Consider the following 130,535-nt stretch of genomic DNA (forward strand, 5'->3'; position numbering starts at 1 on the left):
GAACCTACGACCCAACGTTTAAACAAAGAATTTTCAAGAAACAAACGCGCTTACCAACTGAGCCGCCGCACTTTCTGTGCGTAAAGTAATATGATGCTTGTTTTGTTTTCGATCCGATGAGATCAGTAGCTTTTCGTTGCTATGCGACAACGACAAATAGCGAACGTTACATTTTTGTTTTTGGTAAAAAACAACCCTTAACGCGCTCTCTCAGTGAGCGCATATTTTGTGTGTTGAATCCACACACGCACACGCACTAATATAAAGAGCTATAAATAGACCATTGGAAAACATGTGACATCCAAGAATGCAATATGGATAAGTTTTACAGTACAATCCGCTTATTTGAAAGTGGCCGAATGCAGTGACTTTGTTTCAATTATCCGTGCGTTTCAATAATGGCAAGTCCGAATAATTGATATATGTTTCATTTAACCGAAGTACAATAATTTTGGTGATAAAATGCCAGCAATAAATCGAATTTTTATTTTTTATACCCTTCACCACACTGTGGTACAGGGTATTATGTCTTTGTGCATATGTTTGTAACAGGCAAAAGCAAACGAGATAGACACATGGTTCCTTTTGAGAATATGCATAGAATCACTTTCTAAGTCGATTTATGCATGTCCGTCCGTCCGTCTGTCTGTCCATGTTAAATTGTAAACAAAGTACAGGTCGCATTTATGATCCGAATTGGATGAAATTTGGCACAGCTAGCCTATTTGGCCCAAGGACGAACCCTATTGAAATTGGGAAAAATCGATTCAGATTTAGATATAGCTCCCATATATATTTTCGTCCGATTTCACGTAAATCGTGTACCAAAGTCCCTATATATCTTCCGATTTGCACGAAATTTGGCATAGCGTACTGAATTAGTTCATCCAATTTCATATTAATGGCCCTTCTGTTAGGATGCATCTTTTTAATACACCCATAGTGGTGAAGGGTATCACTTTACTACTTTCCTTACTGGTTTAAATTTCATTTCATTACATTGTCCACAAAAAGAAGGAATTTTCTTCCCAATAGCTTAAAACTTTCAGAATTTCAGATTAGTCACCACTTAAAAACCCAACGCATTTCAGTTGCTTTAATTTTGGCCACCAGTGCATGCCCATAACAATTTAGCGTTCTGAAACGGTTTTTGAATATAACTGGTATATGGCCTTAAAGTACTCCTGCAGACCTTTCATTTAAGCCCAGTTTCATCCGCCCATCCTTGATAATTTTCGCACAGTGGTCTTTACAGGATAATAGGCGTTTTTAACAAAGTCGTCCAATTTAGCTTTCTGAAACGGTTTTGGAATATAACTGGTATATTAGATGGTTTAGGAAGGTACTTATGGAAATAATGTGTGCTAAATGGAAATTTTTAAAATTTGGATTTGGGTGAACCTTTAGATATATACATGTAAATTTATAAAATTGCTTAAATAACTGCTTTAAAAAAATAAATGTTTGTAAATTATTATTCTGGTTCTAAGAACCAAAAATGAAGAGAAGCTTTTTCACTACGTGGAATAAATGATAATTAAGAGACATAAAGTTTACTCTCAAGGAAAGAAGTTTTAGGGCGGAACCTACTCAAACCTTGTATTCCTTATGCAATGCTATTGTGTAGTACACTTCATAAGCTTTCCATAGATACCAATATTGACCCGGCAGAATTGTCCTGGAAATCATATTCTCCGCTGGAAATATCCTTTTCAAAGGATTTTTTCAGAAATTGCCAAATACGGCGGAATCGGCCCGAACTTGGTATCCTTTTTGCGATGCTAATGTGTAGTACACTTCATAAGCTTTCCATAGATACCAATATTGACCCGGCAGAATTGTCCTGGAAATCATATTCTCCACTGGAAATATCCTTTTCAAAGGATTTTTTCAGAAATTGCCAAATACGGCGGAATCGGCCCGAACTTGGTATCCTTTTTGCAATGCTAATGTGTAGTACACTTCATAAGCTTTCCATAGATACCAATATTGACCCGGCAGAATTGTCCTGGAAAACATATTCTCCACTGGAAATATCCTTTTCAAAGGATTTTTTTCAGAAATTGTCAAATACGGCGGAATCGGCCCGAACTTGGTATCCTTTTTGCAATGCCAATGAGTAGTACACTTCATAAGCTTTCCATAGATACCAATATTGACCCGGCAGAATTGTCCTGGAAATCATATTCTCCACTGGAAATATCCTTTTCAAAGGATTTTTTCAGAAATTGCCAAATACGGCGGAATCGGCCCGAACTTGGTATCCTTTTTGCAATGCTAATGTGTAGTACACTTCATAAGCTTTCCATAGATACCAATATTGACCCGGCAGAATTGTCCTGGAAATCATATTCTCCACTGGAAATATCCTTTTTAAAGGATTTTTTCAGAAATTGCCAAATACGGCGGAATCGGCCCGAACTTGGTATCCTTTTTGCAATGCTAATGTGTAGTACACTTCATAAGCTTTCCATAGATACCAATATTGACCCGGCAGAATTATCCCGGGAGACTTAATGGACATTGGACTTGTTCATCCAGTTGCGTTATTGGCACTAATTATTTTTCGCCAAAACTACCTTATAATATTTTTGAAACTTTAATAGATGAAATTATCCATCATAATATCTTTATTTAGTTTAATTAATATATGAAATTAATAATTTCATGAACAAATCATTATTTTTTAGTAATTTTAACGATAACAGAGGTCTGTTAACGACACTGTTAACCCTATGTTAACACTATGTTAAAATATCGGTTCGCGTCTTTGCTAATTAAATTCGAATTTATCTAAATGGACCTACTACAGAAGATCATCATCATAACGGGCGTAGTTGATCATGAAATGGTTGCAGTTTAGTGGGATAACACAGTACGGTTGTTGGCGCACTACTTTAGTTCCGCTCTACCTACGGCGAATGCTAACGGACTCGTCCACTGGTTGCGGATGGTGGGAAGCGGGCCCTGGACGAGTATCGGAGGAAAAGACCGAGTGCCTATAATCCCAGGACTGACGAGGCGAGAATGTTGCCTTCAAATATCCAATTCCAAGGTATTAGGTCACTACCTTTCCATGTGACCTCCCTAACGCTGCCTCGTGCCCATTAGTGCTCATGGTTTACATTTAAGGTCCCCACTGTATTAGAACGGACCCCTATTAACACCTGTGCGCCTCAACAAAATTTTTCCAGCTTAGTTGCCGAGTCCTTACCATGGTAAGGTGCTATGCCAAGGCCGACCTCAAATCCTCACAAAATCTTTCTTCTATGGAATCGAATTTTAATACCCTTACCCCCTTCTTCTAAAAATATTAATAACAATATATGCGATTTTTCGGCTGATGCTAGTGTGGCTGCATTGGTCAGAATTCAATCAACCCCCACAAAGGTTGACGACCTACGCTATTTCACTGGACTATTCTTTTGTCTCAATCCTCGTTACTCACGACGACGTAAAAAAAAGCCTGGAGAGGCAGATGGACCTTTTCATCAACCATAGTCATGAGAGCATCCCTTTCAAATTTGAGACAACTCACACTTGACAGACGAGGAAGACGTCATGGATATACTGTGATTAGCATTACAGCAATAGCCATCCTGGTGACTCCTCCAAATCTAGGCGAGTCCTCTCCGATGACGAGTAGGGACGTAAACCTTGGCAAGGAAGAGAATCCTATATTAGTTCTAAATAAGGCAGTATGGATTGAACAATTGGAAGCGGTTGGAACCCTGATTATAAATATGTAATTACAGTATCGAAGAAGTCCACACCTCCTGTGATGGGAAGATTTGTGGTTAAGCCAATGGACCTTCTTTTAAATATAATAGTTTTATAACTTTATAAGGGCAAAGGATTTAGTGGAGCAATTGGGGTTTAGGGACTCATATCCGATTTTTCCACCAGATGGCCTCCCTGATAAAAATATATAACTTTCATGGGGGTAGTCCATACATCCCGAGATTTGGACCTCTGAAGTTCCGAAATTCAATACTTTACGATTTTTCCGAAACAAATTAAAAAAATACAAAAACGTATTTTTGAAAACAGGGATAAGCTGTTCTAATGCACTATCCCGAAAGCTGTTATTTGGTGGCTGTGTAGAAGAAATTAATCCATGCATTGACACCCTGTAACGAACGGTTGTTTTCGTGTGTCTCTTTTTGGAATATGGTTGCTTAAGACAACAACAAATACAACAGATAACACGGCGCATTTTATTTAAAGGTAACAAAAACAACCACTGACTGGAACGTTTAATATGCGTTCATGTAACATCATGCTACTGCTGCTGTTGTTGTTGTCGTTACTTCTAATGATCATAACACTACAAAAACAACAAGAACACAAGCAATGTTTCGTCAAAACATAACAGGACAGATCGACCGACCGATTGCAAGATATTGCTGGTTGTGTGTGTCCAGGCCATGCCAGCCAAACTGAACACACAACTGTATCAATAGGAGGAGAAAAACAACAAAAATTATGAAATAACCCAGCCGGCAAACACGCATTTTATCCGAAATAAACGATAGGATATTCCATAAGTTTTTCCATATTTGTTTATAACTCAATATTTTTTTACCTTTGTACTGGTCGATGTATTTTCCGGCTTTGTTGTCAATATATTAATTTTATCCAACAGCTTTTCACCATCGATTAGTATCGTCGATTTCTTGGGTGTTTTATAATCATTGGGATGATGATTATTGTGTGAAATATTCTCAATATCATCCTTGTCCAATACCGAATCTGAATAATTTTCTAATTTACTTTCGAATTTTTCCAGTCCCATAACATGGGATTCAATCTCCTCCATTTTTCTTTACGAATCACAGGGCGCGCACTTTGTGATTGCTTTTTTGTGTAGCGCCACAAAACGGTGTTGTTTGAAACTCTGGTTGATTTTTTTGTACTTATTTTTCAACAACAATTACCACAAATAAGAATCCATTACATTTGTAGTTTATAATAATAAAAATAACAAAATATATATTTTTGTTTCACAATAGCCGCTATAATCGCAAACACACACACAGAGACGGAATATAATAAATAGCTATGTCCTTTACAAACTATAGAAATGTTACTACCAAAAATAAATGGAAAATGCGATAGACGTTGGAAAATTGAATGTTGAAGAAAAACAACAACACAACACCCAGTGTTGCATTGATAATTGTAGAATTCAACACACGGCAGTGTTGCATTGAGAGCCTGTTGTGGTGTGTATGAGTTAATAAGTAATAATGGAATTAGTCGACAACGTAACGTAAGAAGAATACGTATTCTGATAAAAATTATAGAATTTTAATGATATAAAGACCCCATGTTTCTTTGGACCAAATTAGTTTCACACAATTTAGAGCCGATTTACAAATGTCCGTCTGTCTGTCTGACCGTCTGTTGCGCACTATAACACTCGAAGGGATTAACCACTTTCATCGAAATTTTGCACATTGTAATATTCCTTCCAGAATTAGTTCAAGTTCGAAGACGGAGAATATCGGTCCACTCCGCTTGGTTCCACCCCCCACAAAATGATCAAAATTTTGCTAAACATTAATTCTATAATATCATGCAAACGAGCTCTCCGATTTGAACCAAACCAAAACCTATTATCTTTACCGATGATGGGACCAATTGGTTCACTCGTTCTGGATCAGGATTCCATAAAGGATCAAAATCCAATATTAGGCGAATGGAAAGGGCAATTTTATATAAACTCGTAATATTTCAAACTCAATTCAAGTTCGAAGATGTGAAAATTGCTCCTTCCGGTACCTCCCCCACAATATGATCAAAATTATGCTGAAACTGCATTTTCGAACAGAGCAACCAAACATTGCACAAGCATATATTTTACATATACCAATACTTCTAATCGCTCTGTTCGAAAATGCAGAGGTTCAACATTTTGTAAATCTTAAATGAAACGAACGGCAGGTGAGATTTATCGGTCCACTCCTGCTAGTATTTTCACCACAAAGGGTCAACATTTTGAAAACTTGTAAAACGGCAAGGAATTACTTTGGCTATGCCATATTGACTTCAATGCATCACTAAAAACACTTTATAGGAAGCCGAATTTTAATAACCCCCACCACCGCTTCTTAAAACAAAATCAATATGGTATGCGATTTTTGGACTGGTGCGGCTACCTTGGCACCTTCAGTCTCGAACTCTACAAGATCAGACTTCAATGAACACCTACAAATGTTGACAACCCAAGCCTCTCTTTTGCCTCAAATCCTGTTAATCTCGATGACGTGAACGAAAGCCTGGAGAGGCAGACGGATCTTCTTCTCAACTTACTAGAGGAAACCGGCTCCTTCCGCCATAATCAGGAGACCATCCCGAATCAAATCTGGGATGACTCACCCTGGTCAGACGAGGAAGACATCATGGAAACTACTGTGATTAACACTGAAGCTACCCTGGTGTCTCCTCCGAAGCAAAGTGAGTACTCCCAGATGATGAGTAGGGGTGTAAACCCTGACGAGGTTGAGGATCCGAACTCCATCTCCATGGCCCGTAGTGACGTCGCGAGACTTCTCAAGTTGGCTGTCGAAGCGGAGACTGGTACTTATAAGACTCCCGTCGTTAAGATGAATGAATCATCAGTACCAGTACCAGATGTACCGGAGAGCGGTTAACTACTGTCACCGATTCATCGGACAGGATAGCGACTCCATCACGGATAAAGATTTCCTTTTGATCAAGAGGAACCTCAAATCCATCCGTAATTTCTCCAGGAACTATCTGTATGATATTGCGAGGGACTTCTTTATTGGAAGGATTCCTAGACCTTGTTCGAAGACCACCACGGTAGTCCCTTCAAAGAAGGAGAAAACTGTCGGAGCTCCTAGTACACCTAGGAAGCTGGTGTCTGAGACGTCTAAGCCCTCAGTACCCCCCAAGGGTAAACATATTACATATACTGAAACGTCTCAGACACCAGTATCCAAGAAGACGGAGGGTAAGGGACTGTCGAAGTCAGCCCGACGGAAACCCCGTCGGCACATATAACGAAGTCTTAAGGTGGTTTAAAGAAGCCTGCATCACTGTATGATTGCAATCTCTCTACTACGAAAACGGACATATCTTTGATCCAGATGCCATATATATTTAAGAACATGGTAACTGAATTTTTGCTGAGGGGCACATTTTGGAAGTTTTTTCTCACAGTTTATGTTTATGGCCCAGATAACAACTACGTTAATTATTTTGGGGCGCTTCCGGGACGTTTATGTGTGGAATATGCCAAAACATGGACTAATATCAGTTGCTTCCTGCAGAGATATTTCTCCTCTTCAAGAACTCGGAATGCATATTTAACTTATTGCAGCTTAAATATTGGAAATACCAAAAATAATACAGGACTGTTATATGGGGCATATTAAAAACATGGACCCAAAACTAAAATTGTCTGCAAGAAGCTTATCACTATCCTTAAACCCGACATGCCAAATTACAGGTAAAATCTTTAATCCCTTCGATGGGATATTGGGTACACTGAAAACATGGACTTACATCTAAAATTGTCCTATAGTTGGAAATATCTTAAAAAAACCAAGAAAATGGGAGAGATCGATTATGTATATATTTTTCAATACCAAACATGCTTGGAATAATATTGCAGTGATTTCAACAGACAAGGAGGGGAACATGGCTAAAACGACGTCCAATTGTATTCTGTCTTTATTGTGTCTCAGGTGACGTGTTGCAAACGGAGTAACAAATTGAATAAATAGTTCAACTCTTAGTAAAGGGTATACAAATTGCAGACGGTACAAAGTGAATGCGACATTTTTTTTCTCTGAGAATCCATCAATTAAAATATTTTGATTTCGAATATAGGGCGGATTGTCAAATTATTCTCAATAAACAACACAATTTACTTTCGTAAAAATCACTTTATTTAAAAATGTTTGCATTTCATATTTTTGTTGTTGTATTTTATAAATTGATTATTATTTCAATATAATAATAAAAATAATATATAGTTGCTTTATTTTGTTTTTTTTTCATATATGTATTATGTTAGCAAATTAAAATCGTGTGGTTTTTTGTTAATGATATTGTGTTGCAAATGACAAAATCTTTTAAAGAGACATTTGTTTGTTATGTAAAATAATAAAATATTAATAATTTGATATGGAATATAGGGGGAGTGGAGTGGTCTAGAGTCACAAAATTATATAAAATAAAAAATGGGGTCTTAATAAAGAAGAGATATATATCTATATAAACATTTGTATTAAGGATATATTTTTGTTTGTGTTTAAGACTAAGATCGAATTAAGGTATAAACATAAAATTTGTATTCTTTTTGTTTTAACATGGATTAAATTTAAATTTAGGTATGAGTAATGTATGCACATAAAGTTGTAATGAAAGATAATTTGAAAAGATAATAACAAAGATTTGAAATTAAAAATTTATACAATTTTTATTTTTAATTTTTCAAATTATTAATTTGAAATCTTTAGTTTTTTTTGTAATGTAACATATAAAAAACTAGTTGATTTTGTTAAACCCTTTATAAGCATGAAATCAAAATAGAAAACATTTGATTTAGTTATGGACATAATGTTCAATTGTTCCAAATAAAAGACTAGGTCCAACAAAAAGAAACAGTTTTCTTTAGTAAAAGAAAAAAACAGTTAATTATTTTGTTAATGTCTGATTAGGTTTTTTAATTAAATTTCTTTCCAAACTCAATAAGAAAATTAAAACCCATTTTACATTTTAATTTTTGAAATACAGTGACGCAAAAAATCCACAAAGTACATTTTTCATTAATGTACTAAGAATTTTTTTAACGACAATTTTGAAAATGTTGCTTTATGGCACATACATACAAATACAATATTAAAAAAAGGTGGGACATTTTATAATTTTTAAATGGCGGGGGGCTGCTGTTGGGGTAATGAATTACTTATAACTAAAACACCTAAACATAAAACTAAACTAAATTTACATTTTACATAACAATACATCTCTTATTTTTAGCCACATTATCGGTAACTGTGATTTTAATGTCTCCTTCGGTATCTTCGGCGGATATTTTCTGGGGCAATTCCTTGGTGCCATTATCGCCAATTTCCAATTCACCTTCTGTGTGGGCGGCAGTGGTCTTATCATCAACATCGCCGTCCGCAATTGCTTCAACGCCCAGGGTTGTGTCGGCAGCTGAGGTTTCCTTTACTTCTTCGGTTTGTTTTTCTTCGATATCTTCATGTACCGATACACCAGAAACATTTTGCACCTCTACATCGTCTTCATTTTCCTCCAATTTCTGTTGCAATTTGACGGGTGTGCTGCTTTGCAGGGTTGCCTTTGAGAAACGGTTACGCAGCAAAGATAGGGGCGATGAAACAACGCTGAAGAAATCAAGTCGGGCCCGTTTTGGCGGTGATATTTCCATATCGGTTGGTAATTCTCCAATGGCCGACTGTGAGTGGTGATGGGGAGGAGTGCGTTCACGTTTACGACCACGTCCGCCAAAGAATGAAAACGAGGAGTTATTGGGAATTTCCGAACCCACGGTGACATTCAAACTGGTATTGGTGGCATCCAATTCGGTGTTGATGCGCCTGTATGATTCACGGAATTGTGGATTGCTCTGAAACTTGGATGGTGTATATTCGGTAATGGGGCGTATAGCACGTCTACCGGAGATCTGTGAAAAAGCGCGGGGGCGTTCGGGTGAAGACGATGGCTGCATGGCCAGTTGGACATCGCTCTTGGCAACGGCTGAGCGTTTTGGCAAAACAATTTTGCCCGGGGTTGAGGTGGCCGATGGAGCCAAGCCTTCGTTGGTGGCCTGCGGTTTTATGGGCGAATGATCTACAGCCAATGGCTCCATGTCAACATCATCAATGGCCGTGGTAACCTCACGTATTGTGGGTGTAGTTTTAATGGGTGTTTTCTCATTGGCCGCCTTTTTCGGAGTACTCTCCACCGAGGAAGATGTTTTTGTTGGGGTCTTTTCCAAGCTTTTATTTGGTGTTCTATTCGGTGTGTTGGATGCTTTTGCAGTTTCTTTTACAGATTTTGGGGTGGGTGGTGCCGACATTTGAGAATCTTCTTTTGATTGTTGTGCCTCCACCTCCTCTTCTTCAGCCACATCCATACGTTCAACAACCTCTTCCTTATTTTTATCTTGATTTGTGTTGTCTTCAACATTGTTGCTATTTTGTTTGCCGGTTGCAACAATTTCCTCTTTCTTTTCCTCATTTTCTTCTTGCTTAGCCACGTTGTCCTGCTCCTTAACATCTTCCTTGGGTTGTTTAGACGTCTGTTCTTCTTTTTCGGATTTATCTACTACCACTGGAGTAGTTTGCTCTTTTTCAATTTTCTCTTGTACCTCATTCTTTTTATCCGTTTGAGCTGCAGCTGCCTTATTATCCTTAGCTTGTTGTTGGGTTGTTGTCGCCGTCTTATTATCCTTGGATTGTTGTTGATTGTTAGTTTTGTTGTTATTACCATTGCTGTTATTTGTGGTAGCAACACCATTTTGTTGTTGCTTTTCCGTGGATTTTTTATTGTCCGCAGCATTTTGTTGCTGCTGTTTCTGATTTTTGTTATCGGAATTTTGACTTGTATGTGGTTTGGGAATTTTCGATTCATTTTGTGGCTTATTGTGGCCACCACCTTTTCCTGGATTCTCAGACTGTTGTTGTTTTTGGTGATTATTCTGTTGTTGTTGTTGTTCAGTCTTATGGTGTTGATTTCTATTGTCTTGTTTATTATTGTTGGTATGACCATTGGCCGAATTATTGCCGCCACCTCTATTATTGTTGCTATTTGGGCCTTTGTTCATACCGCCAGTTAAGGATAGTGGAGTACGGCGACCAGGTTGATTGGAAGCTTTGGTTGACATTTTAAAAATAAATGATAATGTCACTTAGATGAGAGATTAATCTGGAAAAAATGAAAAAAAAAAAATACAGAATTATTTAACTGTTCCAATGAGAATTAGAAAACCTCAAAAGGAAGTAAGAAAGCCACTGTGGAGTTATAAAAAATATGGTTTTTAAATATGTTCCTCTTTCACTTCAAAATTTCCAAATTAATATTATCTTACCGATGGGTTTTTACTAATAAATCGTGCCACTGTTTAACAGTAATATTTTTTGCACAATATATCGATTTTTAATCGTTTTTGTGTTTAGAACACTTTTAGTGATTTTCCGTAGAGTTTAACTCTAATGTTTATCGTTGTGTAAACAAACAGTTACTGTTTGATGATCCTCTAAAACTCGAGGTTTAAATAGTAACAAATCCTAATGCAGGTAAAAAAGTAGGGACATTTCCAATGCGACATTAGTTGTTCGGGGATCATAAAGGGATTAATGGAAATTTGCATACCTGTAACTCTAAGTGGAAATTTAAGAATTTTGTTCTGCGAATTATAAAATCGTAAAAATGCTAATATCCTTTAGTTAATTTATGTTTTAAATGCTGATAATTCCTCTTTCCATTCCAGGAAAGTCAATACAAACTTTTCGTTAGTTATGGACATTTGAATTCCCGGGATATGTCTTATTATATATCATGTACTATTTTTGGCAGGGATTTCTACACAGAGAATTAAAAAAAAACAAGTAAAAAGTCGTTAATTAAACGATATGTCAAATTATACCCACACTCCCATGAGAAAATTCCGTTTAAAATGTATTAATACCAAAAAAAAAAGTGGAACTTTTATGTGTGGAATTAGAGCGAATTCGGTTGATCAACATTCTTCCCAAGTCTACACAGAAACTTGGACCAATATTGATCATTTTTGGTAGAGAGGTTTCCTACTCAATGAAAATAAAATATATATAAAAAATTATAGGTGAAAGTTCTTTCCTGAAAATATTGATAGGAAATTGTACAAGGACTTGTAGGCTTTGCTGGCAGGCAGGACGGACACTTGTTTAGGGTTGAGAACATTGCTGTATTCGGACCCTAGTTGTGCCAGAATCGAACGGGTTTGCGTAGGAAAGTCTCTCACTCTCCGAAATTGCAGGAGAATGTTGGAGTAGGACTTCATTGTATCTGTAGCCAGTCATTAGGCTTCGGAGACCGCAAGTTGATGCAAGGATTTCTTTGCGTTCGCTATCGACAATCTATGGACGTCCGATGGAATGTCGTCTTAGATGTCATCACAATAGCGGCCAAAGCCAAAGCTTTCATAACTTTATTCTTAGCTTTCAGCTTCTGATTGGCGTAGTTAGAATGCGAGGAGATATTAAGGATGTTATCGAAGACCACCCTGAGGATTTTCGGATTACGGACGATGGGGATGCGTCTAGCTCCAATGGAAATGTAAAGTTCTAAATTTGCTTTTCGCGTCCAGGAAGTGGAAAGTGACACAGTAGACCTTGCAGTGTATGATTTTATGTAAATTGAGCACCAAAAAGTCAAATTTGAGGCCTATTGGCACACAGTTTTGCAAAGCGTACTGAATTAGGTCCAAATTTGTGTATGCAAAGTTTTGTTGGAATCGGTTCAGATTTATATATAGCTCCCATATAAAGTTTCCACCGATTTTAAGTAAATGATGCACCATACTGTTAATGTTTTCTGATTAAGATAGTTACTACAGGTTGACATCCGTTTGTTGAAAAAGGTTCAGATTTAGATATAACTCCCATATATAGTTTCGTCCGATTTTATGTAAATGGCGCACAGTATTTGATTGAAAACGTTTCAGGTTTAGATATAGCTTCCATATATATTTTCATTAGATTTCATCAAAATGATGTACCAAATTTGTACGCTTCGAACGAATTTGTGCACAACGTACCAAATTGAACCAAAAATAAAGTGTATGGATTTTGTGTTGGGATAAATTTTGGAAGCGCACTGTGTTGCAGCATACCAAATTGTGGATGTCGCGGTTGTTCAAATACGCCCATTTACATAGATCTTGTACATATTTTGCTCGATGATTGACATTAAATTTTTCATAAATTGCAAATTGGTATGTGTATGGGCTGTTTTAACTCAGTTCAAATATCTATTAACTTTACGCAGTTAATTTCGTCCGATTACATTTCAATGGTACTCCAAAGATGCTATGTCTATCCTATCTAAAGATATTGTACATATAAGCATCTCTTTTATGTACCCAAAGTGGTGAAGGCTATCAAATAGTGAGCCCCGTCCGACTTTTGAACTTTCCTTACTGATTTTTATTACGGAACTAAAAAAAAAAATAAAGTCAATTTGGTTGAAAAGATGTTTAAAATACCGAAAATGGGGGGTACCTTTATATGTGGCTACCCAGAAACTTGAGTTGGTTATACAATGAGAACCCAAAATACAAAATTACAGCCATTTCGGCTGAAAAACGTGTCCAAAATACTGAATATTGGAGGGTATATTATATGGGGTCTACACCAACCAAAACGTCGATCGATGCCATTTGCAATACCATGAGAACTAGCAATTTCTGTGGAAAAATACAAAGCTCTATCTTAAATATTGCGACCTCTATCGTGTAGGTTGTACAAATTTAACTATTCGACATGGACGTTTTTTATTCTGTAAAAATTGGAGAAGCTAAATTGCAGCTAAAATTGTTTTTAAAAAGTGGCTAAAATTTTCAAAATGTAAAAACTATTATTCGAAGGAAATCGAAACAAAACAGCAATTGACCGAGTGGTTCCTTTGAATACGAGCTATATTCATGAAAACTTGTTTGTGGAAGCAGCACGTAATGAAGGAAAATAATTAAAAAATACCATAAAACAATTGTCTATGATACATTTTGAATTTTTTTACTATATTAATCTGTACAGCATATTGCAAATGTTTGAAATTGAAACATTATTTATAGGGAATTATGTGGCAATAATTGCATTGGACGAGAAATAATGCATATTTAAAAAAAGTGTTATATTTTTAGAAATGAGCTATTTAATTATACTTTTCCAAGAACTTTGATCCTTTTTCACACAGGTAAGAATATTATTTTAATAATTTGCTTTGACCAGAATCAGGTAAATCGAAAAAATGTTTACTTACAGTATTTAATAGCAATGACTTTTAACATCACACATATCATTCTTACCGATACCACGGAAGAAAAAGGACACACAAAAGTGTTTCCATTTCCTTATAACATTGTTGTAAGTATAATTAATTGAGATACAATTTTAAATTCGTTTTTCTTACAGACAATTAATTCAAATACGAAGCAAGAAGAAAACACCGGCATAGATATGCGACGCTCAACAATACGTTTTTTTGCGACCTTAATAGACATTTTAATGTCCAATTAACAATCAAGAGAAGAAAAAAATTGATGCCCTACACAAATGGATCAGAAGCCTAAATGTGTCAACAAACTAGAATTTTAATTGATTAACAAAAACATGTTTTTTATTCGTTGTTTTGTTTTGATTTCTATTTTTGTAAATTTATCGGAAAGTTCAAATCCTATACACATTTAAAATTTAGCACAGCTATTGAAATGCGGTTGCACCAACAGCAGTACGACATCTAACAATGCTTCTGTGTTGTTTGGGTCGGTGGTCTTGCCAGTCAATGTTAGCTATGATTTTATTCTAGGTCTGTGTTTCTATTTATGTAGCTATGCTACAGCATAGAAATCATTATCATCAGTTTGGTCATTACAACAATATTTGCAAATGTATTATTGGAATTAAAATAAATAAATAAAATATTTGTAGCCTGCTATATAATTATATATAATTTCGATTTCGTATTTTAAAACATACTATCAAGTTTTTATTTTAATGAATTTTCAATCAACTTGGAACTATACTATAATGTAATGAAAGCCGGTATCAAAAATCCGGGCTTTTGCAATTCATTATTGACCAGAAATACTAGATTCCCTCTCTTTTAAAAAAAATAAAATAAAAAAATCTCAAAATAAAAAGATTTAGACGACAGTAATCCTCTCCGCTGGAGTCCCATTTCGAAGTGAGAGATCTAATCCTGCAGTGACCTGTTATGATCCCCACAATGATTTAGAACTCTCTCTTATTATGTGCCAACAGCGAAGAAGTTCTTCGGCGAGGGAATTCAGGCCAGATAGCTGTTACCGACTACCTCACCGTAGAACAAGCGGATTTTCAATGAAATAGCCAATCGGTGGTTGCACAGATCTCACAATCGGAAGATTTACGGATGTGAGCCCTGTCAAGCAAGTTCATCGGCTATATCGTACTCTTCAATGTCACTATGTCCTGGAACCCTAAGCTAACTATCTGTCGTATATCAGTCAGAGACTTGCAATCAAGAACTTATTTTGAGTTTATAGTACACGACTTCAAAGCCTTGAGGGCCGCCAGACTATCGACCTATAAAGTCACCGGTCCTGTATTATCGGCAGAGTAAGTGTTTCGACTATCTCGGCCGCTTTCGTGATTTCAAGGATTTCTACTTGAAAAACGCTACAAAGATTGTTAAGTTTATATGAGTTGTATATTTCTAATTCCCTACAGTAAACGCCTGCACCAGTACCTTCCTCCATCTTTGAAACGTCTGTGAAAAACGACAGACCTGGCAGAGGTAAGGAGCCACTAGTCCAGGATTCCCTACTAGGAAACTCTACTTTGATGTCATTAAAGTCTCTTTGAGAGGGAACATAGTCACTAATATGACCATTTCCCCTCAAGAGGTCACAACCTGGCGTTATGTTGAGGATACTAGTGTGACCATAGTTCAGTGACTCTATCACGGAAAAGTAGTTCCTTTTGATCAAGAAGAACCTCAAATGCATTCGAAAGTTCTCCAGGAATTCTATCCGAATGACATTGGTAGGGTCTTCTTGATTGAAAGGATTTCTAAACCTGATGCGAAGACCACCACGGTAGTCCCTTCAAAGAAGGAGAAAACTGTGGAGAAGGATATAAAAACGCCGTTATAAAACAGTACTGACCAACATTCAGTATTTTGTTTATATAGTCCATAGTCCACTTTATGAAGGTGTATAAAGTTCGACCCGGCCGAACTTTTTTATGTGTTAGACACATTTGTTGCATAAATATTTGCAATTTGTGTTTCCTTAACAAAACAAGTCATCATATTTATCCACGTCTTTACCCTGTAACAGAGTTTACCCATTAAGTAAAACTTGTTTATATAAATATGAACGACTCTCATCGTTTTGCCATGATTTTTATTGCTGTGCAACAAATGTTTGCACCCGGACAAAAGCTTTCTCCAAACATCTATGGCAACATTTTCCAAATGCTGAAGACACTTTCTCTAAAGATAACTTTGAAAACGCTAACAACATGAAAGGCATTTTGTTTACAATGTAATGCAGTTGCAAGCATATGGAGGAAGAGGAAGAAAAAAACAATACAAAAATTACCAATAGTGACAAAAACAAGCAACAAAATAAAAAACGGAAACATTAAAATAGTAGCAGAACCGAACCATGCATTGAAAAAACAAATGGGAAAACAACATTTGGGGGGAACCAATGAAGCATAACGACAAATTATAACACTAATATTGGTGCAGTATTACATGTTTTCGAATACATATATTTCAAACCTATTGCATTTCCCATGTAAATTAAAAAAAAAAAATATTCTAGCATCCCTCACCAATTTTTGTTTGTTTAATTTATTTAATGCTTTGTATACAATCTTTAATTGTTAATGAATGATACAAATCTAAAAATGTCCACTATTAATAAAAGTCAGCATGGATGGAATTCCTTTGTTTATTTTAATTCAACTTCTCCCCCTCATACACACACACTCTCCCAATCATCATCAATGTAGCATAAACTGAATATTCGTTGCTTGCCGGTTCAATTGTGTAAACGTTCAAGTTTGTCGTTTTGTTTCATGCTCAATGCAGTTAAAAAATGAAAAGCAAAATAAAATAAGCCAAACCCTTTATGCAATTAAGTAAATTTTTTTTATTTTTCTTGTCTTGAGTTCATGTGTGTGTATTTCTTCTTATTCTTCGTTAAGAAGCTAATAGTGAATACACACAATGTCGCAAACAAAATCGCAAATACAGCAAAAAAGTAAAAATAAATATAAGATCCAACAGTGACTGGCGAAAATATTAGGTATGATAGCAAAATCCTCTGTAAACAAATCCGCCATATCAGAGTTCCTCATATCCAAATTTGAACCGATATTTACGAAACTTAACACACATCATTCTAAACGTAATTCAGTTCGTTATGCCAGATTTCGAGCAGATCGAACGATATATAGGGACTTGGGTACACATTAACATTAAATCGGACTTTGTATCAGTGTGGTGAAGGGTATAGAAAAGTAGCTAACAGTGTCATCAATTGTTAAATCGTCACCTACTCCATTTCCTTTAATGTCACTATGACCTGGAACCGTATAAAGTCTAACAAAATGTCGCTTATCCCGCAGAGCTCATGAACCACCCTCGAATTTACAGTTCACTACCTGATTGACTTAAGTGCCGTTGGAGTATTGCACCAGTGCCATCTTCCATTTTTGAACCATTTGTATATATTGACAGACCACCAAGAAATCTCTCCCGCTCAGAACTCTCTGATTGGTAGTTTTATTTTCAATTTCTCCAAATTAAGGTATGGGGAAATTTGGTTAGGAGCAACATTTGGCGACTGTAACGAATAAGGTCAAATCTCCCTCAATGCCTATGGCAAGTAACGAAGGGACAGCAACAAGCTGTGAACAATTCTTGTTAAATACAGCTCAGCTATCGGTCGTGAAGGACAATGAAGTAGACGAAAGCCGGACGACAATTAGGCAGATCGTACCTGAGTCATCATTGACGATCAGTCTTGTGAATAATGACTACTCTCATGTTATCTTCATATGGGTTATTGGCACAAGTTGAATACCTCCTTGAAGAACAGTGAAGTGGTCGTCAAATACATATGTCACGGATATAGTATGAGAGAAATGCAACTTGGTCTGAAGATAGTGAAAACGAGTGAAAAAGTGTTAAGTTTGGCCGGGCCGAACTTGTGATATAGGAAAATACCAAAAAGTCGACCTATACCAACATTTCTACAAACCCATATGTAAAGCATAATGAGGGTGCTAATGAGGGTGTATATACTTGAAATTTTTAATGGATAATTATACCCTCAGCCTTATGGCTAATGAGGTTGTATATACTTGCTTATAGACCGCATGTTCCTTTGGACCAAATCCGTTTCAGAAAAATTTGATTTCATCCAAACTTTGCTTATGTTATTATTTCTTTCAAACTTAGTTAGTAGGAGAAAAAACCCCAAAATACTGGAAATTAGGAGAAAAAAATTACAAGAAAAAGTGGACCTATATTTATAATTTTTTGTGGAGACATTTTAATTGGGGGTACCGTTATATGGGAGCTATGCCTAAACGTGGACCGATATATCCCGTCTTCGAACTTGACCTGCCTGCAGACAAAAGACAAACCTATGCAAAATTTCAGCACCCTATCTCAATTCCTTCAGAAGATAGCGTGATTACAGCAGACGGACGTACGGACATGGCTAGATCGTCTTAGAATTTTACCCTGATCAAGAATATATATACGTTATAAGGTCGGAAATGACTATTTCGATAAGTTACAAACGGAATGACAAAATTAATATATCCTCCATACTATGGTGGAGGGTATAATAAACCTGCATCATTGTATAGCAGCAGCTGCTGTGCTACTCCCCGTCCACTCCACTATTTAGCTAAATAATCAGACATATGTTTAATATTCAACCCTTTTTCTATCCATTGTTATCATAGAACACTATTTGAAATAATTCCCTCTACACTTACTTTTCAGGTACCCATGAAAAACACAATTCTTGTCTTCAGAACTTTTTTTTAGATTGCCTATATTAATGTTTAGCCCGGCTATTACCTCACTATACTTGGCTTAAACTTATAAACAAGGACTCATGTCGTTTAAATTGATCTATAAAACAGACATACTCAAATTCAATTCATCATCTACACAAAGTCTCCCTCCCTCAGTTCATTTCAAAACAAAATTTTCACGTCTTTAAAAAACGGATATGAAAATAATTCAAAATACCTCAAAATTCGATATGAATATTTATCTAACCCGACATGAATTTGTCGCCTATGTATTTCAAAAAGATCCTATTCAAACATCTTCATTTGTTTATGTTTTAAATGTAAATAAAAATCCTAAATCCACACACACACACAAAATATTTAGAAAAAATTTCATTATCACCTCAAGTGATGCATTTATTTGGATATTACATTTGTGTTTTCCTTGTGTACACATGTTCTAATGTCAAATGACCTACCCCAAGCGGAAAAACTATTCGAAAGAAACTGAATGCTACAATGTTGAAATATTTTTGTGATAACAAAATAGTGAAAGACCAACTGAGATTTTATCGGCTACGTTTGGGGTTGAAAATTTCAAAAATCAAAATGGGTTAACAAAATTTTGGATACGAGTAGTTTGGAATTTAAAATCATAACAAAAAAACAACAGACTGTACTTTTTACATTGGAATAAGAAATGTTTTACATTTTGTAAAAAATTTAAAAAACTATGATCTCTCTTTTTAAGAACTTGCTTTGAATATTAGAATGTTGGAGTAATGCTAACTGTACCCCACTGTAAAAATTCAAAAAGGGTTCTGTATTGGTTGTACTATGGTGCGTGTATTTATGTAAACAATGATCTAGAAGAAGTTTGAAAATACAAGATTCAAATGAATATAATTTGCTATTGGTTGGCTTAGATCAAGAACCCGAACCCAAAAAGTTGTAAAATTTTTCAAAATTAAAAGGGTAAAATCGAAAACAATTTCAATTGATTGAAACAATATTGAAATGACATTGGTTCTTGGGTATTATTTACTAAAATAAATCCGCTGTATAAAAATATTCAAATTCCCTTATGTAAATAAAAATATTAAAAATATTATATTATTATTATTTGCAAATTATATTAAAAACAATATAAAAGAATAACCCTATTCCCTAGATAATTTCCTGCTGTTATAATTCCTCAAGCCACCACTGTACGAACTAGAAATTAAAAAAAAAGCAAGGAATGGTTTTGCATTGTACGTGTGTGTATGAAGTCCCCCTGTATAAAACGAACAACATGTATGTTTAGATGTGTGTGCATTGCCTTTTTTAAAAAATGGCGGTCGTTGGCTCTTTTTCGTTTCATATGTATGGGTAAAGATAAACAGCTTCTATAAAAAAACGAATTTATGCTTTTTTCAACATATTTTCCTTCACAACAAATTAAAAAAACAATTAAATTAAAAACTTCACCTCAACAAAAATTATCTACAACACAAAAAATTTCAACGCATTGCAAAATACAAAAGACGCCAAACGAAATAACGCCGCCAACACCAACAAACATAAAACGAAGATACATAATTTTCAATTTTGCGCGATGCTGTAGATATCTTTCTTTTCCTTCCATTTATTTCGATTGCATTTTAAATAGTTTGATAGTAATAGAACACAAACCTTTTTCTTTTTTTCAAAATTATATTCACTTAATTATTTTGTTTATTTTAATTTGTCGATAAATTAAATACAACGGACAAAAACAATTTCAATTTATTACTTTTAATTTAATTTGTGAGAGAGAATGCACACAACACAACACCGACAAACAGAGCAAGCACAACAAATAAAAAAACACAAGTATGTTATGTTATTCACCAGAGAATTGATAACATTTCATGTGAAGCCGAAAATGACATGGGCGTTTTTACATTATATACATGGTTGTAATTGGGGAGGTGATGAACGTGCCAGTCCTTTTCAAACTGTGTAATAATAAATCATGGAATTTATTTTTTAAGTTAATTAAATAAAGCTTAAATATGAATTGTAAACTATCAATATTTGTTGTTTTTTTAGTAATGGAGACAAATTACCGATATTTACTTGCTGGTCACTGACGATTTTGTTATGGTTGTAAGAAATATTCGTCATTAGTTGAGAGATATCCGTCATGACTTAAGGTCTTTTAGATTTACGAAATCCACTCGTTCTCAAATGTCAATTCCATTGCTTATGGTGTTTTTACAGATATGTATTTTACATATGTGCTGTCACTTATTTCATCCATATGTAATTCCTTATGTTGTCAAAATTAGCAGTCTGCACAAAACTTTTATTTGTTGTGTTGAAATCGGCATATGTATTTTACATATGACATAACCTATAAACAAAAAAACACTTTTATTTTTTCTTAGATTAACATAATTTTTTTTATTAAACACCTACAAAAGAAATAATAATTTGTAATTGTTGACTTTTCATCCTTTTCTGATGATTTCCTTGTGTTTTACATACGAAAATAGAGCGCGTCCTATTCGGAAAAAATACATATGTAATTGCATATTGTTTTGACACATTGAAATTTCCGTATGTTTCACATGACGAGTTCTATTTCCATATGTAAATAAAGTGACAGCACATATGTAAAATACATATCGTGTAAAAGCACCATTATACCGTGGTACAATTATTAAAAGGTAGGGCACAGCTACCGACTGATTACATTTTTTTCTCAAGGTGTCTTGTTCAATCAAATCAAAATACATATTTTGTGTATGTGTGTGTATTGTTTTGAATACAATGTCAAATAAATTGAAAAAAAAAATAAATTTAATTATATACAAGTTTAATTGAAATGAAAATAAAGTTTTTAACACGTTCGTCTGGAAATAATTACTTTGTTATGTATGAAACAAACATTGTATGGTATTCCCTACTGGATTTTGGGAAGAAATAACCTTTCATTCATTTTTCGCATTTTTTAGTTATGTGTGAAAAAATGTCAAATAAACACAACCACTTATTGCGTATATTTATTTTTATATTTGGCAGAAGGAGCCACACGTGCATAATTGCTTTTTTGTTATTATCCCCAAGCTGCCCTACTTTGTATTATTGTACCATGCATTATACGTTAAACAGAATTAACGTGACGTATACGCAATGGAATTGACTTTTGAGATCGAGTGGATTTAGTAGTCTAAACGGAGTCTTATACATCAAAGTCCTATGATAAATCGAGATAATTTCAAATACAGTCCTGCTTTTGCACCATAAAAATAATCCCTTTTCCTAAAGGAATGTTTAAAAATTTATAAAAATGTTGCGGAACAAAAATATGACCGTTGCTGTAAAATTGATTTTTATACCTTTCACCACACTGTGGTACAGGGTATTATGTCTTTGTGCATATGTTTAGCTCCCATATATAATTGGTCTGATTCAATAGTTTTTTAATAGTAAAGCTTGTAAAAAGGAAACATTTTGAAATCGCTCTCAGATTACAAAATAATTTAAAAGTTCGGGAACGCAAATCTAGTAAATGTGTCAAAATTAGATGGCAATACTTCAAAATCAACAAAACAGCCAATCAGAAGTTGACATTCCTGTTTACCATTTTTACTCGACCAAATTTCTCGAGTAAAAAGTTTACAAAAGAGAACTCCGTTTTGTTTTATGTTCTCTTGGTCCAATGTTTTACCAGTTTTGTGGGTTCAACGGCGGTTTTCGAGTAAAAAGTTGCAAAATTTGTGAAATTTTTTAGGTTCTGGGACGTTTCTAATATTTTGTTATTATATAACTCACGATGCAACAATAAGGTGATGCATCAAAACGAAAACCTTTGTTTTTGTCTCGACCATCTGTCAAAATTTTCCTTATAATATTTCACATTGTTGGCAACATTGCACATCGAATTGAAGTTGAAATTACGCACTTTGACAGTTAATCAAGACATCAGCTGCTCAAAATGGACCACCTATTCATTGTGCCATGATATATATCTTTGCTCGTCTATAGTTAGCTTAAAATATTTGGTATATGTGCAAAAACTGTACATTAGAACCCTATGCTTGCCATCGACTTAAACATCCCTACTTCTCATCACTGACACACACCATAGCACAGAGGAGGGGATTATAAAGAAATTATATTTTTTCTGTGAAATATATTTTTTTGATTTTTTCCAAAAGAATATTTCGATACCAAGGTAATATTTGTGAAATCCATGCAATTTAAAAGTGTAGTTCCATATTAAAACACAAATTTTCTTATTTTTCATTTTATTTTGGCTAATTTCGAACAAAAACATTGGCACCTGGCTTTTGCAAAAAACCTCACCTATGATACACCACGATACAAAAACAACGTTGTTGGCTGACGAATCTATTTTAACAACAACAACATCAATGTTGACGACACCAACAACAATAATAATATGCATGTAAATGTTATTTACCGGGTCTGTTGGTTGGTTGGCTGGCTCACTGGTTGGTCTTTACATCCATCCACCTCCTATATGGTGTTGCTGCTGCTGCGCTGCCCTGTTTACGATTATTGGTGTTTTTTTTGGATTGGTGGTGTGTGTTCATTAATAAAAAACCGGGTTACTTTAATAACAACTGACTCCACTGTCATCATCATCGTCATTATTGTTGCTCCGTATGCAACGTTTGGGCGTATTGTCTGCTTTTGCTTGTCTCATGGTTTAAACAACACATGAATAATATTTATTTGTTTGTCCGTTGTCGTCGTCGTCGCAATCGTCATCGTCGGTGTCCGTTTAACAGTCATTTAAAAACCCACGCATTAATTCATTATATTACTACTTCTAATTTTCTATTATTATTAATTTTGTCTGTGTGTCACACGTAAAACATCGTAGACGGGAGAGGTACGTCTCCGATATTACCAGTGATTGATTTTATTTTGCCTGAGACTTAATAGTATCTAGTAAAAAAGTTCCGCCCTCATCGCATCCACCAGCAAGCAACCATCGTCATCACCATGGCCAATGTCTTGGAAAATCAATTAGCCGCCGTTGCTTCAGTAATAGAAAAGCAATTGGACGATCAATTAGATCGTTTGGAAAATTTAGACACTGACGATTTGAAGGCTATTCGTGAGCAACGTATCAAAGAAATGCGTGAATTAAATCAAAAGAAACAGGAATGGCTGAAAAATGTAAGTAGAGTACCGTTTGTTTGTTGTTATTTATTTTTGAAAATATCCTGAAAAGGATATTTAAAAGTGATTCAGAGTCATGTATTAATGTAGTCATGACTCATCTTGGTCTTTTGTTCTTGTTGTTGTAAGGTTTATTTAGAACAGATGACAATTTTTGGTAATATTTATTTCTTGGTATTAAAAATTCCATCCCTCCGATTATCATTAGTTGGTGCATCCCCTAAAATTTTAGAAGAATAAATTTACAAGGGTTGCCATTTATATTTTGGGGTATAAAATAGAAAATGGAAATAAATTTCTAACATGTTTTCTCAAGTTTCCAAAGTGACTTGAGCCGAAAAATAAAGATAAACTATTGAAATCGTTCCATACGAGTTCGAATTATATATGTATATAAATATTATGTTAGTTCATTACAGGTATGGTCCGCCTGGTACTAAGGGATTTCAAAACCCACCATGGCTTGTGGCATTCCGTCCTAGGTAATGATCAGGGGTTCAATATTTTACCCTCCAAGATAAGGTCAGACTGCCACTGGATATGTCCATCGTTTCTCCGGGTTTTACGAATGACGTGACTTGGCAATCCAATTCAATTTATTTCATAAACAAGAACCTAGCCCAAAGGGCCATGAGCGATTCCAAAAGCTTAAAATTAACAATATATCACTTAATTATATCATAACCAACAATACATGAACTACTCCAAAAAATCCGTCAATTCATTGGGGTCAGATCGCTCCCCTATTATATCCATCAATAGATCACACGACTTCATTACTTCTGAACGCCGCACATTCCTTAACCTCACTCTCGAATCCTTGAAGAAAAAATGACAGAACGACTGCTACATTTAACGACGTAACTGTGACAGACCCGAAGTTCATTGAACACCCCGAGAATGACTGGGCAATAATGAGTGTACATGCGACTTAGTACACTGTACTCCGAGCCGAGGATATTCCACACTATTTTACGAAGATGTTGCAGATGTCAACAAGAACGATAAGTCAACCAAAGCATTGGGCTCGGAAGGAATATCCATGGTAATGCTTAAATATCCATAGAAATGTCAGAACCCGTCAATTCATAACCAAAACCATTTTGGGTATATTGTACAGATGTATCCTTACAATTGCATGTCAATGTTCCCTCGAAGGAACATACTCATGCCTTTCTGCATCCTATGATAAATTTAATTTAATTCGAGCAGATTTAGAGTCGCCTGCTTACCATGGGACGAATTTATGGAAAACGATTTATAGCAAAATTGATACACATCCTATTCGGTACGCCGTACTGTTAAAAATTTAATCTCAATTAGACACCCATTCGAAATACATATGGAAGCTACGGATGCACCCGCACCAATTCCAACAAAACGCAATAACGTCATTCTAGTCTCGATGAAATCTAGTCTGATGAAAATCTGTCTCTGTCTGACAGGATTTTAGTTCTGGGAGGGGACGACCTACACGGGACTCTATGCGCTATCCGCGATAGTCTAGAGGACCAACGTAAGGAACTCTTCGACCAGTTAGACAGACTAGTAATGGAAGAGCAATGTGGGGATACGGCCTCCCTCCCGGATCCTACTACTCGCACAAAAGTGGTAGAATCGGTGAAGCCCACTGTCTCTGACAAAGGTGCTAAGCCGACTTCTGACCTGAAGCCCAGCTCGAGGCCGGACCCGAGTAAGAATGCACAGGAAAAGGCGATTGAGAACATCCCGAAGCAGAATGTCACCCATAAGGGTGAACGTGTGGAGGGCTCTGTCTCAAAGCCCGATTCTGCGCCTAACGACAAAGGTGAAGCTAAAACTCTGGATGGATCCACTAGTGGTCAGAATTGGAAGAAGGGAAAGTCCGGCAAGAAACCATCGTCTCCTGGGGGAGTAAATGTCCCCCCACAGAAGAAATCTGTGAAGCGCATCCGCTCTTCAGAAGGTCCGCAACCCTCACCCAAGAAGATGATGACTTCTCGTCTGGCAGATCCTTCTACCTCATATGCGGCTGTCGCTGGACAACAAACGGCGGAGATACAGCTATGTACAAAGAAGGCATTAACCTCCTCTGGAAAGCCGAACTCAAAAGTTCGTAGCCAAAGACAGCGTAAGCCATATGACAGACCAACCAAGGTAGCCGCTAAAGAAGACCTTCTTGTGGCAATCATTGACAAATCTGATCCTCATGGCAGGATCAGTGATATTCATTGGTTGCTCTTTCAAGCTATATATAAATCTGAACCGATTTTCACGAAACTTTACACACATCACTCTAGACTTAGATTAGTACGCTATTGCAAATTCCGTGCAAATCGAAAGATATATAGGTACTTAGGGGCACCATTTACATAAAATGGGACGAAAATATATATAGGAGCTAAATCGAAATCTGAATCGATTCTCCTGAAGCTTATCACTTATTATTCTAGACTCAATTCAGTACTCTATACCAAATTTCCTGTAAATCGAAGGATATTAAGGGACTTTGGTGCACCATTTACGTTAAATCGGACGAAAATATATATGGGAGCTATATCTGAATCTAGCCCCCACTTATATGTGGAGCTATCGCTCATAGCTTTAAATATCATAGTTGTATTTCTTGTTTTATCATTCCTATTACGAAAATGTTTTCATTTGTTTTTTTTATTTCCAGGGTCATGGTGTCTATACAGAACTCGCCGACGAAAAGGAATTCTTTGAAGTGTCAAAAAAATCACCCAATATTGTGTGTCATTTCTATCGCGACTCAACGGAACGTTGTCGCATTGTCGATATGCACTTAAAGATCTTGGCAGGCAAACATGTCGAAGCGAAATTCTGCAAAGTGAATGCTGAAAAATCACCGTTCCTTACACAACGTCTGCGTATCAAAGTTATCCCAACAATTGCCCTGATAAAGGATAGCAAAACAAAAGATTTCATTGTGGGCTTTACCGATTTGGGTAATTGTGATGATTTCTCCACTGATATGCTCGAATGGAGAATAGCCCAATCGGGTGCAATTGATTACAAGGGCGATTTGATGACACCACCCGATGTCAAAAAGAAATCCTATATCAACCGCCCCAAGAAAACTATACGTGGTGGTTATGATTCAGATGATTCGGATATTGATTTTGATGATTAACCACCACATTGGCGGCTACGACGACGACAGTGTAGTGCAAATTGAGTTTAATGTTGTGTTTTGTAAACAAAAAAAAGGAAAAGAAAAAATATTTGAAATATTTAGTATATGCGTCTGCCTTATTTGCAGTTTCACAAGTGTCTTTAATTTGAGCTTGAGTTTACAATTACGAGTTGAGTTGATTGGTCTCTCGATAATCATTTTTAGAAAATGATTAGATTGTCAAGCGCCAACTAGTTTACTTTATACAGCTTAATATCAAAATGTATTAATCTAAAAAATCATTTGTTTGCAAATTCAAATAACAAATTTTGTAAACTATAATCTTAGTACGCAAACAAACAAAACTGAAAACAAAAAAAATCTCACAATGCAACATTCTACTTTTAAATTTTGTTCAAAGTATTCTACTTTTGTTGTCCTAGTTTAAACCTTTTTTTAAACTATTTTTTGTAATAACATTCTCTCTATTGTGTGTTCATTTCTAGACTTTTTTTACTGGAAAAATATTATTCTCCCCATAGGAGGAGATCGGCACAAAATTTCATACAAAATTGATCTATGTTTTTAGTAGTCTAAAAATCCCAAAAACAAAATCAAACATAAACAACAAAAAAGACAATTTATAATTGTAGATTTTTTTAGTATTTTAAAATATGCAATGCATACATCATAAGCCAACAAAAAAACCACAACAACACTCATTCACAAAGAGCGAATAATATTTTTGAATAGTTATATAAAATAATAATAAAAACAAATAATAATTCCTATTTTTATAGTGGTAATACTACAAAGTTTTGACATTCACAAATTAACTTTTAAAATTTGTAATCTACAACAACAAACGAAAAAGTAATCAAACTACAACAACAATGCAGCATAGTCTTTGTATGTCTGGTTATATATATTTTTTCTCTTCACACATTATAGTAATAACATAATTTATTTTTTATAATTTTAAATTGTAATCGTATTTTTTTAAATTAAAAAAAAAAATAATAATAATAAAAATGCATGGACAATTTTTTATGTTTAAAATAGAATATTTTATATTTTATTGCGGATAGTGGGAGGCCCAATACTATTCATTGGATAGCTGTGAATAACAAGTAAACAGTCGCGGACAATCAGCGGGCTCAGGGGGTGAGTCTCGGAGGAAATGAGTCTCTGCTGCTCCACAGGAGGTACCGGATGATCTGCGAGTAGCAATCATGGACCGAGCTGAACCTGACGGGAAATAAGAAGTTGTAGGCCCAAGAAAGGGTGATGCCACATATATTTGCGATAAGGACAGGAGCAGGAAAAAGGGTTTCAAGTAGCTAGCCGGCAGAACTTGGGGAGCTACCAAAGAAATCTTGTTAATTACATACACTGCAATATACTGGTCTGTGTTTAACTATTCGGCTCCAGTTTGGTCCGCCAACGTTTAATGCAATACAATGGAAAAATCTTCATCTAACGGGATGGAATTCACACGGATGCAGTTTTGGAAGCAATTCAAGAATATAGAGTAAATGCAATATTAGAAGAACCCTCGCCTACGATAGCAACAGAAAATCAGAAGCTACCGCAACAAATCAAAGATATCATAGAGCTTAATTCTTATTGGGCGCGAATTGGCGGCTGGATGGCCAATATCTGCCCTGCATGTGGTCCACATGACACGCTACACTTCTTCAACTGTTCAACCAAGTCCACTCCTCTAACTCCAAATTCACTTTGGACACAACCGGTACATGTCACCCGTTTTTTTTACATGGAGTTAAAAGCAGAACTAGACTAAAGATAATATACGCCAAAGACCAGATAAGAATTAGGTGATATTTAAATTGTTGATTCTGATTCCAAGTATTTCCTAAATCTGCTCAATTAGGGTTGATAAGACCCCTGATCGTTAAAGTGCGGAATGAATTGATTCCATGTTTAAGGTTTTTTGCAATATCCACGGTGAAGATCGTATAATCCATATTCCTTTCGATGTGTCCGAACACCGCAAGTAGGACAGTATCCACTGATCTGTTTTTGAAAGAAACGCTGATTTGCAGATACTGTTTACATCAAGTGATTTTCTTATTTCGAGGTCCAGTAGTTTTCTTTAAGGATTTTTAGTAGAAGATAGTCAGTCGATAGTCTTCTCGTAAGGTCTTCGACGTTACCATAGGTAGCTCTTTTGATATTGATTACAACAACATGTATTTTATAATTCCCAATCCATAGTAGTAGAATGTCCTAAATCCCCAACCGAATACGGATTATTTTAAAGAAATCTTGTAACCGGAATCGGAGGGACTTTTGGATTAAAGGTTACATTTGCTGTCTTAAGTCTATTTTAGGGCTCCCTTGAGGATCGTTCTGAAATTTTTACCACATGTAGTCCTTGGGGTCCTGATTACAATGGTATATATTTTCTTCCGGTATTTCCGGAGATATGAGCTACCTCCAAAGGTCCGTTGGCACACTTATATTACCTCACGATTTTTAAAATTTACTGAGGCAATATTGTTTTCAATTTAAATCGTTTCAAGTCCTGTTTTCAGAAACACTATTCAATTTAAAAGATGAGATCGCGTAGCCGCCACATATCCATAGGAGATAGTCTTAAATCCCAGCTACCCCCAAACACCTTTCTAATTAAAATGAGATTCGGTCACGTAACTGTAGTAACCATCTGTCCATAGGAGAAAGTATTAAATCACCGGCCGAATGCCGGTAAAATTAAAGAAGGGTCCCGCGGAATTTTGGAGACCCATATCACAGAATGTGTGAACTTATTTCATAAGAATTTTTTGTAATCAGGGCTTAAAACACTTTAAATTTATACCCGCATTGCCTTAGTAAATTTTAAAAATCACGGAAAATACCGATTTCCGCAGGAAAAAAAATTATACCATTGTAATCAGAGCCCCAAGGACTACATGTGGTAAAAGTTTCAAAAGCGATCCGCGAGGGTGCCCATTTGCCTCGTATGCGTATGATTTCTTTGACAGAAGAAGCCACTACCTACATATTTCATTTTTTGTTGTCCAACCGTATAATATTGTACCATAATAACAACTCGTACTACATGACATGTGAGTCGCAAAAAATTACATGATGTGATCCTGGTTTAGCAACATCATAATCCGTGATATCAATTTACAGTGGATAGAGTGAACGATATCAATTTAGTTCCATTGTTCATTGCAGTGAATCAGTCAATTGAACTGATTTCTTTGTGAACAACAACAACATACTATCTAAGACCAGGGCTGCCATATTTGCCGATTTATCGGCATTTTGACGATTTTTCACTCTAAAAATGGAAAATGCCGATTTTCCGATTTTTGCCCCAGAATTGCCGATATTTCAACAATCGACACAAATTGTCTAACTTTTTAATTTAATACGGCGTTACCATACAAACATATAAAATTGGCAGCTTTAAATCATTATAACTATCGGCGACACGCCGCAGCCGTTTTCAATGGCTTAGATATCTGCATTTTTGTCAGCATTGTACTCTGTCTAGTTTACATTTTACATCATGGGCACGAACAATTTTTTAGAATATGATGAAGTATATTTGGGTTTATATGCAAAAGATATTGTTTCAGAAACAAAACTTTCCAAAAATGACATAGACAAAATAGTTAGCACTTGCATTAATTTTCATTTAGAAATTGAAAACCAAATATTAAAACGTTTTGATTTTAATTTAAATTCATTTAAATGCTTAAAACTTATTGATCCTGCAAGAGTAATGAAGAAGGGCAATAATTTTTTTCTAGATATTTTAAAAGAATTCCCCGATTTTATTTTGAAAATGAGAGGCAATCTTTAGACTCCGAGTTTAGGGAGTTAAACTTTCTGAATTTTGAAGAAATTTTTGAAAATGCAGATATAATTTAAAAAGTTTTTGGAAAAACAATTCCGAAATTAAATGTGGGGACTCCAATTTAGCTTTTCCAATTTTGTCTAAATTTGTACAAAGAATTATGGTTCTTCCACACTCCACAGCAAATGTGGAACGAATTTTTAGCCAGGTAAACCCTAACAAAACTAAAATTAGAAGCTCACTTGAGAATGATTCATTGGAAGGGATTCTTTACCTCAAACTAAATAATTCAAATTGTTTTAATATCAAAATTGATAAAGAATTACTAAAAATGTGTAATAAAAATATGTACTAGTTTGTAAGGTCATAAAAATATGACCTTAATACCACACTGTGTTATACGTAAATCTGAAAGATCTCACTAGTGTACATAATAATTACTATATTTTAGAAAAATCTACATTTTTTGTAGAAAAATGAATCTTTTATGTTATTTTTTTATACAGAATTATTAATGTAATAAACAATATTGATTTGTTATAAACCAAAAATATGAATTTATTTATAAATTATATGCTGCCGATTTTTTGCCGATTTTTAAAAACACAAATGCCGATTATGCCGATTTTTTTCTGAAAAATTGACGATTTTTCATGAAATTTAACTGGCAGCACTGTCTAAGACCCCCATGTTACAGCAGTTAATACCCTTATTGTTGTTCTAATATTTATTTGTTTATGTTTTTTTTTTTTTGCAATAAAAATCTATCAACTTCCCCACAATACAAATCTAATTGGAATTTTTTCATCACCAAATTGGGCAAGATGGCCCAAGAAATCATATGCCACTAACATTGCTTACTTATTCTTAATATGGTCAACCAAATGGATTTCTAATGGAACATGAGTGTTTGGAGAATGAAAAATGCCGGTGCTACTCAGTCAGAATACGAACAAGTATTTTTGCAAGTACATGTGTTACTTTTTTGTTGGCGTCGTTGTTTATGTTAGTCAAACAACCCACCCCCTTCTATGTGAGGTTGTTTTATCATGAGAATCCAACCAAACCATAGAGAGAGAGCATGAGTTACGACCGATTAACTGGAGACGTTTCGACCCCGTTGCTGATGAGCTCATACACACCAACAACACCAGCAACATAGCTGGCTGGCAAAACACAACACAAATGAACTTGTTTTGCTGTGTTTTGTTTTCACTACGTAGCTATCACCATGATGTACTATTTCTCCATGCTCCATGCGCACGCAAGCCAAAACAAGTTTGGAGCAAATTCTGCTGTGTGTTTGCTCGCTGGCTTTCTGTTGGAGGAAAGCAAATTTATGAATATTTTTTTTAGTTTCAATCAGCCAGTCGGACGTTGGATACGTGTTACGCGCTAATAGTCGTTTTTCTATTATTTTTTTTATATTTGCTTACCACCCATAGGCGGCGGTTAGACCAAAAAAACAGCACAGCGACACACAAATCGGTAACAGCTAAAGAAACCCCAAATAAAAGTTGAATTCTCTAGAGTGGTGGTTGTAAAACAAAAAAAGAAACAGAAACCACTTTTTTGATGACGAAGTCTAAAAACGCCACAGCTTTACCAGTGCTCTCCGTGACACACAGCCGTGACAACGAGTGATTTTTCTGAATGTTTTTCCTCTAGTATTTCGTGTATTGTGTGCACTTTTTGCCTGTTTTGTAGTTTTTTTTTCACAAATTGAAAAGAATTTTAATTAGAACAAAAAAATTAGAATCGTAATCAAAAAATACGGAAAGAAAAATACAAAACCCCAATGCTTGGCGACTATTGATCTCAAGCCATTGTTGACCACAAAAGTTTAAAGTTCAGCAAAGTAATCAACGGAAACGGAAAATTACAATAATCCGCTATTCACAACGAATGAAAAAAAATATTGTGTGTTACTCAAAAAAATCAATAAAAACGACAATTTTTGTGATTTTTATGAAAACGAAATTCGTGAATTTACAAATCTAATATTATTGCTACAGCAACAAAAACAACAACAATAATGGCTCAGAGCTCATCATCGAAAACGGGTTCACACAGTAACCTAATGGCCAGCGGAAGTAGTACTCCAATACGTATTGGCAGTTACCATGGTCATGTATCGTCGAGTGGTGGCAATGATTCGCCCACCCCCATGATGCATCATCATCAGCAGCAGCAACAACAATCACAACAACAACAGCAGTCGAGTAGTGTTCCAGCATCTGCTGGACATTTGGGTCAAAGTTCGGCTTCTTTAAATATGGGCCCATCCACCACAAATCAACATCATTCGCAGCAGCAGCAACAACAACAGCAGCAACAAACATCCTCTACAGCTGTTATGAGTTCCAGTGTTACCCCACCAAATAGTGCTGGTTTACGTCAATCGGGAGGTAAGTTGAATCGGAAAGCCTCTCAAATGTGCAGACAGACATACATTACAATCATGTATGTATGTTTGTATCTCTGTGCCTAAACAACTAGATTTGTGTATGTCCATATATATATATATAAATGTGTGTGCGAGCCTTGTGTAATGAACGTCTGAAATTTCATACTAGAGATGTTCCTCTGCTACTATATATATAATATTATATTCTTGTTTTTGTTTTTCTTCTTCTCCTTCGTATGTTTGGGTTTTCCTCATTTTCATTTTCTTCTTCTTCGTCAGTATTTAAGTTAACCATCGCTGTTTCTTTTACTTTTTGTTTTTGCAATCCATTTGAATGTTTTTTTTTTCAAGTGGTGTGGGGGCATTCCCCATGTCTTCCTTTATTTTTATTTCTCTTCTTTTTATAAATATCACAGTTGTTTCTATTTTTTTATTTTTGTTGTTATTTTATTTTTGGTTCGGTTGTTGTTTCGTCCCGGCCTAGGTAATGGCTAATTGTTTTTTCATGTCATGGTGGTTTAGTTGGCTAATTTTGCTTAACTCGGTTTTCTGATTTTTTGCTTTGCTCTTTGCCCTTTTGCTCTTCAGTCAATATCCGTTTCCCGTTTGGATGTAATATTGAAATGGATATTTCTGGCAATGATTCTTCATTTTGCATATGTATGTATTCGTAATACAGCTTAAATGGACAATATCCTAAATATTGTCTGCTGTTTAAATCTTCTCAGTACCAGAAAAAAATTTGCCATTAAAAGTCGATTCTATTTAATATGGATATATTAAAATTATAAGCAGTATATGGTTTTAATTGTCGGATTGCATTGACATTGAAGGAGCCTTCAACAATGTCAGCACTAATACGCTTATCCAATCCCTAGATACTTTCTAAGTTGACCGGGCAATCATAGACTGCAGCATACAGCACATAACAATCAGACAAAGTAGGCCAGGGAACACCACAGGGAGGGATTTTGTCACCGCTCCTGTGGGTAACTACCATAAATGGACTCTTAAGGAACTTAATCGATGAAGAATTTGATCCAGTCTGTTATGCAGATGATGTTATAATACTTCTTAGGGGAAAGAATCCTAACTTACAATGCAGGAAAGCCGAAACGGTGCTACACATCGCCTACGATTGGGTTAAACAGAGGGGCTTAAACGCATGAAGAAGAGCCCATCAAACAAAGCTATATGAAACAAAGTTAAGTATCTGGGAGTAATTCTAGACAAGAATCTTAAATGGAAAGACCACACCCAGCAAAGGGTTTACAAGGCCCATTGATGCTGGTCCTTCTGTAGAAGAGCCGTAGGCTCTAAATGAGGTTTCAATCCTAAGATGATACACTGGATCTATAAGAACGTTATTAGACCAATTCTAACATACGCTTCTGTGGTCTGGTGGACAGCAATGGATAAAAAATGTAAAGTAAAACCGTTGCAGAAAGTTCAGAGAACGTGGGGCCTAGCAATATGTGGTACAATGCGTACGAATCCAACTTGGGCTTTGGAGATAATATTATATATACATCCAATAGACATCCAAATAAAATATGAAGCGGCGGGTTGCAGCTTTAAGACTCTAATCAATGGACGAGTGGATAGACACCGGACACAACATACCGCAAAAAACATATTACAGGCAACAACTGAGTCAACAATCAATACCTTTGATTCAGACCGCATACCTGAAACGAGAGTAGTGACACGGTGCGAAACTATAATATCAGATAGAGAACAATGGAATAGTGGAACACTAGTTCAGATGCTACTGCACTACATAGCCACAATAGCGAAACACGCCAAGAAATGAGGGAATGGGCGAATGAGACCCACAAAACCCTTTGGGAAAATGAGAGGACAGGAAAGATCACCAAAATTTTATGGGGTGACCCCACTGAAGACAAAACTAAGCAAAACCTAACGCTAAACAAAAAAGAAATAAGCTGACTGATGGGTATTCTGACGGGACACCTCAGCCTGAAGGCACATCTACTCAAGATTGGATGCGAAGGTAGCAACATGTGCAGAGCATTTGGGGAAACGCTGGAACATTTACTGTGCCATTGCCCAGCATTTACATGCCTTCGGAAACCATTCTTGGGAAATGGCACTTTTCACGGACTAACCGATCTGAGGGATGTGAATGGAGAAGACTGAAGGAGTTCTCAAAAAACACGGAATTCCTATATTTATAGGGATACCAAACTCAAAATGTTTTAATCTAAACATTCACGAATCCTAACTTTCTCCGCATTTCTAGAGCGCACAACAGGCCTCAATTGGCTTATGTGTATGTCCTTCCCATGTTGGACATGTGTTGGTATTATCCACCCCTCTTTTTAACCTAACCCAACCTGTTCTTTTTTGGATTTTATCTCAAAGCAACATTTGTAGATAATGAGGTCAAACATTGCTGAAGAGTGAACATCAATATTTCCAGTAGTTCACGTACGTTTTATTAGAAAATCCAGCACCGCATTTAAACAAAAACTTTAGCTAAAAATTCAAAACCTAGCTAAGCTTTCAGATTTTAGCGGTACCGATTGGTTTAAGATGTTATTGCTGCACAGTGTAATTGAATAGAAAATTCCCATCTCGATATCGAATTCGCATGGATTACTCACAGAACAAAAACAATTAAATGCAAATTTAATAAATTTTAAAACGGTTCACAAATATGTACGCCTAATTACAAATATATTCCCCGTTTCTCTTCGCGTATACGTAAATATCGTTGTATCGGGAAAATCAATAAGGGATTATTATTGTTATTGAATTTTTATTTAACCATTGTTTTTTTCTAATGCCACCCAAAGGATGAATACGAACAATAATACTTGCCATGTCGCGCACCAACAAGCTTATGTTGATGATGACAGCATGACATTTTTAGCTGACTGGAATGAATGGATAATGATAAATGAGCAATGGAATGAATGAAAGAGAAGAACAACAACAAACACAAATAAATATTAATGCAATATTATTAGGAGTAGAATGGTCATACGATGAAAGCACCAAGTCAGAGTATGAGAAGAGTTTTATGACATCAACATAATCGAGAGTATTCCCGAATGAACGAAATTATGAGAAAAGAAAAAATTTCAATTATTTAATTATTAAATATTAAAAAATACACAATTAAATTAATAATGGCAGTAGTGTTTTCAAAGACGTAGTACAAAAAGACGTTTGTTTTGGCCAACTCCCGAACACAGAGGATCTGCCGCGAAGACGCTGCCTGTGAAGAGAGGTGGATATTGTCAGTTGGGACAATACTGAGGAGCTATGAAATAAGGTGGAATCTTAGTAATTAATTTTAATTTGGCCACATGAATTATAAAATTGGCTTTAATTACAAAGAAATCACATAAATAAATAAAATATTCGCCTGCTTGACGACTTCGAATTATTTCCCCTTTACAATTCTGGTTTTGCTTTTGAAGGTGAGACAACCCGGGTGCGCAAAAATTCGCTCGCGAATGAATTAAAATACATTCTTTTCGTTTTGTGCTCATTTTACGAATGAATTTATGGCGATAAATTCTTTATCGAACGAGCATTCGCCAAAGAACGTTCGCACACACATAACAAACACTTTCTGCTACACACATATTCATTCTTTCGTTGTTTGTGTGTGTTTTATGATATTTTTGTTTGTTGTTGTTAAAAACAACACTCGCGAATGAACAAATCGACGACGCTTGCAGCGAAATTTTATCGTTCGTGCATTTTTCGTACGATGCGAACATTCGCGAGAGATTGCAAATGCTTGTTCTTTCATTGTAACTTTATCATTCGCTATAAATTGAAAAGATTCGAATTCTCGTAGTGAGCATTGGCGAGAAAGAGCGTATTTTAATCATTCTTCGCACCCTGGAGACAACTGATGAGTTCTCCAAATTTGCTTTTTTTAATTAAAGAAGTAGTCGCATGCCTTCACTTGGATTATTTATGATTAATGGTCAGATGCCTCCTCATCATCCTGTGCACAAAAAAGTAGACAAAAAAGCACAAAAAGTAGACAAGTGCCAACTATAAAGGAATAAGTCACCTTCCCATCGCATATAAAGTGCTATCTAGAGTGCTGTGTGAACGTCTGAAGCCAATGGTCAATGACATTATTGCACAATACCAATGAGGCTTCAGGCCTGGCAAATCCACCATTGACAAGATTTTCATTCTGCGTCAAATCCTGAAAAAGACCCATATCGACGCATTTCACCTATTCTTCGACTATAAGGCCGCATTCGACATCCATATCCGTTCAGAGATGTTTAAAGCCATGTCTGCGTTTGGCACTCCTGCAAAATTAATACGGCTACGTAGGATATATTTAACTGACACAAGGTCAGCAGTTTAAGTCGGAAAGCAGCCCTTTAATACCGAATGAGGACTCCGACAAGGTGATAGTTTGTCGTGTGATCCGATGGAAAAATCAAGTGGAAGACAACATTTCGAAAAGTGGCTTTTCAAATTTGGAAATATTTACCCAGCTGTAATTGTTGTTGTTAAAGCAACAAAATACATAGTATAAATAGCCACGAATTGTCTGGTTATGGTTCCTCTATAACTCCTCATTGGAACATTGGAATCCGAAAATTCCAACGGTGTTAGAAACGGTACATGTTGGCTCTCGTATGAACTAGGATTATTGACCACGCTCCAAAATCAACAAAAAGGAAGAAAATCGCCTATTTTTTTACCAAAAATCGAGTAAAAAAATAAGGAAGATTTTGGCCAATAGCTATACACTCACAGAGAAAAGTCCCAAAATTTGGAATCGATCGGATTATTAGTTTTTGAGTTATCGTGCCCACCATTCACAATACCGCTGTTTGGAGAAAAATGCGTTTAAAGTTTGAGAAGCCCTTTTGCTTTTTGCCGGCTATATCTTCAAGAGTTGTGGAGATTTTCACTTGAAAATTTATGGGCACATTCTTGAATTTGTGTAGATTCGAATTAAATCAAAATACAAAATTAATTTTTTTGAAACCGAGAAAGGGGAAGGGAAGGAATTGTTTGCTATAAATCATAGTGTTTTCGTCCATTACTTTAAGGTCCGCATATGTAAATACCATAATCACATGTTTCCACAATTTTTGTGCTTCTAGCTTCCTTCCTTCCTCCCTTATGAAGACATAAATTCAATATGTTACACTTCTTTCCCCTTTAATGGATGCTAGCCACAGGGGAGCTGCCTCCCTTTTCAATGGTCCTTCATAAAATTGATTAGTTATTAGCCTATAAAACCGAGACGTTTTCTTTTGTAACCAACCTAAGAACACAATCTACTGCTGGCGGAACATAATTAATAAATTGAAAAACATTCTTAGTTTTATTACACATATCATAGTTTTCTTTTTTTATATATAATCTCCATCCCATCTACATTAGAAATATGATACCGATAACAATAATGTCATTGTCTTCCAGTTTCCGCCTCAATTGCCTCTTAATGGTGATGGTAAATTATTTTACGGCAATTGTTATTTTCCACCCATCCTCCTATCTTCATCTCGGTAATAATATTTATCCATGCCTCTATTGTTTGCGATCTAAAGTAATAGCACTTTTGTTTTTGTTTTCGTTTTCGTTCTTTTTTGCTTTTATGCGATAGCTTTCATTATTTAATGTTAATGGTTTAATTAGAAATCTTTAGAGATTAATTACAGTGTCATATATCATTAGAGCATATGTTCGGTCGTTGTTGTTGCTGTTGTTAATATTCTATTGAAAAATTATTTTCCAATATAATCGTAACAGAGATATAACATGTATGTATGGGCTTTTGGCATACACATACATATAGTAACATATATGTAGCTACATATGACTGTGTGTGTGTAATTTCAATTATGATGACGAAGCTGAGATTATCTGCTATAGGGGCTTATTTAGAAATTAAAATATGTGGTTGTTGATTTTTAATTAGGATTTATAGACAATTTTCGCATCCTTCAGATTTATTTAGGAAGGAAATTTAATAGGTGTCTTATATACATCAATTAAATATTTAATTTTGAATTAATAATCATATATTTAAGCTAATATATCAACTTCCACAGGTTGCAATCACAAAACAAATCGAATATTCTTCGTTTCTAAAAAATTAAATCATTCACAAGGCTTGCAAATGAACGTGCATTATATTGAATATATGGGAGCTATATCTAAATCTAAACCGTTTTTCAAGAAAATTAACACACACCATTGTAGACCTAATTCATTACGATATGCCAAATGTCCTTCAAATTACGCTATGCCAAATTTCGTATAAATCGAAAGATATTTAGGGACTTTGGTGCACCTTTTTCATAAAATCGGACGAACTTATATATGGGAGCTATGCCTAAATCTGAACCGATTTTCACGAAATTTAACTCATATCATTCTAAACCTAATTCATTACGCTGTGCCAAATTTCGTATGAATCGAAAGATATATACGAAATTGGTGCACCTTTTGCATAAAATCGGACGAACATATATATGGTAGCTATGTCAAAATCTGAACCGACTTTCAGGAAACTTAACACACTTCATTCTAGACTTTATCCTATGCCAAATTTCGTGCAAATCGAAACATATATTAAATCGGACGAAAATATATATGGGAGCTATATATAAATCTGAAGCGATTTTTCTCGAAACTTAACACGCATCATTCTAAACCTAATTAATTACGCTGTGCCAAATTTCGTGCAATTCGAATAATATATATGGACTTTGGTACACCATTTACCTTAAATCGGACGAAAATATATATGGGGGCTATATCTAAATCTGAACCGATATTTCCCAATTTCAATAGGGTTCGTCTTATGCCAAATAAGTGAGTTGTGCCAAATTTCATGAAATTCGGGTCATAAATGCGACCGGTACATTGTTCACAAGAATAAATGAACGGACGGACAGACTGATATGCATAAATTGACTCAGAAAGTGCTTCTTAGCATATTCTTAAAAGGAATCATGGGTCTATCTCGATTCCTTTTGCCTGTTACAAACATATGTACGAATACATAATACCCTGTACCACAGTATGGTGAAGGGTATAAAAAGTGCGCCGATATTTAATATCTTCGAACTTGACCTAGTCAGACAGAAAAAAATACCGGTATTTCGACGGGGAACATTTTACTCGTATCGAAGTGTATATATATCCTCATCGACTAGAGCAACATCTAAATCTGAACCGATTCTAACAAAACTAGACACATGTTAGACTATACTAACTTCAGTACGCTGTGCAAAATTTTGTGCCACTCGACCTAACTTTGGGTATTTGGTGACGAAACTATATAAGTATATCTAAATCTGAACCGATTTCAACAAAACTTGACACACGTTATGTTATACTAACATCAGTACAGTGTGCAAAATTTTGTGCCAATCGGCCTAAATTTGACTCTTTGTTGCATCATTTGCAAAAAAAAAATCGGACGAAAATATATATGGGAGCTATATCTAAATCTGAACCGATTTTCACCATTTTCAATAGGGTTGTTCTTGGTGAAAATAAATAATATGTGCAAAATTTCATCTTATTTGAATAATAAATACGATCTGCACTATGTTTTCAATTTAAATCGATCAAAAAAAAAAAACTTTGCAGACGTTAAGCTATCCCAAATTCAGTATGTTGTGCAAAATTTGGTGTCAATCGGCCAATGTTTGACACTTTTGTACACTATTTGCTAAAAATCAGACGACAATATATATTGGAGCTATATGTAAATCTTAACCGATTTTTTTCCAATTTCAATATGGTTCGTCCTTGGGCCAAATAAATGCCAAATTTCATCTAATTCGGATCATAAATGCGACTTAACATGGTCCAACAGACAGACCCTAAGTTACATTCGTCCCAGTCAATTTATCGAAAACGTAACATTAAAATTCCATTTGACCAGTCAGCTGACTAACCCAGTAGTCGCTCCTTACATTTTATGTTGCCAATAATAAAAAACAAAATATAATAATAATAAAAGCTAGTGTCTTGTAGCACAAAATAAAAACATTTCCTAACCTTCATGTTTTTCTTCATTCATTACGATTTCATGGAAATGGTAAAATATTTCATAACACACAACGAATGCTGCCCTTCTTCTGACTATCGTATTTTATTTAGTATGTTTTTTTTGTTTTTGTTCATTTCATATTTTCTTGTCGCCTTATGCTTTTGGCCCTGACCTAGACGCCAGGCAACAACAACGTTGTTGTTGGACATGTTTATATATATTTTTTGCATGTTTTTGACGGTTATTCTTTAGTCATTTAGTCGTCAGTTAGTTTAATGCCTCGATGATTTTCTAGATGTAGGTGGATGTATGTATGTATATTCGGTGGTTATTTCCAATAACAGTTTACACTTTCATAATTTCCAACAGGAGGGTGGAGAGACGTATCTAATTGAATTGAAATGTGAGAGGAGTAAGAGTTTAATTAGATAATGGCAGTAACTATTTTGGAATATTTCAAATATTACCTGGGTGGGAAGATATTTCAAGTTCAAAAGAATTTTTCTTTCAAATTTATTTTTATTTAATTTTCCAATCCACCCTAATAGATATTTACACGCCATGCACTTTTGCATGTTTGAATGGTCATGTATGTGCATTATGCTAATTAAACAACAACAACGAAAACGGCAAATGCGATGGTTATGGTCTGCAAATACTGACATTGCAAGTGTAAATATGTAATTTATGTATATGTGTTTTCCTAGTCTGCTTTACATCTAGAAAATTACATGATGAAATGGAAGAAAATATTCTAATTTTTTAAAGGAAAGAGGTGTAAAAAATAAAAAAAAAATGTAAACTTTGATTTTGAAATATATTTTTAAAGGAAAATGATCTGATGAATTTTGAAAAGAAAATACTTTTTAAAAAATCAAATCTAAAGTTCTGTTAAATTTTTAAAATAATGTTCTTTAAAAAATCCACGCCCAAAGTTTTGATGAATTTAAAAAAAAATTATTTAAAAAACCCAAGCCTAAAGGTCTTAAGAATATAAAAAAATATTCTTTAAAACATCCAAGTCTTAAGGTCAGATGAATTTTGAAAAAAAAATGTTCTTTAAAAAAATCCAATCCTAAAGGTTTGATGAATTTTGAAAAAATATTCTACGCCAAAATCCACGCCAATAGGTCCGATAAATTTTGAAAAAAATATTCTTTAAAAAATCTACACCGAAAGGGTATTATGTCTTTGTGCATATGTTTGTAACAGGCAAAAAGAAACAAAATAGACGCGTGGTTCCTTTTGAGAATATGCATAGAATCACTTTTTAAGTCGATTTATACATGTCCGTCTGTCTGTCCATCTTAAAATGTAAACAACGTAGAGATCGCATTCCTGATTCGAATTGGATGAAATTTGGCACAAATTTGGCACACCTATTGAAATTGGGAAAAATCGGTTCAGATTTAGATATAGCTCCCATATATATTTTTGTCCGATTTATAGTAAATGGTGCACCAAAGTACCTATATATCCTTCGATTTGCACGAAATTTGGCATAGCGTACTGAACTAAGTCTATAGCGATTTAAGTTAAGTTTCGTGAAAATCGGTTCAGATTTAGATATATCTACCATATATAGTTTCGTCCGATTTGAGATAAATATGCACCAAAGTTCCTATACATCCTTCGATTTGCACGAAATTTGGCATAGCGTACTGAATTGAGTGTAGAATGATGGGTGGTAAGTTTCGTGAAAATTGGTTCAGATTTAGATATAGCTCCCATATATATTTTCGTCTGATGTAAAGTAAATGATGCACCACAGTAACTATATATCCTTCGATTTGCACAAAATTTGGCATAGCGTACTGAATTGAGTGTAGAATGATGGGTGATAAGTTTCGTGAAAATCGGTTCAGATTTAGATATAGCTCCCATATATAGTTTCGTCCGATTTGAGGGAAATAGTGCACCAAAGTCTCTATATATCTTTCGATTTGCACGAAATTTGGCATAGCGTACTGAATTAAGTCTAGAACGATGTGTGTTAAATTTCGTGAAAATCGGTTCAGATTTAGATATAGCTCCCATATATATTTTCGTCTGATTTAAAGTAAATGATGCACCACAGTAACTATATATCCTTCGATTTGCACGAAATTTGTTATAAAGTACTGAATTAAGCCTAGAATGGTGTGTTTTAAATTTCGTGAAAATCGGTTCAGATTTCGATATAGCTCCCATATATATATATATATATATATTCTTCCGATTTAAGGAACATGGTGCAACAAAGTACCTATATATCATTCGATTTGCACGAAATTTAGCATAGCGTACTGAATCAAATCTATAGTGATGTGTGTTGAGTTTCGTGAAAATCGGTTCAGATTTAGATATAGCTCCCATATATATTCGTCCGATTTTTGGTAAATAGTGCAGCAAAGTCCTTTTATAACCTTCGATTTGCACGAAATTTTCTAGCACGATGTGTGTTAAATTTCTTCGAAATTAGTTCAGATTTCGATATAGTCCCTATATATATTTTCGTCCGATTTAAGGAAAATGGTGCACCAAAGTACCTACATATTCTTGGATTTGCAATGGCGCTTCAAACTCCTAATGTTTGTTCGATTAACACGAAATTTTGAACAATGTATCAACTTCAGATTTGAATGGCGTTATTGCGTTTTGTTAAAATTGGTGCAGATGCAGCCATAGCTTCCATATGTATTTCGAACGGGTGTCTGATTGACATTTATTTTTTTTACAGTGCGGCGTACCGAATACCGTGTATCAATTTTGATATAAAACGTTTTCCATAAATTTGTCCCATGGTATGCAGACGACTTTAAATCTGCCCGAATGAAATTAAATTTACCATAGGTTACAGAAAGACATGAGTATGATCCTTCGAGGGATCATTGACATGCAAATGTAAAGATACATATGCGCAATATACCCAAAGAGGTGAAGGGCATATCGGCTCAGTACGACTTTACTACTTTCCTTACTGGTTTTTATTTGTAAACTTTATTTCAAAAACATTAGGTCTCTTCCACTTGAATATTGCTATTAAAATCTAAATTTTGGTGGTGGATTTGGATTGTATGGTCCAGTGCTGCTGGTTGGTATTTTGGGCCGATGACCAGAACTGCCATTAACTTTGTTTGCACCCACGATCAAAAGGATAACGACTGCCAAGAAACTGAAAACTCTTTTGAAATTCATTTTTCTCCACAAGGCTGCGCGATTCTAAAATGTAAACTGATGCTTGTTACTGCATGCAGTTTAATATTTATAGGAAACTGAAATCTGAAACAAATATTGAATTTTTGTGATAAGAAAATACCAAAGGGGGATTTTATATAGCTTAGATTTATAGGGCATTTTTTGTTATTCTTGAAGAATGCTGTGTTATCTGTCAAACTGAAATTTTAAAGGGGGATTTCCAGGGACTGTCAGTGAAATGAAAGATTATCATTGAAAGGTGATGTTTGTCATGTACCTAGGAAAATATTTTTTGATCTTTTTTCTACAGAATATTGAAGTCATGAACTAAGTGTGGCCCAGATCGCATATAGACCATTAGTAATTTTATTATTTCTGTACATTGTTGAAATACCTTCTTGGTCCTAAAAAACTGATTTGGTTTTTATTGTAGTTCTAAAGAGAGCATTAGGTCGCCATAAAACCTGCCAAGGCATTCATTTCATTTGAATGCTTTTTTTCCCATCAAAAAGCCTAAATGTGAAAAATTACATTTAAACTGAAGCAGGTGAATATTTTCCCAGACTATAAAAAATTAATAAAAAAAATTATCAATTATTAAATTATAAGCGTATATCCTTGCACGGGGCCAAACATATGGCATTGTTTCCAGAAATTCATTCCCGGGTAATTTTCTTTTCCTGAAACCAAACGAAAAAAATATTTATTTGCAATAAAGAAAAAATCAGTCGAACGACATTTGTTGACATTGGCGGTATTGGTTTGACTTTCGGTTTTATAAAGCGGTAATTCAAAAAATCTTTCAAATGATATTTTTTCAAATAAAATAATTTTTTTTTTGTATCCGATAACGAAATTTCGAACATTGACAACCATGTCTACAACGATGCAATCAAGCTATTATCAACAAATTGTAAACTACGAAAATTACCGATTATCCTTTTCGTCATTGTCCTTAAACGGACAAGAAAATGAAAATGGTCAAATAATTGTCAGTCATCCTTTTGGCCGCTTGAAAGACATCGAACAAGTTTTAATGACATTTCGTGAGAAGCGTAAATATTTTCAATATAATAATTATGATATTGCTCAAGAAATGCTGCAGGCCTTGGCTGAATATATCGATAAGGCCGAACAAATGGAAATGTATATGAAAAAAATTAATGGTGAGTAAATTAAAAAAAAACTCAAAAGAATATTTTTTTCCAGCCACCATAAGGCGTGGATTTTTTTTAAGCTGTTAAAGACGTTAAAAGACGTGGATTTTTTGAAAGAATATTTTTTCAAGCCACTATAAGGCGTGTATTTTTATACCCTTCACCACACTGTGGTACAGGGTATTATGGCTTTGTGCATATGTTTGTAACAGGCAAAATGAATCGAGATAGACCCATGGTTTCTTTTGAGAATATGCATAGAATCACTTTTTGAGTCGATTTATGCATGCCCGTCCTTCAGTCTGTCCGTCCGTTCGATGTTAAATTGTAATCAAAGTACGGTTCGCATTTATAATCCGATCTGGATGAAATTTGGCACTGCTCATTTATTTGGTCCATGGACGAACCCTATTGAAATTGGGAAAAATCGGTTTTGATTTAGATATAGCTCCCATATATATTTTCGTCCGATTTAAAGGAAATGGTGTACCAAAGTCCTTATATATGTTTCGATTAGCACGAAATTTGGTATAGCAAACTGGATTACGTCTAGAATAATGTGTGCTAAGTTTCATGAAAATCGGTCAGTTTTAGATATAGCTCCCATATAGTTTCGCCCGATTTTAGGCAAATGGTGCACCAAAGTCCCTGGAAATCTTTTCATTTGCACGAATTTTGGCATAGTGTAGTGAATTAAGTCTAGAATGATGTGTGTCTGTTGATGTTAAAAGTATGGGTCGCATTTATAATCCGATGATGTGTGTCTGTTGATGTTCGTGAAAATCGGCTCAGATTTAGATATAGCTTCCATATATATTTTCATCCCAGTTAAGGTAATTGGTCCACCACAGTCCCTATATATGTTTCCATTTGCACGGAATTCGGTATAGGCAACTGGATTACGTCTAGAATGATGTGTGCTAAGTTTCATGAAAATAGGTTCAGTTTTAGATATAGCTCCCATATATAGTTTTGCCAGATTTTAGGCAAATGGTGCACCAAAGTCCCTGGAAATCTTTTCATTTGCACGAATTTTGGCATAGTGTACTGAATTAAGTCTGGAATGATGAGTGCAAAGTTTCGTGAAAATCGGCTCAGATTTAGATATAGCTCCCATATATATTTTCATCCGATTTAAGGTAATTGGTGCATCAAAGACTCTAAATATCTTTCGATTTGCAAGAAATTTGACATAGCGTACTGAATTGCGCCTAAAATAATGTGTATATATATATGTGTGCTCCCGAAAATCATTCGATTTTTTTTTCAAGCCACTATAAGTCGTGAATTTTTTTAAAGAATATTTTTTCAAGCATCAGGAAGATGATATTCTATGTATATTCTAAAAATACCTTAGAAAATCTTCCACCTATAGGGGACATGCTGAGGGTATTATACCTATTGAATACCTTTAGCGTATCTTCTGCATATAGAATACTTACAGAAGATGTTCACAAAATTATTTTCAATTTGTAAAATTTAAAAAAAAACATGTTTTAAAATTACCCATAAAAACTTGAAACTACTGCAACGTTCTACCATGCATCATCACACATAAAAGTGCCCTCGCCTGCAGGTAACAACGAAAAACTATTTTCCACATCTTTAACTTTTATTATTTGCAGATTATGGTACAGAGGGAAAGATGGAGATGATAAAACTTCAAGGCATTTGTTTCATAGCATTCTTTTGTTCGTCGTATTTTTTATGGCAATTTAAATGTTGCATTAAAAATGCACAAAGTTGTACATATTGTTCGGAACATATACACACACATTCATTTTAAACATACCTTGTTTTCATATGGATGGATGGAGAAAGAACGTTAAAAAATACTGAAATCATTTCCGTCAGAGAAAGAGGAAAGTTCGTGGCAGCTGCTAGTGGTAGTAGTTGCCGTTTTTTTGTTACACTTATATAATCAATTGCAAGCGTAATATAAGATTTAAGTTTAAAAAAATAAAATTCAAACTATACGTTCCATATAAAAAAGGGATGTGGAGGAAGCTAGATGTGGAGGTCAATTTGTAAGTGCATATTGTTTGTTTCATTAAAACTAATGAAGAAAGCCAGAGGTGGCCCTAGTAACAAGGGAGAATGTTGGTAACAAAATCATTACAGCAAGGTCGTCTGGTATTCTATCTCGTCAAAACCGTATATATATATATATATATATATATTTACTATCTGAACGGAGGGTTATAGGTATAGATTATTGTTAAAATGCCAAAGTCAAAATTGTGTGGACTTTTTACAATATTTTCTCAAGGACCAACAAACCAAAAGGCTTTCTTCTTCTTTTGGATTATCTAAAATATTTTTGGAGGTACAAAAAATGTATAGGCTTCGATTTTTATATTCATAACCAAAAAGCGGATTCTATATTAATTCTATTATTTTTTTTAATTCTATTATTAATTCTATATTAAATTTGTCATTTCGTTTTCTCGAAATATTGGTGGGTCACCCCATAAAAATTAAAATCCATTTCCATTTCGCCACGACAAAGCTCGCAATATTTGAGATAGAGCTCTGAGGTTCTTGGCGAGACCCCCACCCTTTTTTGTACGCTAAAGGTCATAATCGGATTTCTGCCTTTAATTTTATTCCTTTGGTATAGCCACAATATAAGGATTTTAGGAATTTTTAATGCCCATCTCATGGTGAGTTTAAAAAATGTTTCGCCCGGCCAATTAAACGCATATCGTGAATTTTTATGAATGTTGTTTCCAATACCAATATACCTATAGACATCGATTTTAAATAATAATTTTTGAAAAACCGACAATCGATAGATTTTGATTTTTAGGGATATTTTGGAATAATTAAACTCTAAACGTAGGATATTTTCTACGCGAACCAACAAGCGTCGTTCTTTCGAAGAATATTTTTTCAAGGGCCAAGGGACCAATAGTTTCGTTATTTAAATGTTGTTTTTTTTTTAAGAGCGAGACACCAATAGCCTTGAATATTTTTAGAAAATACCAACAAAGCAATAGGGGAAAGAACAATAATTATACCCTAAGCTTGATTATACCCCTAGCCATATGGTTAATAAGGGTATATACACTTTGCTACGGCAAAAATGTACCTCATCGAAATATTGATTTTAGACTAAATCCATTTCAGACAATTTGGAGTCAATTAACATATTTCCGTCCGTACGTCTGTCAGGCGGATGCGCACGATAACTCTAAAAGCGGATAAACGATTTGATCCAAAAGTTGTATATCGTAAAATTTACACAAAACTTAGTTTAAATTCGAATATAGGAAATATCAGTCCACTCTTTCTGGTATCCGACCCAAAAAGGAAAAAATGGTAAAATTTTTGCTGTAAATTAATATTATAATATCATGCGAACGGACTATCCGATATGAGGCAAAGTAATATATTTTTACCGAAACTGTATATTGTTAGAAGGTGGGAATTATCGGTGCATTCCTTCTAGTATCTCCCCCACAAGGGGTCAAAATTAAAACGGGTTATAAATCCAATATTAAGGGAATGGAATGTCCGATTTGATTCAAACTTTGCACATTCTGCATAAAAATATCCATTGTAGGACCAAGCTCTGATATAACACTCATAGCAATGTCGTATCAATTCGGGGTTTCTAAGCATTTCCGACCGATTTTTAAGAATGTATAGACAAATCCGGTCGTATCAATTCGGGGTTTCTAAGCATTTCCGACCGATTTTTAAGAATGTATAGACAAATCCGGTCGTCTATTCGTCTACTGAAATCACAATAACTTTTAAGGGAATCGGGATATAAATTTCATGGAATCGAGATACAATATTGATCTATAGTTTCATATATCCATCATATTGCAGTGAACTTCTAAATACTCAATTTAAATCCATAATGTGGTAGAAATCGTTTATCTCAATTTGGTTTGAAGTTATTTTTGCCCATTTTCATATTGCTTCTGTGTTCTAAGATTTTATTTATAATAGCCTACCGTACGTATCAGTGATGTCGTTACTCATACTCAATGATAACACTATGACACGAAATAGAGGGTGTAATGCACCAATTCGGGGTTTCTTAATAATTACTTTCGACCGTCTACAAACTACTTTGCAGGGAAAATTTGTTAGAAATTGTTACATATTTCTGTCCGTCTATTCGTCTGTTAAAATCAAACCAACTTTCGCGGAAATCGGGATATAAATTTCATGGAATCGGTTTACAATTTGTATACATAGGTTGATATAAACCTCATAAAGCAGTATAGTTCTAAGTACTTGATTTAAATCCACAATGGGTAGAAATATTTTAACCAAATTCTCTCATATTGATTCTGTGCTCTAAGGTTTAATTTATGATTACCTACGGAACGTATCAGTGATGTCGTTACTCATACTCTAATGATAACACTACGACACGAAATAGAGGCTTTGATGCATCAATTCGAGTTTTCCGTTGCACATCATAATATTTTTACCAACCCTAGAACAAGTCCGAAGGTGGAACCTATCGGCCCACTCCTTCTGGTACCTTCCCCACTAAGGGTCATTTGAAAATTTTTATTTCAATATCAAAGGAATGAAATGTCCGATCTATCCAAACTTTGCATTTTCCAAACCTAGGTCATTTTCGAAAATGGGACTCATAGGACCACCCCTTCTGGTATCTTCTCTACAAAAGTTCAAAATCTTTCAATTTGTTAGGCTAATATCCAGCGATCCGATTTGATTCAAACTTTGCACATTATAATATTTGTACCTTAGCTAGATCAAGTCCGAAGATGGAACTAATCGATTCAATCCTTCTGGTCCTCGCCCACAACCATTCCAACATATATTTCTATAGAGCAATCTCTTCCTGTATCTCTCCACAAATAGCTCTTCGTCCTATAGAAGAGCTGAAGGACTTCTTCGTCCTATAGAAGAACTGAAGGTCTTCTTCGTTCTATAGACGAGCTGGAAATCTTCTTCGTCCTGTAGAAGGTCTTCTTCGTCCCATAGAAGAGCTGAAGGTCTTCTTCGTCCCATAGAAGAGCTGAAGGTATTTTTCGTCCTATAGAAGAGCTGAAGGTCTTCTTCGTCCCATAAAAGAACTGAAGGTCTTCTTCGTCACATAAAAGAGCTTAAGGTCTTCTTCGTCCCATAGAAGAGCTGAAGGTATTCTTCGTCCCATAGAAGAGCTGAAGATCTTCTTCGTCCCATAGAAGAGCTGAAGGTCTTCTTCGTCCTATAGAAGGCCTGAAGTTCTTCTTCGTCCTATAGAAGAGCTGAAGGTCTTCTTCGTCCTATAGAAGAGCTGAAGGTCTTCTTCGTCCTATAGAAGAGCTGAAGGTCTTCTTCCTCCTATAGAAGAGCTGGAGGTCTTCTTCGTCCTATATACCGCCAAGCATAGCCTGGAGGTATACATCTATCGGCAACATCGACTGACACTTTTTCACTTGTTGTAGATTATTTGGAGTTTAAAAAATCTTTCAGAAAAAGACGCATAAGGACTCTTGATAGATGGAGGCTCTGGTTTCAAAAAAAAAAAAAAGAAAAAAAAATATTCCTCATTCGATTTAAGTATACACATGTGATCTCAAAAATAACGCACAATGGCCGCAACTAAAGATTTCAAACCTTTTAACCATGAGCTTTAGAGTTAACAGCGAAAACTTGAACTATGATGAATTTGCCCTTATGAATTCTGCATATACTCGTCAAAGGATTCCATCCCGAAAAGGAAGGAGGTTGGAACCCCCCAGAATATGATTTTATGTCAAAAAAGAGGTCACCAATTGATTCTATTTTTTTGGCGAATTATTTTTTTTTTTTAATTCACTTTAAACAACACAACACTAGGTTGGGTAGGTTTATGCTATTAAATGTCCATGTTATCAGTGATAATGTTAGACGGCGCCAGGTAACAATTAGTATTGACTAGGCCTGGAATATATTGTAGTCTTCGTATACTACTGCCCCCATCCTAGTAAGGATGCTGGTATTTCTCCTGGCCAAATTTTGGTCAGAATTATGTTGATGATTTCATAGGCTCATATTTTCTTACTTAATACAAATTTATATATTTTACTTCGTAATATTAGTTAAGCTTAAAAAAAATCATTCAAGATCAATTAAATTATTTAAATCACCACACATTGCATACCTACCTCATATTTTTTTTCCTTTGGAATAGATGATATTATCTCATTTGTATTTGTTGACATATGATATATGTATTAACTGGCGACAGAAGGCATTCTACTTTTTTGTGTGTTATGCCTCTTCAACGGTAACAGTAACACAAACACTTGAATACATACACATACACACACCCACACATAACGACATTTACACAAACCATGACAACGACATGAGTATAAACATTAACGCTTTTACAAATCACCTGAGAATGTACAATATGTTCAGCATGCCTACTATCGGATGCGTACAGGCGTGTGTGTATGAATTGTTTTCTCATACAAAAAAGGATTCGCCACCACTACATGGTTACCCGCCCGCGCCCTCTACGCTGCCAATTGTCTCGCCCACATTTTCGTGGGAACATTGTTTGCCATGTCGAATAGTTTATCGATGCATGAATTTCCGTGTTAACTTTTTTTTGCCACAACTACAAACATAGTGACAATTGAGTGCGTGTGTGTGTTGGGTATTGCTTCACAGTTGTACAAAAAATATCAATTGTCTGCTATTATATAGTTATATAGCTAGTTACTTTGTGATCTAGTTACTTCATACCCCAAAAAGGAACACACTGTTGGATTTTTTTGTCAATTGAAAAAGTGTGTGTGTGTTGCAAAGGGTAATTGACTATCGAAATGACTGTATATATGACATACCCATGCACACACTAGTGGTACTTACAGGTAATTAGTAAAATATCTAGTTCATCACCAGTTACTCGAACTACTGGGTTCTTATATCCGCACACACTCATGTTTATTTGCATATCATTGATATTGTATAGTAAATTAAAGAGGAAATATAAAATAAAAAGGCATATTTAATGGTATTTATATGCATTTAATTTTATAGTTGTAATTTCCGTCTATACCCCATTTGTAAATGTTGCGGAATGTTGGTTCAAGGTTAGAAAAATTGTGTGTTGCTTCTCTTGGCAATGCGAGGAGGGGAAAGATGGGAAGAAATGGAGGAGGATAGTAGAATCCAAGATTTTAGAATGGTAAATAATGGAATATGTCGGTCCAATCGGCATTGTAACCCTATTTCCCAACCTAATTGCCTGTAATATAGTATTTCGGATTCTTGGTGAATTACCAAACTCTTTGCAGAAAATTTATATGTTTTCACATAAACCCCAGGAACCTCACATGTCAATAATTTTAAGGCCCTGGCAACATTTTCCGGTTGCAATGGCTAATATTAGGCATTTCGTGGTATCTGGGGATCAACTTTTCCATTGTAAGCCCTATTTTCCAACCGAATTAACTGCAATATAGTATTTCAGGTTCTTGGTGAATTAACAAATTCCTCGTAGACACATTTTTATATATGTAAGTCCATATATTCACATAATCCCAAGGAACCTCACATGTCAATAATTTAAAGGCCCTGACAAGATTTTGCACTTGTAATGGCTAGCATTAAACATTTTAGTGTTTAATTCTGATGATCAAAAAACGTTCTGGATTCCATATTTCGGATATGGGCCTCATACCCGGTCCAATAAGCACAGCCCCAATTGTAGCTCTTTTTTTTGGTGAATTAGCAAATTCCTCGCAGAAAATTTTTAATATAAGTCCATATTTTCACATAAAGCCCGGGAACCTCACATGCCAATTTTTTAAGGTTCTGACAAAATTTTTCAGTTGTAGTTGTAAATGTATGTTCCGGATATAGGTCTAATACCCGGACCGATTGGCACAGCCCCAATTGTAGCCTTTTAATATAAGTCCATATTTTCACATAAACCCCAGGAACATTACATGTCAATAATTTTTAAGGCACTGGCAACATTTGTCAGTTGCATTTCGTGGTTTCTGAGGATCAAAAAATGTTCTGGATAAAAATTTCTGTTGTAAGTCCATGTTTCGGATATAGGCCTCATACCCATTACGCATTGATGCATCAATTCGAGTTTTCGTTTCGTTTAAATTCAAAATGGGTACAAATATTTTAAGCAATTCTCTCTCATTTTGCTTCTGTGCTCTAAAGTTTAATTTATGATGACCTACGGAACGTATCAGTGATGGCGTTACTCATACGCCAATGATTGCACTATGACACGAAATAAAGGCTGTGATGCATCATGGTATTCCATGTATAACTTTCCGTCAGATTGTAAATAACTTATAATAGAAAGTTTTTTAGAATATATTGACATTTCCGTCCGTCTATTCGCGATATAAATTTCATGGAATCGATTAACAATTTGTATCCATAGTTTGATATAACCCTAATATAGCGGTGAACTTCTAAAAACTCTATTTAAATCCATAATGGGATAGAAATCGTTTATGCCAATCAGTTTTGAAGTTATATCTCCGATCTCTTATAATGCTTGTGTGCTCTGGGTTTAATTTATAATTACCTATGGAACGTATCAATGATGTCGTTACTCATACGCCAATGATAACTCTATGACACGAAATAGAGGGTGTAATGCACCAGTTCGGGGTTTCTTAATAATTACTTTCGACCGTCTACAAATTACTTACCAGGGCACATTTGTAAAAATATATAGACATTTCCGCCCGTCTATTAGTCTGTTGAAATCACACCAACTTTCGCGGGAATCGGGATATAAATTTCATGGAACCAGTTAACAATTTGTATCGATAGTTTGATATAATCCTCATATAGCTGTGAAGTTCTAAAAACTCTATATATATCAATAATGGGGTAGAAATGTTTTAACCAAATTCTCTCATATTGCTTCTGTGCTCTAAAGGTAAATTTATAATTACCTATGGAACGTATCAGTAATGTCGTTACTCATACGCCAATGATAAGACTATGACACGAAATAGAGGCATCAATTCGGGTTTTCCGTTTATAACTTTTCCAAATAATCATTTCCGACGACATAAATGACTTATTAGGGAAATTTTGTAAGAATCGTTTATCCCAGTTCGTTTTGAAAATTTCTCGGCTCTATCAAATCTCTACTTTGCTCTGGGTTTGTAATGGCCTACGGAACGTATCAGTGATGTCGTTACTCATACGCCAATGATAACACAGGGTGTGTGAGGGTTTGATGTATCAATTCGATTTCCCGTTATTATTATTATAAATAATCATTTCCGACCGACTATAAATTACTTATCAGGGAAAATTTCCTTCCATCTATATATTTATAATTACCTCTGGAACGTATCAGTGATGTCGTTACTCATACGCCAATGATATCACTATGACACGAAATAGAGGGTGTAATGCAACAATTCGGGGTTTTTTATAATCACTTTCGACCGTCTACAAATTACTTGTCAGGGAAATTTTGTAAGAAATTTTACACACTTCCGTCTGTCTGTCTATTCGTTCGTCGAAATCACACTAACTTTCAATGGAATCGGAATACAAATTTCATGGAATCGAGTTAAAATTTTTGATATGGAATGATTTGATATAGACCTCATCTAATAGTGAACTTCTAAATATACAATTTGAATCGATAATGGAGTAGAAATTATTTATCCCAGTCCATTTTGAAGTTATTTCTCAGCTCTCTCATATAGGGATTTGGGCTTAATTTCTATTGGCCGACGGAACGTATCAGTAATGTCGTTACTCATACGCTAATGATAACACTATAGCTCATGGTCTTAGTGCGTGGTCATTCATTAAAAAAAATCATGGGTATGAAAGCCCGTAGCGATTATATTAAAACCCAAAAGGACAACTTCTTAATAGGTGAAGTTTTCTAGATATTGTGTGTTCCTAATAAAAAAAAACTAAATATCATTGTTTGGGACTTTTACAGGTGCCTTTTGAGATTTCATGACATCGATAAAATCGAATAAGGAATATTTTTATAAAATAAACGATAAAACCCGAATTGATGCTTCACAACCTCTATTTTGTGTTATAGTTCAATCAATGGAGGGAGTATGAGTAACGACAGAACTGATACGTTCCATGTTTCATTACAAATTAAACCCAGAGCTTAGAGGTCATATGATAGAGTGGAGAAATAACTTCAAAACCAATTTGGATAAATGTTTTCTACTCCATTATGGATTTAAATATTTAGAAGTTCACTGTTAGATAAAGTCAATATCAATATCAAACCATAGATTAATTGTGGCTTATGAAAAAACAGTTTCCATCAACAGATCTCTTTTTTAATGAAATTTTTTTGCAGGAGACAGATTCGAATCCCTAATTTTATAAACATCATTTGATGACCAATTTTTGTACCGATTTTAATCAATCAATTTAATTTATATGCTTAGCATTTGAAAGCTAAAACAATTTCTTTTGAACTTAAGAGTTACCACCAAAAAAAAATCCGTCATGTCATCACTCAAAAACGTTGTACTATGGCGAATTTTTCATTCTGGATTTTTAATATTCTCCCCAAGGGTTTTCACTCCCATAATGAAATTTCCACCTTGCCAATATCTTTTTGCTACATGTCACCAGTCAATTGAACATCATCTTCAAAATTTGAAATCCAAATCCCATTGAATTTTAAATGAATCCCACCTGTCAATTAAATAGTCCAAATACATCTCAACAAAATTGAAAACTTCACTCAAAACAAAGTTCAGATTTTTTCTCTCCCGATGTTAACGATGATACTTAGATAAAAACACCCAAAACTAAACCACAAAACTTTTATATTGCATAATAGTTTTGAAATTTTATGAAATAAACTTTCTTTATCCCACTTTGAAAAATTATATCTACACAATCTCTGCTGAGCTATCCTCAGCTCACTTATTTTTTCAAACTCAAATCCTCTTTCGATAGATTGAATAAAAACAAAGTTTACAATAAAACAACAGCAGCAACAACAACTAACAAAAAACTAAGACCACAAATGTCAAGCAGAGGTGGTGAAAACTTAAGTTCTTTCTGTTAAATACATTTTTATTTATATCAGAAAATAAAAGAAAACAAAAAATGATTTGCATAAATACACTATTCCCTCGCCCAAAGGTATTGAACTCAATTCAAGCGTAAGCAAAAATAAAATAAAAAACTTTGTTGCTATAGAACTACTTCAAGGACTTTTAAAGGGCCAGCCGCACACGCCCTCCCTCTTTAACATTTAAAATACAGATTCTTTTTATCTACGGTTTTATAGCTTTTATAGATATGTATACCAAGCAGAAATATGGAAATGTTAAGAAGAAGACAAAGAAAACCAAGAAAAACAATGAACAGAGAATTTGTTTTCAAATATCAAAGATTAATGGAAAAAGTTGAAAGGAACAATCTGAGGACCAAATGAATATTTAATGACCAAATAAAAATCTTAAAATATTGTAAAATGAACAATCGACAATATTTTGTATTGGAAATAAATAAAAGGAGATTAAATATATGTTTGACTTTATTAGGCAAATTGTATATTTTGTTTAAGAAGCTGAAATTTATTTATTATTCATTATTCGGAGAACTGTGTGCCCCCCTTTTCAACTAGGAAACTCAAACGATGAGTATAAGTAATGATAACACTTATACGTTCCGTGGGTCATTATAAATTAAATCCAGGCGGTAATGCGAGGCGATACATTTAGTCAACGAGTACTCATCGTTTGCCAATCAATACAGGGATAAACTAGGAACTAGGGTACAATCTCATAATTGATTCCATGAAATTTGTATCCCGGTTCCTTCGAAAGTTACTGTAATTTCGACTGACGAATACACGGACGAAATTATAGTCGGTCGAATGAATGTGTCATTCTTTATGCAATCAATGCAGGGAGTATGAGTAACGACAGAACTGATACGTTCCATGGGTCATTAGAAATTAAACCCAGAGCTCAGTAGCAATATGATAGAGTGGAGAAATAACATCTAAATCAACTGGGATAAATGTTTTCTACACCATTATGGATTCAATTTTGTTCAATGAAGTCTATATCAAACCATGAATCAATATTGTATCTCGATTCCATGAAATTTGTTTCCCGATTCCTTCGAGAGTTAGTGTGATTTCAACTGACGAATAGACGGACGGAAATGTCTATATATTCTTAAAAAATGTCCCTAATATGTAATTTATAGTCAGTCGAAAATGATTGTTCCGAAAAGTTATAAACGGAAAACCCGAATTGATACTTCACACCCTCTATTTCATGTTTTAGTGCAATGGAGGGAGTATGAGTAACGACAGAACTGATACGTTCTATGGCTCATTATAAATTAATCCCAGAGCTCAGAAGCAATATGATAGAGTGGAGAAATAAATTCAAAACCAACTGGGATAAATCCTTGTTACTCCATTATGGATTCAAATATTGAGAAGTTCACTTTTAGATGAGGTCTATATCAAACATTGGATCAATATTGTATCTCGATTTCATGAAATTTGTATCTCGATTCCGTCGACAGTTTGTGTGATTTCAACTGACGAATAGACGGACGGAAATGTCTATATATTTTTACAAATATTCCCTAATAAGTAATTTGTAGTCGTCGGAAATGATTATTCCGAAAAGATATGAACGGAAACCCCAAAATGAGGCATCACAACTTTCTTTTTCGTGTTATAGTGTAATCAAAGAAGGCAGTATGAGTAACGACGGAACTGATACTTCCATGGATCATTATAAATTAAACCCAGAGCTCCGAAGCAATATGATAGAGTGAAGAAATAACTTCAGTAGTGTTGGCGGGTTATTTGGGATACCCTTTGTATTTTGTTTTTGCAAAATAGACAGACTTGTTGGTGTTTTTATATAAAAAACAACTTTTTAGTAGTGGGGAATGTATGGCATTGTCCGAATCACCTAAGGCAGGGAAATTATGGCCTTCAAATGGAAGTTGAAAACGTTGGCGCCTGATTGACCACGAAGTCAGGCGCCAACGAAACGAACTTCTCATTGGGGTCGTATCGCTGGTAACGTAAGAACTTCGAATTGTCACAAGAGACATTTGGTTTTGAAAGGTTTTTTGTAAAGAAGCTATTAATAGCTTCTGGGGAGAATATCCCAACAAAAAAACTAAGGGAACTGATGAGGATCAGTGGCGAGATCCGAAACTATAGTCTTCCCTGCCTTACCCCTCGGCGGACAATGCCATACATTCCCCACTAATAAATAGTTGTTTTTTTATAAAAACAACAAACTGGGATTAAGCCTGACTATTTTGCAAAAACAAAGTGAAGAAATAACTTCAAACCCAACTGGGATAAATGTTTTCTACTCCATTATGAATTCAAAGATGTAGAAGTTCACTGTTAAATGGAAATATGGAATTGAAGGGTCAAAACAGCCCTGACTTGGCACCCAATGACTTTATTTTAATGACTTACATCAAGAGGTTAATTTTCATTGTCAAAACCATTTTTTGTAGGAACATAAATTGGGAGTGAAATAAAATTTGAGGTGTTTTAGTCAAATTTTGTCCCAGCGGAGGAAAAAATATAGTCTTGTATAACAATTTCAATATAACCCGTTTTGAAATGACCCCAAAATGTAGCACCCATTAATTTTAGATATTTCGGCGGTGCTAGCCTCATTTAGCTATTTTAATGATCCTTTATTATTAAAGCCTAATTTTTTACATTTTTTTTAAATTTTATTGAATGAAAGCAAAAAATGTCGGAAATAGCATCAAATTTTAGAATAAGTTTAGATTTGTTCGAATCACCTTTGGCAGAATGTTGCTTTGCGGTATTTTGGCCCATTCCCGATGAAGCACTTGCTTGAGCTGATCGACACTTTGGTATTTTTTAGTGCCAACCTTGCTTTCCAAAATACTCCAGACAACGGATTGATATACGGAAATTTTGGTGACCATTGAGTCCTGTTGGAATGTCCAAGGTCGGCAGCCAAAATGTTTGCGTGCCCAAGGCTTTAATACACCCTCCAGAATATTTTCGCGATAATATTCGGCATTTTTTTTGATGCCATGGTCGATTAATACAAGCGGATAGCGACCATCGCCTGTTATGGTGGCCCACACCATCACCATGGCCGGCGCTTGAGTTCTGGTGGCCAACCGATGGTGCACATTTTCAGCTGACCTTTTTGGCATGTAAACACGATCATTTTGTTTGTTTTACAAACTGCTGAACCATAAATGTTTTCTCATCGGAGAAAACCAAATTCGGCAGTTCACCACTTTCTGCGAAACAACTCTTTAGCTCTTTTGAGTCTATTTTCTTTCTGTTGCGGTGTAAGTTCTTGCACTTTTTGGAATTTCAATGGCTTTACCCCGAGCTTAATTTGATATATTTACAGAATGGAATATTGCGATATGTTCAGTTCACGAGCCATTTTCGGCCACTGCGACGCGGTTTTCGATCAAGTCGCTTCTTTACTTTTCGAACCATTTCTGCTTATGTTGCTGTTTTCTTCCGTCCACTTCCTTGACGTCGGGCTACGCTACCAGTATCACGGTAACGAGCGATGGTACGAGACACAAAAGATTTATTCACATTTAAATGCTGGAGTGCTCTAACGATATCCACTTGTGGTTTTCCAGCCAAATATAAAGAAATCGCACTATCGCGCTTGAATTCCATCACGAATAACTTTTTTGTTTGGAAAATTCTCACCAAAATGCTTTGTACGCTTTTAAAGAATATAATGAGCTGTCACTGGGATAATTTTAACAGCTGTCGGACAATTGGCTTAGAAATGACAGCAGTCTGAAGTTGGATGCGGTTTATTCATCAATACCTCCTTGCAGAAGAATTTCAATACAGCTTTAAATTTATTTTTGGTAAAAACTTCCTGGCAGAAAATTTTCAACGTAGATTCATTATGTTCTGACAGAATCCCCTATTAGGGCTCGCGATTTGTTTAGATATGTTAGAAATCATATTCAACCGAAGTTTTCAGCAATCTCTTAGGGGATAAAATATTGGTTCATAGGTCCTCCCAGAAATTATTAACAGTAATGTTAACCCAGTGTATTTTCTCATGACTCTTATCCCGCATACTTATTTTTGCAAATTATAATAATACTTAAACCAACTTCTATCCACATAGCTGACAGTTCATTGTGTACATTATGTTTGTTGTCTGGAAAAAAAAATTAGTTGCAGATATTAAATGTGAGACCGACAGGTGTACAATTTCATAGATAATAGAAAACGCAACGGAAAATATCTCCGTTATGATCAAAGCAAAAAATGAAATACTACACAAGATAATATACATACGTAATTTTCGTTAACTACTGAAAATTCTGGATGGGTTGTTTTTTTTATCGAAACTCAATTTGTTTTATCTAATAACATTCATATTAATGATTGTGTGTGTGTATGTTCGACTTGTTATCAAATATGACATTTTTATTGGAATTTTGAAAATAATAACACAGAAGAGGAATATCGAAAAAATATCAAAAACGTACAAGCAGTAAGAAAAGTAGTAAAGTCGGACTGTGCCGAGTATATGATACCCTTCATCACTTTGGGTATATTCTACATATGTATCCTAACAGACGTCGCCTTTTCGAATGAAAATTGACGAACACAAATATGAGATCCTTACATATAGGTGAACTAACTAAGAACAATCCATGCATATGCCAATGGCACACATTAATATAAACCGATTTAAAACAATCTTAAATCTGAACCGATTTCCACGAAACTTAACACACATCATACTAGACTTAATTCAGGACGATATGCTAAATTTCATCCAAATCGAATGATATATAGGGACTTTGGTGCGCTATTCCATTAAATCGAAGGGAAATATATATGGGAGCAATGTCTAAATCTGAACCGATTTTCACGAAAATTAACACACATCGTTCTAGACTTATGTCAATACGCTGTGCCAAATTTCATACAAATCGAAAAATATTTAAGGACTTTGGTGCACCATTTACCTTAAATCGGTCGAAAATATATAGGCCATATCTAAATCTGAACCGATTTTCAGGAAACTTAACACACATCATTATAGACTCAATTCAGTACGCTATGCCAAATTGCGTGCATATCTAAAGTTATTTAGGCACTTTGGCGCACCATTAACCATAAGTCGGTCAAATATATATATGGGAGCTATATCTAAATCTGAACCGATATTCACGAAACTTAACACACATCGTTATAGACTCAATTCATTACGCTATGCTAAATTTCGTGCATATCGAAAGATATATAAGGACTTTGGTGCACCATTTACCTTCAATCGGACGAAAATATATATGGGGGCTATATCTAAATATCAACCGATTTTCACCAAACTTGACACACATCATTCTAGACTTAATTTAGTGCGCTACATCAAATTTCGTGCAATCGAATGATATATAGGGACTTTGGGGCACCATTTACCTTAAATCGGACGAAAATATATATGGGAGCTATATCTAAATCTGAACCGATTTTCACGAAACTTAACACACATCATTCTAGACATAATTCAGTACGTTATGCCAAATTTCGTGCAAATTGAAAGATATATCGCGACTTTGGTGCACCATTTACCTTAAATCGGACGAAATTATATATTGGAGATATATCCAAATCTAAACCGATTTTTCCCAATTTCAATAGGGTTCGTCCTTGGGCCAAATAAATGAGCTGTGGCAAAATTTCATCCAAATCGGATGATAAATGCGACCTGTACGTTGTTTACAATTTAACATCAACAGACGGACGGACATGCATAAATCGACTCAGAAAATGTTTCTATGCATATTCTCAAAAGGAACCATGGGTCTGTCTCGTTTCCTTTTCCCTGTTACAAACATATGCACAAAGACATAATACCCGGTACCACAGTGTGGTGAAGGGTATAAAAAGGACATTGGTCGCCAAAATTGGACGGGGACTTTATAAAGCAGCTCAACATCGACCTTTGTAGAAAATGTTCTGTAAGATGATATTTTATCCACTACTGAAAATCTAAGTCGGTTGATTAAAGAGTGTTGAGCAGGGTGCGGAATCCGGTTGAAATAATACCTTCTTATAATTATACAGTTCTCCCCCCACCCCTTTCTGCCACTCTATGATTTGTTATATATAACAAATAATTCGCCTTCGCATTGCGGAAATGTCAACAGCCATTTCTTCCATTCATAACCTCGCATTGTCCCCATTATATTTTTTCGTTTTGCTCTCCTTGACACAACAATGGTCCTTTATGCGATTATTAGTGTGTCCAAGAAATGAATGGTTGCTCTACCTACCCATCTACCCACCTGAATGGACACATCTTGGAGAGCTTTTAATTAATTGTCATCACATTGTTGATGTTGTTATTGTTGTTTAAGCAGTTAATTATAATTGCCCCTAGACAATAGAAAAAAAAAACAAATACAACAGCAAAAGCAACAGCAACAACAAAGAAAGTCATACCCGAAGAAAATAAATAAACGTTGTGTGTCGTTTATTTAACCTAATGGTGTTGACTTTAGAATATTTCATTACCATGGATGGGGAATAGTCATCAAGTTTAACAATGTCTTGGAGCCTGGGTCTTTCTTTTATATATGAAATGATTTATTAATTCTTTCTGTAAGGTTGTTAGTTGTTATATGCTGAAATATGTAATGATTAATGTTGGAATTATTACCGTATGGGAAATTTGTATGGAGAGCAAAATATTGGTCCTATACCCACATTTTAGTACACCGATCTAATATCTCCACTAGCAGAGTCGACCTAGACACGTGTGTCCGTCCGTCCCTCTGTCCATTATTATTTGTAAACACGCTACAGGCCACAGTTATGGACTAATCGCCACGTAATTTAGCATGAAGGACGGGTTCTTGCCAACGAAGGCCCCTATTGTTTTGATTCGTAACGATCGGTTAATATTAAGTGGATGAAATGGGTTAAAAACTGTATTTTGGTCTGTTTTTCTTTTCGCTTTAGAGGCTAAAATTATTACCCGGACATAACGAAATTTTACATGGAGAAAGAGACAAACATACCTCTTTTTGTGATAATCCGTCAATATTTAGCGGTTCAAATGAACCCTCAAATGGACTGGAGATGTTGACAATATATCCAAGAGTAATGTGATGTATCTACTCGGATATGGTGTCTACGTATTCTGATATTATTTAGTAACCCACGCTAGAGGTCGGAAATATAACGCTAATCGCTATGGAATTTTACATGAAATTCTGTTTGGGATCAAGGATGACACCTATTGTTTTCAGATGTGGGATAATGAAATGGACCGAGAAATTTATTTTTATCAGATTTTCTAATCTGTCTAGAGGACATAATTATAAGTCGAACATCGCAAATTTTACTCAGGAAAAGGGATCTGGTCTACTATTGAAAATTGCTGTTTTGATAATGATCTGTCAATATTTAGAGGTCAAATAAGCCAAGGTATTTGTGTGTAAAATAAGAAAATTTGAATCTTATGACATAAATGTGCAGGAGTGTCTGAGTATCAACAAATTCCCAGACTTGGAATATAGATCCGAAAAAGTTAGAATTGTGATGGTTATGTAGGGTAGCTAATGGTCAGCCCCGTCCGACTATACTGCTCCTCTACTGGTTTTCCCTATCATAGACTCAAGGAGAGAGAGTTCATCCTCGAAATGGTATAAGGGGCCCAAATTAAAATAATCCCTCTTACCACCGGGTGAGATGAAAAAACTGCAACCAACTTCAGACTGCTGTCATTTCTAAGCCAATCGTCCGACAACTGTTAAAATTATTCCAGTGACAGCTCATTATATTGTTTACAAGCGTACAAAAACATTTTGGTGAGAATTTTCCAGAAAAAAAGTTATTCGTGATGGCCATATCAACAGAAATGGTTCGAAAAGTAAAGAAGCGACTTGAACTGAACATATCGCAATATTCAATTCGGCAAATATTGAAAAATGAGCTCGGCGTAAAAATTCCAAAAAGTGCAAGAACTTACACTGCAACAGAATGAAAATAGACTCGAGAGCTAAAGAATTGCTCGCGCCAACCAAGAATGGTTACAAAATGAGGTTCTTCGCTTCATTTCCAGCGCACCAATGTCACCAAAATCTTCGGATACCCAACCGTTGAACTATTGTGTCAGAAGTATTTTGGAAAGCATGGTTGGCACCATCACCTCAAGCAAACGCTTCACCGGGAATAGGCCAAAATACCGCAGAGCAACATTCGGGAGCGTGTGACGGTTTCATTGGCCGTTTGAAGTCCATAATTCGTGTCAAATGTGACCAATTCTAACAAATCTAAACTTATTCTAATATTTGATGCTATCTCCGACATAAAATTTAAAAAAAAAGTACAAATTATGGCGTTTGACTTTGCTGCAGTTTTTTTTTAATCTCACCCTGTATATGAAGTATGTCATTCCGTATTACTGATCATAATAAAATTCTAGGTCGATTTGGCCATGCCATACTCCATCTAAAGGTCCCACCACATTTTTGGTATGTTGAAGGTCCTAGCCGAATTTTTCAACTGAAATGATTGCAATTCGGCATTCTAGGTTCTTGGAGGTTAATAAAATTTAATAAAAATTTGTCAACAACCAATTCGGATGGAAAAACCATGGACATATTACTAATTCCCAAAATATCTGTTATCAGTGATTCTAACTCCAAATTTAAAGATTCCAGGTTTATTGGCTCATAATTTAGTACCATTTTGTACACATAAGTAAGAATTATAAAACTTCCTATATCATACAATCAAAAGAAATCATATTTCAGGATTCCAGTCCTATCGGGTCACTCAAAATTCAAATGGTACCAAATTTTGTACACATTACTCCGAATTTCCAAAACATCCTACATATCGCAATCCTACACTCCAACAGCGATCCTAACTCCACATTTCAGGATTCCAACTCATCCAAAATTCAATTTGTACCAGATTTAGTACCATTTAGTACACATAAGTACGAATTTCCGGTTAAGTATTAGTACTTTTCGCACATTAGTACGAATTTCTAAAACTTTCATATCCCAATACTACACCCCAACAACGATCCTAACTCCATATTTCAGGATTCAACCTCTATCGGTTCACCCAAAATTCAATTTGTAACAAATTTAGTACAATTTAGTACACATAATTTCCAAAACTTTCATATCCCAATACTACACCCCAACAATACACTAACTCCATATTTCTGTAAAAATGTAGACAAATTGTCAACTTTCAAAAAGCTTTTAATTTGGTTCACCCAAAATTCAATATTGAAAAATATTTTTAAGTTAACCAAATTTAGTACAATTTAAAAACTGTACACATAATTTTTTCCTTATAATATTTTATCGATTTGAGAATAGTTTAAATGTGATACATACCCCAGCTCTATCGGTTTAGTATTAGTACTTTTCGTATACATAAGTAAAAAAACTGTCTTCATATCCCAATCCTACACTCCGACGGTAATGTTAATTTAAAATTTTAGGATTCCAGCTCCATCCATTCCACAAAAATTCAAATTGTTCCATATTTAGTGCCGTTTAGCACTTTTCGTACACACTCCCAAAACCACCTTCTTATATCAACCGGATTTGTTAACATTGATTGGCATCCTAAATTTCAGGTTTTTAGCTCTCTCCGTTTACATGCTACGAAATTGTACTAAATTTAGTACATTTTGGCACTCTTCGGATACTTATAGTTCGAATTTTCAAAGAAAAAAAAACACATTTTAGTACATTTATCCTAATTTAGTACATTTTAGTACACTTCGGATACTCATAGTTCGAATTTAAAAAAAAAACTTTTAGTACATCTATCCTAATTTAGTACATTTTAGTACACTTCGGATACTTATCATATCCTAACCTCCATCAGAGATTGTTATTCCAAATTTAAGAGTTCTAGCTCTACCGGTTCTCCAAATTCAAGCGGTACCATTTTTAGTACAAGTTAAAATTTTTCGTGCATTTTTCCAGCCTTATCTGACACCTTCGGACTAATAGTGACACTTACCCAAAATTTCTAATTCTATTCGTATTATTCCGACGTTGATGAATCCTTAAGTCAGCAATATCTTTACCCTTTTATTTATATAGATTTACCTCATCCTGTCCGAACAAACAAGCGGAACGTATTATGTACAAAAGCTCGATATTAGGTATACATGGTTGCCCATATTCGACGGACCCATCTGGCAACGGCATAACTTTTGACAGAGATGTCACATCGCTTAATGACATACCGCGTTTGAAGCGTCAGTCCAAGCAGTCTGAAGAGGCCATATAAAAGTCGACCAAGGCGATCGGCCGGAGAATATCGCTGCCGTACGAGCCAGTGCTGAGAGGTCCCCAAGCACATCCCACAAATGCCGTTCTCAGCAGTTGGGCATGGCTCGGTCCACTTTACAACGGATTATTCGCATTGATTTGCATTTGTTCTCGTACAAAATTCAATTGACGCAAAGAATGTCGCCTGCGGACAAGCCTCGTCGATTGGAATGGGCCCAAAGAATCATCGAAATGGCCGATGATGACGAGCAATTTTGGAACAAAATTATCATGTCCCATAAAGCCCATTTCACAATGAATGGGACCATAAATAAGCAAAATTGCCATTTTACGCCATTTTACGCTGAAAATCCTCAGGAGATTCAAGAAGTGCCTCTTCATGACGAAAAAGTCACAGTTTGGTGCGGCGTTAGTGCGAAAATGGTCATTGGGCCGTTTTTCTTCCAAAATGAAAATGGCCATGCTGTTACCATCAATCAGGAGCGTTATCGCGACATGATGACCAATTTTGTGATGCCAATTATTCGTCGAAAGCGTATGAGGCAGTTCTGGTTTCAACAAGACGGCGCTCCACCGCACACAAGTCGCATAACAATCGATTTTCTGAAGAATTTGTTTCCGGGCCGTTTGATGTCGAAAAGTGGTGATTGGACTGGACTGCCTGCCATCAAAGGCGTTAACACCCAAGGAAGAGCTCAAGGACAACATTCGTGAAGAAATAGCCGCTATTCCGGCCGAAATGTTGGCAAAAACGATGGAAAATGCAGCAATACGTCATCAACGCCAGGGGCGGCCATTTGAGAGATATCATATTCAAAAATTGATGTAAACAAATCTACTTGGAACAAATTAAATGATTAACATTGGCAACCGCCAAATTTTTATTTATTTTTTTTTTTATTAAAAAAACATGTGTCCGTCGAATATGGGCAACCCTGTACGCACCGATATACTACTTATATTTGAGGTGTCTCATTTGAAATAGTGCATCGACATTTGGGAGCATGAATAGGTATATTAATAAAGCTGGATAATTTTTTGGAAAACAATAGAACCATTTTTGAAGTCAACTGTTCGATTTGAGATAGACCCATGGTTCCTTTTGAGAATATGCATAGAATCACTTTCTGAGTCGATTTACGCATGTCCGTCCGTCCGTCCGTCCATGTATTTTTGTGAACAAAGTACAGGTCACATTTGACAAAGTGGTGAAGGGTATCATATAGTCGGTCCCGTCCGACTTTTGAACTTTCCTTACTGTTTTTCATTTTATGACGAATAAACTTTCTACTCTGCCCCTAGCTTTCACTCATCAAAACGCAAAACCTTCATCTAAGTACCCTACCTTACCTGTCTGCCTGCCTCCCTCTACATGGTTAAGTGAGGTTGTTGTTTAGGTAGGATTGCCTTAGGCAATAAATTCAAGTTTTCAAATTACAGCACCAACATTGACAAATTGAATAAACCAAGTTACCGAACGTGGTAATGTGATGATGCAAGAAGATGTGACAGCCCAATATCGGTTTTTTGTTACATGTTATCCTTGTATGCAAAACGAAAAAAGAAGAAGAAATAAAAAAACTAACAGCTCAGAGTGACTCACTCACAGATCATTACACTTACACACGTGTATAGAATTTCCATCCATTAAAAGTAGCAGAGGGATTTATGGCGGCGTTAGCAATGAAAAGAGTTTGTTTCTCTACCCTCTTAGTACACAGACATAAATATTCAGTAGGATCTGTGGTGCCACCGAACACTACCACACCGCCAACAAAGTCATCGCATATCCATTGCGAATGAGAATGAAGCAACTTAAAACTCATTGATAATGATGCCATTTCTTCAACCACTGCCACCAATTTGTGAAATGTTGTCACGAAGTTTTTAACAACAATCTAACCAGTAAGTCAGCCAGTCACCTAGTTAGTTGGATAAGAGAAGGTTATATAGTGAATAAAACGACATTGAATAGGATATAACTGAATTATAAGGATTTCTTCTAGTGATGACTGTCCCTCTCTCTCACACACACGCTGTTTTCAAAACTATTGATTTTTCATTAAAATTAGAATTTCTACTTCGCTTAACGTCAGCTATAAATATATTTTTGTTTCGTTTCTTAAGTGATTGAAAACAGAAATTGCGGATTCAAAGTTCAAATACGCCAAGTTTAAATCTGTGCTAATAAAAGAGTATAGTGATTGACTGACTGACTGACTGAATCTTGGTCCAAAGGTGTCAGATAAGACTGGATTTTTGGAAATTCGTACTAGAACGGTACTTACTTAGCTGGCTTGTTACAGAACGGTTGTTCCGTAAGCCGAGCTTAAAAAAGATTTCCAAGATGTTGTTTTCTACTTGGTCTTTCCATCTAATTCGTGGCCTTCCCCTTCTACGAGAACCATAAGTAGGCTCGTTTTTATATGCCTTTTGAGCTGGGGCATTCTCATTCATTCGCACTACATTGCCAAGACACTGTAGTCACTGCAGCTCAATACGACTGACTATGTCGATGTCCGCGTATAAATTGTAAAGCTCGTGCTTCATTGGGCTCCGATATTCACCGTCGGCGGCAGATCGGCCCGTAGATCTTTTGGAGAATTTTTCTTTCAAACACCCCAAGTGCTGCCTCATCTGCTTGCGCAAGTACCCATGCTTCATATCAATATAACAGCACGGGTAGTATCAACGTCTTGTAAAGTGTGAATTTGGTCTGGCGGAAGGTGGCATTGTTTTTAAACTGCTTACTTAGACCATAGTAGCATCTGTTGGCCATCAAAATCCTTCTCCGAGTTTCAAAACTGATGTCATTCGTTTTATTTATGGCGGTACCAAGGTATATAAAACCTTTACCTACCTCGCTGTAGTTCTCAAGTTCCACAGTTGGTCTTCTCGCCGTTTACTGCCAGACCCACTTAAAAAGATCACACGACAAACTGTCACCTAGTCTGAATCCTTGTTTGGTATTGAAGGGCTCCGATAGGTCCTTTCCAACTTTAACTGCTTGCCTTGTGCCACTTAAAGTTATCCTGCATAGCCGTATTCATTTTGCAGGAATGCCGTACGTAGACATTGCTTTAATGGATAGGGCTGTCGAATGCGGCTTTATAGAATAGGTGGTGTGTATCGATGTGTTTTTCATGGGTCTTTTCCAGGATTTGGCACAGAGTGAAAATCTGGAAATATTTTACGAAAAGTACTAAATCGTACTATAATTGAAACAATTTGACAATTGAGCTGGAATCTTGAAATTTGACTGTTGGGGTGTAGGATTGGGCTTTGTAGAAAGTTTTGGAAATTCGTTCTAACGTGTACTAAATTTGGTACAATTTAAATTTTGGGTGAACCTATAGAGCTGGAATCCTGAAATTTGGAGTTAGGGTCACTGTTGAGGTGTAGGATTGGGATATGTAGAAAGTTTTGAAAATTAGTACTAATGTGTACAAAATGGTACTAAATGTGGATTTGGGTGAACCGATAGAGCTGGAATGCTAAAATTTCAAAATAAGGTTGGAGTGTATCATCGGGGATCCTGAAATTTGGAGTTAGGGTCACTGTTGAGGTGTGTGAAATTTGGATATAGGGTTACAGATGGAGTGTTGGATTCGGGTATAGATGTAGTTTTGGAAATTCATACTTATGGGTGCTAAATTGTACTAAATTTTGACGCAATTTCAATTATGGGTGAACTGATAGAACTGGGATTATGTAATTTGGAGTTAGGTCCAAAGATTCCTTTAGCCCAAAAACCACGTTACACAGTGACACGTTTATGATGTATTTGCTTCTCGTAAATCAAATGCCAACTGCGGCAATTCTGGCTATTGACGAAGACATCAAGATGGCTGAGGTGGATGGTGTTTAAACGACATCAGCGCGTACAGCTGAGATATTTTCGGTCGATCGAACTGGACCCCAAATTGATCGCATTTTTTCCACGTTTTTTATATGAGCATTTTTATTGATATTTTGGTGCCTGTCAAAACGGAATCCGATATGTGATAGATCGCATTGTAATCGCATTTGTATACCCTCCACCAGGGACGTATGCAGGGGGGCGGCCCGGGGGGCCCGGGCCTTTGAAATCCTGTGTATGTTGCTGCCCTCCACCACACTTTGGTACAGTATATAATGTCTTTGTTTGTAACAGGCAAAAGGAATCGAGATAGACTCATGATTCCTTTTGAGAATATGCATAGAATCACTTTCTGAGTCGGTTTACGGATGTCCGTCCGTCCATGTATTTTTTTGAACAAAGTACAGGTCGCATTTATGATCCGATTTGGATGATCCGATTTCACATATTTGGCCCAAGGACAAACCCTATTGAAATTGGAGAAAATCGGTTCAGATTTAGATAAAGCTCCCATATATAGTTTCGTCCAATTTTAAGTAAATGATGCACCAAGCTCCCAATATTTGTCGGATTGAGACAAAATTTTGCACAGAGAACTGAATTAGGTCCATTCTTATGTATGCGAAGTGTAGTTAAAATCGGTTCAGATTTAGATATATATAGTTTCGTCCGATTTTATGTAAATAATGCATCAAACTCCCAATATTTGTCCGATTGAGTCAAAGTTTTGTAAAGAGTACTGAATAATGTCCAGACTGATGTCTGAGAAGTTTTGTTAACATCGGTTCAGATTTAGATTAGCTCCCATATAAAGTTTTGTCCGATTTAATGTAAATAATGCACCAAACACCCAATATTTGTCCGATTTGGACAAAATTTTGCACAGGATACTGAATTAGGTTAAGACTGATATATTCCAAGTTTTATTTTACACATAGTACTGATTAGGTTGATGTATACGAAATCGGTTCAGATTTAGATATAGCTCCCATATATATTTTCATCTGAATGTATGTAAATGGAGCACCAAAGAGTCAAATTTGGGCCGATTGACACAAAATTTTGACCTGCGTACGGAATTACGTCTGAATTGATGTATGTGAAGTTTTCTTGGAATCGGTCCAGATTTAGATATAGCTCCCATATATAGTTTCGTCCGATTCTATGTAAAGATCTTATATATATTTTGCTCGATGGTTGGCATTAAATTTTCCATAAATTTCAGATTGGTATGTGTTTGGGTTGTTCTAATTTAGTTCAAATATCTATGCACGCAGTTAATTTCGTCCGATTCCAATTCAATGGTCCTCCTAAGATGCTATGTCTATTATATCTAAAGGTTGTTATTGTACATATGAGCATATCTTGTATGTACCCAAAGTGATGGTATCATATAGTCGTCCCCGTCCGACTTTTGAACTTTCCTTACTGGTTTTAATCCCTAACCGGCCGCAATCTCTGATTTTTTATTTCTTTTATTCGAATGCTGGATGCAATAATCTGGGGTATTTGATCGGAATTAATGAATTTCTATACTGTAGATTTTAGAATAACATAACAGAAGTTCATTTCTTTGGCTACAATATTTAAGCACAAATTGACATAATCTCCTTCCCATTCGTGGAAGCTGCACCTCTAAATTGTGTAGCATGTAATTAATTCGTCGTTTTTTTGTTCTTGTATTCCAAAATAATTTTCTCACGAATTAGTTGTAAAAAAATACTTCTGTACAACAAGCTGTTGTTTTGTTGTATTTAATGTTGCTTTCCACAGCACTTTCTAGTGCTCACATCCATCAAGCCCACCAACCAGCCATAGTAGTATCGGAGCAGTGCCAGCAGTCCAAGGCCATTCACTGCCCTGCAGTATTGTAAAGCCGCAGCTATTTTCCCATTCATTCCATCCACCATCCATCATAAGTGCTATGAGTTTGTGGTTTTATGAGTGGTTTTCTCGCCTCATCGTCCTTCGTCGGCTGGGCTCGACTCGTTCATCTTTCTCTTTCTCATTTCTATTTTCTTCACTTCACTTCTCGGCTTCCATTTCAATTGAATTTCATGCTTCAATGATGTAATCACTTAAATACTTGATATTGATTAACTTTTGCTGTTGTGTAGATGTTAACCCTACCGCTCCCCTTTTATGAAGTCATTCATTTGGTATTCTTTGAGGTAAGGTTTCTCCGTTGGAAGCAGGAGATATGGTGTGAATTGTTTGAGATTTTGCTAAGGAAACAGCAGCAAGGTTTCTATGAAATTATGGATTATTTATATAATCGAATGTGGGTGGGTGAGTTTATGAACTATTGATGGGTTTAATGAACACGGGACAGGGGACGGAACATTTTTTGGTGTATAGAAAAGAGTGCAAAAGTAGCGTTTTGCACAGGCTATATATGCAGAAAACCATTAAAAGGTATTTTATCTACTTTTATTAATTTTAGATACAAGGGCTATAGAACATTGCCTGAACTGGTAATCGTTCGTATTTATGATCCGATTTGGGTGAAATTTGGCACAGTTCACATATTTGGTCCAAGGACAAGCCCTATTGAAATTGGACAAAATCGGTTCAGATTTGTATATAGCTCTCATATATAGTTTCGTCCGATTTTATGTAAAACCAGTGAGCGGAGCAGTATAGTCGGACGGGGCCGACCATACGATACCCTACACAACTTCCATGAAAATCTAACTTTCTGCGGTTCTATATTCTGAGATTGGGCAATATTTCGCGATATTTGCGCACTTTTGACTGGCTAGAGGTCAGCAAATGTTACTAATAATCAGTACAGCCCATATAATTACTTGTCCAGATTCCCTTCACCGTGTGTTGTGTTGTGATGTTCAGCTTTCGACTCGAAAAGTACAAATAATTAAGTTTTCGGTCGACTTCATCCGAAAAATTATTATCTGATCATCACCTAACATTTTAGGCGTTGTCCTTGACCATAACTTTAACCTCATGGAACATTTCAAATCGATCAGAGCTATATTTCCGCCCTCCAGTGTCGTAATAGGTTACTAAATAATATATGAATACGTAAGCACCTGTAAATATTTAAGTGCAACTCCCGCATCCAAGTACCTACGACTATATAATTGATATCAATTTGAACCTCAACCACTCCTCTTGGATATACTATCAACTTCTCGGGTCTATATCCTTCAGTGGTAAATATATACGCTATAGAATACAAATTTTGTAATTTTTCACACAAAAGTTAGGGTCCATTTGACCCGCTAAATATTGACCGATCATTATCAAAATAGGCATGATTATTCTTTGGCCTGATCCCCTTCGCGGTGTTTGGGCCATAATTGCGGCCTCTGGAGCGACCAGAAAAACCGACAAAAATAAAGTTTTAGGTCCATTTCAACCCCTAAATATTAACCGATCTTTTCCAAAAACAATAGGGGTCTTTATTGGCCAGAACCCATCCTACATGCAAAATTTCGTGAAGATTGGTCCATAACTGTGGCCTGTATCGTGTTTACAAATTATAATGGACAGACGGACGGACGGACGGACACACATGTCTAGATCGACTCAGCTAGTCGAGATATGACGATCGGTATACTTAAAGGTGGGTCTAGAACCAATATTTCGCGGCGTTACAAACTTTTGGGGCTGCACAAAGCTATAATACCCTGACAACATAGTTGTGTAGGGTATAAAAATTTGCACAGCGCACTGAATTAGGTCCATACGTATGTATGCGAAGTTTTGTTAAAATCGGTTCAGTTTTAGATATAGCTCCCATATATATAATTTCGTCCATTTTTATGTACATGGAGCTCCATACTGCCAATATTGGTCCGATTGGGACAAAATTCACATGAGCCGCTAACAAAAGAGCAATCGAACCTGTTTCTGTTATAAAACCGGTCATTTGTAGATTTTTCATTTGGGAGATTTTTCTTCGGAAAAATTCGAAAAACTAAGACAAAAAACAAAAACGAATAATTTGTGCACCATGGCCCTCACACATTGGTTCAAAATAGCGCCATTTTGTTCGACCAAAACGTAGAATTGATGGGTCATCTGTTATACTGCTCGAAATTGGCACCAAATGAATTTTTTTTTTCTGTCCTGCAAACATGAAAAAATTAGATTTTTTTCGACATAAGAAGAAGAACAGGTGTCTCAATAGAAATGGAAAAAGTTCATTGAGGTCAATTGGTTTCAGCTCATGAGCAAGTAAACCAGTCTTTAATTAGAGGCGGATCCAACTTTTTATACCCTATGAAAAAAATAGGGATAGGAACCACAACTTACTAAATTTATGCGAAACCTCTGTAAAAAAATTTACTTACATTATAAATTGTTGGGAAGAGAATCCGGAACATTCCCAGGAATCCGGAAACATGGACCTATATTGTCAATTTTCTGCAATGAGCGCAAAAAATACCATAGCTCTATTTCGAATATTGCGATCATGGAAAAAGGCGTGCTTATTTTAAATATTTTTTTAATGGCGAATAGGCGTGGTTTTTTATAAAATATTTTTTCAGCATCCGATATGGTGTCATCATCTTCTATAGACTGAAGGTCTCTGACAGGTCTACAATATACAGGGTGAGATAAAAAAACTGCAACAAAGTCAAACGCCATAATTTTTACATTTTTTAACGCTGCACCAGTGTTGCTCTGCGGAATTTTTGCCCATTCCCGGCGAAGCGCTTGCTTGAGGTGATCGACACTTTGGTATTTTTTTGGTGCCAACCTTGCTTTCCAAAATAATCCAGACACAATAGTCTAACGGATTGGTATCCGGAGATTTTGGTGGCCAATGTGCACTGGAAATGAAGCGAAGAACATTTTTTTGTAACCATTCTTGGCGCGTGCTGAGTGCGATGGTGCTGAGTCGTGTTGGAATGTCCAAGGTCTGTGGCCAAAATGTTTGCGGGCCCAAGGCTTTATTACACCCTCCAGAATATTTTCGCGATAATATTCGGCACTTAATCTGATGCCACAGTCGATTAATACGAGCGGAGACCACACCTATACCATGGAGACCACACCATCACCATGGCCGGCGAAGGTGCACATTTTCAGCTGACCTCTTTGGCAATTAAACACGATAATTTTGTTTATTTACAAACTGCTGGACAACGAATGTTTTTCTCATCGGAGAAAACCAAATTCGGCAGTTCACCGCTTTCGGCCAAGCGAAGCAACACTTAGATCTTTTGAGTCTATTTTCTTTCAGTTGTGGTGTAGGTTCTTGCACTTGACGCTTAAATTCCATAATTCCACAACAAATAATAAAAAGACAAAAGGGTCTTCTCTGGATTCTATAAACAGATGACCTTTAACAGGGATTTTATAGATAAAAAACTCTTGACTGATTTTCTATGCACAGAACCCCTGTAAGAGGTATCACCTTGTATTTAAACACAAAAACCCCGTTTATATGCCATCTACAGCCAGAAGGCCTTTGATAGGTCTTCTACTGAATGCAAAACACTTCATAGGTTTTCTATAAGCAGAATATCTCTGAAAATCCCTAACAGATTTCAAGAAACGGAAGACTTTCGAAAGTTCTTTTATGGACAAAAAAATATTTTAAAAATTTTCAATGTACAGTAGTCATATGATAGGGGGAAAGAAAAACGTATACTGGTATTCGAAAGTCAGAATACACATGTCAAGAAGACCTCTGACAGTTTTCCATAAACAAAAGTAATCGATAGGTCTTCTATAGACAAAATGCGTATATCGGACCTTCTGCAGAAATAACACCTATCAGACTTTCATAGACAGAAGACATTATACAGGTCTTCTATAGAAGGCAGATCTCTGATAATTCTTCTATACACGAAAGGTTTCAGATAGGATTTATTGAAATAAAATCTCTCACAGTTCTTCTATATGAAAAAAAACGCTGTAAAAAATCTGAAAGAGGAATTCATATAGATAGAAACATTTTTACAAAAATATGAATTTTATGCGGCTTTTTAATAGGTCTTGTCAACATTGGGGGTTTGGTTTTCTTTTCCGATGTTTTTTAATAACGCCTCAACTCATTATGGGTGATGATGAAAATAGTTACCCCAGGTGAAACCGCGGGGAGGTCAGTGTCCACAATTGAGACGAAAGAGGAACCATGATAAGCCTGGATGTCGCCATGTTAAAGCCAATACCTCAGCTCAAAAGTCTTATAAAAGCGAGCCAAGTGATGATTCACGCAGAAGGGGAGGGCCACAAATCCGATGGAAAGATCAAGTAGAACACAACATCTCGAAAAATGGTCTTTCATTTGGAGACCGACGCGCCTGGAAATCTTTTTTAACCTCGGCTTAAGGAACAACTGTTCTGTCATAAGCCATCTAAGTAAGTAAAAAGTTTAATGGGCCTCCTTCCCTCGGAATAGATTCAAATTATTGCCCCTCTTTTTAATTAATTTCGTTGATTAACTCAACAAAAATTTCCACATTCCTCTGTTAAATTTAGAAAAAACCCATTAAACGAAAATATTCTTCTTCTTGAAATTCAAATCTTATTGAAAGCAAACTACCAACTTTTACTTCCTTCTTTATATTCATTTTTTTATAGTAGGCATTTATTTAATAAAATTTCAGTTTGTCTTCTTCTTTCTCTTCTTTTGCTTTTACTTTCTATGCTATTATCTACACACAGTTTTATTTTGCTTACGTTGCTTTTTACGTCATCGCCATCTCTATCATCATCCGCATCATCATCATCATGACTGTCTCTCTATGTAAATCATAAAAATAAATTTGTTTATTACTATCAAATTGTCTTTGTGTTTTTGTTGTTCTTGCTGGCATTTGAAATAGTTATTCTTCTAAAATTTAATTCTAAAGACGCAACAACAAATTCAATCATTTTTGTTATTATTAATTTAGCCTTTGAATTCAAATTCATGAGACGACCATCGTTAAAAACTGCCCACTTGCCCAAATTGTCATCGACCGATAGTTTAAGCTACAGCCCCGGTCCATCATCACCAGGTGATCAATATTATTCTTCTATCTATTCCTATTCCTATTTACATAATTACATTTTATGATACTAGTTGTTGTTATTATTGTTGAAACAAAATAACTCTCACTTGTCCAACCCACTGCACTCACACTAGAGTGTCGACTAATAACACTTGCAAAATTATTAAAACCAAGCACATTAGTGTTTTCAAAAAAATAAATCAATACGTGTGTGAACAGAATTTTAAACACAGAAAAAGGTTGGGTGTATTTTTGTTGATATATGTCCGTGCGTGTGTGTGTCATCTGTTGGTGTGCACTAACAAATAAAATCATAATAATGTGTTGATTGCACCATTTATTAATAATATAATTACAAAATTCACATCACACAATTATTTGATGTAGCAAACTTAATAAAAATTTTAAATATAACATTTTGAAAACTGGGTGATATTGCCCCAGTGGCCCAATTAATACTGAACTCTAATTCACAGCACTGTCCAGAATTTAATTATTTGGAAATATTGGAAATTAAATTAAACTCATTTTTTACATTTTTGATAAACAAACCGCTAATAGGTCTTCTATAAACCGAAGATCATTCTCAATTCGACGCTGCATACATTTATTCTACTATGCAGCGATATTTTGGGAGTCCTTCGATAGGTCTTATATAGGCAGAAAATCTCTAATAAGTATTTAATATAAGTGCTCCAATAGGATTTCTATGTATAGGAGGACTCTGACAGGTCTTAAATAGACAGGAGATTTCTGACTGGTCGTCTATAGTAAGTAGACCTTCCAAAGGTCTTCTATAGGCAAACATTTTTTAATAATTACTTAGCTGGCTTATGATAGAACGGTTGTTCCATAAGTCCAGCTTAAAAAAGATTTCCAGGCGCGTCGTTCTTGTACGCATCTCATCCAATTTGAAAGACCATTTTCCGAGATGTTGTCTTCTACTTGATCTTTCCATCGTATTCGTGGCCTTCCCCATCTGCGTGAACCATCACTGGGCTCGCTTTTATATGCCTTTTGAGTTGGGGCATCTTCATCCATTATCACAAAATTACCTAGCCAACGTAATCGCTGCAGCTCGATCCTCGATTACTATGTCGATGTTCGAGAATAGACGGTACAACTCATGGTTTAATCGACGGTGATATTCACCGTCGACGCAGATCGCCCCATAGATCTTTCGGAGAATTTTTCTCTCAAACACTCCAAGAGCTGTCTCATCTGCTTGCGTAAGTACCCATGCTTCAGCTCCATACAACAGCAAGGGTAATATCAGCATCTTGTTGAGTGTGAGTTTGGTCTGGCAAGAGGTGGCCTTGATTTAGAGTTGTTTGCTCAGACCATAGTAGCATCGGTTGGCCATCACTATCCTTCTCCGAATTTCAAACCTGATGCCATTCGTTTTATTTATGGCGTTATCAAGGTATATAAAATCATTTACTACCTCGAAGCTGTAGTTCTCAAGTTTCACATTTGGTCCGAGTCTGCTGGACATCTTGCACGTTGATACCAACAGCTTGGTCTTCTCGCCATTTACTGCCAGACCCACTTTGGCAGACTCCTTCTCAATTTGTTTAAAGGTGGATGTTAACGCTCGCAATGTTCGACTCATAATGTCGATGTCGTCGGCGTAGGCAAGTAACATATGCTGTTTGGTGTACAGAGTGCAATTTCTGTTCACATATGAATTTCGAATGACCTTTTCCAGCAGGATGCTGAATAGGTCACACGACAAACTGTTACCTTGTCTGAATCCTGAAGGACTCCGAGAGGTCCTTTCGAACTTTAACTACTGACCTTGCACCAGTTATCCTGCATAGCCGTATTAATTTTGCAGGAATGCCGAACGCAGACATGATTTTAAACACCTCTGAATTAATAAGGGAATAGGTGGAATGTGTCGATGTGTTTTTCGTGGGTCTTTTCCAGGATTTGGCGCAGAGTGAAAATCTGGTATATGGTGAATTTGCCAGGCTTAAAGCCGCATTGGTATGGTCAAATAATGTCATTGACCATTGGCTTCAGTCGTTCACTCAGTACGCTGGATAGCACTTTATATGCGATGGGAACGAGACTTATTCCTCTATAGTCTGGTGTTTTACTCGTACTTGGTACAATTTCCGGACTTCATTCTGACTCCTGTACATCTCTGCTCACGCTCACGTTTTTCTTGTTCTTTCTTCTTTTTTCTGAAAAAAAGCATTTCTCCTCTCTCCTTTTCTCCCGATAATTCTCTCTCGCATTGTGTGTTGCTACTGTTTGCAGGGCTGCCATATACGCTACGTTTTTCACATCAGTAGCATTACGACACTCCTTCCTGATCGACCCAGGGGTTTCTTGAAGGTGGTTTTTGGTACCCAAGTGTTGCTTTTGCTGCAGTTAGTAAAAAGTGAGTCATTTTTGAATAGATGACCAAAATACGTTCTCATAGGGAAGGACTTATCTTGGAAAATTCCAGAAGGACTTGTCGTAGAAGATTCCTGGGTGTATGCATAGTATACCAGAAGGTCTAGTCGTAAAGGATTAATAGATCATCTTCAAAAAGTCTTCTTATAGGAGAAAATATATATATATATATATATATATAAATGTTTGATATATGTTTGGAAAAACCGCATTTTCTAACACATGTGAAAGTAATTTGGTATATAAAGGTCCCCTATTTCCAGTATATTAAATTTTTATCCAAGTTTCCGCATGTTAAAATTTTGAATTGATTTGATTATTACTTTAAAAAAAAGGGAATGAAGCAATTCAGTAAATCGTTTATTGTGTGTATTAATTTTCTAGGAGTTAAAAAAAAATCATTTCTAAACATGCCCAACTGCAATTTGTATAAAATCTGTATAAATTTCTTTCCAAATATGTTGCGTGTATTTAAACAATAAATAATTGACAAAATTCCAATAAATAAAAACAAAAACAAATCTTTTTACAAAAAAACTTTGAACTTTGCCACAAATACGAAAATCAAAACACCAGTGCACAGCACACTACCAGCTAATAACAATCTAACCTTTAGTCCCCAAATACAATGACCAGCACTTTGCTAATATTTATTGTTTACTCTTGTTGTTGTTGTTGTTTAAGTGTCAAGCTTATAAAAAAAAAACTAAACAATTGAATTGGAAAAAATAAAACATTTCCTAAGGTGGCTACCAGAAAAACACACAATTCTTATTGTTGTTGTTATTGTTTTTACTATTTTCTCAATAGTTGTCGCGTTTTGTTTCTTTAGTGTTTAGTTTTTTAGTTTTTTCTTTAGTGTAATTCTATGCAAATTATTGCCATTTATAAACAATGACGCACTTGTTGTTGTTGGTTTTTATTTGCAATTTTGTTTTTTATGATTATTATTGTGATTGCTGGCTGGCGGATCCATTCGTTGGCTGGGTGGCACTTTAATTTAATGATTTGCATGTTAACGCAAAGTTTTGTTTTGTGACAAATGGCACACAATTTAGTGGTACTTAGATTAAAAAAAAATAAAAAATAAAAAGAAAGGTGCTAGAAATAAACTATAGAATTTAATTTTTAATAGTACAAACATTTATTTGGGGATCCAAAATTTGTATATTTAAATAAAGAAAAAAAGGAAAAAATATATTGACTTAATAAGATAATATCGAAAGTGCTAACTTTTAAAATTGCGGCATTTGGATGCGAGTCTACTATGAGCAGAACACAAGTTCAATTGTGGTACATAGCGGTTTCAGGCACGCTAGTGATATTGGCACATTTAGACATGAAAAGTGGGACAGTGAATATTGTTCCAAAATTACTACATTAAAAAAACCAGTAAGGAAAAGTAGTAAAGTCGGACTGGGCCATTCACAACTTTGGGTATATTCTAACTATTTATGCTAACAATTTCATGTGAATATCCGAAGGAGCATTGAGATGATATTGAACGAATTTAAATATGTGATATTTATCTATAATGGAACGAACTAACATCAATCCATACACATTCCATTCTCCAACCAGCGTAACCGTTGTGCCACTAAAGTAACAATTTTGATTTTTTTTCGGTTTTTCCACTCTTGTACCACTTTTTTATTTTGATACCAAATTTTTGAAATTTTGTGCAACATTTTCCTTAATTTTGCCACTTTGTTTTAAAATTATCGTACACGAATATATTTACAAAGGACCTATTTAGAGTCGTTTGCGTACAATGGAACGAATTTATTAATATCGATTATAGCACACTTAATATACGCTACATATGGAAGCTATGTCTGCATCAATTAAAAAAAAAACAACAAACAAAAACGTCATTGTAGTCTCGATTTGATACGTTGTGCAAAATTTCGTGTCAATGGAACAAGCATTAGGAGTTGGTGCACGATTTACGTAAAGTCTGACGAAAATATATATGTGGGAGCTATATCTAAATCTGAACCGTTTTCAACGAAACTTGCCCGACATTATTTATATTAATTTTAGTGCATAGTATAAAATTTGGGTCAATATATTTTCGTAAAATCGGTAGAAAATATGTATATGAGAGCTATATCTAAATCTAAACCAATTTAACACACATGATTCTAGACTTAATTCCGTTCCCTGTGCCAAATTTCGTGCAAATCGAAATATATACAGGGACTTTGGTACACCAATTACATTAAATCGGACGAAAATATATATGGGAGCTATATCTAAATCTAAAACTAATTTCACGAAACTTTACACACATCATTCTAGACCTAATTCAGTTCCCTGTGTCAAATTTCGTGCAAATCGAAAGGCATATAGGGACTTTGGTACACCATTTACATTAAATCGGACGAAAATATATATGGGAGCTATGTCTAAATCTAAAACGAATTTCACGAAACTTTACACACATCATTCTAGACCTAATTCAGTTCCCTGTGCCAAATTTCGTCCAAATCGAAAGGCATATAGGGACTTTGGTACATCATTTACATAAAATCGGATAAAAATATATATGGGAGCTATATCTAAATCTGGACCGATTTTCACGAAACTTATCACACATCATTCTAGACTTAATTCGGTATGCTATGCCAAATTTCGTGCAATTCGAAAGATATATATATATATATCGATATATTCTTTGAAATAATCTACGCCTTGCTTAGTCCTTAAAATCATTCATAAAAATGATCCATGTCTTGGTCCTTGAAAAAATATTCTTTATCTTACAAATCCACGCCTATGCTGGTCCTTGAAAAATTATTCACGCCTATGCTGAGCCTTGAAAAAATATTCTTTATCTTACAAATCCACGCCTATGCTGGTCCTTGAAAAATTATTCACGCCTATGCTGAGCCTTGAAAAAATATTCTTTATCTTACAAATCCACGCCTATGCTGGTCCTTGAAAAATTATTCTCGCCTATGCTGAGCCTTGAAAAAATATTCATTTAAAAATCCACGCCTATACCGGTCCTTGGAAAAATATTCATTAAAAAATCTACGCCTGTGCTTTTCCTTGAAAAAAATATTCATTTAAAACTCTTTTTTTCTAATTTGTATATCCAAAAAATATTTACTTATTTTCCAATATCCTTGATTTTTTTTTTTTTGTTATTAGCTCTTTATTATCTGTTCATAAATTTCATTGTGAAAAATTTAATTATTAACGCCAATTTGTTCGGGAGAGAATTAAATGAAATTGAAATGTTTATAAACAAATACACACGAGCAAACACTTTGAATATTTATGGCTTAATTTCAATGTGAAATTATAGATACAATTTAATTGCAATGACAGCAATTAGTTTCGTATTGAAAATTGGTTGTTTGTGTGTTTTGTTTTGTAAATTATAGTTATTGTTGTTTATAGTGTAATTAAAAAAATAGATATTTTTTAGAAAAACATTTTCCAAATTTTATTTATTTGTATAGTATTAACATATTAAGAACCGAAAATATAGCCAAAAGGTCAAAAAGCATCTCCAAACTGGTGTAGATATGAGATTTGTTATAAAATAATCCTTAGACCAGTGAGCGGAGCAGTATAGTCGGACGGGGTCGACCATATGATACCCTACACAACTACCACGAAAAGCAAACTTTCTGCCGTTCTATATTCTGAGACTGGGCAATATTTCGTGATATTTGCATCTAAACAGCCGCTCTAAGTATTTGGTCAGATCCCCTTCACCTTGTAAAATATGTGATGTTCTGCATATCTGAAATTAAAGTTTTCGGTTCATTGCACCCACTGAATGAAATCTCAACTTCACCGAAAACTATAGGCGCCGTCCTTGACCATAATCAGAACTTCATGTACAATTTCAAAGCGATCAGCTCGACATTTCCGTCCTCTAATCGAGTAATAGTAATACTATGCACATAGTCACCTTTACCTAATTACGTATAACTCCCAAATCAGAGTACATACAGCCACATAATTGGTATTTGAAGGTCAACAACTTGGATATACTATCAACTTCTCGGGTATATGTCCTGCAGGAGCAAGTATATACGCGCCAGAATAAAAATTTTGCAATTTTTCACACAAAAGTCAGGGTCCATTTGACCCGCTAAATATTGACCGATCTTTATCAAAACTGGCAAGCTTATTCTTTGGCCCGATCTCCTTCTCCATGTAAAATTTCACGATGTTCGGACCATAACTGCGGCCTATGGAGCGACCAGAAAAACGGACAAAAATTAAGTATTTGGTACATTTCATGCATTAAATATTAACCGATCTTTACCAAAAACAATAGGGGTCTTCATTGACCAGAACCCATCCTACATGCAAAATTTGGTGAAGATTGGTCCATAACTGAGGCCTGTATCGTGTTTGAAGGTGACAACATAGTTGTGTAGGGTATAAAAAGTTTTGTCGTATAACTGTTATAACATTCTGTTAAAAAAATAGGTTTACAAAAAAATTAATTTTATTTGATTGACGAATTTTTTTTCGGAATGATATTTCAACTAATATTTCTATAACATAACGCACACACTAATAATTTTATGGTATGACAAAAGTATAACTTACAGTCTGCCCATCATTTCAAGGTTATACGAACCACAACAACAATCCAAATTAATTTTTTATGCAGAATAATAAAAACAATAAAAAAGGTAAAATCAACAAAATTTTCGTACACCTGCAATATTTCAAACGGTAATTACAAAAATTCACAAAAAAAGGGAGGAGTTGTCGGCTAGACCTAGGCGTCACAAACTATCAAGGCCGAAAGTTGTATTTTGTGTGTGTGTGTTTTTTGTTATTGTTGTTAATAAACCTATTCACGGTTAGATGTTAATGACACTCAGCAGACATAGGCAAAAACAATTTACAATTTATTGTGATAGCTGGAAAAATAGTAGCAATTTATTAGCTTTTATTGTTATTGATATATAAAAATATTTTTTTGTAACAATAAAAATATATAGTTAATAATAAAAGAAAAATAAATTTTGTTTAAATTAAAACCAGTTTAAAACCTGTAAGAAAAGCAGTAAAGTCGGGCTGAGCCGACTATATGATACCCTTCACCACTTTGGCTACCAATCTAAAATTTATGAAAAATTGAATGTCAATCATTTGATATGCTGCAACACGGTGCGCTATCCAAAATTTATCTCGACACAAAATCCAATACAAAACATGACATGCATCAATCTAGACCTAATTCAATACTCTGTGCAAAATTTTGCACCATTTACATAAAATCGGAGGAAATTATAAATCTAAATCTGAACCGATTTCAACAAAACTTGGCATGTATCAATCTAGACCTTATTCAGTGCAAAGCGGAAAATATTGGGACAAATATTGGGAGTTTGGTGCACCATCTACATAAAATCGGCCGAAACTATATATGGGAGCTATATCTAAATCTGAACCGATTAAAACAAAACTTGGCATGTATCAATCTAGACCTAATTCAGTACTCTGTGCAAAATCTTGTCTCAATCGGACAAATATTGTGAATTTGGCGCACCTTTCGCCTAAAATGGGACGAAACTATATATAGGAGCTATATTTAAATCCGAACCGGTTTTAACAAAACTTCGCCTATACATCAATCGACCAAAATTTTACTCTTTGGTGCTCCATTTACATAAAATCGGACGAAACTATATATGGGAGCTATATCTAAATCTGAATCGATTTCAACAAAACTTAGATTCCATCAATCTAGACCTAATTCAGTACTCTGTGCAAAATCTTGTCTCGATCGGACAAATGTTTGGAGTTTGATGCATCATGTACCTAAAATCGGACAATGTCTCAATTCCAGTCTCAATTTAGACAGATTTAAATAATTTATAGAATTTTTTTTGAGAAAATCAATCCAGAGTTGGAAAATAACGCTCAAATACACAAGCGACATGACATAAAAAATTTGATCGAATCCAAAAGATGCAACCTTAAATTCTTACCGCCTTATTCTCCCATGCTAAAACTTATCGAAAATGCATTTTCAAAAATAAAATTATGTGCAAGAGCTGAGCTGTGTGACGTTTCAATGGAACATAACATTGTTGATGTAATCGAGCGAAGTATTCAAAAGCTTACTCGGCAAGATTGTTCTAACTACGCTATGGACATGGTTTTTAAAATCCCACAAGCTGCAAGTCGGGAACCCCTTCATTAAGATAAGCAGTTACCTTATCATCAACAATCTATTAAATCAAATATGTATTTCGCATTTAGGACCGGGTATTCAATTCTTGTTCTAAAATATTTATTTATTAAAATGTCAAGAAATACCCCAGTTTGTATTACTATTTATTTACTTTTATGTAGTAAAGATATTAAATAAAATCACACCGAATTAAAGAATATTTATGTTAATTATATAGCCATACAACTATATTTGTTAATATTCTTTGATTTAATTTTCAAATATTGGTTTAAAATTACTGCAAAGGTTTCATTTAATTTGGAAAAAGTTTCATTCTATTTGTAAAAAGTTTCATTCTATTTGTAAAAGGTTTCATTCCAATTGGAAAAGGTTTCATTTAATTTGGAAAAGGTTTCATTTAATTTGGAAAAGGTTTCATTTAATCTGGAAATGCTATATATATATATATATATATATATTTTCGTCTGATTTAATGTAAAAGGGGCACCAAAGTCCCTATATATCTTTTGATTTGCACGAAATTAGGCATACGGTACTGAATTTGGTCAAGAATGATGTGTGCTAAGTTTCGTGAAAATCGGTACAGATATAGATATAACTCCCATATATATTTTTTCGTCCCTATATATTTCAATTTGCACGAAATTTTGCATAGTGTACCGAATTGAGTCTAGAATAATGTCTGCTAAGTTTCGTGAAAATTCAGTACAAAGTACTGATGTTACAATAACCTTTCGTGTGTCAAGTTTTCTTGAAATCGGTTCAGATTTACATATAGCTCTTATATATATTTTCGTCCGATTTAGTGCACGACCCATGACACAACGTACTGAAATTAATATAAATTAATCTATTTACAACGTTTAGAATAGGTTGCGGAGTGACATGTGTTGGGATTGATGTTAGTCGGTTTACTTTTAGATAAATATCGCATATTTAACTTCGTTCAATTTCATGTCAATGTTCCCTCGAAAAGGCGATGTCGGTTAGGATACATATGTAGAATATACCCAAAGTGATGATATTGTCGGCCAAGTCCGACTTTGCTATTTCCTTACTGGTTTACAGTGCCATACTTCCTGAACTTCATCTGCTATATAAAAACTCTATATAGACTAAATGTATTTCAGTTTATCTATTACCAGCTGATTTATAAAGAATTATAAAAATTGGTCCACATTTAGTCCCCCAAATTTTCCTATCGAATTGGTTGCCATTGGATAGAGATTTCTCTTCCTATTAAAAAAATCTATACTTGTCCACGTTTTCATACAACGCTACATTACAATGTTCAACATTAGAAGATTTTGAACACAATTTCCTTCATAAATATCTGTAATTCTAAAAGAGTAGAAAACTGCCAAAATTGATCGAAATTGGTCTACATGTTGGTAAAGTCCGTATAATACAATAGACATACATTGTACCCACTTTTCCCAACCTACAATTTGATTATTTTGATTCCAATTGTGTAGCAAATCTCCTTACCATTGTATATCCTTCATGTAAATTTTTGATATAGGTCCAGATATAGACTAAATCCCCATTTAACGAAGGGACACAATATTCGGAATTTTGAAGATTTTGGGCAAGTTTTCAAATGTACGGCAATTTTTTCTATTAACAAATAATTATAATTTTTCCACATTTGGTTATAGGCTATATTATATAGTAATGCCCTCCAAATTTTCCGTATTATTTGGATCCCCAATTATTTTTTTGTTTAAATTCTAAAATGATAATCAAATACAATTACCCATTCCCAATGTCTTTCACCAATAATATAGAGACTAACCTATTTCTAAATATTTTATAAGCGTCATTCTATTCACCTAATATTATCAATGCAATATAATTCCATATTTTCTTTTCAACGTTTTTTTTTTTTCAATACTTAATATCATAACTTTTTTTGAAATAAATTCAACAAATACAAAATAGATAACACACAACAAATGCAATTTATCTTTTTTCGACGTTTAGAACGTTGATATAAATATAAATATTTGTATTAATTTATGATTAATCATGTTTTGTTTTGTTGTATCACCCATTTTGTTGTATCAACCCATTACCAGACGTCCATTCTTTTTTTTTTTTTTGAGGCGAATGTGACCTCCTAAACTAAAAATAAATACCTTTTTACTGCTATGCAACAGTTATTTTTTGTTATTTTTGTCTATCCATTGAACTATTTTCTTTTTTGTCTTCGGCATATTCTTATCGCCAAAATTGATAAGAAATTTAAACCACAAAAGCAAACAATAATAGTGATGTGGAAATAAATGGATTGTAAATTCTCTAGTCAAGTTTTAATGGGTTTAATTTCTCAATGGACAAAAGATCCGACATGTTTATTCTTTTTAATTTCTTTGCGATATTTATACCCTACACAACTATGATGTCAGGGTATTACAGCTTTGTGCAGCCCCTAGAGTTTGTAACGCCGCGAAATATTGCTGAGTCGATCTAGACATGTGTGTCCGTCCGTCTGTCTATTGTAATTTGTAAACACGATACAGGCCACAATCTTCAAGAAATTTTGCATGTAGGATGGGTTCTGGCCAATGAAGACCCCTATTGTTTTTGGTAAAGATCGGTTAATATTTAGGGGAACTTTATTTTTGTCTGATTTTCTGATCGCTCCAAACATCACGACTTTTTACATGGAGAAGGGGATCGGGCTAAAGAATAAGCATGCCTGTTTTGATAAAGATCGGTTAATATTTAGCGGGTCTAATGGACCTCGACTTTTGAGTGAAACATTACAAAAATGTTATTCTATAGCGTATATATTTACCCCTGAAGGACATAGAAACGAGAAGTTGATAGTATATCCAAGAGGAGTGGTTGACCTTTAAATTGAGTTGAGTTGAGTCAAAAAACCACCCACGGTGAAGGGAATCTGGACAAGTGATTAGAAGGGCTGTACTGGATATTAGTAATATTTGTTGACCTGTGGGTGGTCAAGGGGGTGCAAATATCGCGAAATATGTTCCATGTTCAGAAAAATATAGAACCATTGAAAGTTACATTTTCGTGGAAGTTGTGTAGGGTATCATATGGTCGGCCCGTCCGACAATACTGCTCCGCACACTGGTTACTTAATAAGTTCATGATTCTAGAAATTCGTATTTGGAATATTGTGTTTTATGAAATATAGCTTTTCTATAAAAACTAAAAAAGTAATAGATATTAAGTTCCATCGGAATGAACTATACTGCAGTGGATTATTTTGAAACTAAAATTTTTGATGTGACAAAAAAATAGGCGGGATCCCTGTATCGCTCATAAACTTTCGGTTTAAAATTTTTCTGACCCCCAACAATTTTTATAACCTTCGCCACACTGTCGTACAGGGTAGTATGTCTTTGATATACACATGGTTCCTTTTGAGAATATGCATAGAATCACTTTCTGAGTCGATTTATGCATGTCCGTCCGTCTGTCTATGTTAAATTGTAAACAAATACAGGTCGCATTTTTGATGCCAATTGAATGAAATTTGGCACAACTCCTTTATTTGGCACAAGGACGAACCCTATTGAAATGGGATAAAATCAGTTCAGATTTAGATATAGCTCCCATATATATTTTCGTCCGATTTTATGTAAATGATGTACCAAACCCCCTACATATCCTTCGATTTGCACGAAATTTGGCACAGCACACTAAATTGAGTCTGCAATGATGTGTTCTAAATTTTGTGAAAATCAAATGTAATATATATATATACATATATATAAGTCCCTATATATATTTCGATTTGGCACAGTGTACTGTATTCAGACTAGAATGATGTGTGTTAAATTTCGTAAAAAGTGGCTCAGATTTAGATATAGCTCCCATATATATTTTCGTCCGATTTTAGGTAAATGGTGTACCAAAGCCCTTATATATCTTTCGATTTTAACGAATTTTGACATAACGTACTGAATTGAGTGTAGAATGATGTGTGTTGAGTTTCGTGAAAATGGGTTCAGATATAGATATAGCTCCCATATACATTTTCGTTCGATTTTATGTAAATGGTGCACCAAAATCCCTATATATCCTTTGAGTAGCAAAAAAATTGGCATATCGTAGCGTATTGATCCTAGAATGATGTGTGCTAATTTAGATAAAGTTCCTACATATATATTTTCGTCCAATTTTAGGTAAATGGTGCACCAAACCTCCAATGTTTGTCCGATTGACACGAAATTTAGACTATAATGGCGTCATAGCTTCCATATATATTTCGAACGGGTGTCTGAGATATACTTTGTAGTAGTGCGACGTACTGAATGTGTGTATCAAGTGTGCTACTTCCATAAGTTTGTCCCATAATACGCAGACGACTCTAGATCTGCCCGAATGAAATTTAATTTAGCATAGGCAAATGCATGATTATTTTCCTTCGAGTGAACATTGACATGCAATTGGGAGGATACATATCTACAATATGCCCAAAGTGGTGAAGGGTATCTTATAGTCGGCCCAGTCTGAATTTACTATTTTCTTTACTGTTTTTTTTTATACCCTTCACCACACTGTGGTACAGGGTATTATGTCTTTGTGCATATGTTTGTAACAGGCAAAAATAATCGAGATAGACCCATGGTTCCTTTTGAGAATATGCATAGAATCACTTTCTGAGTCGATTTATGCATGTCCGTCTGTCCGTCCGTCCATGTATTTTTGTTAACAAAGTACAGGTCGCATTTATGATCCGATCTGGATGAAATTTGGCACAGGTCACTTAATTGACCCAATGACGAACCCTATTGAAGTTGGAGAAAATCGGTCCACGTTTAGGCATAGCTCCCATATAGGGGTACCCCCCAATTTTCGGTATTTTGGGGTTCTTGAGTGCGTTTTTCAACCGAATACGCTGAAATTTGGTACATTGGGTTCTTATTGGGTACTAAATGTCCCCACAAAAAATTATAAATATAGGTCCATTTTTTCGGGTAGCCCTTATATAAAGGTACCCCCAGTTTTCGGTATTTTGGGGTTCTTGGGCTCGTTTTATAACTGAATTCTCTGAAATTTTGTACATTCGGTTCTTATTGTGTACCAAATTATTCCACTAAAAATTATAAATATAGTTCCAGTTTTTCTGGTAGTCCCCATATAACGGTACTCCCAAATTTTTGGTATTTTGGGGGTTCTGATCGTATTTTTCGACCTAATTGACTTTAATTTATTACATCGAGTTCTTATTAGGTAGCAAATATCTCCACTAAAAATAATAAATATAGGTCCACTTTTTCGGGTAGCCCCCATATAAGGGTACCCCCCAATTTTCGGTATTTTGGGGTTCTTGAACGCGTTTTTCAACCAAATTCTTTGTAATTTGGTTTTTTGTACTCGTATATGGTAACAAACCTCCCTCCTAAAAATTACTAATATTCGCTTCCTTTTAGGGGTGGTCCCCTTATAACCACCTTTTTATACCCTTCACCGCACTGTGGTACAGGGTATTGTGTCGTTGTGCATATGTATGTAACAGGCAAAAATAATCGAGATAGACCCATGGTTCCTTTTGTGAATATGCATAGAATCACTTTCTGAGTCGATATATGCATGTCCGTCCGTCCATGTATTTTTGTTAACAAAGTACAGATCGCATTTATGATCCGATTTGTATGAAATTTGGCATAGTTTCGTCCGATTTCATGTAAATAGTGCACCAAACTCCCAATAGTGGTCCGACTAAAGCAATATTTTGCACCGAGTACTGAATTAGGTCCCGACAGATGTATGAGAAATTTTGTTGGAATCGGTTCAGATTTATATCTAAATATGCTATATATAGTTTCGTACGATTTTATGTAAATGGAGCAACATACTGCCAATATTTATCCGATTGAGACAAAATTTTGCACCGCGTACTAAATTAGGTCATTGATGAATGCGAAGTTTTGTTGAAATCGGTTCAGATTTAGATATAGCTCCCATATATAGTTTCGTCCGATTTAAGGTAAATTGTGCACCAAACTCCCAATATTGGTCCGATTGAAGCCAAATTTTGCACAGAGTACTGAACAATATCCCCACGTTATGTCTACAGACGCGTCATTTGCTTGTATACGAGGGTTACTAAATATATTTCGGGGCTGATCAGCCATCTGCCTAAATACGACTCATATTGCTAGCTGTGGCGACGCTTGAGCAACATAGGATGGTAAATTCTGAATGATATGCCACAATTTCTTTGCCTTGAAGTCTGCGGAGTAATTCTAAAAACGATCGTCATCACAATGCGAGCTCTCACATATCAGTTGAGACTATCGCTTTTTGTCCGGCCAAACATGAAATTGATAGGCCCAGGGATGCACGGCCCATCCTTATATGGTTTCTATTCTACAAAAGTATGAAATTCTAAGAAATTTCAGACCTATCTATCGTTCGGTACATCTGTTGTACCGTTGCTAAATGGTCAGGTTCGAAAATTAGCTATATCGGTCCGCATTTATAATGAAACCTCCATATTTTAGGCATTTTTAATTGTAGTGTCATTTCAAATATTCCCATCAGATTCGGTTTTGAGATTTTAGGAATAATGTATATTAAAATTTACTGAAATATAGTATTTGTATTCACGTTCCACCCTAATATACATTTGTTACTAATTTCCTTGTGCTGTAATAAAATTTAGCAAATATTGAAGTGTTTGTTTTGATTTGTTTGTATTTTTTATTTTTATAATAAAATTTACACTTTACTCATCATCGACAGCAACATATTCACTGTTTGTTGCGGCTGGGTTGGATCTCTAACCCGACTAATATTGCTGTTGTGCGGCTGTGAATTACAAAAGCAAATGTCGGGCACAGGCCCAATTAATACGTCACATACGAGCGTTTTTTTCGCTGTCAACTTTTTTTGCTGTTGTTTTTTTTATTTGGCATTGCGGCAGGTGGTTGTGGGCCACACGGTTAACTACTGCAACGTCACTCAGCAAAAAAGAAAATAAAAACACGATCGTCTAGTAGAAATGAGTCTAGTCGTGAGGTTAGGTGAGTAAAATCACTGCATAGTGTCTATTGTCGTTAGAGACAGAGTGAGAGCGACTAAGTCGGTGGCTATCGAATGTGTGATGTTGTTGTTGTCGCCAGGGGGACTGACAGCAGCGATAGAGCATTTATTGTGTTTTCAGAGATGGATATCTTTTTTTTTGCTATGGTGTCCCATTAATGTCGTTGGCTACGACGACGTAGACGGCGGATTTTTTTTTTGCGCTTTTGGTTGCGTCTACAGCGTTTTTTTTTCAAATTGGATATTTCGAATATCTCAATCAGTTTATGAGTGTTCACGTCGCAAATAACACACAAAATTCGCGCGGTGATCGGCACGTAATTGCACGCGCTTCCCTATCGCATTAATTAAAATCGTAAAAAAGCAACAAAAACAAAATATTATTAATGTTAAACGAAAAAAATCATAATGCGTTTGAAATTGATTTGCGAATCGAATGAATAACGACAACAACAAGAAATTTTGCAAACAAAATATATTTAACAACAAAATTATTTGTGTAATAAAAAATATGTATGACAAGCAAATCATGCAGTAATAACAACAACATCAGCACCAATACAATATCTAATATTTAAAATCGACACTATGATAAATTAAATAAAATGCCAAAAATTGTTTGTGAAAAAATTTCAATAATTTTTTTATGCAAAAAAGAAAAAAAACACTACGCTAAATGACATTTTGATATTTCGATGATGAATTAAGAAATATTTGTCAGCAGTCTAAAATAAATGTATTAAGCTTGAAATACCACAATGAGTGATCATAACCAAAAGTCCCATCATAGGAAGCCACAATTTATAATCGTTGTCGTTTTGGATTAAAATAATTCAAATAACCACAAAATAAATTTATGTCAGAAAAAATATACTGGAGTCTGAATGTATCGGTTTAAAAAAGGGGAAAAGCTCGTCAGCACTCTAAAATATATTTTTTTTTTTTTGTTTTTCTTGAAATACCACAATGAGTGATCGTGACCAAAATAAGGGTAAGGCAATTTGCCGAAGATCGGTCACACGAAAAAAGTGTTCTATGAAGGATATTCTGTCTCCATAAAAGAAAGTCTATATAAGAATTCCAGTGGAATTTTGAAAAACCACATCTAAGGAAGTATGGACTTCTCCAACATACAATTGCCTTTTTGTAACCAGGACTTCAAAGGCTTCTAATTGTCTTAGGGAAAAAAATCACTATAAATGCATCAGCGGAATGGGATTTCCGCATGAAAACAAATACATCGACCTATTGAGGACTATATAAATTTTCGCTTTAAGTGATCGAAATTACTTCCTCTTTACGAAATTTTAATACAGTTCAATGTTTTTGGTACAAGTATTATGTATTTGTGCATATGTTTGTAACAGGCAAAAGGAAACGACACATGGTTCCTTTTGAAAATATTCATAGAATCATTTTCTAAGTCGATGTATGCTTATCCGTCTGTCTGTTGATGTTTATGATGTAAAGAAAATACAAGTCCCTTTTCTAATCCGATTTTAATGAAATTCGGTTCAGCTCATTTATTTGGTCCAAGAACGAACCCTATTGAAATGAATGAAAATCGGTTAAGATTTAGCTATAGCTTCCACTTATATTTTCGTCCGATTTTTTTTTGTAAATGGTGCACCAATGTCCCTATATATATCCTTCGATTTGCACGAAATTTGACATAGCGTAATGAATTGAGTCTATAGTGATGTGTGGCAAGTTTCGGGAAAATCTGTTCAGATGTAGATATAGCTCGCATATATATTTTCGTCCGTTTTAATGTAAATGGGGCACCAAAGTCCCTACATATCTTTCGATTTTAACGAAATTCCGCATAGCATACTGAATTTATTCTAGAATGATGTGTGTAAAGTTTCCTGAAAATCTGTTCAGATGTATATATATATATATATATATATATATTTCCCATATATATTTTCGTCCGATTTAATGTAAATGGTATAATAAAGTCCCTATATAGCTTTCGATTTGCACGAAATTTGGCATATTATACTGAATAGAGTCTGGAATGATGTGTGTAAAGTTTCGTGAACATCGATTCAGATTTAGATATATCTTCCATATATATTTTCGCCCGACGTCTGTTAGGATACATATCTAGAATATATATGAAGGGTATCATATAGTCGGTCCAGTCCGACTTACTGGCTTTTTTTGATGTACGGGAATAAACAGAAGTTATTGGGTACAAAGTCAGGGATATGCGGATGACCCATCAATTCTACGTTTTGGCCGGTAAATTGGCCCGAGCCTTTTTTAGCGTTTGTCAAATTTTGTCAGTAATATATATATATATATATATCTATCGTATTAATATCATGCAGAATGGCTTAAACATTTGATATGCTTTATGTCGATTGCTCGATCGTGCTGACTAAATTTGAAAAAAGACTTTGTATTCTTCTTCAAGGAGTTTAACTCAATCATTTTCAATCATATCTACTTTTTTGAACTGCTGACACTTTGGATTCACCCCATCTTATTTACAAATTGCATGTTTGCTTCGTATGCTCTTAGTTTGCGATCTATATGAAATCCATTACTGTAATTACGTTGTACCGACATATTAACACAATTTGTTTTTGCTGAATTTGTGTCAAAAAAAAAAAAAAAAAAAAACATTAAAAAGTATATGATGAAATATACTTAATAGTGTATATCATGAGTGTAATAATAACAACAACAAAAAATATAAAGTGAAATTTCTTTAAAACACTACCCCAGGCAAAACAAAGAAAATAAATAATACAAGTAATAAGGAAGAAGAAAAATAGTCAAAGAAATGCAATCAATTTCAAAAAATATTTGTGTAAACAAAATAAAATTTTGTCTAAAAATTGTCTGTCCGCAGGCATTAAGAATAAAAACAACAACGACAACACGAAAATAAACATAACAGTCAAACTGTGATTATGACAAATGTCTAATATACAACAAAAACAACAACATTAAAAGCCCATTTAAACATTTACCAAAAACAACAACAGCGTACGATGACAGCAAGAAAGTCCCAGCAATAATCCCCCCTATTCGATATTTAAACATCAACAAACCTTGAAAGAGGAATTGTTTACTATTCGGTTTTATTTAGTGGTGTGTTGTCGTTGTTGTTGTTCTTGCGATTGTAAAAGAAAACAAATATTATTTTGCAAAACAAAAAATTGCGTGTTTTTATGTTTTCTTTTTTTGAAGAGCGTTAACCAATAAAAAAACAACCAAAATGACCCAAGAAATGTTGAAAAGAAATGCATGAACTAGCAAGACAATGATTTTGAAAGGAGAGCAGGGGTGTACTCGTAACGCCACCAACAACAACAACCACCATATTACCATTAACATCCCACTCACACACACACACTCAACAACTATTTTAGTTAATTGGCCGACCTTTTGTTATTTTTAATTTAAATTTATTTGCAAAAAAACTACAACAATTAGTACAAAAAAGACGAAGACAAATAAATAAAAAAATAAAACCAAATTAAACTAAACATTTAAATACACACGCCCACACCTACGCACATGAAGTGCGTAAACAATTTTCTAGGATGTGATTTGCTAGTCTTCCTGTGATATATCAATTATTTTTTATTTTGAAAACTTTTCTGTGATCTTAAGTTGTGAATTTGTATAACAAACAAAAAAAAACTGTTTCCTGCTGTGTTAATTGACAACGTCCAACATGAAATTCTTTCTAGGCCTCGCCAATTGGACATCGGACAGTCGTGACAAATACGATGGCAATCAAACCGATAAGGTAAGTTCAAATTAGTTTTCACATTTTTTTTATATTATTTAAAACCCGTAAGAAAAGCTCAAAAATCGGACGGGGCCGACATAGACATTTGAAGCAATTAAAAAAGCATACCCATACCATTGTTATATCTATGAAATTAAAATCAGGACCAAATGCAGGACAAAGCGCTGTCCACAGTTTCATTTCCATAGGAGAAACCTTTATTATTATTTGCTTCACAATTGCATGAACTCAAAACATGATACGTTGTGTAGGAATTCATCACAATCGAAAAAAATGACTTTAGTTATTTAGTACACCATTTGGATGAAATCGGATGGAAGTATATATGGAAGCTATATCTAAATCTGAACCAATTTTAGCAAAACTTCGCATACATAAAACAGAACTTCATTCCGTACGCTGTGCATAATTGTGTCCCAATCGGACAAACCTTGGGAGTTTGGTGTACCATTTATCTAAAATCGGACGAGAGTATATATGGGAACTATATCTGTATCTGATCTGATTTCAATGAAACTTAACGCTCTCTATCCTAGTCTTAATTTCATACGTTATGCCAAATTTCGTCTAAATCGGACAAAAATTGGGAGTTTGGTGCATCATTTAGATAAAATCGGATGAAGCTATATATGGGAGCTATATCTAAATCTGAACCAACTTTAACAAAACTTTACATACATTAAAGAGGACCTAATTCAGTACGTTGTGCACAATTTTGTCTGAATCAAAAAAATATTGGGAGTTTGGTGTACCATTTAGATAAAATCTGACGAAAATATATATGGGAGCTATATCTAAATCTGAAACGGTGTTTCAGGACTTTTATAAAATCGTCACATGTGACAAATCATGAATATATTCATATGAGTCCGAAACAAAAATAGTATTTGACCGTGTGGGTCTTCGAAGACGAACCGAATTGGAAGAAACGCATCGAAACAAATGATCCTCGTTTCTATTTCGAACCGGTGGCGACAATCCACTTGTACAATGTAGGACTGTCAATTCGGAGTGGTTCACCACAATTTGCCGATGAAATTAAAAAAAAAAACAACAGTAAAGTCGGACAGGGCCGACTATATGATACCCTTCACTACTTCGGATATATTCACCAGATGTATCCTAACAGACGTCGCATTTTTACAGAACCATTAACATGAAATTGGATGAATTAAAATATGGAGGTGAACCATTTACATTAAATCGGTCGAACATATATATGGGAGCTATATCTAAATCTCAATCGATTTTCACGAAACTTAGCGCACATCTAATTCATTACGCTATGCCAAAATTCGTGGAAATCGAAAAATATATAGAAACTTTGGTAAACCATAGACATTAAATCGGTCGAACATATATATGGGAGTTATATCTAAACCTGAACCGATTTTCCCAATTTCAATAGGGTTCGTCCTTGGGCCGAATTAATGACCCATACCAAATTTCATCCAATTCGGATCATAAATGCGACATATACATTGTTTGCAATTTAACATGGACAGACAGACGGACATGCATAAATTGACTTAGAAAGTGATTCTATGTATATTCTCAAATGGAACCATGTGTCTATCTCGTTTCTTTTTGCCTGTCACAAACATATGCACAAAGACATAATACCCTGTACCGCAGTGTGGTGAAGGGTATAAAAATTGTGTTCCAATCGGCCAAATTTTGGGTCTTTAGTGCACAATTTACCGATTTTACATTAAATCAGTCGAACATATATATTAGAGCTATATCTAAATCTGAACCGATTTTCACGAAAACTTAACACACATCATTCTGGACCTAATTCTGTACGCTATGCCAAATTTCGTGCAAATCTAAAGATATGTAGGTGCTGTGGTGCCCCATACGGACGATACTATATATGGAAGCTATATTGCAATCTGAACCGATTTTCTTCAATCTCAATAGAGTTCGTCCTTATGCCAAATAAGTGACCTGTGCCAAATTTCATCCTAATCGGATCATAAATGCGACGGACGGACGCGCATAAATCGACTCAGAAAGTGATTCTATGCGTATTCTCAAAAGGAACCCTGTGTCTATCTCGTTTCCTTTTGCCTGTTACAAACATATGTACAAAGACATAATACCCTGGGTGGTGAAGGGTATAAAAATCTACCTAAGAACAAAAATATATAATAGTAGCCATTCGAATCGATTTGCGTTTTAAAACTTCTGTTTAGCGAAATTATTTGTTTCCATTCCATATTGATTTACGCTTTTGAGTATTTGAGATGTTAAGATATAATAATGAATCAGATGTGTACAATGTTGAGAGTACCCAAAGCTTAACTATTAGTGCCATGTTTCACAGTGGGTACTCACATTTTCATATCAAACGTCGTACCCTTATTCGCCATATTATATTGTGTTCTTTGGTTCAAAAAACACAAAGAACTTGCATTTTTCAGATTAGTTTTTTTCGCCGTTTTAACCTGTACAATAGAGATCGCAATTTTTATGATAGAACTCTGAAATTTTGAACACACTTTGTCAGTACTCCTAGGATGTTTGATATGTTCCAAATTATATTTGCCCGTCCACCTCTGGGTGCAGCACCCATATAAGTTTTACTTCCATTTTCCTTCGAGGTACCTATTTTTCCTGGTTTTTGGAGACTGTGCTTGAACTTAGCATAAAATATTCAATATACGTCTATGTGTTTACATAGATACAAAAAGGCCCGCTTCGTTTTTGGAATGTTGAGGCTTCTAGTCTAGTATATATAATATCGTATTTAACAATCTCAAAGCATAAACGACCTCATTTACAGTGACAGGAATCTCAATTGGCTTTAGACATATGTTCGGATCGGTCAATTTTAATGACATTTTAACATGTTTTTAATAATTCATGTAACTAAAATCGCCTTTATATCTCCTGATACCCAGAAGTTTTTTTGTACATAGATTTTTTTACTCAGTGTATACTATAGGTTATCTTCTACTTTCTATTGTGCTTGAGGGTATAAATGTTGGTCACGCTCAGCCTAAATTATTTCATTAAAGTACATGTGTAGTAGTTTCAGATATCGTACTTCGACGTTATAACCACCTTCAAACTTGATTTACTTGTTTCAATTTTTTATTCTCTATAATATTTAAATTTAAAGACATAATTTTCTTAACTAATTACACAAATAATCATTTCCCTTTCTTCTCTTTCTTAACACACAGACACCAGCCGATTCATCGAAACTTAATCGTAAAGAATCATATAAGGCTCAACGTAAAAATTACCGACGCGAAAAGAAACGTGTTGCATCGGAGCTATTAAATTCTCTTCAGGATCCTGCTGTAATTGTCTTGGCAGATTGGCTTAAGGTAAGTACGATTATTATAGAAGAGATAGATTGCCCCCTACTCCTTCAGCCCACGAAAAACGATGTGTAATTTCCTCTAAAGAGGAAATTTCAAATATTTTCTATGTTCAATGCTGTAATTTATGAAGATGGTGGAGGAGAAGTAACACCATCACCACTCAAAATTGAATAGCGTGCGGCAGGCTAAACTCTGACAGTTGTATGGTTTATCATTATTAATAATGACAACCGCTGCTATTCTGTGTAATTTTTATTTTGTTTTTGTTCATCATTACATTTGAAATGTGGAGTGTTTTTATTTGTTATCTCAAAAATACGACAATTGTTCCCAAGTGAACGTTTTATTCGTGCTAAGAAAGAATGTTTAATTGTCGGTCGGTTGGGCTGGGCAAGTTATTAATTTAATTGGTTATTTTTCTTTTTCTATGGTATGAAAATTTTTGGTTATACAAATTCTAATAGGAAGATGTTGCCCAATCTTGTAGAATTGTAGACCTCTGTTTACAGAAAAATATCTTATCGCCATTGAGATATTGACCTATGATCTCTATATAATCTGAAGTTTGTAATTATATTTGTAAACCTAACAAATAATTATTTGTAGGTTACACATCTTTATTATCAGGAGTAAAATCCGATTGCAACAACAAGTTACGAAAACAGTACCATAATTCGGAGGAATAAATATTTTAACAATAATTTGTTTTTGCTCAATATCTTTCACATAGTGTTTCAGAAATAGTATGTATTTTCTTTAAAAGAAATGTTATTAAATAATCTATGCCAATACGGTCAGTACGGTTTGACGTACGGTCATATGGTAGTTTCAATTCAATCGTTTATTGGTACACGTTAGTTAATTCGGTCAGTCAACGGAATGATCCAGACGACCATTCCGTTCAATTTACGAACCAAGTTCCGATCGTTCCTTCTACGGAATAGTTCCTTTAAACTAGTTCATCATTTTCATTCATTGAGTTCCGCTCCACTTAGTTCAGTAATTCGTTGGTACACGCCAGAACATTCAGTCATTGAACGAGAAATTCCTGATGTACAATTGGATCAAAAATATATAAATTAACGAAGTAACTGAATCTGGTATCGATCGTTCCCTCTATGGCTTCTTTAAACTGGTTTATTCCTTTCGCTCCTTTCGCAAATGAACTAGGTAATTTACTTAGTTCCGCTTTGCAAAAGGAACTAGTCTATTCATTTAGTTCGTAGTTCTCTTCCATTGATTGGTATATGTCAGTTAATGGAAGATCCGCATGAACGATTGGATCGCTACAATCTACATGTACGAAAAAAGCGAACCAAATTCCGAGCGTTCCTTCTACGGAATAGTTCCTTTGAACTAGTTCATTCAGTTTCAAAAACAATAGGGGTCTTCATTGGCCAGAGCTCATCCTACATGCAAAATTTCGTGAAGATTGGTCCATAACTGTGGCCTGTATCGTGTTTACAAATTATAATGGACCGACGGACGGACACACATTTCTAGATCGACTAAGCTAGTCGAGATATGACCTTTAAGTAGGTGGGCCTAGGTGGGCCTATTCCTTCTACGGAATAGTTCCTTTGAACTAGTTCATTCAGTTTCAAAAACAATAGGGGTCTTCATTGGCCAGAGCCCATCCTACATGCAAAATTTCGTGAAGATTGGTCCATAACTGTGGCCTGTATCGTGTTTACAAATTATAATGGACCGACGGACGGACACACATTTCTAGATCGACTAAGCTAGTCGAGATATGACCTTTAAGTAGGTGGGCCTAGGACCAATATTTCGCGGCGTTACAAACTTTTGGGGCTGCACAAAGCTATAATACCCTGACAACATAGTTGTGTAGGGCATACAAATTTACGCTTAATTTGTTGTTGGAAAAAAAGATTTTTAAAAAAATCCACGCTTATAGCTGTGATATTTGTTGAAAAATATTCTTAAAAAAATCCACGCTTATAGCTGTGATATTTGTTGAAAAATATTCTTAAAAAAATCCACGCTTATAGCTGTGATATTTGTTGAAAAATATTCTTTAACAAATCCACGCTTATTGCTGCTATTTCTTGAAAAATATTTAAAAAAAATATATATTTCTTTCTATTGTGATATTTCATGGAATAAACGTTCTTTAAAAAATCCACGCTTATATTTGAAAATTAATCTTTAAAAAATCCATATTTATGTTGCGATAATTCTTGAAAAATATTCTTTAAAAAATCCATGCTTAAGTTGTGTTAATTCTTCAAAAATATACTTTAAACATCCACGCTTATAGCTGTGATATTTCTTAAAAAATATTCACGCTTATGGCTGTGATATTTGTTTGAAAAATACTCTTTAAAAGATCAACGCTTATAGCTGTGATAATTATTGAAAAAATATCCTTTAAAAAATCCACGTTTGTTGATGTGATATTTCTTGAAAAAAATATTCTTTAAAAACTCCGCGCTGAAAGCTGTGATATTTCTTAAGAAAATATCCTTTAAAAAAGGCACGCTTATTATCGTTGTGATATTTCTTAAAAAAATATTCTTTGTAAAATCCACTTTTTTAGTTATGATATTTGTTCAAAAATATTCATTAAAAAATCCACGCTTGTAGCTGTGACATTTTTTTAAAACAATCCAGGCTTATAGCTGTGATATTTCTTGAAAAAATCCAGGCTTATAGCTGTGATATTTCTTGAAAAAATCCACGCTTGCAGCTGTGATATTTCTTAAAAAATCCACGCTTATAGTTGTGATATTTCTTGAAAAAATATTCTTAAAAAAATTCGCGTTTATAGCTGTGGTATTTCTTGAAAAAATATTCTTAAAAAATCCTCGCTTGTATCTGTGATATTTCTTTAAAACATCCACGCTTATAGCTGTGATATTTCTTTAAAAATCCACATTTGCAGCTGTGATATTTCTTAAAAAATCCACGCTTATAGTTGTGATATTTCTTGAAAAAATATTCTTAAAAAAATTCGCGTTTATAGCTGTGATATTTCTTGAAAAAAATATTCTTTAAAAAAATCCACGCTTATAGCTGTGATATTTCCCGTAAAAATAATCTTTAAAAATGCCACGCTTATATCTTACATATTATTCTTTAAAAAATCACATATTCAAAAAAAAAAATCAAATCGTATGTTTCGAAAGTGTTAAAGATTTATTTCCTAAATGTTTTCTCCCACAATTTTTAGTTAATAATATACCATAGGTATTTGTTATTTTTGTTGTTTTTTCTTAACTTAATGTCAATATTCACAACTTGATTGATTCGTATCGATAGATATAGACTGTGATCATAATATTTTGTTTTTTTTTTTATTTATGTAGATCAGAAAAACAAAAACAATTTGATTTGTATAGAAAATATTTTCATTGTTGGATTGTCTCGATTGTCGAAACAATTCATTAACGCTTGCGATCAAATTGATTGACATTTCAATTCCACAAAAACGCCAACAACAAAAACAACCGAACGAGTGTGTACGATCACGAATATCTTCACACATGCGAATAGTTTATTTGTTCAATAAAATTTTGATATCGAGGTACGTTTTTTTAGAAGTTCATTGGCAGAATTTTAACGTAAATATGTATGTACACGCTAACAATGATATATAATTCAGTGATTTGTGGAAAAATCCCTACTTGATAAGAGGGAGCTTTCTTTATTGACAAAATTGTGACTCATTCCAAAAAGAAGTGAGTGATAATGTCCAAGGGGCACTTTTTTACATTCAGAATGGATACCCTTTATACAGTTCCATTTATTTAGGTTTTTTTTATTATTTGAGTATTATTTCTGGGTGTACAATATTCTGATATTGTTTTTGTTTAGAAAGCAATCAACAAGTGAACTAGGTGTTAAATATTTGCTACTTTAGACAATTTTGCACTCAAATTGTACCCGTTTAAATGAGATGTTTAGATAAGCGAAAATAATGTTTTAATTTTGGAACGAGTTGATAATTGACCAAATGCATTGTGATACGAATGAACAAATTCCTACAATTGTTTACTATATTTATTAGTTTATTTGCCAAGTGAATGTGAACTCTCGTCGTAATTGATGGAAATAATTATTCATATCGACATTTGCAAAACAAAAAGTTGATAATGATCATTAGTTATTTGTGCATAATTTCTGAATTTCCAAGAGTATTTTTTAAGAAATATATACATTTATACATAATGTATAAGCGTGGATTTTTTAAAGAATATGTTGAATAAATTGTAATTGTTTTAAATAATATTTTCTGGATTTTTATAAAAATATTTTTTTTTGTTTGATATCACTGCTGATTATTATTTAAAAGATATTTCTCTCGAGAAATATTACGTCGATTTTTAAAGAACTCTTACTTGCTTAGGTGGCTTGTGATAGAACATTTGTTCCATATGCCAAGCTTAAAACTGTTTTCCAGGCGCGTCGGTCTTCTGCGCAGCTCTTCCAATTTGAAAAACTATTTTCAAATTAATTCAAATTCAAATGTCTTCCACTTGATCTTTCTTAAAAAAATCGACGCTTATAGTTATGATATTCCTTGAAAAATATTCTTAAAAAAACACGCTTACAGATGTGATATTTGTTGAAAAATATTCTTTAAATATCCACGCTTATAGCTGTGATATTTCTTAAAAAATATTCTTTAAAAAATCCACGCTATAGCTGTAATATTTTTTGAAAATATGAAAAATATTCTTTAAAGAATCCACGCTTATAACTGTGATATTTCTTGAAAAATAACAATTCACGCTGTGATATTTCTCGAAAAATATGCCCCAAAAAATCCACACTTATAGCTGTGACATTTGTTGTAAATTATTCTTTAAAAAATCCACGCTTATAGCTGTGATATTTCTTGAAAAATATTCTTTAAGAAATCTACGCTATAGCTGTGATATTTCTTGAAAAAAAAATATTTTTAAAAAATCCACGCTTATAGCTGTGATGTTTCATGAAAAATACAAAATCCACGCTTATAACTGTGATATTTCTTGAAAAATATTCTTTAAAAAATCCACGCTTATAACTGTGATATTTGTTAAAAATCAATATCCTTTAAAAAAATCCACGCTTATAGCTGTGATATTTGTTGAAAAATACGCTCTAAAAAATCCACGTTTTTAGCTGTGATATTTGCTGAAAAATATTCTGTAAAAAATCAACGCTTATAGCTGTGATATTTCTTGAAAAATATGCTTTAAGAAATCTACGCTATAGCTGTGATATTTCTTGAAAAAAATATTTTTAAAAAAATCCACGCTTATAGCTGCGATATTGGTTGAAAAATATTCTCAAAAAATCCAAGTTTATAGCTGTGATATATTTTGAAAAATATTCTTTAAAAAATCCACTTACCTTGCTTGTGATAGAATATTTGTTCCATAAGCCGAGCTTAAAAAAAATATTTCCAGGCTCGTCCGTCTTGTGCGCAGCTCTTCCAATTTGAAAGACCATGGTCCGAGATGTGGTCTTTCACTTGATCATTCCATCGATTTCGTGGCCTTTCCCATTTTACGTGATCCATCAGTTGGCTCGCTGATCCATACAAGAGCACGAGTAGTATCAGCATCTTGTAGAGTTTGAGTTTTGTTTCGACGAGAGGTGGCCTTGTTCCTGAATTGCCTACTTAGACCATATTAGCATCTGTTTCCCTACCTTCTTCTCCTCCGAATTTCAAAACTCATGTCCTTAGTTTTATGTATGGCGGTACCAAGGTATATAAAATCGTTGACTGCCTCGAAGCTGTAGTTCTCAAGTTCCACAGTTGGTCCGGGTCTGCTAGACGTTTTGCGCGTTGATACCATCAGCTTGGTCTTATCGCCACACCCACTTTGGCAGACTCCTTCTCAATTTGTTCAAAGGTAGATGTTACCGTTCTCAATGTTCGACCCATTATATCGCAGTCATCGGCGTTGGCGAGTAACATATGCTGTTTGATGTACAGAGTGTAATTTCTGTTCACCTGTACCTCTCATATGACCTTTTCCAGCAGGATGTTAAAAAGATCACATGACAAACTGTCACATTGTCTGAATCCTCGTTCGGTATTAAAGTGCTACGAAAGGTCCTTTCCGATTCTAACTGCTGACCTTGTGTCAGTTAAAGTTATCCTGCATAGCCGTATTAATTTTGCAGGACGAACACAGACATGGTTTTAAACACTTCTGAACCTGATAGAGCTGTCCAATGCGCCTTTATAGTCGACGAATAGTTGGAATATTTCGATGTGTTTTTCGTGGGTCTTTTCCAGAATCTGGCGCAGAGTGAAAATCTAGCCAGGCCTGACCATTGATTTCAGGCATACACATGGAAAGTAGACTTATTCCTCTATAGTTGGTACATATCGTCTTGTCTCCCTTTTTTCGTGCACGGGACACAGGATGCTGAGGTTCCAATCATTGGGCATGCATTCCTCTAGCCAAATTGTACTATTCAGCTGATGTATGCTCCTGACCAGCATCTGACCACCGGTCATCGGCACCGGCTGCTTTATTGTTCTTCAGCCGATTGATTGCTATTCTTGTCTCATCTTGGCTAGGTGGTATACAATCTATACCATCATCTCTTATTAGTTCTAAGGTATCTTCTTCACCGTTACAATTTTATACCAGAAGCTTGCAATATGTTCCTTCTTCATCTGTACAGGAGGATGTGCCTGCAGCAAAACCTTCGGTTTGGTGTTTTACTCGTTGGTAAAATTTCCGGACTTCATTCTGACTCTTGTACATCTCGATCGATTTCTAAGTGGGTACCTTGGCGGTTAATCTACTTTTTCCCACAACATATTCAAGATAAGTCCATGTTTCTACATAACCCCAAAGGACATGCGTCTTGTTCGGTATGTTCAAGGCCCTACCTCAATTTTCTAAACAGAGTGTCTGAAGTTTGGAATTTTGTTTTATAGGGAGAGTTATAAAATACTCCCATATATATAGGATCTGAACGGTCTTAGATATTTTCAGTGTTCGAAGGTACGGAAATAGCGTCAGCCTTTAGGCCTTCCTGAATATTTAACATATTATGTTTAACACAATTATGTTTTTATTTATTTATTTCCCTACAGGTTCGAGGTACCCTAAAATCGTGGACAAAACTATGGTGTGTCCTAAAGCCGGGCTTATTGTTACTTTACAAAAGTCCAAAGGTGAAAAGTAGCCATTGGGTCGGTACAATACTGTTGACATCCTGTCAAGTCATTGAGAGGCCAAGCAAAAAAGATGGATTCTGTTTTAAACTCTTTCACCCCTTGGAACAATCGATTTGGGCACCAAGAGGACCCGACAAGGAGACCATTGGTAAGTTGTACAAAATTGCACAGGAAATAAAAGTCAATATTAATAAATATAAATTATTTTTTTCTGTTTACAGGAGCTGTGGTCCAACCCTTGCCAACAGCTTATCTCATCTTTAGAGCTCCCAGTCAGGCGGCGGGTAAATGTTGGATGGATGCCTTAGAATTGTCTCTGAGATGTTCCGGTTTACTACTACGTTCGAATTCTTCACCCGGACCCAATCAACAACCCGGTGCAATAGAGGCTTCAATTTCCCATGAAACTCAATGGTCTGAGGCCGATTATGAAAAGCATTTCAATGATCAAGGTAAGACGTTGTTGCCAAGCCGTTTAGTGTTTTTGCGTTCTTTGTTGCTGTTGTTCTTAGTTTGCAAATGTTATGTACGAAATTTTAAATAATTTATTTTTTTGAAATTCCACCAAAAAATACTCCCTTTCCCTTAAAAAAATATACTAAAAATACTAACACTTAACCCCAAGACAAAGACAAATTTCTCAAAATACAGCGTAAGTCACAACAACATCAACAACAATATCTCACAGTACCAACCACAACGGATGAAGGTGGTAGCACCGATACCAGCATCTATCATCCATCACGTTCACAAACACCCCTGTTGCAACAACTCTATCTAACCATGACCCATTGGGAACGTGTTGTGGCCGCAAATGCCCATCAATTGAAAAAGGCCAAACATCTACCAAAATTACGTCGTTCCAAGAACAATATCGATTTCAGTGATATCTCTAGCGTTGAAAATTCACCTAGAAAAACACCACATGATTCGTTGAAATTCTTAAAGAAACGGCATGGGACATTACTGAAATCGTCATCGTTGCGTTCGGTTCGAAAATCAACGAGCTCCAGCTCTTCCGATGAAGAGGATTTGAAAACGATAATATCGACGAGGCAATTAAGTTCGAATGGATCTGCATCGAGACCAGTTAGTGCACCACCGGGTACATTTTTTGACAAATAATTTGCCAAATGAAAATTTAAAAAAAAAATATGTTTGTCTGCTTGTTGATTCATTAGTAGAAAATGGCTAAAAATATTTGAAATCATATCGAATCATTATTCAGGTTCAAGGAATTAAGTTATGAAATGTCGTGGTTAAAAGGGATTTATTTGTATTTTTGGGAAACAAAGGTATTACCGTTGTATTGAAATATTGTATAAACGACTTATTAATATGTCCATAAGAACTAAAACAATCACTCTCAAGATTCCCATAGACATTGTTTTTTTTCAAGCTCAATGAAGTGGGCTAAATATTCCTGACTTTATATTTAGAGTAGGAACCCAAAAAAAAAAACTAATATAATTGCGTACATCTACAGCAAATGTAAATTCGGATCATTAATTGACATTTTGAAGTCAACGGATTTGGTCACTTCTAGAATCTCTCTGATCTCTTAAAAACAGTCTCCATTGAAAATGTTCACCTGCGGTCCCAGTTGAAGTGTTTTTTTTTACAAACAATTACTAAACTTTATTTCGCACTGTTTTTCTCGATGTTGCGTTCACATTTTTTCTTTTACTTCCCTTGATTGGCCGGATGTAGGTTGTCCTAGGTGATAGGCAACCATCTATCGTTGTGTAGTCCTACCTTATTCATCTGCGTGGCGCTATCTCCTGCTACTACTGGGAAACCCTAGAAACAATTTTATACATGTTTGAGCTCCTCGCTTAGTTAGTGTTGCCATTTTCTTCTGGGTGACATCATTCCTGCCAAGGTTGGCCTCCGTGAGCTTCGGATGCATTTCATCTTGAGGAAAATGTAAGCTACTTTTTACAAATATTCGAAAATCACTTTGAAGTAATTGTTCATCCTACGCAGGGATTCGAACCTAAAATCACATCGGTTTGGAATCTAGCACATTATCCACCGCACTACACTACATCTCACCAAACTGGTTGAGATTTCTTTCCAAATTGGGTGGGCTTATAGCATCTCAGTAGAATCATTGTTAGGTCATATTGACTAAAGGTTGTGGATGCCGTTTTAGCATTGCACTTTTTCAAGTTCGACTTCCTGGCATTTTTATAATGCTTCTGTTTTACTCCCTTTGTAAAAATCTGGAAGAATGTCATATAGTGATCCGAAAAGCTGTCTTTCTTTCGCATCCATTGTTTTAAGGTTGATGTCAATGACCTCTCCTCTTATACTATTTAGGAAAAGTGTTGTATTGCTCCTGTTGCACTTCCTACGATTATATTTTAATATAAATTTGAGTATGGACTTACATCTGGCAGACACGACTTGAGGAATAAGGCGACATAGGTTTTTGAGGAAAGTTTATTTGTACTAAGTTCATCGCTTGCAGCTGGTTTACGCTTGTTTCTTCGTCAGAACTACTGGTTGTGAAGCTACAGACCTTGATCCCTTTTTATAAGGTGGAAATCCTGCCTGAGTACCTATATCTTCTACACTAATTTCTGATTTCCGACTAACCGATTTACAACCATTCAACTTCGCTATACTCCTGTCTTAATCAGCTCGGTCAAGGATTGCATGCTTTAAGACCTCTGGGACCTGGCATCGTGACAGAAGATTTGGCTTTCGCCCTTGACGCAACCAAAGTATATGATGCAGTTTTTCGCAGCTGGTTGCTAATCGTCGGGGGACCGCATTATCTTTACATTTTCAGGATCTGAGAGAGTTTTGGTCCACAACATAAGATTCCTCTTTATATGAAAGTATTGTAGTCTGTTATTGTATTCGGATGCAGAACATTATCGATCTCCGGTAGAGCTTTTAGTCGGATGCCTCATTGGTATTGATACATTTGGTGGTTGATGAATCATTCATTGTTTCAATGGCAACATCATCGGCACCAAAATCAACCTCAATGGCCTCTCCGCCAATATCATTGTCCATTCCTGCCACCTTTAATGATTCTGTTTTAATTGGGGGAGTCACTTAAATTACCCTTGTGTTATCCATGGAGTCATCCTCGGCGAATAATCCCAGATGAAAGTTGGAATACTATCAGTAAAATTGTCCCTCTGTCTCTCAAGGCACACGTTGAATTCCTCAAGTGATTATTTAGGGGCGTCAATTCCTAGGATGTTATCCACTTGTTAATGTTCTTCCAGATTCCCCCTCCAAAACTCCCTAAAATTTGGTAATTTTTTGTGCCGTTCCGGAACAAACTATTTTAAAGGAGCTGTTCTCCAAATGGAACGGTCGGTACTAGGACCGATTTTTTAAATTCATTATGTCCCTTTGGACACTGTCTTTCCTTTTTTGCTCTCGTCCACATAGTACCAAACGTTCATCTATGAATGGCCTATTTCTTTTCGCAGAGCAACCAGATTTTTTTCGGGAACCAAATTGACCAACTCCAATAATTAACATCTTTGTTTTGACCATGTTTAAAATTATTACAACATGGAGACTTCGTATGAACGATAATTGCATTGGAAACCTTTTTTATCTTTTTAGGCCAGATTTGATCTTCAGATTTAAAATTTCTATTCAAAATATTGACTAAAACATCAATAATTTTCGTTGCCTTAACAAAATGAACATTAGTTTGAAGCTAACTGCGGTTTTAATGACGCCTACACGCATGCTGAAGAAAGTAAAATCTCATACTATTAATACTCCTTCAAAAATGACTCCTTCAGAACACCCCACTATCACACACATACATATATGTCTTTCCATATGTGTCGATTATTCTCATTTTGTTCGCCTAGTAGTTGAAATTGCCATAATGTCAACATAAAAAATTGCCATATTTACAGTTTATGTTATAAAAGTCGATTCTCGACTTTTTACTTATTTACCTCTAGATTTGGATGCCGATAGTCAAACCGAGGCACCAGCTGGCATTATGTCTGGCATTGACACCGATTCCGATTCGGATGGTAATGATAATGCTGTCGATAATCAATTGCAAGTCATTGATAATGAGGAGCCTGTTGAGACGCCATATATTCCGGCACCGGAAGAAGAAATCAATGCGGTAAGTCAAATGGAATTAAAATCGAAGTCTAACAGCGTATTCTTAATAACATTAGATTCGATTTAAATTAGAAGTTTGTGGAAAATCTTAGTTTGTAGGTGAAAGATAATGAAAGTAAAATCTGATATTTCTATCATCACTCTCACCACAACTACAGATGTACAAACAATAAATTTGCCTAGTGTAAATCGTGTCTTAGATAAATCGAATCTTTATTAACAATTTTTTGTTATTTTTTCAGACAAGCGGTGAACAAGTCGAAGAATTAGCCGAAGAGAATAAAAGTTTAATTTGGTGTTTGGTAAAACAAGTCCGTCCAGGTATGGATTTAAGTAAGGTGGTATTACCTACTTTTATATTAGAGCCACGTTCATTTTTGGATAAACTAGCCGATTCATATTATCATGCCGATATTCTATCAAGGTATGTTATAAAATCCCAACCGATTTTCCTCGGGAGTGTTTGATTTCTTCGCCCAGTATTAAATTTCAAGTTCAAATCTCATAACATAACACTTCACCTGTTTTACAGAGCTGTCCTTGAAGATGATCCCTTCACCCGCATGAAATTGGTTGTACAATGGTATCTTTCGGGGTTCTATAAAAAACCCAAAGGTCTCAAAAAACCCTACAATCCCATTTTGGGTGAAACCTATCGCTGCTATTGGGAACACGAGAATGGCAGTCGCACTTACTATATTGCTGAGCAGGTCTCACATCATCCACCAATATCGGCATTTTATGTTACAAATCGCCAAGAAGGTTTCTGCATTAGTTGTTCCATCTTGGCCAAATCGAAATTTTACGGCAATAGCACTTCAGCGGTGCTAGAGGGTGTGGCTACGCTAACTCTATTGCCACGTGGCGAAAGTTATACACTAACCACACCTTATGCCCATTGCAAAGGTATTCTCATGGGTACTTTATCTATGGAACTGGGTGGCAAGATAAATATCGAATGTGAGAATACGGGCTACAAGACGGAACTGGAATTCAAGCTGAAACCTTTTTTGGGCGGTGCTGATAGTACGAACGTGGTTGCGGGTAAAATTCGCCTGGGCAAAGAAACATTGGCCACAATTTCGGGTCATTGGGATGCTGAGATGCGTATAAAAGATACGAAATCGGGTGAAGATTCAATACTATTTGCAGCGAACAAGGATACAATGAAGAAACGTTTGAAACGTTATGTGGTGCCCATTGAATCACAATTTCCCAATGAATCGGAACGTTTGTGGAGTTTGGTTTCAGCCGCCATTAGACGTGACGATCAAGTTGGTGCTACCGAAGAGAAGACCGTACTTGAAGAGTCACAGCGTAATGCGGCCAAGGAACGTAAGGCGACACTTACCGAATGGGAACCAAAACATTTCCAACAGGATATAATGACAGGAAAGGTGAGTCCTTTACACTTAATTTATTATATTAGATCTGTAATATTTTTATATTAATTTTTTATATTTCAGTGGATTTACAAATATGCCGATCTTCGACCCTGGGATCCACGTAACGATGTCAAACAATACGAATGGGATTATAAGGTATTAACCAAGACCCGTCATCAAGCACCCATGGTACGAACATCGAGCATTGTTAGTGTCGATCCAATGCATGTGATACGCAATTGTGCTTCGGAACAAAGACAATCATCGTTGGCCATCATGAAGGCCAAACGTAAAAATAAGAAATTATCTAAACTATCATCAAATGATCCAAATAATTCAGATTCAAGTCAATCACAAGATGATCTAAATGATCAAGGTGTATCATCACACACTGTCAGAAAGTAAGTAGAAAAAAAAATAGTGTGTAGGGTAACTCCAAAGTATTTTAAAGGTTCTATATACATGTTCTTTTTTAACATAACCTCCATCCCATTAGAGGTGATCAGATGTACACAGTTTAACATGGCTCCATGCGTTGACATAGTCCCCATATAATGTCACGCTTAATTATACCCTTCACCACACTGTGGTACAGGGTATTATGTCTTTGTGCATATGTTTGTAACAGGCAAAAGGAAACGAGATAGACACATGGTTCCTTTTGAGAATATGCATAGAATCACTTTCTGAGTCGATTTATGCATGTCCGTTCGTCCGTCTGTCCATGTTAAATTGTAAACAAAGTACAGGTCGCATTTGTGATCCGAATTGGATGAAATTTGGCGCAGCTCATTTGTTTGGTCCAAAGACGAACCCTATTGAAATTGGGAAAAATAACCTGCTGTGTGGAAAGTTTCGCTAAAATAGGTTCAGATTTAGATTTAGCTCCCATATATATGACCGATTGACACACAATTTTGTACAACGTACTGAAATTACTATAACATAACGTATGCCAAGTTTTGTTGAAATCGAACCGATTTCGAAGGTCACATATTTTAGTTCATCCAATTTCATGTAAATGGCCCTTTTGTTAGGATGCATCTTTTTAATATACCCATATAGTATCATATAGTCTGTCCCGTCCGACTTTACTACTTTCTTTACTGGTTTTTCGTATGTTAAAATTCCTTTTCCAACCTAAATGTCTCTAAATTGGTATTAATTTTTCTCAATATCCAGATAATGTCCATCCCAAATTAAGACATGTATAATTTGTTAATCTCTCTGTGTTCCTTTTGGAAGTCTTTCCAATGCTTGCGAAGAATATTCTGCTTCCAGCATCGCATCAAACATTCAATCAAGATAGATGGAATTCCTTTGTTAATAAGTTCTTGATAAAAAGTCTACCTAGGATCCTTTTGACAATTCACAAATCAAGATATTTCAATATAGTACTTTGCATGATTTGATTCTATAATCTTGAAATTTAAATACCACATTTCTAATAATTTCCGATTTTTGTTGTATTTACAGATTGATGTTAGCTGTTGATCAGTTGAACAGTGCTCTAGACGATCACAAACGACAACTGGTAATGATCAATGCCAAATTGGAACGTTTACAATATGCACCACCCCATCACAGCGAACATTCGTCATCGGTATGGGGTGTAATAACACGATCGATACCACAGCCATTGGTCATACGAGCTTTAGCTTATGCATTTGCAGCTTTATTAGTAAGCCTTTGCCTAAAGTGGCTTTTATACTAGTTAACATTATTCAACTAAATCTAACTAAGATAATAAATTAAAAACCTACACACACATGCATACAAACACATTTATTACAAAAAAATAAAATATTTAAAATACAAAAATAAAATTTTGAAAAACAACAAAAAATAAATAAAACAAATATATTTGAAAATAGCATAATTATGAAGTTCACAACAAAAATAAAACAATGAAAATAATTATATTTTTTCATTAATTCCTAAGCTTGAAAACAATTTACACAATATCGTCGTCCCAAATATATAAATATTTTGTTTTACGATTTTTTATCTTTAAATATTAAATTGGTGGTTTCAAGCAAAAAATTAAAAAAAAATATTTAACATTTTTGACAAATTAAAAAATGAATATGTATTTATGTTATATTCAAAAATATATATTATTTACATTTACTTATAGCTCTTTAAATAATGTATTATATATTTAGTTTTGTATGCTATATTTAGTTTGGAAAATATATGTGTATGTATAATTATTGTTTTGTGTAATAATTTCTATTTTATAGAAACTTTTATTTATTAAGTTCCAATTTACAAAATTTGTTATCCTAATATCTCAAATTTTATATAAAAAATGTCTCATGTTTTAAGCTTCCTGTTATAGAGCTCTCTCCCTCTACTATTTTGTTGTTTTAACAACCAAAAAATATATATATTTATATATAAATAAACATCAAAAAATATAAAGTTTATAAGCACTTGGCACCTTAATGAAATGATTAACAATCAACTTTTTTAAATAAAAAAAAAAAAAAACAAATAAAAATTATAATCACTTTGAATTTAAATAACTTTTGAATTGTACATTGTATAATTAATACAATGAAACAAAAAAGAAAAAAACATATAACAAAAAACTTATGTATAAAACAAAATCACTGTTATAATAATTTTATTCGGTTAACTATTCCAAATTTCTTTAATAAATTCCAATTCCAATGAATATTTTGTTTAATTGTTGAATTTAAGAATGGTATTTGACAATGGGGTAAGTTTCTGCTTTTAATAATATATTCATCCCAACAATACACACCCAGCACTTGCGGTACGGATAACATCGACGTCGAAAACGATGCCGGACTTGTAAAACTTGTAATTCCTATCAAGACCTTGTTTTTGGTCTGGATGTCCTCTTTAATATACGCTGCATGTATATTAAAATGGAGATCCGAAGTCCCTCTGTCATCGACTCTTAGTGTCAAGGAGGAAAAATTTAACGGCATTAAGAAAGACATGTCCGATAGATATGTACAGTATTTCAAGAATGAGTTTGCACATACAGTGGTGGCCACAGAATTAAAACATTTACTGTGGTAAACATTTTTTGGTCAGCCCTCGATTCGTTTGAAGTATTTTTGAAATTTTTTTAATTCAGAACACTTCGATATACTGCACTCAAGAGATTTAGTGTGAAAATGGAAAATTATTTCATGCAATTTTTCCATAAATAACGGTTTTTATGAAAATACATCGACTTTGAAGTGGCCATATAATTAAAACATTGTGTGATTTTTTACTAGACTGCATTTTTTGAAAATATTTTTTAAAAAAGCTCTTTAATTTAGTTAAATTATGTAAACTAAGCACCGATAAAATCATTTACTGATAAAAATTTTTGAAAAAATCTGTAAAATCTATCAAAAATGCCAAAAATGTGTTCAGTACACCTTACATTCAGAAAATAACCCTTATTATAGAAAATAAAGGTCCGAATGCACCAGAAATTTATAGAATTAGTAGAAAACAATAAATAATTCTCAAAATAAATAAATATTTGAAATAAAAACTCAAAAAATTGGAATTAACCTAAAAGAACGATTAAATTTCGATAGCCTTTATTGAAGAAGGCCGGAATATTTTTGCAGTATGTGAGGAAATATCGATTGATATTGGCATTTATTATATGAAATCGATTGTTCGAGTAGTACACAATATATTTGATCAAAAAATATACCAGTCACAACAGAAAGAACAGAGATCAACACCTAGGTTGACGAGTAAAAGTTTCTGCCACACAGCAGCATTTTTGATGCTCAACTCAAGACTTTAAATATTTGTCAAATTGTAAAATTTGTCTTTCATTTAGGCTAAAATAGATTAAATGGGCATTATTCTATTCAAAAAATATTATTTTGGAAAAATATTGTCATGTTCAATAGATTTTAAGGGTCAAGAATTAACCATCAAACATGATGCTGTGTACCAGAAACGTTTTCTCGTCAACATAGGTGTTGATCTCTGTTCGTTCTGTTGTGACTGATAATTTTTTTGATGAAATATATTCTGTACTACTCGAACAACCGATTTGATATAATAAATGCCAATATCAATCGATATTTCCTCACATACTGCAAAAATATTCCGGCCTTCTTCAATAAAGGCTATCGAAGTTGAATCGTTCCTTTAAGTTAATTCCCATTTTTTTGAGTTATTATTTCAAATATTTATTTATTTTTAGAATTATTTATTGTTTTCTACTAATTCTAGCAATTTCTGGTGCATTCGGACCTTTATTTTCTATAATAAGGGTTATTTTCTGAATGTAAGGTGTACTGAACACATTTTTGGCATTTTTGATAGATTTTACAGATTTTTTCGAAAAATTTTATCAGTAAATGATTTTAACGGTGCTTAGTTTACATAATTTAACTAAATTATAGAGCTTTTTTAAAAAAATATTTTCAAAAAATGCAGTCAAGTAAAAAATCACACAATGTTTTAATTATATGGCCACTTCAAAGTCGATGTATTTTCATAAAAACCGTTATTTATGGAAAAATTGCATGAAATAATTTTCCATTTTCACAATAAATCTCTTGAGTGCAGTATATCGAAGTGTTCTGAATTAAAAAATTTTCAAAAATACTTCAAACGAATCGAGGGCTGACCAAAAAATGTTTACCACAGTAAATGTTTTAATTCTGTGGCCACCACTGTAGATAATTACACTGAGCAACAAATTTCAATTTTTTTATAATATCGGGAAATTCCAAAGAAATTATGATGTATTGGTGTTTTGAAAGTTTAAAAAGGGGGGACAATATTCCCGCTATCCAAGACATTAAAAAAATTCGGATAAGGATTGCTCGAAATCTTTTCATTTTAGGTATATGCATGGTATAATTATTATAAGGTAGGGCACAGCTACCAACTGATTACAATTTTTTCTCAAGGTGGCTTGTTCCGTCAAATAAAAATACATATTTTGTGTATGTATGTGTATTGTTTTGAATACTATGTCAAATAAATTCAAAATAAATTGAAATATATTCAAATTTAATAGAAACGAAAATTATGTTTTTAACACGTTCGTCTGGAAGTAATTACTTTGTTATGGATGAAACAAACATTTTATGGTATTCCCTACTGGATTGTGGGAAGAAATCATAACCTTTCATTCATTTTTCGCGTTTTTAGTTTTGTGTTGAAAAAATGTCAAATAAACACAAACACTTGTTGCGTATATTTATTTTATTTTTGGCAGAAGAGGCCACACGTGCATAGTTGCTTTTTTTTATTAACCTCGAGCTGCCCTACCTATGGTCTGTTCCCGTGCTGCAAGAATCTACTCGATTTTAATATTTTCTTCGATATCATAAAGGAAAAAAGTGTTATCGAAATAAAAAATAGTAGATTCTTGCAGTACGGGAACATACCACTTGTTTTATTTTTACTGATATGAATGAGACATATTTTTGTCTAATAGCACTCAGTCGACTCTGTGAAGGGGTCTTTTCGGTTCGCTTTTCCAGAAATGATTGAAAACTTGTTTAAAACGGAATTATAGCAGGTCAGAACATTCTACAAAAATGTTCGCAATGAAGTTGTACTATAAGTCTAAGAATAGATAAAAAAAACTCGAAAATCAGCCAAAACGTCAATAATCTTAAAAATATGGGAACTCATTTTAGGGCTCAAAACTATCTTATTTCGAGTTTGTATCAATTTTTCCCACTAGATGTCTCTTTAGAAAGATGGTATAAAAACAAAAAAATTCTCCATCAAATTTTAGTATAAGTCCCTGACAAAAAACTCGGTTTATATAATATATTTACAAAATATATAGACGTAAATTTGTGCAAAAAATATATTAGCAGTTTTTCAAAGATATTTCCCAGTACAAGTATTAAATTAACTATTGGTCTGTTGCCATACTGCAAGATTATACTGCTTTTTACTACGATAACGAATTTTCTTTTATGATATCGAAGAAAATAGTAAAATCTAGTAGAATCTTGAAGTACGGGAAAAGGCCATATATTGACAGCAAATTCAAATTCTTTGTTGACTTTGTGCCAAAAATCGTCAATAATACTGCATTTCAAAAAATTATTTAATGTAAACATAGCAAAACCGTATTTTATAGAAAAATCCCCATTTATCTCTTGCAATATTATCGATAATATTCAACGTTAATCGATTAGAAAAAGCTATCGATTGTGTGTCATCTCTATTGTTTACTACTCTACAACAACTTGTTTACATTTTTTTCATTCATACAATAGAAAATATTTTTCACAGAAAAGATATACAAATATCAACAAAATGCTTCATCAGGGAAGCGCTCCAAATACCAGTGGATTAGGTGAACATTCTGGTGGTGGTAGACCCCGGCACATACACTGGCGTGGTTTTATAAGAATATCTAATGGATCAAAAAGTATTGCCCAGTGTGCAAAATGTGGGAATCTCATAAAGAATACTGCCTCCGCGAGAATGTTGGCACATCGGTATGCAATTAAAAATGAAAATATGTCCAATGACTCCCCTTAATTTGTCATCATTTACAGACAAAAATGCCCATTAGATATGGATGACACTATGGCCTCCTCAATCGATACCCAATTGGAACAATCAGCCGACAATCAAAATTCCACGCCGGTACCCATTTCACCCAAAATCGACATGAAATCAATCGTAAAAAATGAAAGTGAACCTTCCAGAGGCGTTGGAGGTGGTAGGCCAAATCACAAACTTTGGTTTGGTTTTACAAAAATTTCTGAAAATGGTAGAACCGCTGCCCAGTGTATAAAATGTAAAAATCTCCTAAGAAATACTTCCGCTGTCCGAATGGGAGCACATAGGTGAGACAAATACGAAATTATATTAATAACATGTTTTAGTTATAAATTTATTTGTGTCCTTTTTTATTATGCCAGGCTAAAATGTAAAATCGATAATGATCCAACACTGAAGACAGATGATGATGATGACCAACAATTACCATCATTGGATAATAATGAACATTCCCAAAAAGATATAAAACCAGATATGAAACTAATGGGTTCTTTTGAATATCCCGAGTTCGATGAACCCAAGCATAAACATTGGCAAGGGTTTAGACGGATGTGTGAAAAAGGAAAAACGATAGCACAATGTATTAAATGTAATCAGTTCATTAGGAATACAGCTATAGCAAGAATGAACACGCACCGGTAAGTAAATACCATAAGGCGAAGTGTATATTAAATTTGTCCTCAACCTCGAATTATTCATTTCCGAACCCATAAAGTATATGTCGATATATGCATGTCCGTCTGTTGAAAATACAATAGAGCTCACAATATTTTATATAGAGCTTTGACATTTTGCACACACATTGTTACTTCCCCTAGGATGTTTGGTATTGAGTTCCAACTGGGTAGCAAATCTCCCTGCCAAAAAGTATAAAGCTAGTAGAGTGATATCTCTGCGGATGGATGATATCTCCGGAACTGTTTAGCTTATACATTTGTGAAATTTCACGCCTACCGGATGGCATAAAGATCTTTTGTACCAAAAATTGATAACATATGGGAAAGGCTGAACAGCTAGCAGATTTTTTCCGGACAAGTATATGGAAATATCAGCTACTAAATCAACGGCCACTCTGTTTATCACATGGGCAGCGGCGATAAGGCTACCTTTGAATGTGCACATCGATGGATCCATAATTACGACCACCAACTGACCCAAAGCCTTTATAAGGCATTCGCGCAGCGCATAACTATTTACGACAAGGTCAGAAGGTCAGGTTCTCAAGGAACAAGGTTCTCAAGTCGCTAGCCGACAGCAATAGGGGAGATGACAAAGAAATCTTTTTAACAACATAGACAGCAATATTCAATTCTGCAAGAACCCCTCCCTGAGGACTGAACACGGTGTATTCTCATGACTCCAATAGGCCACAACAAAATGTTGTCGATGCATTATCTACTTGGGTGTTGTCCAAACCTTGGGTGTTGTCCAATTTCCCAAATATCTACAATTATCTATTGTGAAACTGACAACACAAGAATTTCGATCAGATATCCCAGTTCATTGTTCAATATGAACATAGACATGTCATCTTGACCAAACACTTTAGTTCGGTTCGGTTTTGGAAATAATTGCTCTAAACGAAAAAGAATTATGGTTGCAGTTAATGTAAACAGACTCATGGAGATCCACCATGAGTGAAGGGGTTATGTCAAATATTAAGTCATATCGGATGGAAATGTACCTAGACCATAAAAATAATTTAAATAGTCTGCGACGCTTATATGGGGACTATCATTTAGCAAACGAAATATCAATTATTAAAATGGAGCGAATCTTTTATACGAAATTATGTCCATTCAACTTTTTTTGCAAATATTTTGCTTCGAAGTGATTCTTACTCGAAAAATGTTCGTTGAATTTGGCTTCTCTTCGAATCTCATTAGCAAAGATCCATAATTTGTCATCTGTGACAATTCCATTAACGTTTTTGGAAGCAGAGCGATCGTTTTTTTTTTCAAATTTCTTGCAACATTCGATATAATCTCAGAAAGGTTATTCATATTAATCATAAAGCCTCTGAGGAAAATCTTGTATTCCTGATCCTTGCCCCAAATAAAATATATAACAATTATTTTTTAAACGTTATCAAAAATTTTCGATAAAATTAGTTTTATTTCGCATTTATTTTGGGGAGTGCAACACTTCTCTGACCATTGAGGAGTATTTAACATTAAAATACATTGTAAACCAAAATACTATTACTATTTTAAATCCCAGGCGGAGATGTCCACTTAATGGTAATGTTAAAACGGACCTAGACGATGAACCACAACAACAAGAAACCACCATGGATATCGACGATTCTCAAACAAATGTAAGAACGCTATATACTCGACTATCATCATTTTTAACTACAAATATGTTTTCAATTTTTATAGTTCTTAGCATCCTCACCATATAGCGTTAGATCCTCGACACCACCTGAACCTGCCATATTCTTCGATATAGATAAATTTACAACGAGGCCAACAAAAAGAGAAGCGTTTTCCCGAGTAGAAAAATCGAAACTCGATAATCTATTGGCAAAATTTCTCATTTCCTGCAATGTTCCATTTACGGCAGTGGATAATAAATTTTTTAAAGATTTTTGCAGTGAATTGCAAACCTCGTCGTCATCATATAGCCCACCAAGTAAAAAGAAATTAATTGGCCCGCTACTGGAAAAATTACACAAGGAACAAATGGAGAATAATTCAACATTTTTGCAAACCATCTCTAGTGGGGTTTTGGTTATCGATGAATGGAAGAATAATATGGAAGATACAATAAATATTACAGCCTTGTTACACAATTGGGGTCACAGAGTTCATTTGGAATCATGTACCTCTTCATTGGGCGGAGATAATAAACCCGTTTCGATTGCTATTGATGAAACAATAAATCGTTGTAAACAGCTAACGAATCAATCATATAATGTTGACATTTTTGCTGTTGTAACAAATACTGAGTGCAATAATGAAGTGTTCGAATTAAAAAGTGGGTTAATACATCTTACGTGTAATGTGCAAATAGGAAATTTACTTATTAAAGATATAATTAGGAAGTGTGATGGCATTTCAACTGATGATCATAATAATCAAGCATGTCGTCCATGGCAAGAAACTGAATATGCGAATATTGGTGTTTTTGATAAGGTCTGTGGTATATTCAAAGAATTTCAGAAACCCCAATTGGAAAAGAAATTATGTAATCTTGGTGGAACAAAATCTAAATTCCCATATGACGGTCGTCGATGTTGCAGTGAGCGTGACACACTTTCATGGTTTAATGAAAACCTTGGGCGAATGAAACAAATTTCCAACGAAGTAGATAGTCAAGGAAAATCGCTGGTATCAACGGAAATCAAGGAACTACTTAACAATGAACACTTCGTACAATCTACAACAAATTTACATGACAATTTAAATCCAGTTGCTGTTCTCATCAAAAACTGCCAGAAATCAAATTCTTCCATTGCTGATGCAATTGAAGAGTGGTTAGATCTTCTTGCGGATGCTTCTAAGGAATTACATGAAATAGCCAGTAGAAGATGTAAAGCGAGTAATGTATTTAATAAATATTCCCTATGTGCAAATGTGTTACATCCTTTATATCGTGGCGAACAATTATCTCGCGAACACAAAACAATTGTTGACAATTTTATTCACGAAAAATTGGACAAAGAAGGGCAATTATCATTTGCTGAATATAAAAAATCCGCAGGAATATTTTCACAACTAACGGCGAAAACCACACAACCAGATTTATTTTGGAATATGGCACAATGTCGACACAACTCTCTGGCATCATTTGCCTTGAAAATACTCATGATACCAGCATCGACGCCACAAGTAAAAGAAATGCTGACCACCGATGTTAATTTTGTTTTAAAGACTAATCACTTAAATTCGGAACGTTCAAAAAAATTATTAGAGGTTTATATTTCACTTAAACTGAATGAGCAAAGTGAGTTGATGAATACCCATTTTGATGACAGCAATGATTCGTGCGATGATTATCATTAAAATAAGAAAGTTTTTATATAGAACTTATTTATTTAAAATGTGATTTATATACATAGATTGTGTGTATATTTGTATTGTAAGTATGTATTATTAACATTGAAGTAGAAAATTTGTATTAGAATATTCGTTAAAAAACGAATAAGAAATAATTAAAAAATTATTAAAAAAAAAATACCAAAATAATATTTTAAAATATGCATTTTGTTTTAGCAAAATTCGAAATTTGCCGACTCTAAATCATCGTACTGTAGAAATTATGGGATGCCAATCAAATTCAATTATTTTGCATTAAATTGTAAAATACGCAACTATTTTATTTTTCTGGAATAACAAAACGGTAATGTATTCACTATCAATTATCAACCAGCTCAAAAATAACCTATATGATACCCTTCACCACTTTGGATATATTGTACACATTTATCCTTACAATTGCATGCCAATGTTTCCCCGAAGGAACATACTCATGTCTTTCTGCAATCTATGATACATTTAATTTCATTCGGGCAGATTTAGAGTCATCTGCGTGCCATGGAACAAATTTCTGAAAAACGATTTATAGCGATTTATACACGCTATTCTGTAAGCCGCAATATTTAAAATTTAATTTCAATCAGACACCCGTTCGAAATACATATGGAAGCTATGGCCGCATCTGCACCAATTTCAACAAGTCTCTATTTGATACGTTGTGCAAAATTTCGTGTTAATTGGACAAACATTAGGAGTTTTGTGCACCCTTTATGTAAAATCGGACGAATCGAATTATATATAGGGACTTTGATGCACGATTTACATAAAATCAGACGAATATATTATATCGAAATCTGAACCGATTTTTCCGAAACACACCACTCATCATTCTAGACTTAATTCAGTACACTATGCCAAATTTCCGATTATACCAAAACCCACCACTCATCATTCTAGACTTAATTCAGTACGCTAAGCGAAATATCGTGCAAATCGAGGGATATAAAGGGACTTTGATGCACTATATACCTAAAATCGGACGAAAATATATATGTTATCTATATCTAAATTTGAACCGATTTTCACGAAATTTAATACACACTAGGCTTTCTAGGCTTAATTATGTACCCTATGCCAAATTTCGTGCAAATCGAAAGATATATAGGGCTTTGGTGCACCATTTACCTAAAATCAGACGAAAATATATATGGGAGCTATATCTAAATCTGAACCGATTTTTACGAAACAACACACATCACTCTAGACTTAATATAGTATGCTGTGCAAAATTTCGTTAAAATCGAAAGATATATAGGTACTTTGGTGCACCATTCTCAATTTCAATAGGGTTCGTCCTTCGGCCAAATAAATAAACTGTGCCAAATTTCATCCAATTCGAATCAAAAGTGCGACCTGGGGGGTTACTCTGTATTGCGTTGCGAAAGCCAGTGCGATGCGAAAGCTAAATGCGTTAAGAGTGCAATTTGGTACTCTGTATCGCTCACGCAAACGCATTCGCAAAATAAATCCAATATAGGGCAACACTGGCACCACAAAGTAAACAATAACGAAAAATGACAAAAGGAAACGTCAAAAAATTGTAAATAAAAACATATTTTTATGTGGTACGAGTGTTTTTTTTTAACATTAAACATTTAAAAACATATTTTTATGTGGTACGAGTGGTTTTTTAAAACAAAAATGACGAACCAACTAAAAAAAAGAATTTTAAGAGAAAATAGAAGTACGAATAATGTGTCAAACGTTTTCAAATATTTAATTTTTATAAATTTGTACAAAATGTTCGTCTCAATAAAGATGCGTTTATGTTTTTAATAAACGCTATTAAAAATGACCTCGTCGTTCCAAATAGATCCACAGCAATTCCAAATCCAATAAAAGTGGACGTTGAAATTGCTTGGACAAGGTGGTTATCAACACCAACCTGTAAATATGCACACATAGTTTCACATTTTATATATAAAATATAAAACATTACTTTTTCCCAACCAGCGACATATACAGGAGGTCCATCTGAATTAAGGTCATCATCCAGTTTTCTCTACAATTTTTTGGCGCGTCGTTTCGCATTTGAACTCTACAACTGGCCCCTTGCCAAATCGCTGTGTTGCACCATAAAATCTACTAAAGTTTGGAACTGACGGTGCTGAGTCGTCAACTGTAACTTTTTTTGGCTTTCACCCAAAATAATTATCAATTTAGATGTAAATAAAAACTTTAATTGTTCTTATTTACATGTTTCGCTTCATTTGCGTTTGCTATTTTGTTAACGCAAGATATTTGCGTTTAACGAACGAGTTTGACATGCGTTTTCGTATTACAGATTGCGGTGATGCCACATTTGCGTAAAGTAGATGCGAAAGGAGATACGAAAACGAATTAGAGAGTACCAATTACGCGATGCGATAAAATTTTTCTTACGCATCGCAATACAGAGTAACCCCCCTGCACTTGGTTTACAATTTAACATGGATAGATAGACGGACAGACGGACGGACATGCATAAATCGACTCAGAAAGTGATACTATGCATATTCTCAAAAGGAACCATGTGCCTATCTCGTTTCCTCTTGCCTGTTACAAACATATGCACAAAGACATAATACTGTACAACAGTGTGGTGAAGGGTATAAAAAAGAAAATGTGTCATAGTCAATCTACACATAAAATTTAATTAATTAAAACAAAATGTTATTGAAATTAAATATGAACATAACTGATTTTAAATCGATACCACGACAGAGGATTCTACTCTCCGAAACGACCCGAGTTTTACTCGGCCAACTGTGTCACCTCAGCCCATTGTACAAAATCAATAGGGCCGCTATAACTACATTCGAAATTTAAATACCGTTCTAGAACGAATTTTCAATAAACCAGCCTTATCGGACACGTATACGCATAGTTACGCGTCTCATCGAAATATTGATTTTAGACCCCATGTTTCTTTGGAATAAATCCGTTTCAGACAATTGAAATAAAGTTGAAATTTGGAGTCGATTTACAAATGTCCAAAAATCGCCTATCATAATATTATTTTCTCATATCATATTCGAATATTGGTCCACTCCTTCTAGTACTTTCCCCACAAAATGGTTAAAATTATGCTTAAAATGATATCATGCGAACAGAACATTCGATTTTAACCAAACTTTGCACAACTTAACGGTTCACTCCTTCTAATAGCTCCCCCACGAAGAGTCACAATAGAAAAAAACTGAAATATATTATAAAAATTCAATACTGGAAAAAGCTGTTCTTAAAACCACTCACGATAAACAAAATCCATTTAAGGGAACCCAACCCATTCTCGATTTTAATTTTTCAAGATTTCCAATGGACTGGTAAATCAATTCCAATGCTTGGTAAGGTTTGTAACTTTGCTCATATATATTTGAAGATTTAAAAGAGAAGAAAAATAATTTACAAACATTTTTTGTTATTGCTTTGTTGTTGTTTTTTGTAATTAAGGAAAAGTCCTATTTTTGATGGCGGGCATGATAACTCCTCACTGAAACATCGGAATCCGAAAATTCCAACGGTGTTAGAAAGAGTACATGTCTGGCTCTCATATGAACCTGGATTATTGACTTCGCTCTAAAATTAACAAAATGGCGGACCTTCGAAAAAATATTTTTGGAAAATCGCCGATTTTTGACCAAAACCCAAGTTAAAAAATAAGGAAGATCTTCACCGATTGGCTTTATCCTAGTTCATACGATAGCTATACACTCACAGAGAAACGTGTAAAAATTTGGAATCGATTGGGTTATTAGTTTTTGAGTTATCGTGCCCGCCATTCGCAAAAGAGAAAAACGCGTTTAAAGTTTGAGAAGCCCTTTAGCCGTCACTTGATGCTGACACAATAAATCGGCTATATTTTCAAGAGTTCTTGAGATTTTCACTTGAAATTTTGTAGGGACATTCTTGAATTAGTGTAGATACGAATTAAATCGAAAAAATTTTGACCACGAGAATGGGGGGTCCCCTTAAATAATATTCTTTAACTCTATTTCTTTAATACTACCTATATCCCATGGAGGTTCAAATAAAAACCACTTTAACTCGTATACAGTTTTAAACGTTTATTTTGTATTTCTTATATACTTTTTTATTTATTTTTATTGTTGTTTTTATATCTTTTTAAGTACACAGTATCAATTATTATTGTTGTTCTCTGTTTTTATGTCTGTTTGTTGTTGTTGTTCAAATATTCAACGTATAAAAAAATTACAAATTACAAAAAAAGTTGCACATGAAAAAATACTTGCAATATATTTATATATATTTGTTTTTGTTTTCTTGCCATATTTTCAAAATATTTCTTCGTTTTCATCTTCTTGTTTAGTTTTATGTTTTTTTCATTTCTGTTTAATTATTTGTTTCTTTCTTTTTTTGTATAATTAAACAATTAATCAATCAAATGATATATGCGGAGTTTAATGAAAAGAAAAAAACTCCATTGACTTTTTTTCCATTTCAGTTTCTGTTTTTCGATTTCATCATTACGGCCGAACACTATACTATGTATACAATAATAATAATATTTAGTATGTATGTACTAACAAATGTTTAGTTTTCCTTTTCACTTTCTTTCTTTATAAATCAATCATGTGATTACATTTAAAATTAGGCGATTATAATAATAAAAAAAAAAAAATAGTGGTAAAACAAAATAGACAAAAAGCAAGGCTTTTATTCTAATCATAAAAAAAATAAAATGAAAACAAATAGGAGAGAGGGATAAGAATAAGGATCAAAATGATAATGATAGTGAGAGAGAGGAAAGGATGAGTGATAAGGGCAGATGAGGGAGTAGGAAGCTTTTGTCTTGCAAAAGGAATCTTGTGTGTTTTTTTTTCCTAAAATAACTTAAAATTAAATTGGGGTTTCGTTTTTGTTTTTTTAATTTGCAAACAAACAAAAATTAACGGGAAGAGAATGGATTTGCAACGGAAGCAACATAAAGATGTGGATTATGGGTGGAAGGAAATACAAATTAAAAAAAATGTAATGTTTAACACCCTGTATTTTCTTTTGTTTTCAATAGTATTTTTTTAGTATTTAATATTATTAATAATAGTATGGTTTTGTTTGTTTTTATGTGGCGACTTGTCGCCAACAAAAACAACAGTGTTCTTGAAAGTACCCTTAAAAGTTATAGAGAATATATGACGACGGCTGCACAGCAGTTTTTTGTGAAATAAAAAGGACCTTTTGTTTATACTCTTTAGGTTTTCCCATTGGCAAAAGATATATACGATAGAGTGTTTTTGTGTAGAAGTGTGTGTGTGTCTAGAGGTGAGTTTTTTTCTTTTTCATTTTAAGTTTAACGAACACCAAGAACTCTAAGCTTAAAGTTAGTTGTATAGATTTGTTGTTTTTGTTTTTTCTTTTTTGTGGTTGTTGCAATGAATTTCTAAGAAATTCTCTAATCAAGGAAACAGTAACTTCTATGTTGTCTAGCAAAGTTGATTTAGCTTTTTTTGTATCTCTTATTATAGACTTATGTAAGCGTGTATTGTTTTTTGTTACAGGGCGGTGTGGGAGAGGAATAGTATCAATGCAACGGAGGGAAAGGTAGATATGGATGTGTTCCAGAGGGATATATATGTGTATGAAGTTGGTGTTCAAAAATTCAAAAATTATTTTGAAAAGTTTTTAAATTTGAATTATATTTTTACATTTTTTTGGTGTTTTCCTAAGATTTTTATTTCGAACTGTTTAGAAATATTGAAAAACATATATGGTTGTTGAAATTTAATTTTGATCAGGTTTTAATGGTGGCTTAAAATTTATATAATTTTAAAATTGTATTAAAACTAAAAATATTTTTAAAACAATTTAAAAATTTAATTTTCAACATTTTTTTATTAATTTTAAAATAACTTTGAAATATTTTTTAGGAAAATTACCATTTTAATAGTTTATAAAAAATATAAATTTCAACATTTTATTAAAGTTTTCAAATATTTTTTACGAAATTTTGAAGTTTATATTAATTATAAATTGAATAATTATTAAAAATGTTAAAAATATTTTTTTATTTATAAAATCTATAATATATATATTTTTAAAATTATCTTTAAAAAATATAAAAAATAAACAATAATAAATTTAAAATTTTTTATCGCATTTTTATATTAATTTTATTTAAAACAAAATGTGAAATTTAAAATTTTGAAATATAACATTTCTAAAAATGTTAATTTTAAATAATTTTTCAAATATTTCTAACATTTTTTTAAGAAAATTAACTTTTTAATTATTTAAAAAAAATGTCACTATTTTTTCTTTTATTTTAAAATTATTTTGGTTTAAGACAATTTGAATATTTTATAAATTTATTAATCATTTTTTAGGGCGAAAGATTTAATTTTTTTAATTTTCTTTTTACTTAAATCTTAAAATTTTAATGCAAAGAGAATTAAAAAGAATCTGGACAATTTTAGATTAGCTTTCTTAAATAAGGAAAGCCTTATTGAAAAAGGCCATTTAAAAAAAAAATAATAATCGCAATGTTTCGAAATTAAATTGAAATATGAAAAATTATTTAAAATGTATTAAAATAAAAAATACAATAAATTTTGGTTATATTTAAATATTTATTTCAAATTTTAAAATATTGTAATATTTTATACCATTTTGAAAAAAATTGGGATATTTTTAAATAAACCATTTTCTAACTTTAAATATTTAGAAAACTATAATTTCAAATATTCTTACACAAAAATATTTCAAAATTATTTTACAATCAATAAATTCCAATATGCAGAAAATGTTTCAAAATCCAATTAAAAATAATTGTTTTAAAACATATTTACATATTTTAAATTCAATGAA

The 130,535-nt window shown here is 34.5% G+C and overlaps 3 protein-coding genes across 8 annotated transcripts; 2 read left to right on the plus strand and 1 right to left on the minus strand.

The window, feature by feature from the left end:
- Window positions 1-8,986: 8,986 nt before the first annotated feature.
- LOC133322511 (myb-like protein AA) lies at window positions 8,987-10,888 on the minus strand. Its single transcript, XM_061531500.1, has one exon. The coding sequence runs from the start codon at window positions 10,886-10,888 to the stop codon at window positions 8,987-8,989; it is 1,902 nt and encodes a 633-aa protein (XP_061387484.1).
- Window positions 10,889-23,789: 12,901 nt separating this feature from the next.
- On the plus strand, window positions 23,790-27,102 carry LOC133322514 (thioredoxin domain-containing protein 9). Its single transcript, XM_061531502.1, has 2 exons — window positions 23,790-23,966; window positions 26,629-27,102. The coding sequence occupies exons 1-2, from the start codon at window positions 23,790-23,792 to the stop codon at window positions 27,100-27,102; spliced, it is 651 nt and encodes a 216-aa protein (XP_061387486.1).
- Window positions 27,103-32,953: 5,851 nt separating this feature from the next.
- On the plus strand, window positions 32,954-114,929 carry LOC133322515 (oxysterol-binding protein-related protein 8-like). Of its 6 annotated transcripts, none has more exons than XM_061531503.1 (11): window positions 32,954-33,327; window positions 77,688-77,792; window positions 97,104-97,162; window positions 100,357-100,503; window positions 107,570-107,801; window positions 107,875-108,105; window positions 111,568-111,773; window positions 112,015-112,196; window positions 112,305-113,169; window positions 113,239-113,558; window positions 114,634-114,929. In XM_061531503.1, the coding sequence occupies exons 1-11, from the start codon at window positions 32,955-32,957 to the stop codon at window positions 114,869-114,871; spliced, it is 2,958 nt and encodes a 985-aa protein (XP_061387487.1). In that variant the 5' UTR covers window position 32,954; the 3' UTR covers window positions 114,872-114,929. The 6 variants fall into 6 exon arrangements, with proteins under 6 accessions (XP_061387487.1, XP_061387488.1, XP_061387489.1 ...); XM_061531504.1 differs by having other exon boundaries at window positions 111,601-111,773; XM_061531507.1 differs by lacking the exon at window positions 32,954-33,327 and adding an exon at window positions 45,516-45,695.
- Window positions 114,930-130,535: the final 15,606 nt, after the last annotated feature.

This window comes from Musca vetustissima, unplaced genomic scaffold, assembly GCF_032173495.1.
Source record: "Musca vetustissima isolate MV318-11 ecotype Yass unplaced genomic scaffold, APGP_CSIRO_Mvet_v1 utg30834, whole genome shotgun sequence".
NCBI lineage: Eukaryota > Metazoa > Arthropoda > Insecta > Diptera > Muscidae > Musca > Musca vetustissima.

What these genes read in the sequence shown, in the direction of transcription:
- LOC133322515 (XM_061531503.1), top strand. Translation starts at nt 32,955, where the DNA reads ATGGCTCAGAGCTCATCATCGAAAACGGGTTCACACAGTAACCTAATG. An exon ending in ATGGCAATCAAACCGATAAG is followed by an intron (nt 97,163 to 100,356) that starts GTAAGTTCAAAT and finishes CTTAACACACAG; the next exon opens with ACACCAGCCGATTCATCGAA. An exon ending in CGGAAGAAGAAATCAATGCG is followed by an intron (nt 111,774 to 112,014) that starts GTAAGTCAAATG and finishes TTATTTTTTCAG; the next exon opens with ACAAGCGGTGAACAAGTCGA.
- LOC133322514 (XM_061531502.1), top strand. Translation starts at nt 23,790, where the DNA reads ATGGCCAATGTCTTGGAAAATCAATTAGCCGCCGTTGCTTCAGTAATA. An exon ending in AACAGGAATGGCTGAAAAAT is followed by an intron (nt 23,967 to 26,628) that starts GTAAGTAGAGTA and finishes TTTTATTTCCAG; the next exon opens with GGTCATGGTGTCTATACAGA.
- LOC133322511 (XM_061531500.1), bottom strand. Translation starts at nt 10,888, where the DNA reads ATGTCAACCAAAGCTTCCAATCAACCTGGTCGCCGTACTCCACTATCC.